The 144,179-nt window shown below is 34.3% G+C and overlaps 6 protein-coding genes, 1 non-coding gene and 1 pseudogene across 17 annotated transcripts; 4 read left to right on the top strand and 4 right to left on the bottom strand.

Moving 5' to 3' along the window:
* Positions 1 to 51,859: 51,859 nt before the first annotated feature.
* LOC116139560 lies at positions 51,860 to 51,966 on the top strand. Its single transcript, XR_004129487.1, has one exon. It is a non-coding gene; the product is annotated as a small nucleolar RNA R71 (small nucleolar RNA).
* Positions 51,967 to 62,285: 10,319 nt separating this feature from the next.
* Positions 62,286 to 68,288, top strand: LOC116139500. Of its 8 annotated transcripts, XR_004129473.1 has the most exons (10): positions 62,286 to 62,497; positions 63,477 to 63,593; positions 63,705 to 64,039; positions 64,607 to 64,828; positions 65,072 to 65,293; positions 65,734 to 65,946; positions 66,200 to 66,412; positions 66,564 to 67,686; positions 67,792 to 68,039; positions 68,247 to 68,283. XR_004129473.1 is itself a non-coding variant. In XM_031425181.1 (9 exons), exons 2-9 carry the CDS (start codon positions 63,497 to 63,499, stop codon positions 68,273 to 68,275), a joined length of 2,454 nt encoding a protein of 817 aa, XP_031281041.1. In that variant the 5' UTR covers positions 62,286 to 62,497; positions 63,477 to 63,496; the 3' UTR covers positions 68,276 to 68,288. The 8 variants fall into 8 exon arrangements, 2 of the variants coding, with proteins under 2 accessions (XP_031281041.1, XP_031281049.1); XR_004129474.1 differs by having other exon boundaries at positions 63,705 to 63,907; positions 66,564 to 68,039; XR_004129472.1 differs by having other exon boundaries at positions 64,616 to 64,828; positions 66,564 to 68,039.
* Positions 68,289 to 69,218: 930 nt separating this feature from the next.
* On the top strand, positions 69,219 to 69,723 carry LOC116139465 (annotated as a pseudogene).
* A 10,985-nt stretch (positions 69,724 to 80,708) lies between these two features.
* LOC116139541 lies at positions 80,709 to 85,311 on the bottom strand. Of its 3 annotated transcripts, none has more exons than XM_031425220.1 (5): positions 85,137 to 85,309; positions 82,009 to 82,051; positions 81,827 to 81,918; positions 81,647 to 81,746; positions 80,709 to 81,143 (listed from the first exon to the last, which is right to left on the bottom strand). In XM_031425220.1, the coding sequence occupies exons 1-4, from the start codon at positions 85,209 to 85,211 to the stop codon at positions 81,648 to 81,650; spliced, it is 309 nt and encodes a 102-aa protein (XP_031281080.1). In that variant the 5' UTR covers positions 85,212 to 85,309; the 3' UTR covers positions 80,709 to 81,143; position 81,647. The 3 variants fall into 3 exon arrangements, with proteins under 3 accessions (XP_031281080.1, XP_031281065.1, XP_031281073.1); XM_031425205.1 differs by having other exon boundaries at positions 80,710 to 81,088; positions 81,652 to 81,746; positions 85,137 to 85,311; XM_031425213.1 differs by having other exon boundaries at positions 80,717 to 81,088; positions 85,137 to 85,303.
* A 22,693-nt stretch (positions 85,312 to 108,004) lies between these two features.
* Positions 108,005 to 111,384, bottom strand: LOC116139483 (glycerol-3-phosphate dehydrogenase [NAD(+)] GPDHC1, cytosolic). The gene is made up of 5 exons (XM_031425148.1): positions 110,451 to 111,384; positions 109,964 to 110,185; positions 108,898 to 109,145; positions 108,403 to 108,542; positions 108,005 to 108,251 (listed from the first exon to the last, which is right to left on the bottom strand). Exons 1-5 carry the CDS (start codon positions 111,106 to 111,108, stop codon positions 108,128 to 108,130), a joined length of 1,392 nt encoding a protein of 463 aa, XP_031281008.1. The 5' UTR covers positions 111,109 to 111,384; the 3' UTR covers positions 108,005 to 108,127.
* Positions 111,385 to 117,925: 6,541 nt separating this feature from the next.
* LOC116139405 (glycerol-3-phosphate dehydrogenase [NAD(+)] GPDHC1, cytosolic) lies at positions 117,926 to 121,319 on the bottom strand. Its single transcript, XM_031425086.1, has 5 exons — positions 120,386 to 121,319; positions 119,899 to 120,120; positions 118,833 to 119,080; positions 118,339 to 118,478; positions 117,926 to 118,188 (listed from the first exon to the last, which is right to left on the bottom strand). Exons 1-5 carry the CDS (start codon positions 121,041 to 121,043, stop codon positions 118,065 to 118,067), a joined length of 1,392 nt encoding a protein of 463 aa, XP_031280946.1. The 5' UTR covers positions 121,044 to 121,319; the 3' UTR covers positions 117,926 to 118,064.
* Positions 121,320 to 125,252: 3,933 nt separating this feature from the next.
* On the top strand, positions 125,253 to 128,795 carry LOC116139492 (S-formylglutathione hydrolase). Its single transcript, XM_031425154.1, has 7 exons — positions 125,253 to 125,463; positions 126,166 to 126,283; positions 126,992 to 127,039; positions 127,602 to 127,798; positions 128,040 to 128,138; positions 128,212 to 128,277; positions 128,490 to 128,795. The coding sequence occupies exons 1-7, from the start codon at positions 125,317 to 125,319 to the stop codon at positions 128,667 to 128,669; spliced, it is 855 nt and encodes a 284-aa protein (XP_031281014.1). The 5' UTR covers positions 125,253 to 125,316; the 3' UTR covers positions 128,670 to 128,795.
* A 586-nt stretch (positions 128,796 to 129,381) lies between these two features.
* LOC116139427 (chromatin-remodeling ATPase INO80) lies at positions 129,382 to 140,960 on the bottom strand. 2 transcript variants are annotated; one of them, XM_031425105.1, is made up of 23 exons: positions 140,625 to 140,960; positions 140,281 to 140,368; positions 139,681 to 140,053; positions 139,065 to 139,491; positions 138,747 to 138,947; positions 138,510 to 138,620; positions 137,633 to 138,060; positions 137,401 to 137,509; positions 137,239 to 137,319; positions 136,994 to 137,166; positions 136,401 to 136,526; positions 136,024 to 136,185; positions 135,870 to 135,927; positions 134,722 to 134,952; positions 134,424 to 134,570; positions 133,529 to 134,089; positions 133,194 to 133,451; positions 132,990 to 133,097; positions 132,144 to 132,238; positions 131,899 to 132,055; positions 131,131 to 131,328; positions 130,803 to 130,958; positions 129,382 to 129,975 (listed from the first exon to the last, which is right to left on the bottom strand). In XM_031425105.1, the coding sequence occupies exons 1-23, from the start codon at positions 140,685 to 140,687 to the stop codon at positions 129,712 to 129,714; spliced, it is 4,575 nt and encodes a 1,524-aa protein (XP_031280965.1). In that variant the 5' UTR covers positions 140,688 to 140,960; the 3' UTR covers positions 129,382 to 129,711. The 2 variants fall into 2 exon arrangements, with proteins under 2 accessions (XP_031280965.1, XP_031280967.1); XM_031425107.1 differs by lacking the exon at positions 140,281 to 140,368 and having other exon boundaries at positions 140,625 to 140,959.
* Positions 140,961 to 144,179: the final 3,219 nt, after the last annotated feature.

Below are 144,179 nucleotides of genomic sequence, written 5' to 3'. Positions count from 1 at the left end.
AAAGTTGTTGGCCTCTTATAAGGTCTGACATGCCAAAACTAACCAAAAAGTTTATTAACTACTAACCAAAACATGCTAAGGTATGACACAAGTCCTAACCAATCCAAAACAGATTTGTTAGTTGAATGACCATGCGTAAGCAAATTTTTCAAGTGGTATGACCATGTGTGATCAAGGCAAGACCATTCGGTATTAGAAAAACTACCCAGATGAACATACCATCTCGTACGACATCGTCCCATGTAGTCGTGCAATGTTCTGCCAAAATGTGTGACATCGCTCACTCAGGCATGACCATCCTACACGATCGTTCCTCTCAAGACAAAAGTCAAGATATTTCAAATTCATAATCCTTTGTGCTCTTGACTATTCTTCAAAAGTCAATCTTGCAAAACTCAAGTATCAAAAGTGGCACAACTTTCTCCATGGTGGAACGATTGTTCCTATCTATAGAGTTTTGTCTAAATCGCATGATAAAGTTCCAAGAAGTCGTGTTGCCTCTAGAAATTTAATGGATTTAGAAGAGCCTTTTGTCAGATTATTCCGCGTGGTGGAATGATCTTATGATGTCTTTGCACGATCATATGGCATGGTGGAATGATCCTTCCAACAACCCTAGATCTGAGAAAAAGTATATGTTCACGATTATGGAACAACCGTTCCTTTGGGTTCTACAAACTTTTCAGAGTTTCATTAAATGAAGCAATAGCTCAAATTTGAAAGGATATAAAAACTCAACGTTTTTTATGCAAAAGGTAGAGAAGAGTTATATCACAAATCAGATAACATTCTCATATAATCCCTAGAGCTGAAAATCCAAATCAAATACTTTCACTTGCACTCATATTGTAAACCTTTGGAGTGTCTTTGTTCTTAATGTGTGTATAAGCCTAAAGAGAAGAGACAATCATTCACGAAACACTTTGATTAAAACCTTGTTGGAGAAATCTTGTAAAACTAGGTGCAATCTTGTAAATCTAGTGTGTGTGTGTGTGTTGGCGAAATCCTGTAAAACTATTGTAATAGTGAAATCTGATTCTAATAGAACTTCAAGGAGGTTGCCTTGAAGAAGTGGATGTAGGAGGTTGTGGATATAGCTCCGAACCACTATAAATCTTTGAGCATTTCTCTCTCTCTTTCTCTCTCTCTCTCTCTCTCTCTCTACTTATCTATCACTTTTGCACATACATTCATTGCTCACATTTATTACTTGTTCATCTGTATAACTTGACATAATTTATTGTTCTTTATTGGGTATCTTTATTGCTCATTAATATTATCATCGTCATTCTTTGATTGTTGAGTTTATTTATTGAACATTGTTTTGTTAAACTCATTGCTTGTGGTGATAGTTTTTATTCCATGATAATTTTTATTATTTTTTATTCACCTCCTCTAGGAATATTAGCCATATTTAAGGTTCACAAAAGCAAACTAGCTTCCCATCATTACTAACACCACCAGTAGGCTTCAGAGCATTTGAGGTTTGGGTTTGGGCTTGGGTTTTGCCTTAGCCTTTCCTTTACCTCTACCCTTACCTTTCTCAGAGGCAGTAGCAACTAGCAGCATTGGTTTAGACTTCTTCATATCCTGCTTAGTTGTCTTGAGTTTATTCAAGAGTTCGGAGAGGGTCTTCTCCATTACGTTCATATTGCAGTTCAATATGAACTGAGAGAAGGATTCGAGCAATGACTACAAAACAAGATCTATAGACAATTCTAAATCTGTGATAAAACCAAAGTTTCAAGCCTCTGAATGTACCTAATCATCTTGAGTACATGTGGGCCAACTTGGGCACCCTTAACCATTCAGCATCTAAATAATGCGTTTGACACCTCATACCTGTCGTGCCAAGCACGATCCTTGAGAAGCGTAATTATAGAAATATCATCCAAGTGTTCATGTTACTTTTGTAGGTCATATGTTATTGATGCTAACATTATACACTATAATGTACACTGTCAACATCATCAAGATACTTTTAGTAAGCATCTTGTTGCTCCTAAGTAGCATCAAGACCAGGCGTAGCCCGAATAGGCTCATCAAGGATGTATAACTTCTTTTTGGATTTGAGTACAATCCAAAGACTTATATACCGATCTGTGAAGTTAGATCCATCCAGCACATTTTCTTTCTCGATGATAGATCATAGTGATAGGATATTATTGCTCATTTTAGATGAATCTACAAAATGCAGAATAAGCAGAATTAATAACATCTTATAAATTTTTTGATAAGGTCTTTAATCAAATAATTACTCCAACTATTTTACTCAAGCTAATAGCCCTCACTATTAAACTGGGGAAGGCCCGTTGGTCTTCCTAGTGGGCCAAAATTTCATTAATTCCATTTTAAACCTTTGTTAGGGCGAACAAGCCAAAATGGGTTGATTAGGTAGGTTAACAAACTTAATTTACACCAGTTAATAGCACCAACTATTAACCTCAAATGTAAGCTAGGCTAACAAACCAATTACACAATACAATGGTACCAACCATTGTCCTCAAGTGTAATTCTCAAATTAATAGAGTGGACGCTACATGTTACCACGTGCACCAAGCAAATGCACTTCTCTACTATGCCTTTAGTGTATTTATCAACCTTTGAGAAGGCGAACAAGCAAAATACACCAGTTAAGTCATATCTATCACTATTAAGGAAAAACTTTAATGAAACTTAACCTCCCATTGGTTGAAGTGTACCCTTCACGAAGGTGAACAAGGCAATGACGTACAGTGGTTTGATTAAGCCATAGTGATGGAAGGGGTATGGTTGTTTTTTACTAAATATCATTTTTTAGGGTTTTTATATTAAGTGTCTCACCCTACATTTGTTATAATTTGACATGCTTTCAAATTGAAAAACAACCTAGTATGCATAGTACAACAATAAATAAATGTGCTGGTACATGGCCTAACTAAAACCAGTTTCCTCGAGCTAAGAGGAATCGGTAAGTCAACCTAAGGGTCCTATAAATACAAAATCAAATTTGCATCTTCGGGAATCGCTTCGCACCTTTCCTTGTCTTCATGTACATCAAATTTTAATTACAAAATTAAAATCAACCTATTCTAATTTACATCGATAAATTAGAAATCTCGAGTTACATTTGAAGGGAGTGAGATGAGAAGAGTGTAAGGTTTAATTAAACCAAAATACGCAGTGGAATAGTAATTTTAAATTTTATTAAACCTTAATGCCATGATCTGGGTATTGATTTAATTATTTTCATGTTAAAATCACATTCAAGGTTGTGACTTACTTACTTTCTTTTGGAGGCTCCTTCTCTTTAATCTACGCATGTCGATTCAAGGGTATAATCACGCTTTAATATCCACACTGAGAAAATGAAGAGGGATTAAAGAAAACCCACTTGCTAGGGAGGGTATGAAAGTGGTGGCTATGGTTTTTCTCTCTCTCAAAATTTGTCTTAATTTTGATTGAATGAAATTCGCTTCTAAACCTAATTTTTAAGTTGTCTTATACAGGCAATTTAAAACTCTACTCCAACTTGGATTAGGATACTATTATTTTCCTTGTTTGGTTTTAATCGTAAACCAAATAAGAATAGAATTAATTAGGTTTCTTCATAGCATTAATATATTAAATATATTAATCAACTAATTAGGAATTTTATTTTTTTCAATTAATATTAAATATAAACATTTAATATTGATTAGGGTAATTTAGTTAATACAATTAATACTAATATATTTAACAAATATATTAAATATTAATTAGGTAATTTATTTATTCTACAATAAATAGACATAGGCACCAACCTATATTAAATTACCGAAATACCTTTATGGTCATTGTCATATATATAACCAAACTGTGTAGTGAGATAACTTTTATTGTAACCAAAAGTGATGAATCCTTTGTTGATCCATCATAGCCATGATATATTTCATGATGTTGTCAATCACCACCGTACTGGTAAACCTGTAAAGGATTACGTTAGGCTAGTGTCAAACCACACCACTACATACACACAACACTTTGGTGATCTCAAGTCTTAGAATCACATGCACCACCATCCGTAAGAGGATTTGTCTAGTGGGTCAGTCTAGTGAACTTGCATCCAACAAGCACCCATGCATTGCACCAGGTTGTCACCAAAAAATCTTGACATGCGAGACATGTCACTACCTTTCAGTAGGGTCGTTCAACGCTATGATAGTCTTATTGTATTATCTATGCCCTATGTCAAAATAATACTGGGTTATGGACATTTTTAGAATGGCCACCATATATGCTCATAATGATCTCCCAATCAAGACTTAACAAAGTTTGATTCCCTCGTCATGGTTCTATGACCCTAAGGACGTATATTATAACATACACGAGATGTGAATTACATAATATAATTAATGCCTTTATTAATCTATAAACATGATACGTTAGAGTCAATTACAATAAATTGATTAGCTCTAAAGCACCTACTCTAACAAAGAGAAATACAATTAGAATAGAAGAGGGAGGCAATCATGTAGGTCCCATTTCCCAGAATTAAATAAAACACAATACCAAAGGTTCAAGGTCCATGTAGAGGGCACCATGCAATTTCAAATTGAAGAACATTGCATACAAACAATCAAAACAAGAAAAATCAGATTTTGATTTGTTTTGGTTAATAACAAATTACCCTTAGACATTTTGCAGAATTCGTTTGGTACAACAGGTTCTAAACTTTATAGATTAGTCCCTGCTATTGGACTTCACTCTGTTGGGCCTCCAGAATATATCAAACATGCATCAACACATTGTAGTGATTCTAGACATTTAATCACGCATGACGAGTAGCAAAAATCAGCCCAAAATTCAGTCCATCGCACCATAACGCAGGTTGCTCGTAAAACATTTCGTGCGCAACAACGCACGTGGGCTGCAACACATTTAGACTTTCAAGACATGCTAAAACGTGTCAGCTAATGTATGGCATGATTCATTGACTCGATTGATTCACTATAGCTTCTAAAATTATCAGTTTACAAACATTTACTCAACTCACACGCGACAACGTGCAGAAAAACTGTATGTTCGAAAACTGATCAAAACCCCATGCCACACCAGTCCAAAAACTCGGGAAGGCGTATTAAACTGATCCTCACACATGAAGCAACACGTGAAAGTCAACCATGCATCAAAATATGTGCTATAGCGCGATCGAGAGCGAGTTTTCGAGAGTGAACTGCAGGCTGTCGCAAGAAGGTCTACAGTGCACAAACGCACAGTAAATGATGCACTTGGCTGGAAACACAAAGTGCATATCAAGGCCGTGTGTGGGAGCACATGAACATCATGGTTTAATCGTGCTTAATCATGCACGACCATGGCGGTGCCCAAGAGGTGCAGCAGCAGATGCGCGCACCAACGCGCAATTGTGTGGGACAGTTGCCGTGTGTGACCACTGCAACGCAGTTTACGGTAATGCTGATCAAGGCTGCGTGCCGGAGCACGGGGCCACTACTCCTCCACGCCTTGTTTCGCGTGACTGTCCCACCAACAATGCATAATCGCGCACGGCAACGCACGGCAGTAGTGCATTGTTGCACGCGGCAGTGCAATTAGGGTTTCAAAAAATTTATTTAAAAACAAATCAGATCATAAGCATTTAATCCAACTTCAACTAATCAACAAAATAAATTAATCAATTTCAATTCATATAATACAAATCGAAATTAAACAAAACAAAAACATGCAACAAATCAAGCACATGCTTTCAATCAAAATTAAATAAAATATTCAATTAATATGTGACTCTGATACCACTATAAGGTTTTAATGCAATAAAAGACTAGCGGAAACTATAATAATTTTTGCATTAAACCTAAAACCATGAATCTGGGAGTTGAATATTTTATTTACATGCAATAAACATAATCAAAACCATTCAAGAATCTATTTGTACCTCCATTTGGAGACTCCTTCAAAGTCTCTTAAGCAAGCTAATTCAAAAGAGCATTGAACACAATGGTATCCATACGGAGACATGATCACTCACAATTAATTTGTTTTGCTAGAACTAATTAATTGCTTGAAGGTTTGAAAAACAATGAATGAAATTGAGAGAATTTTCTCAATTCCAATAGCAAAGGGTGACACTCTCTAATTAGGTTATTAAACTCTAAATTAATTCATGGCTATATAGCGTGAATACTCTTATTCTACTTTGGAATAGGATTAACCCTTTTCCTAAGTGGAATATGTTTCATTTGGTAATTAATTAATTTATATTTATATTTATATATTTATTTGAGTCAATATATAAATATACAATTTTGCAAATCCAATTCCAATATAAATATTGGAATTATGCAGCAACCTTAACAAATTTAATTTCAAAACAAAATTACGCAAATACCCTTTTGCCAAAAGATGAAATTGCCCTTTCACTAAAAAGGACGAAAATGCCCTCATTCATTATTAACCTCAAACTTTCTTCTAAGTGTGTGACAAATATGCTCTCTATAATGACGGCAATAAGTAGTATCACAATTATCCACCAATTAATTGTCTCACTAAAGACAAACCAAAATTGGTCTCTAGCAAGGCATCATGGTTACGTAACATATAAAGATCAGCAAAGAACTAATACATATCAATGGTATGGTTAACGTACAATTCAATCTCTTTATCATATATTATCTTATCAAGGTTTTAAGTACAGAAATAATGTCAACTTTAAATATATTACCTTGACATATTGGCATTCGGTTATCAAATAGATGACCAAATAAAATTGGATTTGAGCAACAACTCGATCCTACTGTAGCCACAAATTCGTAGTCGTTGTAATTAACCGAATATAACCATGAGATAACTTCTTCTATACCCAGGATTGATGAATCCTTTGTTGATCCACCATAGTCATAATGTATTTCTCAATGTAGCCAACCACCACGTACTGATAATCCTAAATAGGACTACGTTAGCTTAGCATCAAACTATACTAATATTTACACACGGCGTTATGGTAATCTCAAGTCTAAGGATCACATGCACCACCATCTATTAGAGGATATGTTCTATAGACATTGGGTTATCATCTATATGGAATCCTCTTGGTGAGTAAATCTAGTGAAATTTGATAAGAGCTTGAAAATACACTTATACTTAGTGGTTTATAGGTATCGTTTGTGGGAAATTATGATTAATTTGCATGAATTAACTTAATTGTTTCATAAATGCACTTTTCGCGATCACAAGTATTTTTGTTGTGTTTTCAGGGCATAAAAGCTTAAAAATAATATTAGGATGAAAGACGATGTTGGCAAGAGAATTTGTCATTACTAGAGACACACGGTTCGAGAATCAGAGTTGAAATGAAGAAGATATGGTGTATTTAGCATGGAACACGAAATCTGGAAAATGATCCAGCTTTGAAAATGCTTTGGTCTTTTGATTTGAACTGTAGACCTCTGATTTGGATGATTCTTAGACATTTGGAAGCTGACTTGAAGGGATATAATTATTATATTTATGACTTCTTCAGATTTTAACTTTTTCGTGTTCAAATTGGAAGATCTTTCGGCACCATGGCATTCAGATTCCGGTTTGAAAAAGGCGTGTCCAGGAGATAGAACCTTCATGAAACTGCCATAAATTCATCCGAACAAGCTGGGAGTCGTGCCATATATTCTTGTGAAGCTCTGGAAGTCTTGTTTATGTAGAATTTTACAGTTTCTTATTATGAGTTTTCTAGAAGAAGATATTCCAGTTTTAGTACTGGAGAGTCAGTGTAGGAATCCTAATTCTACATGGATTCTATCTAGCCTAATCCAAAATTGATTCTCCTTTTTTGTATAGGACTTTCCCATTAATTTTTCCACAACCCTAGCACTATAAAAAGATGTCTTTAGGGATTTTTAAAGAAGGAGGAGAATATAGAGAACAAAAATACTCAATAATGTAGAGATTAAGAGAGATTGAAAGAGGCTTGGACAAAATAATTGGGGAAGATCATCATCAACTCTACTGTTCAACCCAAGATTTCCTAAGTTTTTCTTATCTCTTGTTATTATTTTGTTATTCATTAATATGATTATGTTTTAATTCTTCTCCATGAGTAACTAATTCTTTTGTGATTGAGGGTGATTTCAAAGCCCTAGATATGTCTTGAAATTAATAAAATATGTATCTATTTATCTTTTTATCCCTCTTGGTTATGTGATTATTTCTTTGTGAATAGGGTTTAAACAGATTGTCTTAATTGTTTAAGTGCGCAATTAAATTGTTAAAAATTAATCTATTAATGCCAATTTAGGTTGTTTAGTACGGAATCGCTTTATTAACCTAAATAACTAGTGGTAAAATGTATGTCTGCATACATGAGGGGTATTCACTCAAGAGAACTAAACCAACCATAAGAGTTTAGCCTTGATTCGATAGGTTTCTCACATCATAATGTTTTTATTACTTTGAATCTAGCGATCGTATCCTAGGTTATTTAATAAATAAGGAATTGGGTTACGACCGTATCTAATCCAACGACTTAGTATGGAAAGATGAAACTTATCAACGTTTGGAATTTTCTGAGCTGATGTAATCAAGAGGATAGGAAGTTAAAGAGTGCTTTTATTGATTTGCATTATATGTTTAGTGGTGGCGAATGATCCTTTAATCAAAGTTATCTCATATTCTCTCACTTTTATAATTATGTTACTTTTTTTTTTTTAGTTAGTTGTTTAAATAGTTGTTTTTAATTTTTTGTTTAATCATAAACCCCTTGTTTAAGTGGGTAACAGTTAATTAGAAAAGTCTTATGCGGGAAAGACCCTTACTTGCTCTGTACTGCTACACAACATTGCTTTAGATTTTAAGTGAGGTAAAATTAGGTATTGCTTTTGCAGGCATCAAACTTGTATAAAACAAGCATCCATGCATTGCACCAAGTTGTCATCAAATAACTTTAACATGTGAGATCAGTCACTACCTTCTGATAGGGTCGCTTAACACTATGATAGTCTTACCATATTATTTGTGCCCTTAGTCAAAATAATACTGAGACTACAGATGTTTCTAGAATAGCCATCATATGTGATCATAGGGTCCTCATAATTAAGATTTAAAACACTTTATTTCCTCGTCACAGTTCAGTCACTCTGAGAACATATATCAGTACATAGAATAATATGAATCACATGATATAGAAATTATGCATTTTATTATATTTAACATGATATAACAAATAGTCAAAATTAAAAATAATATTGGCTCTAGTGCACCTACTCTAACAAATCCACCATAATCTCAATATACTTCTCAATGCCGTTAATCACTACCATTCTAATAGCCCTAAAAAAGACTACGTTAAGCTAGTGTCAAGCTACACCAATTAGTATACAAGAAGCTCTAATGATCTCAAGTCTAAGGATCACATGTACCACCATCCATTAGATGACTTATTTCATAGACACTGTGGTTACCATCTATATGGAATACTCTAGTGGATCAAACCAATGAACTTACTCACAACAAGCACTCATATGTTGCACTAGGTTGTCATCAAACAACCTTGACAATTGAGATCGGTCATTGTCTTTCAACAAGATCGTTCAACACGATGATAACATTACCGTATTATTTGTGCCTGTGGTTAGATAATACTAAGACTAAGGACGTTTCTATAATAGCCACCTAATGTGCTCATAGGGATCTCACTTTCAAAATTTAAAGCACTTGATTTCCTCGTCACTTTTCTACCATTCTAAGAGTATATATTATAGTAAGTTAATACAAATTATATGATATAGAAGTATTGCCTTTATAAATGAATAAACATAATATATTAGAGTCAATTTACAATAAACAAATTGGCTTTAGGACACCTACACTAACACTTGTGAATCAACTATACTTAACATTTAGTAGATTTTTGGCATTCTTTGTAAATCAACGAAGATCGTAACACCCACTAATTTTGGTATTCTTTCAAATCAACGAAATTAGAGTCTTTCCACCATTATCCGTTTCCCTGTTATCCGTTGCATCAAAATGAGGGTCTCAAAGAAACACATCTTAGCCCATCACCTTTGAAAATACAGAACACCGCATCAAAGGATCAACAATTGTTGCTTTTCCAGACTTGTTTTGAGATCTTCTTATTATTTTTTATTTTTTTCATCGAAGAGGGGTCAAACACAAATCATTGAAAAAAAAGGAACAACTCAATTCCGTGGCAAGTTCATCCCGATGTTATTTTTGAAGTTTTCTGCTTCTTTTATGAATTGTATATGTTATTTACTTACTTTAATCCTCCAGGGAAAAGACAAAGCCTTGTAAAGTAAGGCATGAACTTTCATAGAAAGTGACTACCATGTCTCATTTGGATCCTTACAGATCCCAATCTAAAACTGAAGATCAAAGGATAATGTATTTGTAAAATACTGCCAACCAAATCTAGATACATTTACAGATGCAATAAAGGTAACAAGATCATACATACTTTCTGCCAATACACTTGTGAAGATTAATATTATCAATGAACAATTTATTCAAGTTACAATTAATGCATTTGTTACACGCTAGAACTATGGTAGACATGTTGGGTCTAAGAGTACTTTTCCTATATAACGAAAGACAAAATGTTAGATAGATACAAATATTGATGATACTAGGGTAATAGAAAATTTCACATAGTCTAAACAAACTTTAAAAGAGATAATAACCCCTAAAGAAAAACAAGTCTTTGAAGAGGAACAAATCTCTAAAGAAATACAACATATATGAAAACATCTCCATAAATAATGCTTACATAAAAAAGAAATGTGGAATCATGAAACGATTTTGTCGATGAAATATTTTAATTCTCAATGGCTATTGAAGTTATAAATGATTATTTTGTGCTACACATTGTCGATCAAGATAGACTGATGCATAATTGGCTAAAGTAAAACGAAACAATTTAAGCAAAGTTGATTTCATTAATAAATCAAAAAGTATTTAGACTTTGTTGCCCAAACATAAAGACATTAAACTTGTGGGATACGAATAAATATTCTCAAGAAAACTAACTGAGAAAAATAAGATTTTAAAATATAATCTAGATTTGGGGCTCGAGTTTCTCATAGAAAGGAAAAACCATTTGAATTGTTTCCTTTTAATCGGTGATATTGGCGGCACATACTGCGTATATATGTCCACCATTCCTTTGTATCTTGGAATGCCAAAATTATTGAATTGTGAAAGAAGAAAACATCATTAAAGTCCTTTTATTCTTCTTTATAATTTCTCTTTTATTACTTATTACGTTTCCCTTTTGGGTGCGTTTGGTTCAGGAAATGTTGAATTACTGGAATCTTATATTACCTTGAAGATTATTAAGAATCTTTAGAAAAATATGTTTGGTTAGTTGATGGGTATGCTATATTAATATGTTTGGTTAGGGAGAATAAATTGATAAGTATGTTATTTAAATTATTAAAGTGCCCTCTTTTTAAATATTAATATAATATTATTTTTATTATTAATTTTTGAATAATTTCTCTTAACCTCCAATATTTCAGATTTAGTTAAAACACCCCATTTATATAAAAATTTAATTTATGATAAAATCACTCCCACCCCTGCCGCTACTGCAAACCACCGTCGGAAGTCTCCGAAAGTCGCCATGAGTAGTTCACCGTGACCATGAGGCTCCGATATGGCCGTTTGTGGCCATATTGATGGCTGAAAACGGCCATATCAGGTCAAATCCCATATCATTATCGACCAGATCTATTCTGGGCAGAATAGATTTAGCCATTAACGGCCAGATCTCGCCCAGATATGGCCATTTTCGGCCAAAACGGCCATATCGAAGCCTCCTAGCTAATTTCGGTCATTTTTAGGGACTTCGGCAACTTTTCGGCAGCGGTCCATGGTGGTTGGCTCGCTGTTGACAGTGGTGGCTAGATAGCGGTGGTGGTGGTTTGTAATTTGTTTTAAATATGAGGGCATTATTATCCAAAAACTTAATTAAATAAGGGTAAAATTAAAATGGTATATTAATGTAAATTTATTTTAAAACAGGGGCATTATTGTCTAAATTTTTTATTAATAAATGATATAATTGTAACAAAAATACTTAAAAAAATAGAAATAATTAGATTACCTCTAGTATTATCAACAGTAACAATTATTAATAATACAAAATTATCATAATCTTATATTATTTAATAATTAAATATAATAATCAAATAATATAAAATAACGTAATCTTAATAATATTCTATTACCTCTTATCAAACGCCCTTCGTGTAATTCTCCTCAAAAGGTACTTATATATTAGTTTTACAACAAATTTACGGTTAAATGAGAGTATATATACAAATGGAATTAAAAAATTTCTTAGTTTTTCGATAGAAACGACGTGATTATTACTTGTCAGCAAGCTATGTCTGTCTAGTGGTTAGACTCTAAAATCATGAGTAGAGTTATAGGGTGACAGAGGACAATAAATCCGGCAAACAGAAGAACATTTTTTAGCCAACACGAGTAAAATAAGAAATTAAAATTAAAATAAAAACCGTAGACTACTGTAATGATTACAATACAGTAACAGACATTAATGATTGATGGTTAGCACCGGATCCAGCCATGGCCATCCTCAATTATTATTTTTAAAATATTAATTTAATTCATTCTAACAAAAATATTAATATATAATTAATTTTTACTTTTAACTCACAATTTCAATTTATTATTGAATAACAGTCGTTACAGAAAAAGTGATAAGAGTTACAGTTCAACATATCAACTTTATATCACTCTCATCTCAGCTTCTGCCACCTTCACATTCAATTCTCCCGGTACCACCAACTTTGCTTTTCCATCACCCCTGTTTACAGAGTCTTCGAATCAATTTATATTTAAATTTGTGATATTTTGATATTATTATAATAAAATAATTTCAAAGTTAAGTTAATTATTAATATGTTTTTTAATAATAGTAGGGATAGGCTCCATCAATTTATATTTAAATTTGTATTATTTTAATTATTAATTATAATAAAATAATTTCAAAGTTAAGTTAATTATTAATATGTTTTTTAATAATAAGAAGCATAGAAAAAACTTAATGCTACTATATATATAGTGTGTGGGCTACAGCTTAGTTTATATTAAAGTTGTAATCCTGTTCCCTCGCTTTAATCACCAAATCGAAAAGAGTTCTTCCTCATTTTGCAAATCATTTTCAACTTCTTTATTAGCCGGATACAATATTTAATTAACTTGACATAATGGTAACAAACAAAATAATTACCTTTTCTCTCTTACAACAAATTTAGGATTTATTTCGTATGAGAGATTATCATAGATTTCCATTAAAATTTTAAAATTTATGACTGGAATGACATTTTCGCACTTTATATCATAGACTACTCTCAAAATTTAAAATGGTATCATGAATACCCTTTTGTTCTAATTCTGTTATGTCCTCGTTTGTAGTAGATGGGTGAAATAATAAATTTGGTCTTATCAGAAAGTGTTAGGGTAAAATTAGAGGTGGGAAAGGCCCGAGGCCTAGTCAATCCTAGGCTTGGACCCTTAAGGGCTCAGGCCCAAATAATCAAGGACCGTCCTAGGCCCATGAGATTTCTCAAGGCCCAAACCGGTCCCTAGGACTAGTTAGGATCGGTCCCTAGTAAATTACATTTAGCCCCCCTATTTTTTATATCTTTGGGCTAAATCGAAAATTATGTAGGGGATTTATGTAATTTTTTAGGGGGTGATTTATAATTTTTTAGGGGGTGATTTATAATTTTTTTTAATTAATTAGTAAATAAGTATAAATGAATGGTTAATTGGTTATAAATTTATATGGTTTTAATTTAAAGAGATAATTTAATTTTATCGAAAATATAATTTAAACTTAAACAATTAAATAAATTTATTTTTATTAAATTATTAATTTACGTAAATTTTCACTCAAATCTGTATTTCTGAAGAGGTCGGGTAGATTGGGATCTTCAGGATGGTACTATAGTATTCTGTCTGCATAAGTTCAATCCCGTAAGCATGTAATGATTTCAACCATCTCATTGATTAAAGAGCATATTCTGTCTTCAATAATCCGGCCACTAATTGAGAATGCCAACTCGAATGCAATCGTGGAAACTGACACACATAAAATATGCCACGTGCCATTTGGGCTACTATGGGGAATCGACTTGCATTTTGGTTCTACCATTGAAGCACATCCATCTCGCATTTCTCCCTCTTTGTCATGTAGGACATGTCCATTTGCAGATAGCGTTGTAGCTCACTTGGTCCATGTGTGTATGCACTAGAGCTGTTACATCCACCACCACCGGTACTAAATTCCATATACGTCCAAATGCTCCATCCCTGTTGATGAATGTCTTCATCAGCTTCATGTTCCTCATCTCTGATTGGCGTTCAACTGTACTTATTCATATACAATGAAAAAAGATTTTCCAATTTTCCATTAAATTCTATCAAATAAGAACTGTAGTCATAATCTAAATATTGGCCTATCTTACTAATTATACAAGTAAATATGTTTAATCTAAACCTAGGATCTACAATACCTAATCCATATAAGAATGGAATATCTAACCAATATTTCTGGTAATTTGTTTCAATTTGTGAAACAATGTTGCTTAAATCTTCATTATATCTATGTCTAGCAAAAGTTTTACAAATTTGAAGTAAAATATCTAACAATAAATTAGTAGTAGGACAATAAATACCAATTAATGTATTAGTGGAATCATAAAAAACTTTAAGAAATGAATGAAAAATATTGCAAATAGTCCAATCATCATCATTGATGACTTCGTCCGGATAGTTCTTCTGATTGATGAAATTTGTAATTTGTCTTGCAATTGGAATAGCTCATTGCAACATCAAGTACGTTGAGTTCCAACGAACAGGCATGTCACAACATAGGTTCTTCGGTTGAACCGGCGGCTCCTCTTAGTGACAATATTTGACATACTTAGTCCATCTTGTATTGCTACTGGCAATGAATCCAATAGTCGCACGCACCTTACCAATCCTCGCATGTATAGCTTCTAAACCTGCTTTAACAATCAAATTGATGATGTGGCAAGCACATCTCTAGTGAAAAAAATTTGTCTTCACCAAGCAGATCCAATCTCTTTTGAAATAAAGAAATCGTCGCGATGTTAGCAACTGCATTATCAAGCGTTAGCGCCACAGCTCTCTCAATTAATAAATAATCTTGCAAAATTTCAATAATTGTAAAATAAATAGTGTTAGCAATATGTTTAGCATAAACTAGTTTAAAACCTATCAATTTTTGTTGTAAAGCCCAATTATGATCTAGGTAATGTATTGTGACACTCAAAAAATTTGTTTTTGATCTAGCAACCTGTTAGTAACTGATCAGATTCGCGTAGCGAAAAAACGTAATATTCAAAGTGAATCAATCAGTTACACGAACCAAGATTCGAGTACAGATTATAATGTTTTCATGCATACACTGAAATGTAAAATAAAACTGTATAAAAACAAATTCATACAAGGATTTATTTCATGCAGACGTTTGGAGGCTCCTCCAAATATCTCTAACTTCGAACACGAACACTGTTCACTGGCTACTATTCACCATCTGCTATTCACGGTCTACTGTTTACCATCTACTGTTCACGTGATTCTCGCTAATCGATCCAATGTAGGATGGCACTCACGGAAGTCCACACGAAGATAATCCGCAGAACCCTTGATTATTTTGCTAGAACGATCAAAGGCTTCAAGAATCAAGAAAGAAGAACAAGAAAAATTTTGTTCTTCACACAAGAGTGTAACGTGAGAGAGAGAGAGAGAGAGAGAGGATGGCTAGGGTTTTTGATTATTGAATAATCCTTATTTTGTTTTAATTTTAAGTTGCACTTATATAGTGCAACAATTAAAATCCTATTCCATTTAGGAATAGCCATGGGCTCCAACCCTCGTTCACCCTTGCAATCAAACATACCCTTTATGGTATTTTAATTAATTAATTATTATTATTAAAATCAATTAATATATAATGATATATTAACATTCAATTAATAATAATAATTCATTTAAATATATACATAGATATATTTAAATATAATCTCACTAATTTAATTTTAATATTAAAATTAAATACAGGCAACAACCTCAGCAAATTTAATTGCACTATGAGATTATCAAAATACCCTTTTGTCCTAAAAGACGAAAATACCCTTCTCATAAATTGATTCTTAATTTATCTTCTAAGTGTGTGACTCGTAGGCTTCTCATCATATCGGTAGTGTGTAGTATCGTGATTAATACTAATTAATCGTCTCACTACACACAGACCAAGATTGGCCCCTTGTAAGGCATCATGGCCACCGATAGATTCAAATTCAGCGAAACTGCAGCCTGTCAATGGTATGGTTATCCTTTCATCATCCGTTATCTCATCGAGACTGAGTTACAGAAATAGTGTCAACCTCAGATATCCTCGACATGTTTGTATTCAGTTAATGGACCAATGACCAAAATAATAAATTGGATTGAGCATCAACTCAATCCCACTATGGCCACAGATTTAGTGTCATTTCCATTTACTGAATTACCCAGTGATATAACTTCTCCCGTACCCAAGAGTGATGAGTCCTTTGTCGATCCACCATAGTCTCGATACACCTCTCAATGTAGCCAATCACTACCATATTGATAGCTCCGAATAGAACTATATTGGGCTAGTGTCAAACTACACCAGTTGGTGCACAAGGCGCTCCGGTGATCTCAAGTCTAAGGATCACATGCACCACCATCCGTTAGATGATTTATTCCATAGACACTAGGGTTATCATCCATATGGAATCCTCTAGTGGGTCTGTCCAGTGAACTTGCCTCTAGCAAACACCCTGCGTTGCACCAGGTTGTTGGCAAACAACCTTGACAAGTGAGATCAGTCACTACCTTTCGACCGGTTCGTTCAATGCTATGATAGCCTTACCTATTATCTGTGTCCTTGGTCAAAATAATACTGAGGCTACAGACATTTCTAGAACGGCCATCATATGTGATCATAGGGTTCTCACTATCAAGATTTGAAACACTTGATACCGTCGTCACGATTCTACCATCCTAAGAACATATATAATTACATATAACTATGATTTACACGATATAAAAAGAATATGTCTTTTTTATTGATAAATAAACATTTATCACAGAGTCAATCTTACAATAATTGATTGGCTTTAGGGCATCTACTCTAACACAACCCATACGTCAGAAGTAAGTGCAAAAACTTTCAAATTCTTTTTTTAAGTTTATCACTTATTTTAGTATAAATTTTTTCTATATCCCTTCTGGTTGTACCTCTACTACCAGGCCTTTATTGTGGACAAAAAGCCTTTTTAATCATATCGACAAAAAATACATTTTCAGATAAAGAAAGGGGAGAGTCCGTAGCAACTATGTATTTTACTACTTCTGCTCATGCAGTTTGTGCATTGAATTATTAGTTTGAGAGAGTTGAGGTTTGTAGATTAACATTAAGTTGAGTTTTTATTTTCTTACCGGTTCTATTTGAAGTTAAACCTTGCTACATTACTTGGGGGTGCTTCTTCTCCATGTGTCGCCTCATTGTCGAAGTCTTGTGCTTAGCGCCGATCATGGTTGGACAAAAATTGCATGCCCCACATGTCTCTTCTCCCAACCCATTTGGCTTTGCCCGTTTTGATTTTATGAAATATTTCCATACCTCGGACAAGACCCACTTGGTCGATCTTGCTGTGGTGTCGCAGCTCGCTTATGTTTGGCTGGACGTAATCCCGACTGCCTCTAGATTTGGAATTGTTGCGTCTAGAAATGATGAAAATGGATTGAACCCTTCCATTTCTTGGGTGGATGGAGGAACTGGAACATAATACTCATTATGGGATGATGATCCTCTGAATACATAATTTGGGGAATCCATTATGATAAAATAATAAATAAATAAAATTGATGAAATTGAATAGTAATATGAATAATATATGAAATTGAAAAATGAAAGAAATTGAATAATAGATGAATAAATATAAATATAAATTGAAGAGACTTTGAGAATTGGAGTAGAGAGAATGAGAGATTGAGAGTTGAGAGTTGTGAGGAAAATGGGTGGAAATAAGGGGTTATTTATAGTTTAGGTTTGGGGGGAAAAGTGAAAGAAACTAAACCTTCAAACAATACCCCCCCCCCCCCCCCCTTTTTAATTTCATTAAATTTTGTTTTGTTTTGTGTAATTTTGTTTAGTTAACTTTTTAAATATCAATAATTCAATTAAATTAATTTTTTTTTTGGTGAACATTTCAAATATTAATTCAATTTTAATACAATAAAATTGTAATATAAGAAAAATTAGATTTATTCACTTANTTTTTTTTTTGTAAAATTTCATTTTAACCCCTATATTATTGTCAATTTCATAAAAAGTAAGAGGTTATGGATATTTTCCTGGGGTTTAAATGCAATTAGGGAGGAGGGTTTAGGCCCGGGCCTGGGACCGAGCCTTAGAGGAGGGCTCGACCCTGGGATTGGTCCCTCTTCCTTGGGCCTGTCTAGTTCTAGGCCCGAGCCTTATAGGACCGGTCCTATAACCAGTTTTTTTGGCCTGGGCCAAAATTCCCACCTCTTGGTAAAATGGTAACATCTATTTTATAAGAAAGCGTTGCAAACCTAACGACAATGTGATAGGGTTAGCACAAAGGAGTATTTGTGATAAAATATTTAAACTATGAGGATCCATTTTACAACGCATATGGGTGTTCATGATATAGTTTTAAACTTTGAAAGTAGTCTATGATAAAAAGTGAGAAAGTTGTTATCTGAGGGCCCGTTTGGAGGGGGGGTAATATTAGATAACCGAGGTAATATTTTTTAAATTGAGCAGATGACGATATTTGGTTGATTTGTAAAAAATTATTCCCAGAATCTTTTATAACAAACAATGGAATTTGGAGGGTAAGTTGCCGAGAATATTATTACCTTGGGTGGGGGAGGGGGGCTATTATTAAAATTTACCATAGGTAATATAATTTTGTTTCCCATGTTGCCCCTAAACAGTTAAGCAGTTGGTCCAAATTAGTCTTATATTTGTTAAGATTTACAAAACACCAAATTCACTCATGCAGACCCTTTTGTCCTCCCTTTTTAAATTTTCTGGACGACATTGCCCTTGTTATTGTCATTATTTACAGAAATGTCATTGCACCCAGAATTGGCCACCTTTGTGAGTCGCTGTCGACCGCCGCCGAATGTTGCCGAAAGTCACCATAATGGCATACGCCCGGTCGTGCACCAGTGAGGCCTTTTTTGGCCATGGATCTGTCGGAAATAGCCAGATCTATGGCACTGCCGGCATCACGGCCAGATTTGTGGCATTTTCGACGGCTACCAGTGATTGTGGCTCGCTGTCAACAGTGGTTTAGGGTGGGTATGGGTGTTTTTGTTAAGTTTAAAAAGTTTTTGGTTGCTAGGGTGTTTTTGCTAAATCTGAAAATTAGATTAAAAGAAATTATTCAAAAAATAATAATAAAAAATACTATTATATTAATATTTAAAAAGGAGGGCAATTTAGTAATCTATATAACATACCCACCCATTTATCCTCCTAACCAAACATATTATTCGCCAATTTATTCAAACCAACCAAACACATTTTCTAAACGTTCCTAGTATTCTTCAAGGTGATCTTTCTTTCCGTTAATATAATATACCCCTATAATAAAATATTATATGATCCAAATGCCCCCTAAATGATAAATTTAAAAACCTTAAGGGGTCGTTTGGTTCAGGGAATGTTTTATCACTAGGAATGTTATATTAAGGGGCCGTTTCGATTGGGGGTAAATAAGATAACGCGGGTAATCTTTGTTTATTTTGCAAAATTCTTGTGTTTGGTTTGCAAGTAATAAAATATTATGATAATCTTTTATTGCAAATCGTGTTTACTGTTGGTAATGTGAGGGGCAATCTTATTACCTTGCTTGGGGGTGTTATTGAAACATTACCAGGGTAATATGATTTTTCTACCCATTTTGCCCTTAATTAAAAACAATTTCGGACACAATTGCCCTCAAATGTCTACTAAATAACAATTATCTAGGCCCCCAACATTTGAGAAATTAGCTAAAACACCCCAACAGCAAAAAGTTTAAAAGCTAACAACCCCAGCCACCCAAGATCACCACCGACACCGGCGTCAGTTGCCGTAATATTGCACAACCAACGGGATCTAGCCAATCATGCGCTAGTAAGGCCAGATCTAGCATTTCTATGGCCGTTTTTCGGCCATGGATTTGTGATCCATGGCCATTTTCGACTTTGCCAATGCACGACCGGCCATATACAGCCAGTTGTGCGTCATTCTGTCGACTGCCGACTGTGGCCGACGGTGGTGGTTGGCTGCCAGCATTGGCTTAGGGTCGGTGGGTGGGACTGATTTTGCTACAAATTAAATTTTTGGACAGCAATGCCCTTATTTTGAAATTAATTTACATGAACTCTACCATTACCCCTAAATAATTAAAGTTTTGGATATTAATGCCCCTGTTTCTAAAAAAATTTACAAGCCACCCAAGAGGACTGCTACAGCCAGCCACTAGCACCACCATCGGCAACCACCGTCGGTGATGAACAATTTTAATTCCTCGTAAGTGCATGAATCGCTATGGTCTTCTAGTGTGCAAAAGCAATGGTCGATCCCACAGAAATTTGTAAGCACTCAATTAATCCTAATATACTATGCCTTAATTAAACAAATAAAATCAACAAAATTTTAAACAAAAGAAATTAAACTAATTACTAAGGAAGCAAAATAAATTCTAAACCAACTGAATTAAATAACAAAATTAAAAATTAATTGAAAACTAATGCAAGAAAAACCTAGGTATCCGATTTCACCATAACAATATGATTCTCTACTAAGAACATATTTATTGTCGTCTCAATCCAATTCCTAGGGTTCAATCTTTCATCATTATGATATTACCATTTGATGTTCAGGTTTAACCAAGTATTCTTAACCATTAAACTCACTAGGATGTTTAGTAAAGCCTAACAATAAAGAACCCATTAAGAACAAGAAGTACTCAAAATATGAACCAAATCGTATCTAGCCTAATGCTTGCCTCAACACAATCTAATCATTCAAAAGAGCTGTTCAAGGTTTGCATATGATGTATACCTTGCCTTGTCTCAAACAATCAATTGTTTTGTATTTCAAAGTTAGCATATGATGTTTACCATACTTATTTCATACAAAACATCAAGATCAAATTAAGTGCAATGCATGAAACTAGAAATATATTGAATCAATAGAACAATAAAATTAATCAAAGCATAAAACCTTCATGTTCGGTTACATCGAATCCCTAAAAAAGTATTTAGTTACACATGATCGTATCAAACCTTTCAAAAACATGAAGTACAAGAGAAAAAGATGAAACCCTAGGTAGATCCCTTCTCCTTGCCTCTCTCAAAGTTGAAGTCTCCTAAAAATATACCTAAAGACATCCTTTTATAGTGCTAGGGTTGTGGGAAAGTAATGGGAAAAATCCTATACAAAATAGGAGAATAAAATTCGGATTAATCTTAAGTTGAGTCCTTCTAAAATAAGGATTCATGTGCTAACCCTTTGGTACTAAAACAAGAATATCTTCCTCTAGAAATCTCAGAACAACGAACCGTAAAATTCTAGGTAAACTAGACTTCCAAAGTTTTACAAAAATATGTGGAACAGCTCCCAGTTCGTGCTGAGGAATTCATGGTAGCTTGGCGAATTTTCCATTTTCTATTTGTTTCTCCTTAACAGCTACTGTTGGAAAATTGTGTGCTGAAAGACTTCCACTTTTTAGCATGAAAAATTATGAATCTGATGAAGCCATAAATATATTAATTGTAGCTATTTGAATCATATTTCCAGTGGTCCAAGAATCATCTAAATATGACTTTAGGATCAATTTTTAACCATATTCCAAGTTGAAATGGATCACGACCAAAACAAAAAAGTTATAGACCTATCTCTCAGATTTCAAATGCCAACATAACAGGTCAATCGGAGTTGTGTAGCTAAAGTTACACCCATTTTAGTGCAGCATGTTTACTCACGCTGCGGCACAAAAATCCTCTACTGCAGACAATCTTCAAATATTCATAACTTCTTTATTTGAGCTCCGATTCTCGAATCGTTTGTTCATCCACAATTATGCTTCTTTCCTCTTTAATGTCCATGCTTGAAATCCTCATTTTTCAGCACCTAAATACTAAAATTCACAAAGCATACCCGTGATTCTAGAAAATAAAAGAGATACATAAATTAAGTAAAATTAACCAATTAAACATAATTGCCTCACAAAATACCCTTAAAATAACTAAGTATGAGGGTGCTTCCAAACACTCATCAGTCAGCCAACGTCGTCAAAATGGCACACGACTAGCGGGATTTGTCCGGTCGTGCACCAATATGGCATTTTCCAGCCATATCGATGGCCATGGATCTAGGACTTTTTGGGCTAGGTTGTCATCGATATTAAGCCCGATCTAGGCTGATTCTAGCATCAGCGTCGGCTCCAACCACCACCATCTTACTCCTCTCATTTTCCCCTTCAAATCCCACCAAACCCCATCACCGGAGCTGCCTCTAATTGCCGGCGAAGACCACTGTTTTTTCGTGATTTCCCTTTTTTTTGGTGCTTTTTCGATCGCGTTTTCTATTGGAAATCACCCTTACTTGCATCGATCAACTCCCCTTCACCTCCTCTTCAAAACCCCTCAAAGAACATCTTGCACTTCTCGTTCGACGGTTGGCAGTAGTTTAGGCGGCCAGTAGTGGCTTGGGTGGGTTGGAGTGTTTTAGCAAAATCTCAAATGTAGGGGGTTAAAAGAAATGATTCAAAAATAATAATATTATATTAATATTTTAAAAGGAGGGCAATTTAGTAATCTATATTACATACCCACCAATTTATTCCAACCAACCAAACACATTTTCCTAAACATTCCCAATAATCTTCAAGGTAATTTATCTTCCATTAATTTGTAACATTCTCAGTAATACAATATTTCCTGAACCAAACACACTCGTAATGTTATATTAAATGTGTTTGGTTAGATTGGGATAAATTGGTGGGTATTTGATATCAATATGTTTAGTTGGAAGGAATAAATTGATGGGTATGTTATATAGATTACTGGATTACCCTTCTATTTTAATAATATTATTATTATTTTAGATTATTTTTTAACCCCCTACATTTGAGAATTTAGCTAAACACTCCTAAAATAAAAGATTAAAAATTAACAAAAGCATCCCAACAATCCAAGAGGACAGTCGGTTGCCAGCCACCACCACCGAACATCAATCAATAATGGCCGAAATGGCGCACAACCGGCTGGATCTGGCTGGTCATGCGTCGATCTGGTCGTTTCCAACCAGATTATGACGGTCAAATAGATGTAGTTGTGGTCGTTGATGACGGCCAGATAGATCTGGTTGTGGCCATTGATGATGACCAGATAGATCTAGCCTCAAAAACCACATCGACACATGATTGGCCAGATCTGACCGGTCGTGTGCCGTTCTAACTACGTCGACCACGGTGGCTACTGACTGCCGGCGATGGTGGCTAGGGTGGCCTACAATTTGTTTTAAATACAAGGATATTATTGTCCAAAAACTTAACTAATTAGGAGTAAAATTGTAATGGCAAGTTCATGTAAATTAATTTCAAAATGAGGGCATTATTGTCTAAATTTTTATTAATAAGGGATAAAATTGTAACAAAAATAAGATTACCGAATTATCTTAAAATACCTAAGAAAATTGTGGTATTCAGATTACCACTTATATAACCAACAGTAATTATTATTGGTTTTAGAAAATTATCGAAATCTAACATTACTTGAAAACTAAATATGATAATCTAAGTAATATAAAATAACATTACCTCAGTAATGGGGAATAACTTCCAACCAAACATGTCTTAGGGGTAGTCTATGAGAATCCCCATTTTATATATCTCTTATGCAATTGATTATTAAAAATATATTCTAAATTTTTAAAAACCATGAAAAATCCCCCTATTATTATTAAATACCTCTTTAAATTATTAAAAACTCCTTATTTTAAAGGGTTTTTCGATAATTATAAGGAGATTTCTAATACTTTTTAAAGATTCGAGTGCACTTAAGGTTAGTTCTATGAAATAATCCCACAAATTAATTACGATCTTTGATCATTATTCAATTCAATTGTAACTTAGTATTATACCTTTTTTTTTTTTTTCTTTAAGAGTAGGTCTTAGTCGAGCTAGTTACAGTCTTTGACCATGATCATAAAGTAACATGGTATTATGTTTTCCTCCTTTTGAATGATAATTTTGTTTATAATGTTAAGCTTTCCCTTTCACAATAATTAGCCTTATCATAACTAAATATATAATCTTGACCAAACGATAATGCAGTATTATTCTTTCACTTTTGTAATAACATCTTATTTTTGTTTTTAAACTTTGTGTAAATATTATTCACTTAAAACAAGTTTATTAAGTTAAAAGCTACTAAAAACTTATTCCAAACTTATAAAATTATATAAAATATTCCAGATTAAGTTTGGAAATGTTTAACCTGTTTTCAAGGTAAAATTTCAAGGTATTGAAAAGAACAGTTAACTGACAAACATATTATGAAATCTTGATTGACCAATCCTTCAAGACATTGTAAAGTAGTGTGAAAAAGAACGAAGAAAGAATGTGCATATTATGAAATCTTGTGCGTAATAATTATTAGTGTACAAGACACGGTGAAATGATGGTTATCATCACTATAGCTAGCCAGCTTTCAATTACATTAATCCCATGTTTTGGACCACCCAATAAAGGCCTTTGAATATTATTCATTGAAGAGACACTTCTACTGTCGTCCCTAAGGTTGGAGGATTTTTCATTTTGCTTCAATACTATAAGATACAGACATTTTAGTCTTGTCAAATATAGGATGTTAGTATTATTGGCACATTTTCTTAATACCATAAGAGGTTTTGAAATGTACGTTCAATCAAATATTTACTCTTATGGCGTTAAGAAAGTTGGCAACAACACTAACATCAGTATCTGATAAGATTAAAGTGTTTATATACCATAGTATTGAGGCAAAGTAAACATACTTCAAATCTCAAAGGATGAAAGCGCGAATATCCCCTCAAAGAATTGCATAATTCGGCAGTACAAAAGATATATTTCAAAACCCTAATTTCAAAGATTTAATTATAATAATCAAACAATATTTGGTTTAGAAAGAAAACTAATTGTGTTAATTTAAGTTACATCTTTATTGTATCATGTGATCATGCATGCCTTTCTTATTTTATTAATATAAAATCTAATTTTGTTAAACAATAATATTTTTAAGCAAAACTATTGAAAACCCAAAAGGGAAATTCCCTTGATGCCCCTGATCACTTGATGCAGTAATGATGATATGAAGATGTGGTCTTGATCAAGGAGAAGTTGTTGGGCAAACTTTAGAAAACGTTTTATACGTTTTTGGTAGCATATAAAAGATATTTAATGCAATTGTTGGAGTACATAGTGGTCAAATGGATTTCTTTGTTGTTAAATTTAGTAAGAATTAGATCATATATCACGCGCATATGGAATTAAATTGGCAATCAATGCTCCAATTATTCATTACTTTCTAAACATATGTTCCTTACATTAAAGAAGTTTCAGAAATTCAATTTCTGATTAAACTTCATACTCTCAAGTGTTTATTATTTTATAATTATGCTAATAATTTTGAAGTTCTTCCCTGCCTCTTTTATAATTATTCATCATGCATCATCACTCGAAAATGTTTATCTTTATTTTTTTCAGTTTTGAGTGTGGAGATCGAACATGTTTTCATGTTTAAATAAAAAACTCGCCCAGCAAAAGCCTGAGTATTACAAAATATAAACCTTTTGTTTTATATCACTTTTCAGTATGGTAGAATTTCTTTAAAATAATTAACTTCTTAAAAAAAGCTAATTTTTTTTTTAGATAATTGAGGTGTCTAAACCTACATTGGAACCTGTCTAGTCCTCAGGACCACAAAGGCACAGAACATCTTAAAAGTAAATAAATAAATATACTTTTAGAATTTTACGAATCCGATAATTTGTGATTAAATAAAAGCATGATTACACAAAAGAGATTAAATATGAGAAGGTTTACTACAAAGTTGATAAACTCATTTAATCAAGTGATATAACTTCGTCTTAGATTGTAATTCTTGGGCAAAGATAATATAACGTTTAATCCATACAATTATTTTAAGCTGTTGATAAATTGTGTCTTGTCCAAAGAGTCATGTCTAATTATATTAGGTCTATAAATAAGACCGTACACAGACTATGGATACACAATTGAATTCTCTCAGTATACATACACTCTATCAAATTATTAGGAGAGTTTATTCAGGCAAATAGTATCTACGATTCTTGCATGTCACCGCCAACCTGACGGCAGTATCAAGGTCCTGTATTTCATAACAATAATGCTAGGGACACTGATAATTTGTACCGAATTTTTATAGCAACGTACGTGGCATCCAATCAGATACGACCACATTAGAGACAACACACATCTTCCGTGAATAAACGGACGTCCATCAATTATGGTTATCCGACCATTCATCACGAATGAATGAGCGTCCACAAAAATAACAATGGACTCCCGTCCTTATTATTTGGACGAAAGTTTATTTACTATAGATGGGTGTCCATCTCTTTTAGAAGGGGATACACCTCTTTCTCTATACCTGGAAATTTAGAAGAAGCTCTCCTTAACACTTGAATTGTGTTAGTATACTGATTAATGAAGTTGTTAAACCTGTTAATCAGTTGTTAAAGCTGTTAATTTAGTTTAAGAAGTTTGTTAAAAAGTTGTTAAGTCAGTTTTATCGCTGTAACAGTTTTGTAGTCTGTTTATGTTCTGATTTACGTCTCTGTAACAGTTTTGTATTCTGTTTCTATTTTACGTCTTTTTCTCTGTTTTTACTATAAATATCATGTTACTGTACTTCTTTTTCTAGGAGTTAAAAATACTGAAGAATTTCAGATCTCTTTTTCTTTGTTCGTCCCTGTTTTCTTCGTACCTCTCACATGGTATCAGAGCCATAGACAAACGTCATAAATGGTTGATCTCTCTCAATTCTCTGTCAATCAAAATACCTCAACTCACAAGTTGACTTCTGAAACTGAAAGTTCTTCAGTATCTCCAGCCATGGCGTCTTTAACCCTACCTGTTATCTCTCCCAAACTTACCAGAGATAATTATAGATTCTGGAAATCACAGACTCTATTTGCAGCAGGTTATCATGATCTGGAGGAACATCTCACCGGTTTGATTTCATGTCCAGCCCCCTTTTATCAAGATCCAAAGTGAAAGTTCTGATGGAGTTACAGAAAAGAAACCTAATCCAGCTTATGTTCAGTGGAAAAAGACAGATAAATCACTAGTAAGTTGGCTTCTTGGATCCATATCTGAATCAATGTTTTCTGTTGTGTCAAAGTGTCAATTTTCTGCCGAAATGTGGATTGTTTTAGAAAAAGAGTTCCTTACTGAATCTAGATCTAAAACCTTACATATCAAGAACTTACTACAAAATACAAGGAAAGATAATCTAAGTATTCATGATTACTTCATGAGAATGAAAGGATTTTCTGAAGTTTTATCTTCCAGTGGTATAACAGTCACTGATGAAGAATTGTTAAATTACATTCTTGATGGCCTAACTTCTGAATATGACACTGCAGTAGTAAATATCACACTAGACTTGAGTCTAGACTTGATCCACTTTCTGTCCAGGAAGCACAGATAATTCTACAAAAGTATGAGTTGAGGTAAGAAAAAGCCAATCTAGTGATGAACTCAATGGTTAAAACTGAATTCCAAGGTGGGTCTGTTAATCTTGCCAACTTACAACTGGTGAGAATCACAAAAAATATCATAGTGAAAATCACGCCTTCAATGGTCAACAGTCTCGGTTTACACCTATGCCACCTCTTGGCTTTGCATCCCACAATTCAAGTACTCCTCAAGTTGCTCATGGATCTAGTCACTTTGTTCCTGGATCTAACCATCTTGTTAACTCAGTTCCACAGCACCAGTTTTACTCACCACAGTTTGGTGGCAGAAGGAGAGGGCATGGATCTGGTAGAGGCAGATTTATATGCCAAGTATGTGGAAAAAATGGACACTTGGCTCTCAATTGTTATCACAGGTTTGACACAAATTATACAGGAGATATCAATCCACTGATCAGACAGAATTTTGTTCCTAATTACTCCAGACCACCTGCTGTTTATCAAGGTTCACCATACTCCCCTCAGAGCACATCTCAGCCTACCTATAATCCAAACATATCAGCTGGTGTCCACCCATACTACACTAATTCTACAGCTCATAATGCAACATCAGCTCACTTTCCCGCAGGATCATCTGGGCAGATTCAAACAAATGATGAATCCTCCACAACTATACCACATACCTCCTCCAATCAAGCATTTTTAACTCAAACACAATCACCAAACTATACAAACTCTGTTGCCAATTATGTTGCTGCACCATCCACTGTCCAAGATGTCTCCTGGTACATGGACTCAGGAGCTACAGATCATGTAACAGCTAATCTCTCTCAGCTCACTGTCAATTCTAATTACACTGGAAATGAGTAGCTCCAGGTTGGAAATGGTGAGCTTCTACCTATATCTCATACTGGTTTCACTTATTTACCATGTCAATCTAAGTCTCTTTATCTTAAGCATGTCTTGTGTGTCCCTAGCATCACCAAAAATCTGTTAAGTATATCTAGATTTACTAAAGATAATGGACTTAAGCAGGCCCCTCAGGCATGTTTTGAGAAGCTCAAAAATGCCTTCTTGCAGTGGGGTTTTCTCTGTTCAGTTGCTGATCCTAGTCTGTTTATTTACAGACACAACAATCAGGTTATATATGTTGTTGTATATGTTGATGACATATTATTAACAGGAAGTGATGATAAGTTAGTTCAAGATATTGTGCACAAACTGAATCTTGAGTTTGCCTTAAAAACCTTGGGCTCTCTTAAGTATTTTTTGGGATTTGAAGTTCAAAGAACAGATTCAGCAGTACATATGAGTCAAGATAAATATGCACGGGATTTACTGCCTAAAACTGGAATGTCAGACTCCAAACCATGCTCCACTCCAATGGCATTAGGAAACAAATTAACATTTGAGGATAGTGAGTCATTTGACAACCCATCTCTCTACCGGAGTACCATTGGTGCACTACAGTATCTCACACCATCTCGGCCTGAGATTGCATTTTCTGTCAACAAATTAAGTCAATTTCTAAAAGCTCCCACTCAACTTCATTGGCAAGCTTACAAAAGACTTCTTCGATATATTAAAGGCACTTCAAATTTTGGTGTCAAGTTCACCAAAATACAAAGATTTCATCTTGAATGTTTCACTGACGCTGACTGGGCAGGAAGTATTCAGGACAGACGATAAACCAGCGGTTTCTGCCTATTCCTTGGATCTAACTTGCTGCAATAGAGCTCTAGGAAACAAAAAGTAGTGGCACTATCTTCTACTGAAGCTGAGTATAGAGCTCTTGCTCAAGGTGCAACAGAAATAGCCTGATTTCATAGTTTATTCACTGAAATGGGTCTGCATCTTCTTGAAGTTCCTGTTATATGGTGTGATAATCAGAGTGCTAACTCACTTGCATCTAATCCAATTTTCCATGCTCGAACCAAGCATATTGAGTTAAATATGCACTACATCAGAGAACAAATTGTAGCCAAAAAGCTAAAAGTCTGCTATGTCCCTACAGAGCACCAAACCGCAGACATTTTTACCAAATCCTTGTCCACTACGAGATTTGAAGCTCTCAGATATAAACTTACGGTTGTTTCCTCTCTTCCACAGGAAACCTCAGATTCTAAAGTCATCTCTCCTGACCAAGAAATCTGAGTATTAACTCTCTCTGTTTCAGAATTGACTCTATTAACTCTGTAAGATAATACTGTTTTTTTTTCCGTTAGATCAGTCTAATACGGGAGCTTCATCAGTTTACTAAAAGAGCTGCTAGATCAGTTTAATGAGAGTGCTGTTGCTAATCAAGTTAGTATGGTAAATCTGTAAGATAATACTGGTGCTGCATCAGCCTAGTTTAATACTGAAGCTTCATCAGATCAGTTTATTAAAAGAACGACTGCATCAGGTTAATGAGAGTGTTGCTGCTAACATGGTTCAGAATTAGACATTAGTATCCATGACAAAAAGGATGGCTTGGTTGACGGAAGGGGGTCAGTAAAACACTGAATGATAGTTAAGATAGTTTAGTTTAAGGGAGGATGTTAGTAAACTGATTAATGAAGTTGTTAAAGTTGTTAATCAGTTGTTAAAGCTGTTAATTCAGTTTAAGAAGTTTGTTAAAAAGTTGTTAAGTTAGTTTTACCACTATAACAGTTTTGTAGTATGTTTACGTTCTGTTTTACGTCTCTGTAACAGTTTTGTATTTTGTTTCTGTTTTACGTCTTTTACTCTGTTTTTACTATAAATATCATGTTACTGTACTTCTATTTCTAGGAGTTAAAAATACAGAAGAATTTCAGATCTCTTTTTCTTTGTTCTTCCCTATTTTCTTCGTACCTCTCACAAATTGCATATCTCCATTCTTCAGGTGTCTTCTTGCAAGACATGGCTCTACCAATTGTAACGAGTGCAAGTGGTAAACCGCCACACCCTTTGGTTACAAGTTTAGCTAACTCCAAAATATCAAGATGACTATCAAGAATTTCTCTCCCAAGCTTTTTCTCAAACAATTTCCAAGCTTCCTCTTCTCCTAAACATTCCACCTTAAACTTCCTATCAGCTTCCATGAGTCCACAAACATCAAGAAAACGAGTAGTTTTTGTGGGATTCCTTTGAGGAATTTATGTCCATCTCCTCCTCTTACAATCATTACGCCACCGCCTACAGCCAGTCCTCCAATTCCAGCAAGGGGCAAGAAGAAATGTCTCCAAATATGGAGTGTTGTTTTAATTGTAGCTGCTACAACCCTGCTTCCTTTCTTGGTCATTCTTGTTTTCTTGTGTTATTACAAAATGATGCAAGGAAAAGAAAAGGCAAAAGCTGAACAAGAAGGTATATATGTTGCATCAATAGCATTAGAACTACTAAATTTTGATTCTATATTTGCAATTTGATCATTTTTATTTCTTTATCAAACAGTGGATAGGTCTGTGGAGTTATCAGAGAAGAAAATGGTGACTTCACGGAGCTTAGAGGATCCTGAGAGAACTGTGGAATTAGAATTTTTGGACAGGCTTATACTAGTTTTTGACTTGGATGATTCACTAAGGGCATCAACAGAAGTTTTGGGCAAAGGGAAGCTAGGCAGTACATACAAAGCATCCTTGGAATTGGGTTCTATGGTTGTTGTGAAGAGAGTAAAAAACATGAACAATTTGAGCAAAAAAGAATTTATCGAGTAGATGCAGTTGCTGGGAGCGATGAGACATGAAAACCTTGTAAAGATTATCTCCTTTTACTACTCCAAGTATTTTATGGACGGATGTGCATATGAGATGGACACTCATCCATAGTAAATAGACTCCCATCCAAATAATATGGATGAAAGTCGATTGTTATTCTCATAGACGCTCGTCCATTCGTTATGAACGATCATCCATCAAATATGGACAAACTTCCATAATTGTTGGATAGCCATTCATTAAAGGAAAATGTGTGTTGTCTCTAACGTGGCTGCGTTTGATTAGATGTTATGTACGTCGATACAAAAATTCGGTGCAAATTATCTGTGTCCGTAACATTATTGATTTCATAATGCTACCTTGGAATCAGAGTGATCATATTTTCTTTATCATGCGACCACACCCAATTAGGAAACTCGGAAAGAATTCATTTTAATTTGATGTGAATTGTAGAAAAAGAAGTGTTTCAGAGTGTTCATGAAGTGACAACAAGAGTTCTGGTTCGAATTTTGCTGAATTCAATCAAGAAACAAGAGAGATATTTTGTTTTCCAGGAAATTTGTCTCGTGTGTGTAGTCCACGCGCCAAAGACGAAGCAGACGTGTTATTGTTCACACACGCATCCAACTCATGTGCCATAGAAAGAGTCAACGTGTCAGTATACTTCTGCGTGCGCGATACACACTTGTGAGGAAGCCGATTTCACATGCTAACACGTGTTGCACACGTAAGAGAGGTTTGACCTACTTCGACTAGGGGTGAAAATCGAGTTGAGCTGCTCGCAAGCTACCCAAACTTGACTCGATATGTTCGCGAGTATTTCCAAACTTGATGGTTAAGTTGATAGTTTTTAAAGTAATAGGGGTTATATGCAATTTAAAAGTTATAAAATTTGCAAATCCACCCATGTTAGATGAGCTCGAAATCAAGTTCGAAATCGAACTCGATTAAAACTCGACTAAAACTCGGAAAAAACTCGATCATAAGAACTCGAATTCGAACTCAAATTCCAATTTCAAGTACCGAGTTCGAGTTCGAACTTGATTTCTCAGGCTCGATCCAGCTCAAACTGGAACAAGAACTTGACACTGTAGCAATTGAGTCGAGTTAGATTTACTCGATACTTGACTCGACTCAACTTAATTTCACCCCTAACTTTGACCCCAATAATATTATGCGTACTGACGAATTTTACTAATCAGTGTACTAACCTGTGTACTAACCTAAAACATAGTATGGGCACCATATATAATTTTAACAAAAGTTAGTACGCTGATTAGTAAAATTAATTAGTATACATAGCATTACCCCTTTGACCGACTTACTTAATTTCACCCCTAACGTCGACCCATATACTTGACTCAAGATTTGCACTTAGACCCGCCACATGCTGACCCGTGGATAGATCCATATTTTGACAGACTCATTTAGTCACTGGACATGCGTTTTGACATGACCGTTGTACCAAGTGGTCCAGTCAGACCGGTTTAATCCTTCTCTGATTCGAGTAAACTAACCGTTCCTATCTAAGCCAATTTAGGGGCAAATTTGACCTTGTCTTGCGCCAGATATCATACCTAGGGGTTTTTGGGCATCCCAGATCGATCTATGGCCTCAGAATCATTTTACGGCGACCAAAAATTCAAGAATTTATGTAAATCAAGTGCGAAATCTGAATATAATTCTACAAGTTCACATATCTTTTAGCAGGGATTATATCACGAGATACGAGCGAGATATGTTCCTACTTAATTTTTGCTGCCAAATCACTGAAAATTTGAGATTTACTATAACAGATTTGGGAGAAGGGAGATTGATTAAAGAAATCCCAATCCATTACATGTAAGCAGGGTTCTTGAGCATCGGGATTCTCAAAGCCAATTATCTGGGCAAATTAATCAAGTTTTTTCAGACTAGTGAGTCAGAAATCCACAGAAGCCATACCACAGAACTCATCTGAACGCGTACAGTGCTAGGTTGATCTTGCCTAGCAATCTGTAAGTTTTATTTGCGCCTTTAGTATTATTAGTATTACTATATTATTATAATTATTAATTAAGTGATTATACACAACATAAAAGTTATTGGTACTCAAATATTATATAGTTAATGATAGTTGTTATTGTTATTGTTATGCCTAAAATAAGGGCTAACCCATGCCGATCTTATCAGACACCAATCAAAGTTCAGGAAAGTTTTTCACGAGTTTTTCACGTCTCCTAAGGCAAAAAGAATATAGTTATCAATAACCCAGCTGGTCAAAGCACTTGTTTATAAATAAATTTTGTTCGCACACATGTCCAAATCCCATTTAATTTAAGAATATTCTTTGAGTTTTTAACAAATGAAAAGACATAAGAGATATGCACAATACTAGGCTACTTGCAAAAGTGTAATCATTATTTTGAGTACAAAGGGTATAAATAGAAAACTTCCTCTTGACAAAAAAAAAAAAAAAAAAAAGAGACATTTTTAAATTCAACAAAGAAAATAGCAAAGACATACTATTAAAAAGAGACTGACTTGATATTCTCTAAGAACACTTAAAACACCAAGCATTTGTAACACTAGATCACAGTTTGTGACATCTTGTAATCTTAGCTAACAACTAGGAATATACTTATATAAAAGAACACAGTGGATGTAGGATTCACTTTAAGCATTTGAACCACTATAAAAATCTTATTGTCTCTTTTATTTTTTGCGTCTTTGCATGCTACTGTGTAAATAGTACCTCACTCATTCACTATAATCAACTCACATGTGACTTCTTAGCCTTTTATACTTGCGAAGTCGTTGGTGTAAAAATCAAGCACTAACAATTATTATTGCTATTTGTGATTATTATTGTGGTACTTGTTGTGGTTGTGGTTGTGGTTTTCGAATTGGATTTTCATTATGAAGAAAGATGTCCAATTTGAAACTGCAAAAATTGATAGGTTTAATAATATAAACTACAAAAGTTGGAGTAGGAGAATTAAATTTTTATTAACACACAGATTGATAATTGGGTACAAGATAATGATTTGGCAAAGGCCACAATATTAAATAATACGAGGGATGATTTGATTTCTCTATATGAGAATGTTGGTACTGCCAAACATTAAGGTTTAATAAAGAGGAAAACACTAAGTGGATTAGTATTTTAAAATTTATTAAACCTTTACCCCATCTTCCGGGTATTGATTTAATTATTTTCCATACAAAAATTCACAGAGAAGGTTGTGAATTACTTATACTCATTTGGAGGCTCCTTTCTCTTTAGCCTTCTTAACTCGGTTCAAGGGTAAAACCCACTTGCTAGAGATGGTATGACAGTGGTGACTACGGTTTTTTTTCTCTTTCTCTCAAAATTTTTCTAAATTTTGATTGAATGAAATTCGCTTTTAAACCTAATTTTAAGTTGTCTTATATAGGCAACTTAAAACCCTATTCCAACTTGGAATAGGATATTATTCTTTTCCTTGTTTGGTTTTAATCCTAAACCAAATAAGAATAGAGTTAATTAGGTTTCCTAATAGCATTAATATATTAAATATATTAACCAACTAATTAAGAATTCTATTTTCAATTAATTAATATTAACTAGGGTAATTTAATTAATACAATTAATACTAATATATTAAATATCAATTAGGCAATTCATTTATTCTATAATAAATAGACATAGGCGTCAACCTATATTAAATTACCGAATTACCCTTGCTTTGTGAATAGACCAAAATACCCTTTAAACCCTTCATTGATTAAATATACAATTTGCAATCAACTCTTTTTATGTGTGTGACCCATAGACTCCGTATTATGTTGACAGTGAGTAATATCATGATTAACCACCAATTAATCGTCTCATTATTCACAAACTAAGATTGGCATCTAGCAAGATGTCATAGGCACCCAACAAGTAGAGATCAGTAAAGAACTGATACCTGTCAACAATATGGTTACCATGCAATTCAATCATTTTATCATTCGTTATCTCATCAAAGTCGAGGTACAAAAATAGTGTCATCCTAAGACCATACCCTTTTGTACTTGGTGTTTGGTTATCGAACTAACAACCAGTATTAAATCAGATTTGAGTGACAACTCAATTCCACTATGGCCACAGATTTATGGTTGTTGCCATATAACTAAATTGCGCAGTGAGATAACTTCTCCTGTAATCAGGATTGATGAATCCTTTGTTGATCCACCATAACCATGATATATTTTATGATGTAGCCAATCACCACCATACTAATAACCCTAAACAGGATTATGTTAGGCTAGTGTCAAACCACACCATTACATACACACAACACTCTGATGATCTCAAGTCTTACCATATGCATATAATCTTTCGGTGGGTCAGTCTAGTGAACTTGCATCCAACAAGCACACATATGTTGCACCAAGTTTTTATCTAACAACTTTGACTATGAGACATGTCACTACATTTTAGTATGGTCGTTCAACACTATGATAGTTTTACCGTATTATTTGTGTCCTAGGTCAGAATGATTCTAGGGCTATGGACGTTTCTAGAATGGCCACCATATGTGCTTATAGGGATCTCACAATCAAGACTTAAAACAATTGATTCCCTTGTCACGATTCTACCATCCTAAGTACATATATTATAACATATAGGAGATACAAATTACATAATATAAATATTACCTTTTATTAATTTATAAACATGATACATAAGAGTTAGTTACAATAAAATTGATTGGCTCTAGGGAACCTACTATAACAATCTCCCACTTGCACTGTAGCCAATTATGCATGTACTTTATACCAAACAAAGCTAAGTACTTATCATGCTTCTGTTGCGACAAAGCCTTCGTTAGTGGATCTGTTACATTGTCATCAATTGGTACTCTGCTAATTTGTACATCTAATTTCTTAACGATTTCTCAGATCATATGGAATCATCTAAGTATATGTTTGGATCGCTGATGAGACCGTGGTTCTTTAGCCTGTGCAATGGCTCTATTGTTGTCACAAAATATCTTAATTGGATCAACAATGTTTGGAACCGCACCAAGTTTTGTAATGAACTTCTTGATCCAAACTGCCTATTTGGCCGTATCTAACAATGTTATGTACTTAGCCTCTATTGTAGAATTAGCCACAGTACTTTGCTTTGAGCTTTCCAACTTATTGCAACTCCATTGAGACAAAGAAAAATCCCGATTATGATTTATAATCATCCTTGTCAGTTTGAAAACTAGCATCACTGTATCCTTTCATAGTGAGTTCTTCCTTTCCTCCATAAACTAAGAACATATCCTTAGTCTTTTTCAGGTACTTAAGAATATTCTTAACAACTGTCCAGTGACGTTCACCTGGATGCGATTGATATCTACTACAAATTCTTAACGCACACAAGACATCAATCCTAGTGTATAACATGGCATAAATGATGGTTCCAATAGCGGATGCATATGGTATCCTACTTATCTTATCTCTCTCTTCTGGTGTTTTAGGACACATGTCTTTAGAGAGATAGATGACATGTGACATCAAAAGAAATTCCTTCTTGGATTCTTTCATGCTAAATCTTTTTAGCACCTTGTCTACATACACATTTTGACTTAGACCAAGCAGCTTACGTGATCTATCTTGATAGATCTTTATACCAAGATATATATTGCCTCTCCTAAGTCCTTCATAGAGAAGCACTTAGATAGCCAAGTTTTTACTGTCTACAAGTTCAGTACATCATTCCCAATTAGCAATATGTTATCGACATACAACACTAGGAATGCAACTGCGCTCCCACTGACCTTCTTATACATACATGACTCATCTTCATTTTTTATGAAACCAAACTCTTTAATGGCTTCGTCAAAATGAATATTCCAGCTCCTTGATGCTTGCTTAAGTCCATATATGGACATTTGCAACTTACATACTTTATCTGCCTCACCCTCAAGAACGAAACCATCGAGTTATGTCATATAAACATTATATACAAGGTTTCTATTCAAGAAAGCAGTTTTGACATCCATCTATCAAATCTCATAATCGTGGTATGTTGTTATGGCAAGCAAAATTCAAATGAATTTTAGCATTACTATTGGCAAAAAAGTTTCATCATAGTCTATGCCACTCTTTTGCTTGAAACCTTTAGCAACTAGCCATGTTTTATAGGTCAAACATACACATTTAGCAAGAGAGAAACAATTAGCAATGCATCAACATAGATCAAACATACTGCAAAATTGATACCAAAGAAAGTTTCCATGATTAAACCAAGAAAAACAAATCACTCAAGCTGAAGTAGTCCAATGGACTTCCTCAAATTACAAAAGACTAAAAATCTAATGCTTTTGTGTAAAAATCTGCCGATTGAGAATTTGTGCTCACATGTGAAAGTGAAATGATTTATCATCAACTAAGTCTCAAGATGACCATGTCCATGGGTAACATGACCATTTTCCATGCATTCAAGCTCGGGCAAGAAAGTTTTGTTACCTGTCATGTGTCTAGAACAACCACTATCAAAGTATCATTGATCATTTTGAAAAACAGTAAAGAAGTATGAGCAACAAGACAAATAACATTAGACTCGGTTTTTGAACTTTTTTGAATTAATACATCCTTTGAATGAGCTGGAAAATAGGATATCATCTGTGTTTTTCAAGCATTTTCAGATAAAAATTGAACTTTAAACATTTAGGTCTGTGGTGACCTTTCCTATCATAGAAAAGAAAAACTGGAGCAAATTTCTTACTTTTACAGCTTGTTTCCCAACAACAACAGGTTTTGTGGCTTTGACAAATGTCGCAATCAAACCTGGATGTGCAGCACCTGGAGTGAATCTCAAATCAGTTTTTATCTCCAAATAGTTTCCTTAACTAAGCACTTCATCCAGTGCTTATACCTACATTAAACTTCTCAACAGTAGTCTTAGCCTCAAATAGTTCTTCAATGTTTGGTCCAATAACAAATCGTGTAGTCACTTGAAGTCATGGACAAAATTTAGTAGAAATGATTTTCTTTTCTTCAACAGATTTGAGTTTTCACATTCAAGATACAACATTTTCTCAAAGATTTCAACCATTGATCATGCATTTTATCATAAGCCATTGTTTGCTCAGCATACACATCACTAGAATCATCAAATGACACACTCACTTATCTTCCCGATTTATTGTAAAAGCAAATTTCCGTTTTCAACATATTCCTTCCTCACCTCATTTTCTTCCTCACGTCTCACTAAAGGTAGCAGCCATCACTTTCCCTTTTTCTTTAGAGTGTTAGCACATTCAGCTTAGATGTGCCCATACCTTCACACTCAAAACACGTAGTGCCTTTACTTTTCTTCTCGTTATCTTTTGAATTTTTTTTTATGAAAACACTAGGAAAATACTTATCAAAACTGTTTTTCACAATGGGTTGTTTTCCTTTCCTATTAGCATTTGACTTTTTCATGTTATTCCTAAAAAAATTGCATAACTTTTAGTGAGCAAGGCAACTTCTTCATTCAAATCATCAAGATAACATTATCAAAAGCAAAAGTATCAACCTTAAGTATAAGTGCAAGACTATTACCTGATTTTTGCTACCCTGCCTTTTCAGATTTAGCTCATATGTCTAAGTGATCTAATCAGCTTACAAAATCCATAGAACCCATATCCGACACCTTCATGGATGTCACCTTCACAAAAAACCACTAGGTAGCGAGCACAAAACTTTCTTAACAAGTTCAACATTAGATAAACCTTTCCCAAGGCTACCACTCATTAGAAAAATCACAAATTATACCATGAAAATCAGTGTGGGTTCATCATCATGAACTAATCTCCTAAGTCTTGTTTTCTTAACCACTCAGTTCCCTCATTTAACTTGAAGTTTGTCCCATGTATCTTTAGCCATCTCACAATTTGTAATAATTTCATCATATTAACCATCATTGCATTAAAGATGACATGTATAGCTTTAGAGTTAAAGTTTGCAAGCTCAATTTCATTTTGGGTCCACTCATCTAGGGGTTTAGGCTTAGACACATTATCCTTAATAACTACAAGGGCTTTCCTCACGAACAATAGAGATCCAGACCCTTATCAATGGATTTCAAAAATGCATGCATTCTTGGTCCAATAAGGGTAGTTAGGACTTTCTAACATAGGTGGTCTGTTAATAGACCTTCATTTCTAAAGAAATTCATCTTAAAATAGACCAAAAGCAAAACATCAAGGAGTAGAACAACAAAAAGAAAAACACAACCAAATGCAAGAGCAGCAAAACAGAGCAGAACAAACAAAGCTCAAACACAATCAAACAGACTAGATCTATTGAAATAACTCTTCGAACACACTCTGATACCAATTGAAAATTTTGTTTAATCGAGTTCATTAAACAAAGCAAATGGGTTTGATTACATTTGTTAAAACTTAGACAAGATGGGTTAGATTGTGTTTTTAACGCTTTGGAGAATCCAACACCAATAGCAACATCAAGCATCTAAACACAAATGTAAAACACAAAGAGGATTTTTACATGTTTGGCTAAAAACTATCTAGCCTACATCCGTAGAAAAAACAATGTAAGCATCGCACTTTGCTGCGCTAAAGAGTCAAGTATTCAATAGAAAAACATGAATGGTAATCACTAGGATACCTTATTGGTTCAAGATTTGAATTGAATGACTTCTCTACTGAATTCCATTGTCAAGGTTCCATCATCAGTGTCACTTTGTACGGGCTGTTTTCAGAAAAGGTCTTCTCAAAGCAATGGTGGTGGACTTAACAGTAATTCATCATTCAATAAAGAACATACAAATCCATCGGAAGATAAGCTCATTTACCTACACCAAACATCTTCCAAAACTCCCTTTGAATAGGCGTTCAAACGATTGGCGAGTTGATACTACATCATCCCTTTAAGAGAGCCATAGTTTAAATCACAAATTGAATAAGGCATTACATTTATTAAGCACCTAAATCTAACATTGTCTTTTCAAATCTAGTGTTACCTATGATGCATGGTATAGTAAACCTACCCAAATCTTTGCACTTGGGTGGAATTTTCCTTTGTAAGACCGCTGTCACATTTTCTCCTACACTCACCATCCATTTCCTTTGAGCTTCCGCTTGTTGGTGCATAATTCCTTGAGGAATTTCACATAATGTGGTTTGTTTGATTGCATCCCACAGTGTTATGTTGACTGCACTTTCCGGAAGGTGTCCAAGATCTCTTGTTCATGCTCGTTCTTCTTTGACTTTGCAAACCTATGGGGTAAAGGTAAAGGAGATTCATAAGTAAATTGGAACCTTAGATTGTACCTTATGGCCATTTTGCTTTGGTAGAATCGGTTGGCATATTTTTTGTGTTTTTGGACAGCTTTGCTTTATCTTGAATTAACTCATCCTAAATCTCGTCGTCATTAATCAGTTTTTTTGTGAGCTTCTTGAAGTTGTCCTCCACTTCTCAATGTTTTACATACCCGTTTGATAATGGGTAAATGTTAATTAAATTGTATTTTAGGAGTTTTCTTAGGAATTTATTTGTTAATTAAGATTGAGTTTATCTCAATAATTTAAATAAATTAGATTAGGATATAGATGTTTTTATTTTAGTTGATAAGTCAGCCACGTATTTAGGATTGGTTGTAACGTGTATTTCGGTTTGTTTAATCTGTGAACGTGTTTTGCTATTTAGTAGGGAAGTATGGTTGTAAGCTCATAATATTTCTTAGATTTCTATTGGAATGGATGATGATTATTTGCATAAAAGGTTTTACTTGAACTCCGGAGTTTCTAGCTCCCTCAATTAAGCAAGAGTTTGTTTTCTCTCACCACGGATTAGGAAGAAGTTACCAGACTTGCGACTCTAGTTTTCTAGCAGTAGTAGCCAATTGACTAACTTGATTTCAAAATATTTTATTGAGGTCTTTGTATCTTATCGGAATTGGAGAGTGCTAGTAGCTTAGGAATTTACTAATTCCTCCAGACTTGCCTTGAGATTGGAGGATTTTGTGGCTTTCTTCTTGATATGGTTTGTGCTTTGGATAAGGAAAATTGGGTAGGTTGGTATGGGTAGTACTTGTTGGTTTCTCAAATAGCTAAAGTTGGGTGATCTCTGCATCCCGAACTTTAGGTATTAGAAAATGGTTCATACCGTTACCTTTGTTGTCCTTGAAATCCTTCTATGGCAGTTGCTTGATCTAAATTAGGGTTTTGAAGAGTAGGGCCCATGTCTGTATGATGCCCAACGGTAGAGAAATTCCACATGGTTTAACTTGTCTAATTGTCATTTGTTGTACAAGTGTAGTCAACGTACTTAGTTGTTGCTCAATATTAGTGGAAATTCTCACTTCATTTACCTTCCTTAGTGGGTGGATCGGATCAGGCACCAAATTGTTGAGAATTCACAACCATAGTTGCAATTAATTTCTTGCATCCTCAGGAGTTTTTATAACCAAAACGCCTCCACTTGCTGTGTCAATCATGCTTCTTTCCATAGGCATTAATCCTTCAAAAAAGTTTGGAGTAAAATTTGCTCACTATTTTGATAATGAGGGCAACTAGCACATAATTCTTGAATCACTCCCAATACTCATATAAATTACCTTATTGTACTGTCAAATACAACAAATTCTTTCCTAATAATAGCCCTAAATGCGGAAAAATTTTTTCCAGGAATAGTCTCTTCATTTCATTCCAACTATTAACGATCCTAGATGGTAGATAGTATAATAACTCATTACGCTATCGGCTAAAGAGATGGGAATTCCCTAAGTTTAACTTGTTCCTTAGTATGCCACTTGGTTTCATGCTAAAACACACCACATGGAATTCTTTAAGATTCTTATTTGGATCCTTCCCCGCTAAACCTCGGAAAGTGGGTATAATAATCATTCATAATTTTAATTCAAAAGCTCCACCCATTTCATTGTACTGAATACACAAGGTTGTTGATCTAAAGCTATTGCGCCATCTCCTCAAGAGTACGATTCCATCCCTCGTAATCGAATTTCTGAAGAATCCAAAAAATCCGAAGAGTCCACTGTAGCTGGAAATCAGTAGTAATCGCTTAACTAAGAATGTTCTATTCAAAGGTCACGCGAATGAGTAATATGGAATTGGTCTCAAAGTGTGGATTTGTCTCAGTTGGAATGAGAGCTCATTCACCAAACACCGAAAACACAATAAAAGGACACAAACACTTAAGACTAAAAGTAAAAACTAACAAAAAGTAAATAAAGAGTTAACCAAAGAAAAATCCCTGGTGAGACGCACCCAAATTTTGATGCGTGCTATTAGCACCCTAATTTAACCTCATTTAAGATCTATGACAATGTCGCGTAGTAGTATAGAGCGTAGGTTAACTAACTAATTACTTACTAAATAGGCGGTTTTGATGATTAATGTAAAAAACTAAAACACAATTAAATGTGAAGTTGAAAAAATGAGAATAATTGATTGAAGGACATTCATCGCTACTAAACATGAATTGTAGATCAATAGAAACACTTCCTAACTTCCTACCCTCTTGACTATATTAGCTCGAGAATCACAAGCTCGATAAATTCGATCTCGCTTTGCTATATTGTTGGAATTAACAAGCTCTTAACCCAATTTCCTATCAATTAAACAACCTAGAGTAAGCTCTTTAGATTTAATCTAATAGAATCATTAAATAAAAAGAAACATACTGAATCAAGGCTAAACTCATAAGCTCAGTTTGTTATCTTGAGTGTTTATTCCCATTGCTGCAAGCAAGCAATTACTACTAGTTATTTAGATTAGTAAATCGATTACGTGCCAGACATCCAATGAACAAGAGATCAACCCAACTTTTAATGGGCCACTTAAATGATTAAGGAAAATCTATTAAGGCATTCACCAAAGAGAATAAAACACATAATCAAGAGGAATCCAAAAGAAAGAAAAGTGTAGCCGTTTTATTAATTATCACAAAACATGTGTAGGGTTCTGAAATCACCAACAATCATAAGAGAATTAATTATCTATGGAAAAGAATAAAACCATAATTGTATTCATGGCAACAAATAATAAAATAGATAAGAAAAACTTAGGAAAACTTCGGTGATCACTAGAGTTGTTGCAGATCACCTCCAATTCCAAGCCTTACAATTTCTCTTTCTCTTTATATTATTGTGTAATTTTGTTTCTTTATTCTCTATATCCCTAAAAATAACTAAAGACATATATCTATAGTGTTAGGGTTGTGAGGGTGTAATTGGAATAATCCTATACAAATTAGAATAGAAAAATTTGGATAAGACTTGACAAAATCCAAGTAGAAATAGGATTATAGGACCTACGTCGCGGCACCAAAAAATCCATGCTGCGGTATGCCTTCCATCTATGGTGACTTGAGAGGGTCATGCTAGGGTGCCACTTTTCTTATGTCGCAATGAGCATGACTTACATCTTCAACCTTCCATACCCAAGACTACATTGTCGTAGCCCCAAGTTCCTTAAGCCATGGTACCAAGAGACATCCAATTTTGAGCATGACAACTTCTAAATCTAATGAAGTCATGAACATATGAATTGTATCCATTCAAGTCAGCTTTCCAATGGTTCAAGAATCATCCAAATTCAAGGTCTACATCTTGAGTTATCATCAAAATATCAAAGCATGCTCCAAACTCAAGCATATTCCACGATTTGCATTCCATACTAAATATGTCATAACTCCCTCATTTCAATGCCAATTCTTGAGCATTTGTCTCCAGTCATCGCAAATTCCTTTGCCAACATCATTCTTCATCCAAATATCAGTTTTAACCATTTGTGACTTGAATTCACACCAATGATCCCCAAAAACACACTTATGTAACAATTAAGTCAATTTATGCATATTAAACCTAATTTTCCAAAAATGATACCAATAAATCACTAAGTATAAGTGCATTTTCAAGCACTTATCAGCTATCTTCTTCTCTACAATAAATTGTCTCAACTCGTTTGGAAGGGGAAGTCTCAAGCCGTCCTTGAAAACATTAGGGTAAAAGGCTACAAACCCCATTGGTGAGCTTGATGAGACATAGCCCTCTATAGGGGCTGAAAAGGTAACATCATCTAGAATTTGATACTTAACCTTATATTATATAAGCCTAGTTTCACCAATTTAGGAGGGCTCAGCATCAGCGCCCTAATTTCCTACCCCTTGACGTGCCCTATGATTCTTTCTCCTAACAAAGGTTTTTGCATTACTATTAATTTCTATGTAGTGGTCTCTAAACTAAAGAACTCATCACCACTCTTCTCATCACTAGACAGAGCTGACATCCTACGAGTTGAATAACTACATCAATCCCTTTAGAGAGCCATAGTTTAATAACATAAATTGAATAAGGCATTACATTTATAAGCACCTAAATCTAACATTGTCTTTCAAATCTAGTGTTACCTATGATGCATGGTATAGTAAAACTACCCAAATCTTTGCACTTTGGTGGAGTTTCCTTTGTAAGACCGCTGTCACATTTTTCCTACACTCACCATCTCATTTCCTTTGAGCTTCCGCTTGTTGGTGCATAATTCTTGAGGAATTTCACATAGTGGTACTTGTTTGATTGCATCCCACAGTGTTATGTTGACTTGCACTTTCCGGAAGGTGTCCAAGATTCTTGTTCATGCTTTCTTTCTTGACTTTGCAAACCTATGGGGGTAAAGGTAAAGGAGATTCATAAGTAAATTGGAACCTTAGATGTACCTTAGGTGGCCATTTTGCTTTGGTAGAATCGGTTGGCATTTTTTGTGTTTTGGACAGCTTTGCTTTATCTTGAATTAACTATCCTTAATCTCGTCGTCATTAATCAGTTTTTTGTGAGCTTCTTGAAGTTGTCCTCCACTTCTCAATGTTTTACATACCCGTTTTGATAATGGGTAAATGTTAATTAAATTGTATTTTAGGAGTTTTCTTAGGAATTTATTGTTAATTAAGATTGAGTTTATCTCAATAATTTAAATAAATTAGATTAGGATATAGAGAGTTTTATTTTAGTTGAATAAGTCAGCCACGTATTTAGGATTGGGTTTGAACGTGTATTTCGGTTTGTTTAATCTGTGAACGTGTTTTGCTATTTAGTAGGGAAGTATGGTTGTAAGCTCATATATATTCTAGATTCTATTGGAATGGATATGATGATTATTTGCATAAAAGGTTTTACTGAACTCCGGAGGTTTCTAGCTCCCAATTAAGCAAGAGTTGTTTTCTTCTCACCACGGATTAGGAAGGAAGTTTACCAGACTTGCGACTCTAGTTTTCTAGCAGTAGTAGCCAATTGACTAACTTGATTTTCAAATATTTTATTGATGTCTTTGTATCTTATCGGAATTGGAGAGTGCTAGTAGCTTAGGAATTTACTAATTCCTCCAAAGACTTGCCTTGAGATTGGGGAGGATTTTGTGGCCTTTCTTGATAGGTTGTTGTGCTTTTGGATAGAAAATTGGGTAGGTTGGTATGGGTAGTAGCTTGTTGGTTTCTCAAATAGCTAAAGTTGGGTGATCTCTGCATCCCGAACTTTAGGTATTAGAAAATGGGTCATACCGTTCCTTGTTGTCCTTGAAATCCTTCTATGGCAGTTGCTTGATCTAAATTAGGGTTTTGAAGAGTAGGGCACATGTCTGTAGATGCCCAACGGTAGAGAAAATTCCACATGGTTTAACTTGTCTAATTGTCATTTGTTGTACAAGTGTAGTCAACGTACTTAGTGTGCTCAATATTAGTGGAAATTCTCACTTCATTTACCTTCCTTAGTGGTGGATCGGATCAGGCACCAAATTGTTGAGAATTCACAACCATAGTTGCAATTAAATTTCTTGCATCCTCAGGAGTTTTATTAACCAAAACGCCTCCACTTGCTGTGTCAATCATGCTTTTTCCATAGGCATAATCCTTCATAAATATTGGAGTAAAATTTGCTCACTATTTTGATGTGAGGGCAACTAGCACATAATTTCTTGAATCACTCCAATACTCATATAAATTATCTTATTGTACTGTCAAATACAACAAATTTCTTTCCTAATAAGAGTAGCCCTAAATGCTGGAAAAAATTTTTCCAGGAATAGTCTCTTCATTTCATTCCAACTATTAACGATCCTAGATGTGTAGATAGTATAATAACTCATTAGCGCTATCGGCTAAAGAGAATGGGAATTCCCTAAGTTTAACTTGTTCCTTAGTAGTGCCACTTGGTTTCATGCTAAAACACACCACATGGAATCTTTAAGATTCTTATTTGGATCCTCTCCCGCTAAACCTCGGAAGTGGGTAATAGATGAATCATTCATAATTTTTAATTCAAAAGTCCACCCATTTCATTGTATGAATACACAAAGGTTGTTGATCTAAAGCTATTGCAGCATCCCTCAAGAGTACGATTAGCCATCTCCTCGTAATCGAATATTCTGAAGAATCCAAAAAATCCGAAGAGTCACTTGTAGCTGGAAGATCAGTAGTAATCGCTTACTAAGAATTGTTCTATTCAAAGGTCATCGCGAATGAGTAATGGTGTGAATTGGGTCAAAGTGTGGATTTGATCTCAAGTTGGAATGAGAGCCTTCACCAAGACACCGAAAACCAAATAAAAGGACACAAACACTTAAGACTAAAAAGTAAAAACTAACAAAAAGTAAATAAAGGTTAACCAAAGAAAAATCCCTGGTGAGACGGCACCAAAATTTTGATGCGTGCTAATTTAGCACCCTAATAACCTCATTTAAGATCTATGACAATGTCGCGTAGTAGTATAGAGCAAGTAAGGGTTAACTAACTAATTACTTACTAAATAGGCGGTTTTGATGATTAATGTAAAAAACTAAAAACAAATTAAATTGAAGTTGAAAAATATGAGATAAATTGGATTGAAGGATCATTCATCGCTACTAACATGAATTGTAGATCAATGAAACACTTCCTAACTCCTACCCTCTGACTATATTAGCTCAGAAGATATCACAAGCTCGATAATCGATCTCGCTTTGCTATATTGTTGGAATTAACAAGCTCTTAACCCAATTTCCTATCAATTAAACAACCTAGATAAGCTCTTTAGATTTAATCAATAGAATCATTAAATAAAAAGAAACATACTGATCAAGGCTAAACTCATAAGCTCAGTTTAGTTATCTTGAGTGTTTATTCCCATTGCATGCAAGCAAGCAACTTACTACTAGTTATTTAGATTAGTAAATCGATTACGTGCCAGACACATCCAATTTTGTTACCTGTCATGTGTCTAGAACAACCACTATCAAAGTATCATTGATCATTTTGAAAAACAGGTAAAGAAGTATGAGCAACAAGACAAATAACATTAGACTCGGTTTTTGAACTTTTTTTGAATTAAATACATCCTTTGAATGAGCTGGAAAATAGGATATCATACTGTGTTTTTCAAGGCATTTTTCAGATAAAAATTGAACTTTAAACATTTAGGTCTGGTGTGACCTTTCCTATCATAGAAAAGAAAAACTGGAACAAATTTCTTTACCTTTACAGCTTGTTTCCCAACAAGAACAACAGGTTTTGTGGCTTTGACAAATGTGTGCAAATCAGACCTGGATGTGATAGCACCTGGAGTGAATCTCAAATCAGTTTTATCTCCAAATAGTTTTCCTTAACTAAGCACTTCATCCAGGTTGCTTATACCTACATTAAACTTCTCAACAGTAGTCTTAGCCTCAAATAGTTCTTTCAATGTTTGGTCCAATAACAAATCTTTGTTAGTCACTTTAGAAGTCATGGACAAAAGTTTAGTAGAAATGATTTTCTTTTCTTTCAACAGATTTGAGTTTTCACATTCAAGATACAACATTTTCTCAATAGATTTCAACCATTGATCATGCATTTTATCATAAGCCATTTGTTGCTCAGCATACACATCACTAGAATCATCAAATGACACACTCACATTATCTTCCCGATTTATTGTAAAAGCAAGAAAATTTCCGTTTTCAACATATTCATCTTCCTCACTCTCATTTTCTTCCTCATCAGTCTCACTAAAGGTAGCAGCCATCACTTTCCCTTTTTTCTTTAGAGTGTTAGCACATTCAGCTTAGATGTGCCCATATCCTTCACACTCAAAACACGTAGTGCCTTTACTTTTCTTCTCGTTATCTTTTGAATTTTTTTTTAATGAAAACACTAGGAAAATACTTATCAAAACTGTTTTTCACAATGGGTTGTTTTCCTTTCCTATTAGCATTTGACTTTTTCATGTTATTCCTAAAAAAATTTGCATAACTTTTAGTGAGCAAGGCAACTTCTTCATTCAAATCATCAAGATGAACATTATCAAAAGCAAAAGTATCAACCTTAAGTATAAGTGCAAGACTATTACCTGATTTTTGCTACCCTGCCTTTTCAGATTTAGCTCATATGTCTAAAGTGATCTAATCAGCTTATCAAAATCCATAGAACCCATATCTCGACACTCTTCAATGGATGTCACCTTCAACAAAAACCACTAGGGTAGCGAGCACAAAACTTTCTTAACAAGTTCAACATTAGAATAAACCTTTTCCCAAGGCATAACACTCATTAGAAAAATCACAAATTATACCATGAAAATCAGTGGTGGTTTCATCATCATGATACTAATCTCCTAAGTCTTGTTTTCTTAACCACATCAGTTCCCTCATTTTTAACTTGAAGTTTGTCCCATGTATCTTTAGCCATCTCACAATTTGTAATAATTTCATCATATTAACACTCATTGCATTAAAGATGACATGTATAGCTTTAGAGTTAAAGTTTGCAAGCTCAATTTCATTTTGGGTCCACTCATCTAGGGGTTTAGGCTTAGACACATTATCCTTAATAACTACAAGGGCTTTCCAATCACGAACAATAGAGATCCAGACCCTTATCAATGGATTTCAAAAATGCATGCATTCTTGGTCCAATAAGGGTAGTTAGGACTTTCTAACATAGGTGGTCTGTTAATAGACCTTCATTTGCTAAAGAAATTCATCTTAAAATAGACCAAAAGCAAAAACAATCAAGGAGTAGAACAACAAAAAGAAAAACACAACCAAATGCAAGAGCAAGCAAAACAGAGCAGAACAAAACAAAGCTCAAACACAATCAAACAGACTAGATCTATTGAAATAACTCTTCAGAACACACTCTGATACCAATTGAAAATTTTGTTTAATCGAGTTCATTAAACAAAGCAAAATGGGTTTGATTACATTTGTTAAAACTTAGACAAGATGGGTTAGATTGTGTTTTTAACGCTTTGGAAGAATGAACAATCAACACCTAAGCAACATCAAGCATCTAAACAACATAATGTAAAACACAAAGAGGATTTTTACATGGTTTGGCTAAAAACTATCTAGCCTACATCCGTAGAAAAAACAATGTAAAGCATCGAACATTTGCTGCGCTAAAGAGTCAAGTATATCAATAGAAAAACATGAATGGTAATCACTAGGATACCTTATTGGTTCAAAGATATTGAATTGAATGACTTCTCTACTGAATTCCATTGTCAAGGTTCCATCATGAGTGTCTATCTTTGTACGGGCTGTTTTCAGAAAAGGTCTTCTCAAAAGCAATGGTGTGGACTTAACAGTAGATTCATCCTTCATATAAAGAACATACAAATTCATCGGAAGATAAGCTCATTTACCTACACCAAAACATCTTCCAAAACTCCCTTTGAATAGGCGTTCAAACGATTGGCGAGTTGAATAACTACATCAATCCCTTTAAGAGAGCCATAGTTTAAATCAACATAAATTGAATAAGGCATTGCATTTATTGAAGCACCTAAATCTAACATTGCCTTTTCAAATCTAGTGTTACCTATGATGCATGGTATAGTAAAACTACCCAAATCTTTGCACTTTGGTGGAAGTTTCCTTTGTAAGACCGCTGTCACATTTTCTCCTACACTCACCATCTCATTTCCTTTGAGCTTCCGCTTGTTGGTGCATAATTCCTTGAGGAATTTCACATAATGTGGTACTTGTTTGATTGCATCCCACAGTGTTATGTTGACTTGCACTTTCCGGAAGGTGTCCAAGATCTCTTGTTCATGCTCGTTCTTCTTTGACTTTGCAAACCTATGGGGGTAAAGGTAAAGGAGATTCATAAGTAGAAATTGGAACCTTAGATTGTACCTTAGGTGGCCATTTTGCTTTGGTAGAATCGGTTGGCATATTTTTTGTGTTTTTGGACAGCTTTGCTTTATCTTGAATTAACTCATCCTTAATCTCGTCGTCATTAATCAGTTTTTTTGTGAGCTTCTTGAAGTTGTCCTCCACTTCTCAATGTTTTACATACCCGTTTTGATAATGGGTAAATGTTAATTAAATTGTATTTTAGGAGTTTTCTTAGGAATTTATTTGTTAATTAAGATTGAGTTTATCTCAATAATTTAAATAAATTAGATTAGGATATAGATGAGTTTTATTTTAGTTGAATAAGTCAGCCACGTATTTAGGATTGGGTTTGAACGTGTATTTCGGTTTGTTTAATCTGTGAACGTGTTTTGCTATTTAGTAGGGAAGTATGGTTGTAAGCTCATATATATTTCTTAGATTTCTATTGGAATGGATATGATGATTATTTGCATAAAAGGTTTTACTTGAACTCCGGAGGTTTCTAGCTCCCTCAATTAAGCAAGAGTTGTTTTCTTCTCACCACGGATTAGGAAGGAAGTTTACCAGACTTGCGACTCTAGTTTTCTAGCAGTAGTAGCCAATTGACTAACTTGATTTTCAAAATATTTTATTGATGTCTTTGTATCTTATCGGAATTGGAGAGTGCTAGTAGCTTAGGAATTTACTAATTCCTCCAAAGACTTGCCTTGAGATTGGGGAGGATTTTGTGGCCTTTCTTGATATGGTTGTTGTGCTTTTGGATAAGGAAAATTGGGTAGGTTGGTATGGGTAGTAGCTTGTTGGTTTCTCAAATAGCTAAAGTTGGGTGATCTCTGCATCCCGAACTTTAGGTATTAGAAAATGGGTCATACCGTTACCTTTGTTGTCCTTGAAATCCTTCTATGGCAGTTGCTTGATCTAAATTAGGGTTTTGAAGAGTAGGGCACATGTCTGTATGATGCCCAACGGTAGAGAAAATTCCACATGGTTTAACTTGTCTAATTGTCATTTGTTGTACAAGTGTAGTCAACGTACTTAGTTGTTGCTCAATATTAGTGGAAATTCTCACTTCATTTACCTTCCTTAGTGGTGGATCGGATCAGGCACCAAATTGTTGAGAATTCACAACCATAGTTGCAATTAAATTTCTTGCATCCTCAGGAGTTTTATTAACCAAAACGCCTCCACTTGCTGTGTCAATCATGCTTCTTTCCATAGGCATTAATCCTTCATAAAAGTATTGGAGTAAAATTTGCTCACTTATTTGATGATGAGGGCAACTAGCACATAATTTCTTGAATCACTCCCAATACTCATATAAATTATCCTTATTGTACTGTCAAATACAACAAATTTCTTTCCTAATAAGAGTAGCCCTAAATGCTGGAAAAATATTTTTCCAGGAATAGTCTCTTCATTTCATTCCAACTATTAACGATCCTAGATGGTAGATAGTATAATAACTCATTAGCGCTATCGGCTAAAGAGAATGGGAATTCCCTAAGTTTAACTTGTTCCTTAGTAGTGCCACTTGGTTTCATGCTAAAACACACCACATGGAATTCTTTAAGATTCTTATTTGGATCCTCTCCCGCTAAACCTCGGAAAGTGGGTAATAGATGAATCATTCATAATTTTTAATTCAAAAGCTCCACCCATTTCATTGTACTGAATACACAAAGGTTGTTGATCTAAAGCTATTGCAGCCATCTCCTCAAGAGTACGATTAGCCATCTCCTCGTAATCGAAATATTCTGAAGAATCCAAAAAATCCGAAGAGTCACTTGTAGCTGGAAGATCAGTAGTAATCGCTTAACTAAGAATTGTTCTATTCAAAGGTCATCGCGAATGAGTAATAGGTGGAATTGGGTCAAAGTGTGGATTTGATCTCAAGTTGGAATGAGAGCTCATTCACCAAGACACCGAAAACCAAATAAAAGGACACAAACACTTAAGACTAAAAAGTAAAAACTAACAAAAAGTAAATAAAGAGTTAACCAAAGAAAAATCCCTGGTGAGACGGCACCAAAATTTTGATGCGTGCTAATTTAGCACCCTAATTTAACCTCATTTAAGATCTATGACAATGTCGCGTAGTAGTATAGAGCAAGTAAGGGTTAACTAACTAATTACTTACTAAATAGGCGGTTTTGATGATTAATGTAAAAAACTAAAAACAAATTAAATGTGAAGTTGAAAAAATATGAGATAAATTGGATTGAAGGATCATTCATCGCTACTAAACATGAATTGTAGATCAATAGAAACACTTCCTAACTTCCTACCCTCTTGACTATATTAGCTCAGAAGATATCACAAGCTCGATAAATTCGATCTCGCTTTGCTATATTGTTGGAATTAACAAGCTCTTAACCCAATTTCCTATCAATTAAACAACCTAGAGTAAGCTCTTTAGATTTAATCTAATAGAATCATTAAATAAAAAGAAACATACTGAATCAAGGCTAAACTCATAAGCTCAGTTTAGTTATCTTGAGTGTTTATTCCCATTGCATGCAAGCAAGCAACTTACTACTAGTTATTTAGATTAGTAAATCGATTACGTGCCAGACAATCCAAATTGTAACAATAGATCAACCTAACTTTTAATGGGCCACTTAAATGATTAAGGAAAATCTATTAAGGCATTCACCAAAGAGAATAAAACACTTAATCAAGAGGAATCCGAAAGAAAGAAAAGTGTAGCCGTTCTATTCATTATCACAAAACATGTCTAGGGTTTTGAAATCACCCACAATCACTAGAGAATTAATTATCTATGGAAAAGAATAAAACTATAATTGTATTCATGGTAACAAATAATAAAAGAGATAAGAAAAACTTAGGAAAACTTCGGTGATCACTAGAGTTGTTGCAGATCACCTCCAATTCCAAGCCTTACAATTTCTCTTTCTCTTTATATTATTGTGTACTTTTGTTTCTTTATTCTCTATATCCCTAAAAATAACTAAAGACATCTATCTATAGTTCTAGGGTTATGGGGGTGTAATTAGAATAATCCTATACAAATTAGAATAGAAAATTTTGGATAAGACTTGACAAAATCCAAGTAGAAATAGGATTATAGGACCTATGTCACGGCACCAAAAAATCCATGCTGTTATATGCCTTCCATCTATGGTGACTTGAGAGGGTCATGCTAGGGTGCCACTTTTCTTATGTCGCAATGAGCATGACTTACATCTTCAACCTTCCATAGCCAAGACTACACTGTCGTGGCCCCAAGTTCCTTAAGCCATGGTGCCAAGAGACATCCAATTTTGAGCATTATAACTTCTAAATCTAATGAAGTCATGAACATATGAATTGTATTCATTCAAATCAGCTTTCCAATGGTTCAAGAATTATCCAAATTCGAGGTCTACATCTCGAGTTATCATCAAAATATCAAAGCATGCTCCAGACTCAAGCGTATTCCACGATTTGCATTCCATACTAAATATGTCATAACTCCCTCATTTCAATGCCAATTCTTGAGCATTTATCTCCAGTCATCGCAAATTCTTTCGCCAACATCATTCTTCATCCAAATATCAGTTTTAACCATTTGTGACTTGAATTCACACCAAACATACCCATGATCCCCAAAAACACACTTATGTAACAATTAAGTCAATTTATGCATATTAAACCTAATTTCCCAAAAATGATACCGATAAATCACTAAGTATAAGTGCATTTTCAAGCACTTATCAGCTATCTTCTTCTCTACAAGAAATTGTCTCAACTCGTTTGGAAGGGGAAGTCTCAAGCCGTCCTTGAAAACATTAGGGTAAAAGGCTACAAACCCCATTGGTGAGCTTGATGAGACATAGCCCTCTATAGGGGCTGAAAAGGTAACATCATCTAGAATTTGATACTTAACCTTATATTATATAAGCCTAGTTTCACCAATTTAGGAGGGCTCAGCATCAGCGCCCTAATTTCCTACCCCTTGACGTGCCCTATGATTCTTTCTCCTAACATAGGTTTTTGCATTACTATTAATTTCTATGTAGTGGTCTCTAAACTAAAGAACTCATCACCACTCTTCTCATCACTAGACAGAGCTGACATCCTACTTTGAGAATCTTCTACTTCAGACATAATTTAAGCTAAGTTTTAGCATCACAAATCCACACCAAACAAGAGCAAGCAAATAGACACAATGAGTAAACAAGCAATGACTACTCCATGTTCAATCAGGATCAATCAATGAAAAGCTACAAATAAAATGGCAAAAAGTTGAAAACCCTAGAAACATGTAATCTACAGAGTTTATCTCTAAGGACAGAGCACAAAGCCATGGCGAAGTAAAAAAAAAAAAGCCTGAAAATGACGACGAATGAAGTAATTTGATAAAAAAGTGATATTCACCGGAGCCCATAATTGTCAAAGGTAAAAGTTAGAAGGCAAAAGAAATCAAAAGAAATCGTAAAATGGCAAGAAAGCAGCAAGGCAAACTTTATAAGGCAACGTCAACATCAAATCCCAACTGTCAAATAAATTAGATAGTTAGGGATTAAAAAGCGTGTCGTAGCTACCAGGTTTCGTGACTATGAGATCCACATGCCTAGTAGCAATTATGGAGTGACTCACATGCACTCCTATCAATTGCCTACTTGCCATAACGGTCGCTCACATGCGTAAAAGTCCAACCACCATAAAACAGTAATCTGAAAATTCAAAATTCAATTGCCCAAAGGATTGCGACGCAAAAGCCAAACCCTAGAGTTATAAAGCAACAACTCTATAGTACTTGGAACTAGGGGTGCTTAACGAGCTGAGCCACTCGCGAGCCGACTCGACTCAACTCGAGTCTGGCTTGTTAACGGCTCGACTCGTCAGATAACGAGCCAGCTCGGCTCGGTTCGTGAGACAGAACGAAGCTGAGTTCGAGCCGAGCCTGGCTCGAAAAAATGGGGGTTTTTTGGAGTTTTCTAAAGTACAGGGGATTAAAATGAAAATTTAACGACAAAAGTTTTAAAAAATGACAAAATCCCCCCCCCGATTTTTTAATCCCTAAAACCACGACACTTTCTCATTTGCCATAACTCTTTGCTGTAATCCCTAAATTTCATTGATCCCCAGCACGGTTTGTCGCAGCACCAGCACACCTCCTAGTCGCTGTCAACTCTTCGCCATGAACCACATCTTCTTCATCAGATTTGCATCCAAGAGTTGTCATCAGATTTGCATCCAAGAGCTGTCATCATTTATTTGGCACACAATGGAAATCCAAACACCAACTGGCTAGTTATTTGTCAGCAAGTTCGTGATTTCTGCCAGAAAGTCAGTGGGGCTGTGGTGGCATCTTTCATTACTGTTGTGCTCTTTGTGGTAATGGTGGTGCTGTCAGCTTTGGCTCTCCGAAGGCATTAAGAAATCGAAACCAGTGCAAATGATTTTCATGTTTCTATGATTCCTTTGTTGTGTCCAGAAACTTGAGTTTCATTTTATAAGGGTATTGGTAATAGTGATATCTATTATATTGTACTGGAAGAATTGGTATTGAATCTAATGTGCTTGTGTTGAATCAGTCCATTCAATACTGCTTTTGAGCATCTACATTTTAATGTATTCTGATTGAAATTAAAGAATCCTTCAAAATGTTTCATTCTCTGCCCAAAATTCCACGCATGAAAACAAATTCATATAAGGAATGCTGCCATTCTGCAGTCAGACCCATTTAAGTCTACCGATGCTTGGCCACAACTCCTGGTTTATTTTTTGTGGTCCATCTCCCTGATGATCATCTTGGCTTGAAACTTCTATTCTGGGATAATCACCTTACAGTCTTGTTGTATTGCAATTGCGAAAGAGCATTGTTTTACAACAGAAGGAAACAGACATTAAAAATAATTGCTTGGCATTTCCAATTAGATTCACAAGGGGTTTTGGGCTAAAAAGAAAGTGCATGAAGTGGCTAGAAAAGTAGCAGTGGCTAGAATTTTTTATTTTTTTTTTTTTGGCTTAAAACTTGAATTTTTGAGAGTTGGCTAGCGAACCGGCTCGAAATATTCCCAACTCTTTCCCGAGCCAAGTCGAGCCATAAAATCTGAGACTCGGCTCGACTCGAGCTCAGCTCGATTAATAATCCTCTCTCATGAGCCGAGCTCGTTAAGCCCAAAACTTGACTGGGCTCAACTCGTTAAAACCCCTACTTGGAACCCTACAAAACTCTAAAAGAGTGAGTAGCAAAATTGGTTTACAAAGACAACATTGTGACTCTACAAACTAGTGGGCCTCTATAGTATCCAAATTTCCCTAAGGGAAAAATAATAAAATCCTAAATTGATATGCTTGCCCATTAAGTAAGCTATCTAGAGAATGTCCCTCCAAAATAGGGAATATAATTCTAATTAAATAAAGTGTCCATGGAAAAGAGAAAAGTGAGTTAAATTAGGGAATGAAGGACCGGATATGATCCAAAAAGGGAAGAAGATCATACATTCTCTTAAAACTCCAAGAATCCTTCTATAACCATGAGTCCTAGTACTGCAACAATGAAAATCATTCTCTAAACCTTAATCTATTTCACTATATAAAGGAGGCTAAATAACATAGAATGATCATACAATCATCACTAGAGAAGTCTCGTACTTAAACACTCTCTATTGAATTTTGTATATAAAACGGGGCTATACTCTGTCTCCGATCAAGGTTCTGAAACCCGGACCAGACCGGGCGGTCGAACCGGTCGAACCGTCATCCGCTTGCATTTCCGGTTTGAAGAGAGCAAATAATTGGGATTTACCATTAAGCCGTTTCAAACCGCGGTTGGACCGTCGTACTGTAGCAAACCGACGGTCCAACCGTTATTTAACAAATTTCCAGTCCACACATTTCTGGTTTAACACATGAAATAAAAAAAAAATTTTTAAAATTCAAACGCACACATAAAAGTCAAACTGTCAAACTCAAACCAAACCCCCAAAATTTTTATTAAAAAACACATTTTTAATTTGCTTTTGAGCTACATACACTGATACAGAGCCGTCTCCCTTCTNCTCGGCTCGACTCGAGCTCAGCTCGATTAATAATCCTCTCTCATGAGCCGAGCTCGTTAAGCCCAAAACTTGACTGGGCTCAACTCGTTAAAACCCCTACTTGGAACCCTACAAAACTCTAAAAGAGTGAGTAGCAAAATTGGTTTACAAAGACAACATTGTGACTCTACAAACTAAGGGGTCTCTATAGTATCCAAATTTCCCTAAGGGAAAAATAATAAAATCCTAAATTGATATGCTTGCCCATTAAGTAACCTATCTCGAGGATATCCCTCCAAAATAGGGAATATAATTCTAATTAAATAAAGTGTCCATGGAAAAGAGAAAAGTGAGTTAAATTAGGGAATGAAGGACCGGATATGATCCAAAAAGGGAAGAAGATCATACATTCTCTTAAAACTCCAAGAATCCTTCTATAACCATGAGTCCTAGTACTGCAACAATGAAAATCATTCTCTAAACCTTAATCTATTTCACTATATAAAGGAGGCTAAATAACATAGAATGATCATACAATCATCACTAGAGAAGTCTCGTACTTAAACACTCTGTATTGAATTTAGTACATAAAACGAGGCTATACTTTGTCTCCAATTTCTCTTTTCTTTGTTTTCTCAATTGCAAATACAAAAATCATAAACAAACGTGTATTTTGCTATTTTTTTATGTAAAGGAAAATGAGAACAAAATAGATAGAACATAATCAAAGCAACTTTAATTAACTCTAAATTCTTGAAAAATCCGCTACAACTTTAAATAGGGTTTAACTTTGACATATGAGCTCAAAAGTTACTAGTGCAGCTGTTCTCCAGGAGACAAATAATAATTTAAATCGGTTTTTTGAAAGCTTTAGCTAAATTGGTCCCAAAAACATCTTTTGAATAAGAAAAATACATAAAACTCCTTTTAGAAAAATATGTTTTTATTTGGGTAATTATCAACATTGGGATTTGCCTAAATTTCAAGAAAATATAGAATTTACCTAGATTGTAACAAAATCTTGAAGGCCCAACCAAATATTAATATTTTTTATAAAAAGTGCTTTTACTTCAAGTACTTTTTACCGAATTACTACCAAAAATACTCAATCACTAGGATGTGGTCCCCAATCCCGATTATATAATATTATTATAATTCGTACTACATTGCAACAAAGTACACAACTATTCAATTATTTAATAATTGGCACTCATTTTTCCACTAATAAAACGCCACGTTCCCATCTCAGGTAGCTCTGTGGTCTACGGCTGTAAACACTCCAAAAAAAGCAGAAACGAAGTTTGGACCTACCATTGGTGTTATTTACGACGCTGCCACTCTTTCCACGTCAGTGTGGGGCCAGCGTCTGTTCTGAAAAATAAAGTTGCGCCTGTACGGTAAAACGACAGGAGATGGTTTCTCTCACTTATAAGTGGTCCCCACAGGCGCACATCATGCGTTGTGAGCGATTGATAGCCGTTAGATTTGCAGTTCGGACATTTGGCATCTCGACTGATGGACGGCTGAGAAAAGGCCAATATTGCATGCAAAAGGAGTCAAGAAAAAGAAGAATAAATCCATGGCCCCGCAACAGACACCCCTGCCCTGTGACCCTGTCTTTCACGTGTTAGTAATATCTTATTTAAAAAAATATCAAACAAACCCCTCAAAGTTCGTTTTGCTACTAAATTCACTCTTTTTAGTTCTATGGGGTTGCTATTTATTTATAAAACCAAAAAAAAAAAAAAAAGAACATTTTTTAATACTACTAAGATAAAATTGTAAATTTTTTTGCTGTCAATTTTGTTTTAAGAATATGGAAATTTAACATCTCTTATATTATACACATTAAATGAAAAAAATTGTGAACCAAAAAATAATTGTTTGTTGTATCATTATTAAAGGAGTGAACCTTATGGGGGTGTTTGGTTGGGGGTATTGGAGATTACTAAGGTTAAATTATCTTATATTACTTGATTACCATGTTTGGTTGTCAAGAAATATAAGATACTGGTAATCTTCAAATACCAATAGTGGTTATTATTGATAATATTTGAGGTAATTTGATTGGGTAATGCTATGTACACTAACCTATTTGTACTAATTCAAGTACTAACAGTTGAAATTTTGAAATTTTTTTTTTTTAGCTTTTGGGGGAAACTTACATAACAATAAGAGATGTCTGCCACGTTAGTTAGTACTTGGGTTGTATGGTTTTTGGTTAGTGCACATAGCATTACTCAATCTGATTACCTCCATTTTCTCAGGTATTCTAAGATTACCAGTGTTATCTTTTTTTGTTATAATTCTATCCCTTATTAATAAAATTTTAGGACAATAATGCCCTTATTTTTAAATTTATTTACATGAATATAGTTTTTACTATTTCACCCCAATTAATTAACTTTTTAAACAAAATTACCTTTGAATTCAAAACAAATCACAGCCCACCCAAGCCACCACCCCCAACTACCGTGCGCCAGTAACCACCGCCGCGGCCAGCTGCGGCCGCCGCCTTCGGAACGGCGCACGAAAGGCCAAAAATGGCCGCTGTGCGCCAATATGGCCATTTCCAGCCAGATGTCTGGCCGAAAATGGCCAGATTAACGGATCTAGCCGTTGACGGCCAAATCTGTCAAGTCTGGCCAGATCTCTGGTTGAAAATGGTCATACGGCGCACAGAGGCCATTTCCTGCCTTCCGTGCGCTGTTAGGTTGCCGGCTGCCAGCGGCCTGCGGTGGTTGCCGGCGGGCGATAGTGGCTGGGATGGTGGGGGTGCTCTGTTGATTTTCCAAACATTTATTATGGGGTTATTTTTGCTAAGTTTTTAAATATCCAAATAATAATAATATTTAATTAGAGGACAATTCAGTAATTTAAATTGCATACCCACCAATTTATTCCTCCCAACCAAACATATTAATATAACATACCACCAATTAACCAAACACATTTTTCTAAAGATTACCAATAATCTTCAAGGNGTTAGTTAGTACTTGGGTTGTATGGTTTTTTGTTAGTGCACATAGCATTATTCAATCTGATTGCTTCCATTTTCTTAGGTATTCTAAAATTACCAGGGTTATCTTTTTTTGTTACAATTATATCCCTTATTAATAAAATTTTAGGACAATAATGCCCTTATTTTTAAATTTATTTACATCAATATAGTTTTTACTATTTCACCCCAATTAATTAACTTTTTAGACAAAATTACCTTTGAATTCAAAACAAATTACAGCTCACCCAAGCCACCACCCCTAACCACCATGCGGCGGTAACCACCGTTGCGGCCAACTGCTGCCGCCGTCAGAACGACGCATGAAGGGCCGAAAATGGCCACCGTACGCCTATATGACCATTTTCAGCCAGATATCTTGCCGAAAATGGCCAGATCAACGGATTTAGCCGTTGATAGCCAAATCTGTCAAGTCTAGCCATACGCGCACGGAGGTCATTTCCTGCCTTCTGTGCGCTGTTAAGTTGTCGGCTGCCTACGGCCTAGTGTGGTTGCCGATGGGCGGCAGTGGGTGGGTTGGTGGGGGTGCTTTGTTGATTTTCTAAACTTTTATTATGGGATTGTTTTTGCTGAGTTTTTAAATGTAGAGAGATTATAATAATCCAAATAATAATAATATTAAAAAATAATATAATAATAATATTTAATTAGAGGACAATTCAGTAATTTAAATAACATACCCACTAATTTATTCCTCCCAACAAAACATATTAATATAACATACCCACCAATTAACCAAATACATTTTTTTTAAAATTATACATTTTTCTAAAGATTACCAGTAATCTTCAAGATAATCTATCTTTCCAGTAATCCAATATTCCTAGTAATCCAACATTCCTTGAACCAAACGCCCCTTATATGTTATCAAAGATAAATGGTTATCATTAATGGGTGGATACTTATTTAAAAACTAGAGAAAAAAGTGACACTAGAATCAACAAACGGATATTTTTATCACTCAATGATCAATTTTCTGCAAAAATAAACATTTTTTTTTCGTATTTTTTAATTAATAAAATGACATTTTTTCAGAGACATTTTAAAAAATGTTGTCTAAGTCATAAAAGGTGTTTGTGTATTGATACAAATTAGTTTTTTTTTTTTTTAAATAATAAGTGTCCTAAAAATGATAATAACCTTATTAAAAATCATAGAAATACCGCAAATGATTAAAATAATAGTATTATTTTTAGAATATATATATATATATATAGGTTGCTATTAGATTAAAACATATATTTCGAGGCTTTTTCTTTCTTTCTATATGATTAAATTACCTAAAATTTAAGATGATTATTCATTTTTAATAAGGGTCTCAATGTCATCTAAGATGACTAATTAAATATTCCAAAATTATGGAAGGAATATTTGAGTGAGAGGGCTTTAGTTAGTTAGTTAATAATTATTATTAATTTATAGATAACATAAGCCGCATGATTTTTGGGTGCGACAGAATTATTATACGAAATTATTACAAACTTTATCTTTTGAGGAACATAACACAATTGCATTGATATTTTAAAAACTTTTAATCTCTTATTTAAATCCAGACGGGTGAATTTAATATTAAGATAAACTTTATGCATCTATGTGATATTTACCTTTTCTGCTAAAATCATTTATTACTTGATCTCAGCCTCCTTTTCTCTCTCTTATATACCACAAAAACACGTTCTACTCGTTCAGTCAAGACTCGAGCAGCTTTTTTTATTTTTGGTTTTCGGTTTCTTCGCGAAAGCAGCTCACTGAGTCACTTACTCACTAACTCGTTCTCTTTTCTCTCTCTCTCTTAAAAATCACTTTGTATCTAATTCCGAGAACTCGAAACCCTAGAAATGGTCATTTTAATGTGATTAAATCGAGTGGAGAGAGGAGAGCAACCATTTCAGGTACACTCTCATTTCGTACTGTTTGGCTTCCTAGAAAATTCCTTCTCATTTTCTCTTCGTTTCTTGCATGCGCATTCACTTTCTTTTTTATCTGCTGAAACAATTTGAGATAAGTGTGTTTTAATTTACTTGTCAATCGAGTGTTGATCGAGGCTTTTTTATTCAAGTTCAGGTACTCTCACTTTGTGCTGTTTGGCTGGCTAGAAAATTCACATTCCGTCATTTTCTCGCATTTTCTCTATGTTACTAGCATGTGCATTCGTCTCTTTATTAGTTGAAATGTTTATTACGATGTGATTTTTTTTTTTCTAAATAGTAGCTATTTTTTTTTTTTTTAATTTGTACATGATAATGAAGTATTAATTGAGGCTTACTTCAGTTGAATTGAATATCAATGATTGTTGGTGTGCGCAATTAAGGAACGATAAGTGTAACCAGCTCTTTGTTTATTTATTTTGTATTTTCTTTCTTTCTTTTGTTTTGTTCTGTTCTATTTTATTTTTTGTATTTCATATTCTGTGATTTATCTTCATGATGTTTTGTAAGTTTTTATTTTTACATTGATTTGGATTTTTGCTAAAAGTCGAGATTAACTTTTCGTCTAACTTTTCGTTTATACTTTGTTACGTGGCTAATTTAGCCTAAATCATTTTAACTTTATTATTCTGTTACTAATTTGTTTTCTTTTCATTTTAATTTTTTCGACTTCAATTTTTTTTTTTTTTTTAATTTTTGAATTTTTTTTTTTTTTTTAATTTTTGAATCCAACTGTAAAATAGTGTTTATAAGTCCAGATAGTTTTGTCCTTTTAAGAGTAAAATTTTACAAACTTTAGATAAAGGGCTCATAGCACTTTGTAAATTTTAACTCATAGGTTAGAATTTCTCTGTATTACCAATTTTTCGCTTTCAGTTTACTTTATTATTCCTATACGTTGGTATTTTGTGGAAGAATGTTAATGATGTTAATTGCATTGCAGGCTAAACACGTTCAAAGTTCATGGCATTTGTTTCAAGTAATTTTCCAGTTCCACAAGAGAGTAGTTGCTATACACAACTTGGATGGCAATGTGACTTTTACTTCGATTATGGGTTTGGTATTGTTTCCCCTTGCATCAGGGATTCTATGATTTTAATCAAAAAAAATTCGTATTATTACTGTTAGTCGTTAATCAAAGATACTTATTTTTGTTCTTTTGCTGTTGTAGATGCGATTGAAGAAGATGCTACGAATGAGAAATATTGTATACAGGTGCTGAGGATTTTGATCACAAAGGCTGACACTGAAATTGACGAACTTGAAAAAGATTTGGTCTTTCTTCAGAATGAACTAGCTGGGGTAGAATATGAAGAATGGTTTGAGATATGCTGCAATGCTTTGCGAAAACAGATAGATTGCCTTTATATTGCGGTAAGGAGTTTGAAGAGTAAAGATAAAAACGATATTGAAGTTCGATTTTTGATGTATAGAAAACCTCTTAAGAGTTTGCATGAAATATTAAAGGCTCTACTCGGAGACTACTGCAACGATAAAGATAAACAGGTTCATATCTTGAAAATTTTGCATTATTTCCTCAATTGTCCAAAATATAATTCTAGTCTGAACTAAAAGCTGTTATAATTGGAAGCCTTTACAAGCTCATTTAAGTTATATGAATTATATACATCCTTTCTTCTTAATTTCCGATATCCACTTCAGAATACCTACTATGACATAGTTCATTGGACCCATTTCAACTAATCCCGCTAGACGCTTGCTGATTTGGGCTGTTGCTTTTGCATTTTTGCATTGCTTGGACTCCAGTGTATCATGTCAAAACTTTTATCTACTTGGTGAATATATATATATAGAATTTAAAGAATATCTAATGGATGGAGGCAAAGGTGAATTTTGTTGATAATTATACCATTAGAATGGTGCGCTTATTCATGAGTTAACTCTAATTTTGTTATGCATAATCTCATTATTTTCTTGTCTCAGCATATATAGTCTGTTTTCAACCTTTTAACCCCCTTCGATATCACTTTGATATGTTGTCTTTTTAGATCTGACTGTTTTATGTTTTCATCCACAAAATAACATGCCATACTCTCATGTGTTTCTATAAAGAATGAACAGCCCCTCGATGTGATGGTGCTAGACAGTTCTGATTCTACCATACTTGCTGCTGAACATCTGGAAGAAAGCACAAAATTTATTTTTCCTGACTCGAGTGTTGTTGTAAAGGAGGAAAGTCAAGCATCCAGTATTACTTATACAGAAAGTGGTTCATTTTTAAATACACCTTTGACACATCAAGAGAAGAGAAGAAATAATTCAGAAGCAGTTAAGGTTCAGGAAGCTCTATCTCCTTATGCTTTAACTTGTTTCAACACATGATTGTTATGAAATTTCCAATGTAATGATTTACTCCGGGTTGGGGTTTTAGCATACGGATGAATAAAATTGTCTTTTTCAAGTACAGCTTTGTAGCTAAAGCATCCGCGTAGTTGTATATATTGTTGGCTTGCTTTTTCTTTTGCATTTTAACCCATTTATTGCCTCTTCTTGACACCTTAGTTCTATTATGAACAGCTTAGACATACTAATGGAAAAGATTCCAGTCCAAACTCTTTGAAATCGGAAGCTGGTGACCTTGATGAAAAAGAAGTATTGAGCAGCGTTGACATGGAAACTGCTATGAAAGGGGAAGCTGGAGAACACTGTTTTACTTCAGTGTGTAACGAAGTGGTCCAAAATCCATCTTTGAACTACATAGATGAGAGAAGATGTAATCTAGAACTGGCTATGGATCAGGTAGTTGCTCCCTCTTGTGTGATGATTTATGTCAGATCGAAATCATTTAACAAATTGTGATTCAGAAGGTAACAATGAGAAGAAAAACCACTTTTCTGAGGGTTTAATAAAGAGAAAGTTAAGAATATGCATTTTCCAGTTGTAATTTTAAGCATCTCAGAATCTGTAGGGGTGTATGTTCTCCATGTTGTGTAACCTAGAGAATTTGACAGTTCAAAGCACCTGTTAAAAAGTCGTAACAAATAAAATTGCAGATTAAATAGAATCGCCATACAATTAAACTGGCTGAAACATATATTTGCCTTCTGGATTCTTGATTTGCCCTGTAAATCTTATTAGAAATGTTCATGTTCAGCTTCATTTTCTTTTTATCTTTATATAAATTCCCCATATCACAGAACTGAAATTATTGTGTGTATTGTCTTTCTTGATAATGAAAGCCTGCTGATATCATCTTGAAGAAAACCAATAAAGTTGGTTTGAAGCATATTGTTAACCACTCCAACAAGGAGAAAAATCTTTGCTCTTCTAATTCAAAAATTGTAAGTGATGAAGCGGAAGAAAACAGTTCTGCATCTACAGAAGATGTTATAATCTTGGATTCAGCATTGAACTCTATGGGAAATAATGCAAAACTTTGTAAAAGGATCAAGGTACCTGCAGCTTTCTCTTCTTTTCTCTAATTTATTATAGCAATAATAATAATTAGTATTATGAGTATTATTGTTATTACTATTAACATCATTATATTATAAACAGTACCAATCATTAACATCATGTATTAGGAAGCATTTTGAGTTTGAACCTGTAAAGGACACATTAAATGGCGATCTGACTTATCCCCTCTTAGAGACCCTTTGAATGTTCACTGGCTTTCCTAATTAATTTTTTTACTCTTAAAATCAGCTGATAAATACTGTCAACAAAGATTCGGACTCAAATGCTTGTACACGTGAAGAAGGCCATCATAATGCGAGGAGGACAAGGTGCAAGCCAGATTTGGAAGTTAATGGAAATGAGGAAGTCAGCACATACCATACTATTAGCGCAGGCAAAGATAAAATTCTGGATTCATCTTCCGACCTTGAAGGCAAAGTAAATCCTCCAAAAGCAGAGAAGGTACCAAGAAACTTTTTTCTTTTGTTCAACTTGTGACGTGCAAACTATAACAGTCAATTTAGGCACACTGCACAGCCACTGAGAGTCACTCATTCAAGATAAGCTTACCTTGCCTCTTTAAGGAGCTTATATTGTGTTTATTTCTGAGCAGCCTGCAACTGCTGTCATGCGAGAAGCTAATGCTGATGCTTTAAGGCATGCAACTTGTTTCAGCGGGGGAAGAAACAATTCAGATTTGAGGTTATCTATCCCTAGGCAGGCAAAAGTTGGAAATTCAGATAGCAGTAGTGAATCTACCGATGCTCTGAGCCATACTACTCTTTCAAGGCAGAAAAAAGGTGGAAATTCTGATACTAGTCTTGGTGCTTTGAGTCCGGCAACTGGACTCAGCAGGAGGAGAAATTATTCTGATTCTGCATTAACTACTTCCAGACAGTTACGAGTTGGAAATTCTGATGTTAGTTCTGCTGCTTTGGGTCATGCAACTGGCCTGGATCAGAGGAGAAATAATTCTGATTCTAAGGTAGGTGCGTTCAGACAGGCAAAAGGTAGAAACTGCGAGTTTGATCAAAAACTTTGTGATTTTGCACAGAAGGCTGCACGTAAACGGGGGATAAAAGAATCCAATTCAATTCTGGCTAACAGGTTCAAATCTTCGTATTTGTCTTCAGAGGCAAAAGGAAAGGGAAAACCTTCTCTACCAATTGTCAAGGTCGAAAAATCTTGTTTGACAGATACTGAACAGTCTGCATTAACTTCACTTTTGAATCTGCAAGATGATAAAGGGAAAAAAACAGCCAATGCACAGGCTGTTGAAGGGAAGAAGCAAGGAAAAGACGTTCAAATGGCTGAAACTATTGCCAATAATATGAAATTTAACACTGACTTGTCTGTGAAGCCACAAAAACATTATGTAAAGAGGAAATTCAAGTCAAATTCTCCCAGTGGTAAAGAATCTGGTTTGCAATCTGTTGAAATGATTCCACAATCATCTTTTGCCGCAAAAGCTAAGAGACACTTGAAATCTGAACCTGGGTCTGACAGTTCCAGTTCAAATCACTCTTTAAATACAAAGATAATGAAGAAAGCAGTTCAACATGGTCAGTGTGAAGCTGAAGAGCAAAGTATTGCTTTGGATGACAGTCGAAATTCAATTTCACAGCCACAAAAGAAAAGAAAAAAGAACCTGAGTATACCAGTCCTTGTGGAGATTAAAGGTTCAACTCTTCAAATTGACTTCTCAAAATCGCACAGGGATCTAAATCATGCTACAGGTAAGGATGATATTTCGATCACAGAATCCTACTCAATTGATTCTTGCACTGAGGTTGTGACATCTTCGCCTTTTGCTACTAGTGAACTGATGAAACTAAAAATAGGTGAGCTGAGGACCATCGCAAAGGAACAGAAACTAACAAAGTATTATAAGCTTCGAAAAACTGATCTGGTCGAACTTATAGCCAACAAATTAGGTTCTTGTTAAACTTACAAGTGGGCTGACGAATTGGTTATCCATGTTATCTTGTTTTCTTCCATTTTGTCCCTCGTTTTGTAAATATGTCTGGCGGGCGTGTTCATTGTCTTATGGAATTTGATTGGCTTCAAAGTTGGACATCATTACCTAAAGGTAATAATGTAATATAGTCATTATACATAATGTGGCACACACACACACATAGAAGAAAGGGAGAGAGCGAGCAGAGGCAGTTTTAGGATATATGCTAAAACGTTTAATTTTTCATTTTAATTTTCATACGTATTTGTGATGAGATAACTGCCATACTTGGTAATGGTCCTATTTACTGATCATTTACTTCGAAAATGTAATTTGTAGGGAAAGCTGGAGCAATCGAATCTTTGTAAGACGGTGTGATGCTTCTTTATGTGTCGAGCGGGAGTGGAAGTTCAGCAGCCGAAACATGCCCTTTTCTGCGCAGTGTTTGGGTTTGGGTTTAAAAGTTTCTGTTGGTGTTAGAATGAAATGAGGAGGTAGAAGTTGTTTGTAAATTTGAAATAGAAGTCTGTTACTGCTAATGGATCAATATTTACGCTTAATATTGCAACTTAACTACTACCTTATCTTTCCCCCGCACGCCAGAAATCCTTATCAAGCTCAATCACACAACTTTCTTCACTTTATAGAAACCTTATCAAGCTCAATCACACAACTTTTTCTCACATTTAGAAATCCTTATCAAGCTCAATCACACAACTTTCTTCACATTATACAATGGGCAATAATCAATTAAAATGATCAATTTTCTTAGTATTTACCACGGATAAATTTAGTAATACATTATACTTTGAATGATTAATTAATATAATCCAACTTTATGTTAATCATTATGTAAATTTTATAAATTTATAATGTCAGCAAATCAAATTAAATTTTATAGTTTATAATGTACAACTTGTAAACAAAAATATAAAACTTTAATATGTATAAAACGTAAAACTTGTAAGCCTCATTTGGATTAAGAGATTTTAAAATCCATTAGACCTGGCAAACGGACGGGTTGGGCGGGTATGATTCGGGTTGTAACGGGTCGCAGGTAAAAAATTTTGACGGGTCATGATATGAACCGTCCGTGCAGGTACGTCACCCCGGGTCAATATTGACTATTTATCATTCGACTCCAAGTTGGGTTCTGTTAGTGAATTCTTCTTTCAGACTATTTTGTGAGTAATTTGCTGCTTCCTTCTTTGTTTTCTCCTTCTCTGTATCCATACCCACCCACGTCTCCCACAAATTTAGTAAAGATTTGTTTTTTTCTATCTGGGTTTTCGAGAACAAGAAGAAGAAGAGATGGGGCTTTCAAATTTTCCTATGCAGCGAGGGATGCTACCTGTGCTAGTAATGAACACGTTTTATCAGTGGCTTTGTTGAAAACACTGGTGAGATCTGTGATTCAAGTGATGGTGGTACATGGAGTAATCCTTCAAATCTAGAGGATGAAAGTAGTGATGGATTATAGTAACTTTAACTCACTATAGAATGAAGAGAAAGAAGAATATCAATAACACAGTTCAAGTCTTTGTGTATTGGAAGAAATAATAGGAATACTAGTGTTGGTAGCAGTGTTACAGTGGATTGTTGTGTTTGTTTAAATGGATTTGAAGCTGATGAGGAGGTGAGTGAATTGTCCTGCAAGCATTTCTTCCACAAAGGTTGTTTAGACAAATGGTTTGATAATAATCACACTACTTGTCCTCTTTGTCGATCTATTCTCTACTTGTGTATATTTAGCTGCCGTGACCTGACTGCTCCTGCTGCTGCCGTGACCTGCTGCTGGTGCCTACTGCTGCCGTGAGAGAAGTGAGAGAATGAGGGAGAGTGGAGCTGCTCTGCTGCTGTGAGAGTGAGAGGAGTGGTCGTGGAGCTGTTGTGGCCTGTGAGAGAAGAGAATGCTGCTGCGTTTTTTGTTTTTTTCACTGATAACTGATAAGTTTTGGTTTAGATTAGGGTTTGAGAGTGAGACTTTGAGACTGGGAGTGATAAGTTTTATTTTTATTTTTTTAAATTTCAAATTTGCGGGTTTGCGGGTACCCGTGGATAGCATCTGGTTCACCTGCAAAAGTCACGAGCGGATACGAGTATGGGTCAGATTCTCACGGGTCGAGAGGTATGTTACCCGTACCCACCTGTTGGGTATGGGTACCCATTAACCCATGGGTACGGGTGGGTATTTGCCAGGTCTACAATCCATGCATTCAAAATCTATATATTTGATCAATTTTATTCTTTGGTTTAAATATGAAATCCATGGATTGTTGATTCAAATTTACATGCATTCATGTTTACTGAGATGAATACAATCCATGGATTTGATAAATAATTTTCAACTTTACCCTCAATATCCAAAACCAACAAAAATTCAACTTTCTTCTAATTAAATACAAGTTAAATTATATTTGATCGAGAAGTTCAATTATAATAAATGATTTTTTGTGATCATTAAACCTAATTAAAAAAAAAAAAAAAAAACCTTACATGCTTGGTTAGTTTGACTATGTAATTAGAAAACAATTTCTTTCACCAGTGTAAAGTACATTTGAATATTCATCTATACATACAAAATATAACAGCATATGAGGAATGAGAGCAATTTCGTTTTCTGTGTTTGTTTATTATTATTATTATTTTTATAGAAGTACTGAACTATACAATATCTAAATCTCAAGCATGTATAGTATAAGAAAGCTCATAAACGAAACTGTAAGATAGAATTAGAGTTTGTCCCTAATCTATATATTGTGGGACCTATTGCTTTGCAAAAGAATCTATATATATGACAAGCTTGAGGACTATTTGCAATAGTGCTATTGATTTAATATTTCATGAAAAATAAAAAGTTATCACCAATAAGTTCTTAACTAGATAACAAAAAAAATCACCATAAGAAATTGAAATAATAAAAAAAAAATTTGTAAATAAGAAATTGAAAATAATTAGAGGAATGGAAACTCACCGGTAGATTGTTTAGTATACAAGATGTTGATGATGTAAAGAAGAAGAGCTTAAAAAGAGAGAAAACAAATATTTTTCTTTTAATTAGGGTAAAGGGTAATTATTGAGATATTAAATTATTAACAAGGATAGTATTGAAAAATTAAAATATTAACAAAATCTCTTGTTTTATTAAAACTAATGGATTTGGCAAAATCCCACCTACCAGATGGAATTTTAAAACCTTAAAAGATAAAGAATTCTCGAAGGTGGTGGATTTTCCAAAATCCATGGATGGTAGGTGGATTTTTAAAACCTTCAAAAATGATTTTGGAGGGTGGTGAATTTTCCAAAATTCATAGATTTCAACTTTTTTTTTTTAAACCAATAGAAGGATTTCATTAAATCCATATTCATTTAGAATCTCTCAATCCAAACGAGGCATGTTAGTCAACCGACCTTTTTTTTTTTTTTTTTTTTTTTAATAAAGAAAAAGAGAGAAGCATAAATGTGATAATTGGAGAGCCTTTGCAATGATGGTGACATAGAATAATAGAATATCCTAGAGTAGTATTTCTTAATTCTTAAATTGGGTTTGGACATACAAATGATATGCCCATGTTGGGTTGGTGCTTTTTCTTTTGCTTTTATCACCCATTCTCTTTGTTTCAAGTTTTTCTCCTTTTGATACTCTTTTCTTGGGTTGTGTAGGAATATTCAGGAAGAAAAAAAGAGAGACACTGCACTCTACTGTTACTCACTCACTCACTCATCATCATCATCAAACAAAACAAGAGAATAATAAAAGAAAAAAATTTACTTTTTCATTTGAACCACACCTTTACCTGAATTTTAAATAAAGTTGGGCTATACTTTACTTGGTAGATTCATATTTTATGTTTTCTTCGAGGCAGTGGCACAGCTCAGAAACCTTAACGTTTTGATTGTGTTTTTTGCTGCATTTAGAGTTTAGGTTTTTTTTTTTTTTTAATTATTATAAAAAATAGCGATTTAAAGGGGTATTCGTTGAAAAGTTTAACTTTGGATAGTTTGATGTTGGGGGATTAACACCACCTCCCTTGGGCGGAGAAGCTGATGATAATAAATAAACAAAAGAAGAAGGCTACTGTAATCCCTATCCATCTTTGTCATCTCTAAGGTGATCCAAGTTGTGTAGTTATTTAATCACGGAAAAACAATAGACTTATTTTATTCCTAATATTCATCTTTAATTGAAAGAAAAATCATTAGATTTGTTTTTACTTCACATGTGATTTCGGTATTATAAGATGGAATGAATTCTATTTTAGCATATTATTAAAAAGTCCCCATTTTTAACATATGTAAATGCTTTTATAATCCCCACTTGCTTCCCAAAATACCATTTTATTTATATTTCTTTTTTTAAATGAAATTCATTCACATGTGTTTTTACTTCCAATATTGTAAAAATAATAATTAAGAAATTTGAATGCATCAAATTAACTTATAAATTTTGGAGAAGTAACTTACAATTGCAAAGCATGAATTTTATCTCTATTGTATTTACATGATCTCGGTCAAACAAACTCTTTTAATTACATAAATTTTGTCTTCACTGTTTGAAAATAGAATTAGAGTTTATTCACATACCATTGATGATTAAAATAGGAAATAATTTTTTTCGTTTATGGTCTTATTTAATAATTTTAATAAGAGATAAAATTGTAATTAAAAATCTAATAATAACTAGGGTCTAAAGAGATAACTCTTACTAAAAAAGCTATTATGTGTTGTGTCTTGTTGTGGCTAATGTCTTTTTGATATTAGTAGTTCTAATTTATTAATATTTTTTTTATAAGTTTCGGGGATTTCAGGCCGAGCCAAGCCAAGGCATCAATCCCCCTCCCTGGCTCAAAAATAATTCTGGAGTGATGTTATTTAAGCCCCTCTAAATCTCATTCTAAACCCTGATAATATTTTCCAATACATATATGTATATATATTTGTTTTAACTTTTAATTACCAAAAGGTCTTTTAATCTATTAGTACACCCCAAATATTAGAAGACTCCTTCTTTCTTAAAACTCTACTTCCTACATTTTCTTTTAAACTATGTTTAGAATATGTTTTAAATTCTATTTCTAAGACTAAAAAAAAATTGAAGCGTGGATTCAATCAATGGAAAGAAAATAATGAAGAAAAAGGAAGTTGTTAATTTTTCTTTAATGTTTGAGTTATTAATATGGATTAAGAGGATGGTTGATGTTTGGGTTTTGGAAGGTTTTTGAGCCAGTCAAAACCAGTGCATAAAAAATCTGACAAATAATGGTTTTAGAATACCTCAAAACCAGTCTAATTAAAACCTCTCCGAAACTAATGGAAAAAAACCTCCCAAGCAAACCCTTAATGTTGGAGTTATTGATATCTTTGTTTTCTTCGTGGAGGAAAAATGAAAACTAAAAGAGTAAAAGGAGAAAAAAAAAAAAAAAAATCTTTAACACTTTCTCATTGCTAATCAATAAACCGTTTGAAAATAATAAAAAAAAAATATTATGGATAAGATTTGAAGAGGAAATATGTAGATGTTAAAAGGAATACACAAAGATTGATTTCCCAAAACAAAAGATGAACACGGAAGGAGAAGGATAACTGATATGTAATCGAAGAGAAAAATAGGGTAATGGGTTTAAGAAAGAGATTTCAAAAGAAAAATATTAAGTAGGGGTAATTATGGATATCTCTACACAAATTGACTTTTTAAAATGTTTTAAGTTATTGTTGGGACTTAAAAATTAAAATGAAGTTTTGTAGGGCTTAAATAGTAGCACTCATAATTTAGGATAAAAAATTATCTCCAAGCCATCCCAGATATAGATACTTTAATTTCTAGTCTAGTCTAATATTTTAAAAACCAACCCGGGGCTAAACCCAACAAAGAAGCTGGGTCCCGGGTTGACCAATTTGAATAGTGGGTCAAACCGGTGACATGTCAACTAAAAAAATTTCAAAATTTTTTAATTCAATGCACGTTAGCATGGCGATTGTTTCCCACCCACGTTAGCACGCATCAACACGGCCTTCTTGCCCTTTTTCCGATTGTTTTCTCACCCAAAATCATACATGTCACCACCATTAGAACCTCCACCCTCTCCTCTTCAAAACCATACCCTTTATCCCTTCCCATCACTCACAGATCGTCGATGACAGAAAATGTATTTTTCTGGCTGTCCTTTGCCATATTTCAATCGTTTTGAGTGACAACAACTCCAACCACCACCACCCTTTGACTCACCGACTACTCCCTTACAAAACCCCCAAAGTTCCCAAGCCATTCTACTCACCAATTGTCGGAGACGGAAAACATGTTTTCCTGGCTGTCCTTTGCCAGATTTTGGCAGTTTTGAGCGACGACAACTCCAACCACCACCATTAGACTCACCAGCTACTCCCCTACAAAACTCCCCAAAGTTCCCAAACCATTCCACCCACCAATCGCCGATGACGGAAAACGTGTTTTTTTTACTGTCCTTTGCTAGATTTTGGCCGTTTTGAGCAACGACAGCTCCATCCACTACCACCCTTAGACTCACCGGCTACTCCCCTACAAAACCCATAAAGTTCCCAAGCCATTCTACCCACTAATCGCCGGCAATCAGAAGCTAGGGTTTCGCCGTTTCTTGGCCAAATTCCAGTGACTAAAACTTAATCAGACACCACCTCCAAACTCACCGTGATCCACCCTTCAAAACCCCTTCATGTTTGCCACCAAACGTCAACTGAAAGTCTCCATTTTTTGGTGTCTGATTCACCCAGTTTTTTCCAAAAACCGGTTGGACCGGTGCATTTAATTCCTTCACCAACAACTTTGGATGTCACAAAAAATGATTTTTTGTTGATTGAATGTTAAATTATTTGACAGAATTTCTTAGGTATTTCTCAATTTTATTAACTAATCAAAATTTACTGGATTTGGAGTAATACGCCATGTGTAATGAATGAAGATAAATTTTATCGCTTCCATCGTTCTCAGATCATTGTTTACATTGGTTTTTGAATCAATTAATCTTGGGCTTATCTTTCTTTATTTTATTGGTTTAAGAATCTCTTTGCTAGGTTTAGAAAGACACAAGTATTTGACAGACGAGAGCAGTCAAAAGAAAATTTACATATACTTGAGGGCGATCCAACTAATTTCACTTAACAAAAAAAATTATAATTTCAAATATTAAATAATATGGGGCTTACTTATAAAATTAATGTACAACACTCTTAACTTTTTAGAAGAAAATTTTAGGTTATAATGTAATTGTATTGTCAACATTCAATATAAATGAACTGTTGAACAAAGTTATAATGCAATGAGCAAACGACATGTTCCCATCCAAGGATTAGTGAAATGGATAGTCAAACAAGAGATTAAGAGAATAATTGAGAGATTAGATATTAGAGAATATGAGAGAATGAGAGAATTTGAGTTGTGAGAAAAATGTGAGAGTTTAGGGCCAATTTATAGAAAAAAAAATGGGAAAGAAAAATGATAAAAAAGACCCCTCCAATGGCTATAAAACGGCTATATTTCAAGGGTAAAGGGGTAATTTGAAAAAAAAATTAATTTTTATTTTTATTTTTTTGGGCCAACCCGCGGGTCAACCCAGCGGGTTGACAACAGCCAACCCGGCGGGTTGGCGGGTCTCTTTTAAAAGAGACAAAACAGCAACCCGCTGGGTTGCGGGTTGTCATTTTGCAACCCGGCCCGCCCGAGGGTTGCTGCCGGATTGGGCTCAACCCGGGGTTCAAGCCGCTTCATTGCGGGCCGGGTTAGGGTTGACCCGCCTAACCCGGCCCATTTGTTCCACCTTTATCCCTGGCTCAAAAATAATTCTGGAGTGATGTTATTTAAGCCCCTCTAAATCTCATTCTAAACCCTGATAATATTTTCCAATACATATATGTATATATATTTGTTTTAACTTTTAATTACCAAAAGGTCGTTTAATCTTTTAGTACACCCCAAATATTAGAAGACTGTTTCTTTCTTAAAACTCTACTTCCTACATTTTCTTTTAAACTATGTTTAGAATAAGTTTTAAATTCTAGTTCTAAGACTAAAAAAAAATGAAAGGTGGGTTCAATCAATGGAAAGAAAATAATGAAGAAAAAGGAAGTTGTTAATTTTTCTTTAATGTTTGAGTTATTAATATGGATTAAGAGGTTGGTTGATGTTTGGGTTTTGGGGGGTTTTTGAGTCAGTCAAAACCAGTGCATAAAAAATTTGGCAAATAATTGTTTTAGAACACCTCAAAACCAATCTAATTAAAAACCCCCCAAAACTAGTGGAAAAAAAAACTCCCAAGCAAACCCTTAATATTGGAGTTATTGATATCTTTGTTTTCTATGTGGAGGAAAAATGAAAACTAAAAAAGTAAAAGGAGAATAAAAAAATTATCTTTAACACTTTCTCATTGCTAATCAATAAACCGTATGAAAATAATAAAAAAAAAATATATTATGGATAAGATTTGAAGAGGAAATATGCAGATGTTAAAAGGAATACACAAAGATTGATTTCCCAAAACAAAAGATGAACACGGAAGGAGAAGGATAACTGATATTTAATCGAAGAGGAAAATAGGGTAATGGATTTAAGAAAGAGATTTCAAAAGAAAAATATTAAGTAGGGGTAATTATGGATATCTCTACACAAATTGACTTTTTAAAATGTTTTCAGTTATTGTTGGGACTTAAAAATTAAAATGAAGTTTTGTAGGGCTTAAATATTAGCACTCATAATTTAGGATAAAAATTATCTCCAACCCACCCCCAGATTTAGATACTTTAATTTCTAGTCTAGTCTAATATTTTAAAAACCAACTTGGGGCTAAACCCAAAAAAGAAGTCGGGTCCCAGGTTGACTGGTTTGAATAGTGGGTCAAACCGGTGATGTGACAACTAAAAAAATTTCAAAATCTTTTAATTCAATGCTCGTTAGCATGGCGATTGTTTCCCGCCCACATTAGCACGCATCAACGCGGCCTTCTTTCCCTTTTTTCGACTGTTTTCTCACCCAAAATCATACATGTCACCACCATTAAAACCTCCACCCTCTCCTCTTCAAAACCATACCCTTTATCCCTTCCCATCACTCGCAGATCGTTGATGACAGAAAATGTATTTTTCTGGCTGTCCTTTGCCATATTTCGGTCATTTTGAGTGACAACAACTCCAACCACCACCACCCTTTGACTCACCGGCTACTCCCCTACAAAACCCCCAAAGTTCCCAAGCCATTCCACTCACCAATTGTCGAAGACGGAAAACATGTTTTCCTGGCTATCCTTTGCCAGATTTTGGCAGTTTTGAGCTACGACAACTCCAACCACCACCATTAGACTCACCAACTACTCCCCTACAAAACTCCCCAAAGTTCCCAAACCATTCCACCCACCAATCGCCGATGACGGAAAACGTGTTTTTTTTACGGTCCTTTGCCAGATTTTGGCCGTTTTGAGTAACGACAACTCCATCCACCACCACCCTTAGACTCACCGACTACTCCCCTACAAAACCTCCAAAGTTCCCAAGCCATTCTACCCACCAATCGCCAACAATCAGAAGCTAAGGTTTCGCCGTTTCTTGGCCAAATTCTGGCGACTAAAACTTAATCAGACACCACCTCCAAACTCACTGTGATCCACCCTTCAAAACCCTTTCATGTTTGCCACCAAACGTCAATCGAAAGTCTCCATTTTTTGGTGTTTGATTCACCCAGTTTTTTCCAAAAACCGGTTGGACCGGTGCATTTAATTCCTTCACCAACAACTTTGGATGTCACAAAAAATGATTTTTTGTTGATTGAATGTTAAATTATTTGACAGAATTTCTTAGTTATTTCTCAATTTAATTAACTAGTCAAAATTTACTGGACTTGGAGTAATACGCCATGTGTAATGAATGAAGAGAAATTTTATTGCTTCAATCGTTCTCGGATCATTGTTTACATTGGTTTTTGAATCAATTAATCTTGGGCTTATCTTTCTTTATTTTATTGGTTTAAGAATCTCTTTGCTAGGTTTAGAAAGACACAAGTATTTGACAGACGAGAGCAGTCAAAAGAAAATTTACATATACTTGAGGGCGATCCAACTAATTTCACTTAACAAAAAAAATTATAATTTCAAATATTAAATAATATGGGGCTTACTTATAAAATTACTGTACAACACTCTTAACTTTTTAGAAGAAAATTTGAGGTTATAATGCAATTGTATTGTCAACATTCAATATAAATGAACTGTTGAACAGAGATATAATGCAATGAGCAAACGACATGTTCCCATCCAAGGATTAGTGAAATGGAAAGTTTCCACCCATAGGTTTCATTTATTCCAGATTCTCACCTTTAAATTAACATTGTTATGAATTTTGATTTATAAAGCAACTGCAGAGAGTACTATTACCATATTATCCTTAACTTTTAATTTCACCTCCAACCAGCCACCATCACCATCCAGGATCCAGCCACCATCACCATCCAGGATCCAGCCACCAACACCACCTTTCAACACCATCACCACCGAAACCCCAAAGTCACCACCACCATCGTCGCAGTCCCTCTAAACCATGAAGTCAACCTCGTCGCCACCAAACAACCACCGTAAACCACCACCAAATCACTCACAAATTTAGTCACAAACCACCACCAAATCACTCAGAAATTCAGCCACAAACCACCACAAAGTCAGCCGCAAACCCACCCAAAAACCCATCCAAAAACAACCACAAGTCAAAATTCACTCTCTCTCTAAAACGCATCCAAATCGAGGCCAAAGAAGCCTGCTGATGTTGAGATGTTGCTGCTTCGGAAGAAGGCCGCTGGAAAGTTATCGGTAAGGAGGATTGCCGGCATGGTGCTGTTTGGGGTGAACTACAGGATGGGGTAATTGCCACAAGGAAATCAAAATATGGAATCTTTGTGTTTTAGATTTCATTTTTGGCATGAATAATTTTTAGGATTTGCTTCATTATTTTAAAAACCGAACCGGAGGGCAACCCGCTCTACTGGTCGGGTCACGGTTCAACCGGTCCAACCGGTTAGACCGTCGGTTGGACTGGTGACGTCATCACACATCATGATGACATCAGTATATTTTTAAAAAAAAAAAAAATTTCGGATTTCTATTTTTTAATAAGACAATAACAACTTAATTACTGTCTAACATGATTCAAAGTTCAAATTCAACAATAATCCCAACATAATTTAAGTATTTAATAATAATTCAAAGTCCAAATCCAAATATGATGTTGTATTTACATGTTAAATGACAAAATACATAATAATTAATAACAAAACATTTGATGCAAGTGTTTTTTCTTTAATCCGTTTCCATGTTGATTGAGCTTCACACATTAGCATCAAAATTCATCACCATCATCATCATCATAACCATCACTATCATCTATGTAAATTTCAGTAAAAAATGGAAATCATAAGTTAAAACTTGTAATTTAATTTAAATAGATACTAAATTTAAAATATAAGATTCCAAGTAAAAAGTTTATAATATACTTTTTAAAAATGTAATAATACTTAATGTCGTATGATTTTCAAAGTGATAGATGTTGCTGCCGTTTTAATAAGATAGCTTGTTGGCTTTACTTGTTTTGGTTCATGAAAACAAGAGTATGACGTCATTAACAGAGAAAATGGATTAAAAGTTGGTATGAATTGACCATATCTAATGCTCGCCGGCTTCATAAAATTCAAACCAATCTTATTGTTGACTCCCAAAGCAAACTTTGTTGACCACATCTTATTGTTTTACTAACTCTAAACCACTCATTTTCCATAGCGAATCTCGTCACATCCACCTCATCGTGAACAATTTTCCCGTTCTTAAGAACCTGCCTCAGCATCCCCTTTCTCAACCGATCATACGTGGGCAGCCGTTTGATTGCCGCCCACCTCAGCTCCTCTTCATCATCCTGCCGTTGGCTCTGTGCAAACACAATTGTTTGTGAATTCCACGCCTCCCGGATGCACGCTGACGCCAGACTTGCAGACGCCATCCACTTCCACCAACTCCCCAACTGCATCGTCAAGCGAAGGCTCATCGTTCTCGTTAGATCTTCTCCGGCCAAAGCCACAGCCATCTTAGTTACAATTTGATTGCGATTTGAGTGGGATTTCAAAGAGAAATTTTCAAAGAGAAGTTGAGAAATCTAAGAAATTTTAGTAGAGAAATTGAGAAAGAGAAGTTGAGAAACAGAGAAAGGAAATCAATGGAATGGGCTGCGATAGTGCGATTGCGTAGGGTTAGGGGTTTTTGAAATCAAACCGGTTTATCCGCCGGTCCGATTGGACCGACGGTTCATTGACTTTATCCGGGTTTTGGCCGGGTTAAAGCGGTTTAATGCATACTAACGTGTTTAATGTTGACTCAAACCGAACATATGACCGATTTTCGATCCAACCGGTTGGACCGATCGGTCCAATCCTGTTTTTAAAACAGTGATTTGCTTATTAAATGTGATGAGATTTTTAAGGGAGCTTTTATTGAAGGATGCATGTGTTGAAGGATGATGAAGTTACATGATGATGGCTGAGAAGATGAAGAAGATGAAGACCGAAGGAAGGGGACGGGGGAGATGAAGAAGAAGAAGAAGAAGAATAGGGTGGGATGGATATGGTGGTGGTCACTGGCTTGGAATGGGTGGGTTCAATTACCATTTTACCCCTTGACTGTTACTTTAGCAGTTTTCTATTAATTTAAAGGTGGAAATCTGAAATAAATGAAACCAAAGGTGGAAAATTGCTGTTTCGCTAAACTTCAGGTGGGAACATGTGGTTTACTCTAATGCAATAGATAAGTTAAAATTAAGCTTCACTAAAATGAGACATTCATACATGAGGTTGGGTGCATCACAAAAACTCATTCCGGCTTCTTTAGTTAACAAAATACAACCATTAAACTTATTGGCCATAGAATCAAAGTCCAAATGATGTACAATCCTTCCCCTCAGCAAAGGAGGTTCATATTCATGATTTTGCCATGTCTAATTTAAAGGGACATGTTTTTAAAAGCTCCCTGAACAAAGGGTAATTAGTATGAACATGAGGATTACCATTCTCCAAGAATAGAGTAGCCTATATATCTTCCATCCGTCAACTAATGTAAGTCGTCATCTTAGTTCACAATTTGTCTTCTTCAACTTTGAGATGGCCAATACAGTTGCTTCTGAATCGGGGCCTGCATAAACCAAAGAATTCCATGCATCAGGTTCAAGCACCGGCATGAGGAAGACCTGTATTAAACTAAACCCAGATAAATTTGTACACTGTTGCAACTGCCAATTATGGAATATGTGACATAAGTTGAGGGCGATGAATAATTCCAGGGCATTATTTCAATTTTTGGTCCTGATTGCAACTGCCAATTATGGAATATGTGACATAAGTTGAAGGCGATGAATAATTCCAGGGCATTATTTCAATTTTTGGTCCTGAAATCAATTTTTGGACGCTTGAGTCATTTGGTAGAATCTCAATTTTCAACTAATTATTGTGATAGAATACATGGAACTTAGCTGTTGCTCTAGCAACCAAAATGTGCGTAAGATCTTAGAAAAAAAAAAAAAAAAGTGATCCTATCTAACAGGAAGGCCACCAAAATTTATCAAGCAAACAAACATGAAAATAGTAAGACTCCTGGTTAAGATCATATGACTGATGATAAACATAAATACTTTTAACTTTTAAGCATTCAAAATATTGATCGTGTCAATATAGCTATTAATTTATACCATACCTCACATTATCTTGGAGTTGAGATCAGCCGCCTCCAGTGCTCGGATGAGATGTTTTACACGAAAATTGAGTTTTTCATTTTCTACGGCAAGCTTCTCGGCCTACAGTCAAAGTCAAAGGAATGTAATTCTGTCCATCAATTTCCAATCAAAACAAGAACCAAGTACACACATGCAATCACCTTTTTCCTTTCTGAAACAACCTCTGCATTTGCATCTTCTAGCTTTGACTGAAGCTCACTTATAGTTTTTAAGAGTTCCTCATTTCTTCCATCTGCACTAGTTTCAAAATGCAGGTGATAATGTTAGGACCTCAACTTAGCCCACCCAGAAACCATATCAAATTGAGTACCTTACAACCCACCTTTCTTATTTGCAAGGGAAGCTTGGAGCCTGGATAAGCGTTCCTTTAGTACAATTACAAACTTGTTAGATGTCAGAAATGATGGAAAAGAATTGAAAGTTTAACAGATTAATAATCACTGTCACTATTATTATTCCTTAGTATGTTTTCCATCCATATGCATTCCATAAACACACAAGTTCCAAAAAACTAATCATGAAAACAACATTATTCATCAGGCCATATATTAAAATTTAATGATAAAGCTACAATTTTCATACACACAAACACACATATATAATTCTTCTTTATTTATTCTTATTTTAATTTCTTATCCTTATTATTTCTGGTAAAAGAAAGGGTGGGAGGGTGGCAGAAGAAATTCATAACCACTTTGATATCAGCAGAATTCTATAAATCACAGGATACTGGTCAGATGGCCAATAAGGTCAACTGTTAAGATATCTACATAATTGTAGATAAGTTCAGAGAACAAGATCTTTATTCCATAAGAGCAGAAATCAATTCCATTATATTTCCAGAGTAGTAGCGTAACTATTTCCAAGCAGCTCCATTACTGCTCGGAGTTAAGTGCATGTGATATTGTTACAAGCAAAAAATAGCACCTCAGTAGCCAACCAATAGAAGAGCAGTGGCATAAGTATTTTCAATCAGCTCTAGAACTGCTTATCATTTTGGTGCACGAGATACAGTAAGTGTAAAAACAAACTCCAAAAGTTGTCTATGTAGAAGCTGGAAGTATTAGAAAATTAGACAAAGCTTTGTAAGAAAATTAAAAATCACACCTTAGGAGGGGTTAGACCTTAATTTTTAATCTCTGGAACACAAAACCCACAATTGTGTCCTCTAAGATGCATCATGCATGTCTAGTGGCTAATTCTTTTCGAATAGATAGCAAGAAAATTAAAATAATGAGAAATTAATGATTTACAAGAAGGGGTTTAGAGAGTGGACTTGAAGTCCACACAAAAAACCAAAAAAAAAAAGACCTGGAGGATTTCAAACGAAAAGAAAAGCCACCTCCTCTGTCTGCATAAAGCAAACCCCAAAACAAGCAACTGGAAAATAATGTGGAAATAACTCCTGATAAGGACAATGCAGCTTCCAAGTCGTGGAGGACAAATAAAAGAGAACTTTGTCAATCTCAGAAGAAACAGAAGCCCAAAGGGAAGTCCAAAATCCGACCTTGTCCCAAAGTAATGTGACCTCCTCCCCAATAACATCATCAAATATCCTTATTGTTTCTAATTTCAGATCACCACAAAATGGCCATCATTACATCTCCAAAGCACTGAAGCTTTCTTTCCATACCAGAAACCAGTGCACTTTCAACCAAAAAGAAGAGACAGATTGGGGCTGCATCAGAGTGTTGAGAGCTGAAACAGCTGGACCAATGATGCAAAGCAACAGGGCAATCCTAGAAGATCTGGTCTATGTTTTCAGCCCCTTTTTTGCAAGTAAAGCACCATAGACTTAACATAAGTCTTTTCTTGTGAATTATATCATTGGCGTTAACCTTCACTTGAGCAATTGTCCAGGCCAGAATTTTCACTTTGCAAGGAACGCTAACCTTCCAAATCTATCTTGACAGCTCAAAGAGAGGAATATCAGAGCCATGACTCGGCCAGGAGAAAAAGGATTTACAGAAAAGGTTCAAGAGTCTCACTCCACACATTTTTATAATTCTATCTTCCATTTCCTTTTAGAGAAAATTTTTCAATTTAAAGAATTATGATTTGATAACTTTCTCCCAAAGCTAGTCAAAGAAGAATCACTAATTTTCCCTCACCATAAAATTAATATAAGTGACTGAGCAAAAAGGAAAAAGCTCTGCTCAAAAAAACTTTAGAGATGTACTTTCCATAAGAACAAATAAACCCTCAATTAAACTAAGAGAGAAACAAAAGGATAGTAAAGGTTTTGTTAACTGCATGTAGCGGGACTGGCAGTACATTATGGAAGCCATCCAACCCCAGTGAGGGAACTATCAGCCATCAATATTCATCCAATAAGCTAATCTAGTAGTGATAAGTTTCCATTACTGACTAATCAAGAGCAGACATAAAATGGACTATATAACCAATAAGCTGATCCAGCAAGTTGTCAAAACCAGCGAATTAAGTACACCTAAAAATAATCTATATAACTTCCTACAATGCAAAATGCACATATCCCATTTATATGTTCTTGAATCTCTAATACAGTTAATTACAACCATGTAGGGCATGAAAATAAAAACCTAACTCCACATAAAATATATGCAATTGAACTTTCTGCTATCATGTTCAGCTCACTAGAAAACTCAGTTCAACAAAAGCCAAAGGCTACTATCTCAAAAATCGAAATAACACACACACACACACAAAAAATCCCATAAGCCAAAAGATCGTGAACATGAATTTCAGGAATCAAATGCATATTTTTCAACATAAGGATGCATCATTTTAAATTGTTAGTTCACAGTTTTGATCGAACAAAAATTAAAACAAAAACAAAACATATAACTAACTATTTTCATCAAACAATGGCAATAATCACACCCCAATTCCTTGAACTAAGATTAAACGTTCAGATTAGAGGAGAGCTATAGGAAGTTTAACTTGAACTCATCCTTCTAAAATTTATGAAACTCTTTATTTTCAAATATCTAAAAACAAATTTCATTAAAAAAAAATCCTCTGTATTACAAAATTAGGGAACATAAAAACGAATCGATCAATTTTCAAACCAGTAAAGATAAGTTTGTGTAAATTTGCTCTAAACACAAGGCATGATTCAAGTTAAGTTAATTTCATGTGGGACCAAAATATACAAAACTTAAATAAGATAAACTAAAAACTAGTAACCACATATTAAAGAAAGCAAAATAAAAAACTCGAAATGAATGGTGAGATAAGGTAGAGCAGATTCAGTACCAGCCTTAGGTTCTTAAACCCAGTTAACGAGCTTCTTATTAAAAATGGTGGCTTTCATGCATTTTCCAACAGAACCCATCAACATGATTATTTAATCTCCTATCTAACAATAATGAACTAAAATTTTAATAAAGAATCTTAATCCTCTTTATTACAAAAAAACAAAAAACATAAAATCTTGAGAAAAAGAAGTTAATGAAGTGAAGTTCAAACCTCGGCTTGAGAGGCTCTATCGTAGAAGGGCTGGAGTGTTTCTTGGAGGTCTTTCGACTTCTCGGATTCTGCCATCCTTCCCACAACTTCTCTAGAGTTCAAACCACGCTAAATTTGATGCTTTGTTCACTATGAGCATTCAGTTTCACTTGTAATTAGGTTATTATATTATTATAATTCAACGAGTAAACGCATATTATCCTGTATTTATTCTACATTTTCCCCCTTAAAAAGTATGGGTTGCGTTTTGGTTCATTATTTTGGATAGGATTTTGAGAATAATATTGAATAATTAAGTAGGGTTATGATTACAAGAATAAGATTTACAAAATATGTGCTTGGTAGAGTATTTTGACCTTGATATTTGTATTGAATAGTTGATTGATATATTTTTTTATAAATGATTTATTAATATAATATTTTGTTGCATTTTGTTAAAATAATGTATTATTATATATATAACTTATCCAGTTACATTTTAATAATATTAAATATTTTATTGGTAATTTTGTCACCCATAAATATTAAAAAACAAAAACTCATATTAATTTCAAGTACTAATCCAACTGTTTAAAACACATCACATTAATACATATATGATAAAAGTACTAATTATCAACCCTTACAATTATTCTTACATGTTTACTCCATTAACAACTACGACATGGTCCACTCTGTTGCCCACAGTTCATTCGTTATATTATCTCGTACAGTCGTCATGTTGTCTATAATACCTTGTTGTGGTTGACTCGGCCCTTCTCCATTTCGGTCATATTCTGCCCTGTTTTGACGATCACAATATATTTGCTCATTATCCGTACTATTATTGGTTTGTTCGAAGATACGGTCATCCATATTGTACATTCTGATAAAATTATAAAGTACATAACATACCATAACAATCTTCTCTTGTTTGTCCAACGGGTAATTGTTCATTCCATTCAAAATACGGAACTGAGAAAGCGAAATGGTGAAGTGAGAAAGTGGGAAATGTTAGTGAAGAATAATGAAGCAAACTGAGAAAAATAAAAGCCAATGGTAAAAAAAAAAAAAAAAAAAAAGTCAAAAAAGCTGTTAGAAAAAATATTATGAAGATGGGATTGTGCAAATAATAAACCAAACATTATTTAAAAAATCCGGTCCAGAATATGGAAAATAATATTGAACCAAACGCAGCCATGATTGTTAGTAATTTTTAGGTTCGTAGAGTGCTATTAACATAACGCCCTTAACAAATAAATTAATAAAAAAAATTTACCCCTAAATTAGTAGAATTATATGTTAGCCATTTTATTTTCAAATTACTTCAATAACACCCTCAACAACTACACACCCTCTCTGTTTTGCTTGATCTGGGTTGTTTTCGATGGCATTAAACCCCTGGTCACCTCTATCACCTTCCCCATAGTCTGTCATCCAAAACCCCTTTCGTTCTCGACTCATTGGCCCCTCTGATCGTCGGCATCATTAAGTTTATGATTTCGTTGTTCTTCACAGGATTCTGGTCGATTTTGGCAGCAAAAATCCAATTGGACACCACCGTTGCAACCAGCGTCTCCAATCCTACAAAACCCTTATGTCCCCACCAACTGTTTAGTCACTGTTCGTTGGTCGAGAGGTTCATGTTCATTGCGCTTTTTAGTGAAGTGGTGGATGACAAACGGTGAACTATCGTGGCCAAGAAGATTAGGGGTTTTGTAGGGGGGATGGAAGGAGTCAAACGATGGTGATGGTTGGGGTTGTCGCCACTCAAAATGGTCGAAACCAGCAAAAAATAGTCGCATGATGCGGCTACCATGGCCGGCAATCAGCAAGTGATGAGGGGTTATGAAGAGCAAGGTTTGGTAAAGAGGAGGATGGGAGTTTGAATGGTGGTGACAAGAGTGATTTTGGGTGGAAGAATCGCCAAAAAAGGGCGAAAAACGTCGAGGGCGACGTTTGTTAATGTGCGCCAGAGCACTATTAGAGGCAACGATCTGCTAATGTGCATCGCCTCTGCAAAAAGACCAATTTACCCATTTACTGTTACATTAAATAATTTTCCGTCACTTTAAGGGTAAAAATTTGGAATAAATACAATTAAGGGTACCAACTTAGGATTTTGCCAAACCCCGAGTGAGAATATGTCGTCTACACTAATTCAACCCTTGAGATAATCAAATAAAAAATGCACCCATGATTTTAAAATATGTATACCCCGAAATTATCATTTATCCCCTGAAAAAGTATTAATATTAAAACTCGGATTATACATATATAATAATATGATATTTTTCAAAAATAGTGAATGCCCTTAATATTTCATTATCTATGATTATGAAGAAGTTGATATAATAACCCTTTGTAGTGGAGTTAAATGTAAAAAATTTGATCCATGTCATTAACATGTATATAATCATAGGATAATATTATTTGTACAAACTCTTTGTACAAAGAGAATTTGTACAAACTTACATAGCACATCATGTGAGTGCCACGTGATATGAAGGCCCATATAACATTAAGTTAAATGGGTCATAATGCCACATGGCATGCTTTGTGACGTGCCACGTGAGTTTGTACAAACTCTCTTTGTATAAGAGTTTGTACAAATAGCATTACCCTCGGCATGCTTTATGACGTGCCACGTGAGTCTGTACAAACTCTCTTTTGTATAAGAGTTTGTACAAATAGCATTACCCTTATATATATATTTATAAACATTTATTTCTTTTTTATATCCACTTGTGATCTTCAATCTCCAGCTGCAAAACTTATTTTTTTTTTCAAATTTCCTTTTACACTTTTTTATTGTCAGCTTGAATTTCCTTTTTTATATCCGAGTTTTTTTTTTTAAAAAAAATATTTGTAGGTGAAAAGACTAATTTAACCATATATAAATGAATTTTAATAGCAAAATCTAATGGCAAGGGGTGTTCTTGGTAGTTTCTATAGTTATGAGATTTAAAGTTAAGTTTTTCAAGTTGAATAACACTGCATATACAATTTTATGTGACTAAAAATGATTGGGTAAAAGTTCAATTTTAATTTAAAATCAACCAATGATATTTTGTCACATAATGTTATATAAAAATGTTGTACGTGTAGTATTACTCTTTCAAGTTACAAGGGGCGTAATGTCAATAGCCCATGGCTCGTAAATAATTAACGACATCTTCAACGTCGTTACTAGGGCCAGTGCCATCCATGAAACTTTCCAAACCCCATAAGTTTTATAAAATTATAATTACACCCAAAATAGTCTCTATATTTTTTAAATTATCCAAACCAATAATCATGTCCAAAAACAAAATAAAAAACATAGTTAGACTATAAATAAATAAGACCCATGTTGTATAAATTTAATTCAAGTCATTGCATGTAAAGAAATTGTAAAGCAAATATCTTTTTCTAAACTTGATAAATATAAATTACTTATTATCTAAGAAATTCTATTTTAAATGGTTTTTAATTTAGTTTACCCTAGGTTTTTTAAAGTTAGTATTATTTCTTTTATTTGACTTGTTTAACAATGTTGACAGGNAAGAGCAAAGGATTGTGAAGAAGGCTTTGAAGATCTAGAAAGCAAAGGAAAATCAAGCTTCAAGGATTTAGAAAGAGGGAGGGTGAAAGCAAATTTTTTTGGATTTTGAGAAATGAATGAGAAACTGGAAAAGCTTCTTTCTTTGTATTGAATTCCGTATTTTTATTGGGTTTGAATTGACAAAATTACTTATACATATGCACTGTAATTTTACAATCTGGATTCTTATTTAAGAATGTAGTAATGTTGATACTTAGTTTTATTTGGATTTAAATTGACAAAATTTAAATATAAATGCGTTGCAACAACTACAAGGATAAATTGGTAATTTTAAAGGTTTCAAATTTTTAAAAATCTAATTGTAACTTCATTGATTTAAAACATTATTTTTAATAAAAAAATGGAGGGACAAATTGGTAATTTATATTTTCATATATAGTTAAGGGCATATTAATAATTTCGTATTTAAGAGTGGGTATATTGGTAATTGATTTTGTTAACATGACATATAATAAAAAAATTATTAAATCAAACAATAAAGGGTATTTTTGTCTTTACAATCAAATAGTAACAGATTTTGCTAACGGAACATAACGTTGGGTGGGAAAGTGTCGTTTCAAAACTTCACGGGTGGGAAAGTGTTGTTTCACCAAACCTTGGGTGGGAAATTGTCGTTCTCCCTTTTTAAAACATTAAAACACGTTGAAACAATTGTAATTATATTGAGTAAAAAAATATTACTAATTATTAAATTTTTAATATTTATCGTTATGTTGAAAATGTCACTTATATCATTTTTTTAAAATTCGCCCTTCCTCACTTGGATTCTTAGCTCTGCCAGTGGTTTTTACTGTTTTGGTCCTTAGTTGATGAATTTTAGAAACTATGGAGGGTATGGGCAACCTTTTGAGAGTATGGGGGCAAAGTGATTTTGTCTCTTTCACAAATATAATATGGAATATTACTCCATTCTAATACTAATAAAATAATGAAATAAAAGTTTAGTTTAAATAAGATAAGTCAATCCTTAAATATAGAAAAATAAAGACCCTTTTGCATCCTTGTTGTATATCCGACGTACTAATGTTAGTGTATATAGATGCCCTTGTTCATTGTCTTTTTCTAGCTTTTTATCATTATTCAGTTTTTTTGTATATTAAAACAGAGGGAGGTGATATTGGTTGATTAATACTACACTTACAAAGAAATTTTATAAAGATCTCCATAATAAGTGATATGGCAAAAAATGAATGGAAGAGTGAATTTAATGAGTTTGACTTTTTGTTTTACTCTTCTATTCATTTTTTGCTACCTCACTTTATATGGAAATCTTTATAAAATTTCTTTGTAAGTATAGTATTATTGTTATTGGTTCTATATCAATCCAAATAAATAGGGATGACAATTGGGATGGGTACGTAGGGGCAAGGATCCCCATCCCGAAAAGGGAACTTTATCCCCATTTTTGTTCCCATCCTCAAATTGGTCAAAACGAGAAACATACGGGGATGAGGATCCGTGGGGACCAAATCCCTAAATATTAAAAAATAAAAAATTATTTTGTTTCATTTTAATATTTTGTAGTGACAAATTTGAAAGTGTATTTTGTTGAACATTCAGTACTAATATATATTTTTTTTATTGAATTATTCAACTTAAAAATATAATTGATAGTGTTTTTTTTTATAATAGAAAAACGCTTATGAGAGAATTTATTATTTACTAAATGTATAATATTAGAATGATAAAATCTTTAATCATAATTGAATTATTGCTATTGATATAATGTTATAATCATGATTGCTACTGTATTGAAACTCTTTGTTGATGCTTGATTTTGACACCAATGACTCGCACGTGCAAAGTGCTAAGCGGACTTAGAAATCACACGTAATAAGGAATTATGAAATGATACAATGAATAAGAAGCGATATTTAAAGTGGTTCGGATGCTCAAAAGCGAATCTTACGTCTATTGCTATTGTATTAATAGATGGGTAAAATCAAATCGTGTGCAGCGAGCTGAGTTATAATTTAGATAGAATACAAAAAGAGAGAGAATGTGTAAGCTATTTTAGACTAAGATTAGTCAATCTCGTAAATGAGAGGGGTGTCCTCTATTTATAGTGGGAGAGTTCAAGGTAATGATTACAAGTCTGCAAGTGGCAAGGTGTCGTGCAAATCTTTCTTTGCGTCCCATTGGTGTTCTGCACGAGAAATATCCTCAAATTGCATAGGGCTTGGGCAGGTGGATAATTCTTAACCACTCACAAGTATGGTACTCACCTACTGCACTAACAAGAACCATACCCCTTGCATCACTGCGCGATGTGGCAGTGCCTGAACGACACAAAACCTTCCTGAACCCTGATTGGCTCTCACTGACGAGAGTCCACATTAGCCCTAACTTTTTAGCATAACACTTTCAATTCTTTTTTTTTCCCCCCTTAAATTGTTATGTGGGAATAGAATACATGACATGTTCCCACTCAAGGTTTAGTGAAATGGCAAGTTCTCACTCTTGGTTTCATAAATTCTAGTTTCCCACCCTTAAAGTAACACCGTTAGTGACTGTTGAGTTCTGACATAGTTTGTTAGGGTAGGTGCCCTAGAGTCAATCAAATTGTAGCATTTGACTACTTGTAAAACATGTTAATATTAATAAAAGGAAATTTGACTATATTATATCTGAACTATATCATGTAAATCGTATTTCGGATATGTTATATTATATGTCCTTAGAATTGTAGAATCGTGACAAGGGTGTCAAGTGCTTTAAATCTTGATTGTAAGAATCTTATGATCACATTAGATAGCCATTCTAGAATTCGTCCATAGCCCTAGTATTATTTTGTAGTAAAGGCACAGATAATATGGTAAGACTATCATAGTGTTGAACGACCCTATTGAAAGATAGTAACAGATCTTGCATATTAAAGTTGTTTGGTGAAAACTTGATGCTAAGCATGGGTGCTTGCAATTGGCAAGTTCACTAGACATGACTAACCAGAGGATTCCATATAGATGATAACCCCAATGTCTATGAAATACATTCTCTAATGAATAATGGTGTATATGATCCTCATATTTGAGATCACCAGAGCGTCGTGTGTAAATATCAGTGTAGTTTGACACTAGCCTAGCATAGTCCTCTTTAGGGTTATCAGTACATAAGTGAGTGACTACATTAAGAAGTACACTATGGCTATGGTGGATCGACACAAGATTCAACACTATTGATTACAAGAGAATTGTCTCGCTAAGTAATTCAGTAATGACAAAAACCGCAAAATTGTGGCAAAGGTGGAATTGACTTGGTGCTCAAGTTTCGTTAAGTCGTTAGTTTGAATTACCGAATATGAACATATCAAGGTAGAATATTTGAAGTTGACATTGTTTCTATACTTCAAACCTTGATAAGATAATGGATGATGAAAGGATTTAATTACACAGTAACCATACCATTGACAGGTAGTTGATACGTTGAATCTAAATCTATCTGGTGGCCTTGACGTCTGGCTAGAGGCCAATTTGGGTCTGTGTGTAATGAAATAAATGATTGAGTGTCAATTGCGATATTACCCACTACCGATACGATAAGGAGTCTATCGGTCACACACTTAAAAAACAAATCAAAGAAGATTTGGAGTAGGGACATTTTCGTCATTTTGGGACAAAGGGTATTTTGGTAATTCTTACGGTGCAATTAAATTTGTTGAAGGTTGTCGCTTGATAGGTTGTTGCCTATGTTCGATTTTAATATTGGATTTTAATTTGTAACATTACTTTATATATATAGCCATAGAATTTCTCAACAGACTAAGGTAAAGCTTGAAGATAAGTTTTGTACTGTATTAATTTCTTAGTCCCTCTAGTATTGGGTGGGCGCCGACCAGTCTTTCCTTTTGACCAGATCCCCAAAAGGGTTCCAGTTGGAGTGTGAAGACTCTTCACATTCACACGAAACCCAAGTTCCAGTTCTGTCAGCCTTGACGCTCCCTTGAAGAAGCTAGACAAGGCCTAATTGAAAATGAAGTGAATTATTGATTGTGTCATAAAGACCCTTATGCTCGCGCCCGAGCCATAGAATTTCTCAACAGAATAAGGTAAAGCTTGAAGATAAGTTTTGTACTCTATTAATTTCTTAGTCCCTCTAGTCGGGTGGGCGTCAACCGGTCTTTTCTTTCGACCAGATCCCCAAGAGGGACGTGTTCCGGCTGGAATGTGAAGACTCTTCACCTTCACACGAAACCCATTATTTTAAAAACCGGACCGAAAGGCAACCAACTCTGCTAGCCGGGTCACGGTTCAACCGGTTTAACTGGTTAGACTGTGTGACATCATCACACATCATGTTTTACATTTATATAGGGTTCACATGCTACTACAAGAGTTGTTCTTTACTCTCCAATCTCCACCTCTCCTCTTTGTTGCACTTGCATAATCTAAATACCAAAGACGCTTAAGTTATAAAAATTGTAAAACCAATTACATACACATAAGTTGATGAAACAACATTCTCTAAATTATTGATTAATTACTACATACGAACCCAAATCCTTAACCATACAGGAACGATTCAATGTAATGGTTGCCCCTGCATCATCCGTATCGAAATAAATTAATTAGACAATGTCGGCATGATGACCATAAATCATGTATTATTCAAAAACAGCTCCAACAAAATGATTTCGAAGGCATATACATCAGCTTTCTCTATTATGAGTCCAAAATGGGTATATTCTGGAACTAAATACATAAATAAAAAGGTCATATATATTCAATAGTAAATCATCAAGTAAATGATTGCTGAAAATTTTCAACCAAAAATGTTTTGCTTAAGGTCTATTTCTTCATTTATGTTCAAAAACCAAAGAATTGTATCATATCTCAAATTAAATAGGCCCTAGAGCTATATCAGCAAGACTGAGGGAATTTTCATACCCAAATGCGCCTACGACACGTGACTCTTCTACCAACTGTCCATCTGCCAGCAACCTTGCCAAACCGAAATTTTCCACCTGTTTCTGAGAGTGATGATACATAATAATCAATGTTGGTATACGTATTCAGTGTATTTCTTGGAAATTTTCAATTAATCAAAATTAAAGAGAAAATATGAATTGCAGAAAATATGGAACTGACCTTTGGTCTAAAGTCATGGGTGAGGAGGATGTTATTAGGTCTAAAATCTCTATGAACAATGAAACATTTCAGATTTCACAGCAAAGGTCTCGAAGATTACAACTCACCTTGAATCAAATTGGATTGTCAAGACATGCATGCCAATCAACCTTCATGCGTCGATTTCCGGCGAGGGAGGAACGCGTCGGCAATTTTCAGCGAGGGAGGAACGCGTCGTTGGGATTTCAGAGACCGGAGTTGTGATCAATTTCAGCATCAAATGGTTGCGATTTCAGCAAGGGATGATTTTGATTTCAACAAGATTGAGTTTTGATTTGTGATCTTTTTCAGATTTTCGCGATTTCATTCAAATTTTTTCAGAGTTTTTTGCTCGTAGGGAACTAAGGAAGAAGAAACTGCACAGTGCAAAGGGAGAAAGGAGAAATTAGGGCTTTTTTCATTTTTCAGTTGGACTGGTTTTTATTGCGGTCCAGCACTGTTCACGCAGTCCATTACGGGTTAAAGCGGTTTATTGCATAATAGCGGGTTTAATGTTGACTCAAACCGGACACGTGACCGGTTCACAGTCCAACCAGTTGGATCGGTCGGTCCGGTCCGACTTTTAAAACAGTGACGAAACCCCGGTTCCAGTTCTGTCAGCCCTGACACTCCCCTAAAGAAGCTAGAGTAAGGCCTAATTGAAAATGAAGTGAATTATTGATTATGTCACAAAGACCCTTATGCCCGTGCCCATTCTAATGGGGGTCAGGTCAATTAAAGTCAATTCATTAGAATTGGTATTGAAACAATTAATTTTGCTATGTGTGTGTGTGTGTGTACAGTAGAACCTCTCTATAGTGATATTCTATATAAGAATAACGTCCATGTAGTCATAAAAATTTTTGGTCCTAACATGGTCCAATTATAAATAAGAATAAATTTCACATTGTAATAAGTTATGATTTTTCTAGGTCTCGTCTTATAGAACTTGCCTCTACATAGTAATAACTGTATTTATATTGCAAAAAATATATGCTATGTTACATTGAAGTTTAAGATGAAATAAAATATTTATCTAAAGTTGTTTGAGACAATGATTTATGCTTTAGAGTTGTTACCACATATTTTATCTTGCGAGCATGTAGTAAGAGACCAACATGGACACCTTCTTGTTAAAGCCAAAATATTTTTTGCTTCTCAAGTATGTTTAGAGCTTTTTGGCACGAAAATTTTGGTTTTTTTATACTATCATTCTCAAGATTATCTTCTTCCTCTTCTTGTCTAGTTCCAGTAATGATTTCTTCTTCAGTTAAAGCAGACACGACTTGTTGCTCATTTGGATGATTAAGGAAGACATTAATATCCATTTGATTAGTGTAGTGAAGTTGTCAAATTTGATCACTCAATTTACCAATGACTTTTTTATATTCATTTCCGTACTATCTTAATGCTACTAAAACAATAACTGAAATCCTAATTCTACTAAAACATGAATTATAAAATAAAAAATTAAGATTATAATTTTTTAATCAAAGCAATAATTTTGTAACTACCTTTATTAAGTTATAATTTTTTCATAGTAATAAATTTAATTAGTCCCAATATTATAACTATAGAGAGGTTGTACTGTATTAAAAAAAGAATAAATAGTCATTATTTAAATTAATATATTGGTGTATATGCTTTTTAAATAATGAATCACTGTTGTATGAATAATGCAATAATAATAAAATACCAAAAACGACCTTATCTTAGACACTAAGTAAAGTCCAATATTTATTTATAAATAATGGATATTAGTGGAAATAAACGGGAATATTTCTTGGCATATGCCAAGGGAATATTACGGTTAGGGTTTCCCTATAAAAAGGGGAGTTAACCCCATTTCCTCATTTAGCTCATCCTCCCAAGATAGAATTGTAGAGTGAGATTTTCCTAGAAAATCTTCTCCCTTTTTTCTTCTTTGAACCTTCACTCTCGAACTAGCAAATTGATTGTGTGGGTCTTGTTGTCTTAGCGTCGAGTTCCATGTGTTCACTTCTCCTCTTGAAGTGTGAGCATTTTTCCATTCAATCAAAAGTGGCTGAGCCTTCAATCGAAGGTTTGATTATAACAATTATTTAATCTTTTATGTATATTTGTTTTGAATGGGCTATTAACATCAATCTATGATCTGGGATAAAATGGGTTTCGAATGAAAAATTTTGTTGTTATTTCGCACTTTATTCGATTAAAACCCTACACAGTTACAGAGAGTGCTATTACCAAAACACCCTTGAACCACTGACTTTTGATTACTTAGCAATAAAAAGTTGAATGGACATGTAAAAAAACCAAGAATGCCCTCCATATTATTATATATTACCTGTAATAGCATTGAAGTGTAAAATAACTAAATCTAGTGAAAGTAATATAATGCCCCTATATTATTTAAAGTTTTGTTTTATAATTTGAACACTATTTTTAATGCTAGAGTGGCACTGTATAACGGTAAATTTTCAAAAAATTCAACAAATCTGGACAGCTCTTGTACAACCTCCACAAACAGATCCTAGACATACCCAACATCTACTCCATAAAATAGTTTGTATTGAACATAAATGAAATATACATAATTGTCATTGAAGATATGATGATTTTAACCAACCAAATTAAGCCATAAACAAGCCATTAATCCTACAGATTACATAAAAAAAAAAAAAATCCTTTGCAGCAATGACAACATTTACAAGAAAACAACCTAAATCATTTTTATCTATATGCACAATTGAATTGTACCATACCTGTACATCAAAAAAGCAAACAAATTTCTATCTACTGTATCACATTTTTATATACTGTTGCATCACCATCAAAAGACTGTTGCACCAAGTTCACCAAAAAATTTCTACACCACATTCACCATAAAACTCCACACATAAAAAATCCACAATTTTACTACAACACCCATTTGGCTCAATTCAATGGACCAACAGCTTCACTACCTATAACAATTGTAAACTATATTTTAGAGCCCTAAAATTGTACAAGAAACAATGTAACAACAATTTGAAGCACAAATGTTGTACTAACCTATTGCCCTTCACTATTGTGGAATATTTGAAATTCGGCTTGAATTTTCACCTGCCTAACTTGTTTGGGTTGATGAAGATCATCCTCTCTAAAAAGACTAAAGAAACATACATAATAGCATATTAGAGTCCAATTCAGGAAAGTTATATATAATTTTGAGAACTTAAAAAAGAAGCTTAAGATTACTTTTGTTTCATGCATAATGAAAATCAACTTAAATAAAAGCTTTAAATTACCTTTTGCTTCTTGTTGTTGGGAGGATTTTGTGGGAAACTCCTTTTGTTATGTCCTAGACTTCCACAAATCCCACACCTAAGTGTTGTAGGTTTGGTCAGCTTGGTTCTTCATCAGCATCCTTTTTTATCACCTTTTTAGGTCTTCCAACCTTGCCATGTTTGAGAGGTGGGTACAACTTCCTACCCTAGGCAAGGCACTCCAATTAAGTGAGTCAGGTATGGGGTGAATGTGATCAGCATAGGTCTTCATGTATGAAGTGATAGTCAATGAAGAGCCTACATAATTTTCCATATTCCTAATGTTTTCAAAAAGCAAATAGCTCATTGTATGTACACAAGGGACTCCAGAAAGTTGTCATATTCCACAGTCACAAGTGTGAGATAGAATATTTAAGATGAAACGTCTACTGGGAAAAAAGTTCTTATCCATCACTTCAAACTTTTCATTTCCTAGCCAAACAGTTTCAATACTTCTAGCTGACTCAATTAGACTATTGATTTTCATGTGTATAGCAAAAGGAACAATAACAACCCAATAAGTCCTAGTGTATGCCCTAGCCTACATCCGTACCATAACCCTCCCCCTATAATGCTTGAACAAGTATTTAGGATGGGTAATTCTTTATTTTCTCCCAACTAGCTATTAAAAAATTCACACATTTTATTTATAACATGATCAGATTTAGATTCATGGTCAAATGTATGCCTTGACCAGCTAGTCACATCATTTTCAATCATCCACCTATGAGCTTCTATATCTACATCTTGAACATCATTTATGGCCTCCTGAACATCAATGATATTGACAGCCCTACGAAAGCCCAAAACAAGTTCCTTAAGTGCAACCTAGGGAATTTTTTTCCTAAAGTTAACATATACATGTCTAACACAATGTCTAACTCTAGCACCTAACCAACATGTTTGTATAGTATCCACTAAACCCTTCTGACTATCACTCATGAAAGTGATGGAGTCAATGTCTCCTAAAAAATCATGCAACAAGGTCTAAAGTATCTACATGAATCTTTGTTTTCTATCTCACAAATGGCAATTGCTATTGGCAAAATGCCACTGTTAACATCCATAAAAACTGCTAACATCAATACACCACCATAAAGGCCTTTAAGGTAACACCTATCCACACCAATGAAATACCTACAACCCTCTATAAACCATTTCTTTTGTGTTGCAAACCCTAATAAACACTTGTGAAACTTTAGAATTTCAAAAATCCCTTTTGCACTAATAGTCTTCACATGATACATGTAATCTTAATCATATTTCAACAACCAATTGAATGACTTTGCATGGTCCTTCTCTAAAATACCTTTTGCTTGCTTATTGGCCCTATAAAGTTTATATCTAGACAAATCTAGATAGTGTTTCCTGTAAGTTTATTGATCAGATTTACATAGCAAATTACAAAAGAATTTTGATCCATAAACCTTTGAACCCTAGATCCTTATACCCGTTTACGTTGTTTGCATATGAAACAAATATTAAACTATAAATATTAGATTTCATTCCAGCGTTTGGAGGCTCCTTCAACCGATACAAATCCCTCCCACTCCAAGTTAGGAGTGAACTTTTGATATCCACACAAAGACAGGATGTCGATCACCAAGGGGTTCGATGTGCTAGCCAAACCAAGCAAGGATCAAGGATGGGAATACAAAATTTTTCCTTAGAAAAATTCTCCTCCTTCAACAATGGAGTCCACAGCTTTGGGAGAGTGAGAGAGAGAGAATAGGCAGCTAGGGTTTATTTGAGTGACTTATTACTATTTTTTATTTTTCAATTGCGCTTAAATAGTGCACAACCAAAGCCCTAATCTAATTTGGAATTATAATCAAATAATTCCATAATTAGATTAGACATATTCAATTACCAATTCAAGGTAATTCCCACATGGCATTTAATTTCAAATTCAAAATTGAATTTGATTTTTTATTATCTTTAATATTAATATTAGTATTAANCTTAAATAGTGCACAACCAAAGCCCTAATCTAATTTGGAATTATAATCAAATAATTCCATAATTAGATTAGACATATTCAATTACCAATTCAAGGTAATTCCCACATGGCATTTAATTTCAAATTCAAAATTGAATTTGATTTTATATTATCTTTAATATTAATATTAGTATTAATATAACATTTACACACACACACACACACCTATATATATGTGTGTGTGTGTGTGTGTGTGTGTATATATAATTATATATATAGTTAAATACATAATTACATAATATCACTTATTTTAATTTCCATATGAAATTAAATATAGGCAACGACCTCAGCAAATTTAATTGTACTGTGAAATTACCAAAATATTCTTTCATCTTAAAAGATGAAAATACACTTCTCACTTATTTATCCTTAATATGTCTTCTATGTGTGCGACCCGAAGGCTCCTCATCATATTGGCAGTGAGTAGTATCGGAATGACACCCAATCGATCGTCTCACTAAACACAGACCATGATTGACCTCTAGCAAGGCATCATGGTCACCCAATAAATTCGAATTCAGTGAAACAGCTTACCTATCAACGATATGGTTATTATGCAATCAAATCTTTTCATCATTCATTATCTCATCAAGGCTGAGATATAGAAGTAGTATCAACCTCAGATATCCTTGACATCTTGGTATTCGGTTATTGGACCAACAATCGGAAATAGATTGGATTGAGCTACAACTCAATCCCATTGTGGCCATAGATTTAGTGTCGTTGCCATTTACCGAATTGCTTAGTGAGATGATTTCTCCTGTACTTGGGAGTGTTGAATCATTTGTCAATCCACCATAGTCTTGATACACTTCTCGATGTAGCCAATCACTACCATTTTGATAGCTCTGCATATAACTACGTTGGGCTAGTGTTAAACTACACCAATTGTGCACAAGGCGTTCCGGTGATAGTCTAAGGATCACATGCACCACCATCCGTTAGAGAATTTATTCCACAGACACTGGGGTTACGATCTATGTGGAATCCTCAAGTGGTTTGTCCAGTGAACTCACTTATGGCAAACACCCATGTGTTGCACCAGGTTATCGATAAACAACCTTGACAAGTGAGATTAGTCACTGCCTTTCTATAGGGTTGTTCAACACTATGATAATCTTATCGTATTATCTGTATCCATAGTCAGAATAATACTAGGGCTATGGACATTTCTAGAATAGCCACCATATATGATCATAGGGTCCTCACTACCAAGATTTAAAACACTCGATACCCTCGTCACGGTTCTACCATTCTAGGACATACATTACGACATACAATAAATATGAATTACATGATGTAGAGAAAGCCTTTTTATTAATTATAAACATTATTACAAGAGTCAATAAATATGAATTACATGATGTAGATAGTGTTTCCTAGTCAACTCCTCTACCAAAGGCTTAATTGATGGGCCTTTTTGTGATCTGATAAATTCTCCCATTTTTTCAAACACCCAAGCACTTGTTGCATCAAGATTATTGTAAACCCTCATGCAAGTATGTGTGTGCTCATACTTCCTAGTCTGATAAGATACTTAATCAGCTATCATAGCAACATATAGATGAAATGGACAATCTTCTTGCTTACATTATGCCTTAAATCTTCTTTTCTCATTGTATAACTTCTTTACAGCAAGCCGTCTCTAAATTACATAATCTTGAAACACATTTCTAAAGTGATCAACTTCTAGAAACACTTGACCAACTTTGAAGTAGATTTTCTCATCTGCCCTATATGTAAACTGTTAACCCTTCATATTTTTGCTAAACCTAGAGACTGCATCATCATCATCACTAGACCTTTCATATGCATTGTCCTCATGGTATTCAGACAATTCCCCACCACTTCATGCCCATCCTCCAGCCCCCACTTTTTTTCCCTTTTACCCCACAACTTCCTTACCCATCTTCTACCCCACCATGTTCATTCCCCTCATCCTCACCACGTCCCTGCCCAACCTCATTGTCTCTATCATCATCACTTTTGTCACTCCAATGGGACTCATCTAGAATACCCACTTCATGTACCTCATTATCCTGCCTCACAGGAGCCTCATCACTTCCATTCCTAGGATGAGTGTCATTATCTTTCTCACATTGATTAGGTGCTTCTAATAAGCATCTAGCTTCAACATAACCTAATGGTTGGGCTTCTAGATAGATCCTAATTAATCTCATGCCTCTAATCCCTTATTCCTGAAAAATGAACTTCATATCATCTTCCCTATCCATTAAGTATCTAACCCCTGATAAAAATAACTCAACCTTAACCTTGAACTTCTCATTATGGTACAATTGGACAACCTCGTTCTCATCAGCCACACATTGTTCCACATCTTTAATAAATAGTATATAACTATACGCATCCAGATCAACATTCAATATATCATATTCTAAACCAAACACTTGAATTTTAAAGTCAAAACGACTTTGGTTTCAACCTATATAAACAAACACAACCAAACAAAAACACTCTATCAACACAATTCAAAAAAAAAAAAAAATGGTAGACAGTGAGAAGTTCGTGGCAGATTTTCTAGGTATTTAAGTCAGGCATTGGTTTCCGGCCAATACACCAAAAAAATCTACCACTACCCTAACACCATCATACAACCACCATCACCACCCTACCACCAAACACATACCACAACCAACACAATTAAGGACAAAATAATGCTATGTAGTGAGAAAGTCATGGCAGTTTTTCTAGGTACGCGACGTTGTTACACTAGAGGTCATCAAGTACTGCCAGACAGTTTTAAAGACACTGGTTTCCAGCCAATATACCCAAAAAACCTTACCACTATCACTACCACCACCACCACCACCACCACCACCACCACCACCACAACCCTAACACCATCATACAACCACCATCACCACCATACTAGCACCATACCACTAAAACAGACCACCACCAATACAATTCAAAACAAAATAATGCTAGGTAGTGATAAAGCCATGGTAATTTTTCTAGGTATGCAACGTTATTACACAAGAGATCAGTAAGTACTACCAGGTAGTTTTTAAGATTGCTAATACTTTTGTCAAACTTATGGTGTGTGCACAGCTGTGGTATGTTTACGCACTAAAGTCAAACTTATACATGTTGTGTTTGAGTATGTGCACAAATGTTTTGTGTTTTCACACTGAAGTTAGACTTATGCGTGTTGCTTTTTTATTCAACTATGTACACACATTTTACTTCTGTACAAGCATCTACATGTCTAATTTATTTTGCCAAGTGGCATACTTTCATTATCTGATTGAGATATTTTCCCTTGTATGATATGCTGTTGTGAAAACCACTTACAGTTGTCCTAAAACCCACAAGTGGTCCAAGGAATTTGTTTTTCCCTTTTAGGCTATGGTCCTAAAAGTTTGGTGGAGATCTTTCCCCTTTTGGGCCAACACATGTCAGCTTTTGTTTGCTGACTTTGCAAGAATTGTTAAGCAAGAAATTCCCTTTATCATCTTCTTTCTTGCGTTTGTTTTGAACTAACCTAAATATTCATTTTGTTTGTGCTCTGAATTTATTCAAAGGGTTTTATTCTTGATCATGTTTTTTTATGTATTTGTGCTGAAATCATATTATCTATCATCTTTGTTGAATGGTGGTCGGAACATGGTTCCATTGCTAAAGCTGGAGCGTGTCTTCAGCATTTGAAGCTTGAGAGGAGCTTAAGCTTGACCAGGAGAGTTCTCAGTGTGAAGTGATCCAAGAGTAACAAAGCATTAAGGAAATCAGAGGGTCAAGTTTAATGTATTGTAGAACAGGGAGTTTTACTTTGCTGTATCTAAATTCAACTCTGATTGTTCTTGTAATGTTTGATGGTTTATGTATTAGCTTTAATCTGGACGAGTTCCCATGGATTTAGGCTAATAAAGGTTTTAGCTGAACCATGTATATGCTTGTGTTCTTTATTTTTCATGATCATGGTTATTGATTCAATGTTTAACTTGGTAACCATTAATCAACTTGCTAAACTCCTTCACAAATCAATATCGTTGTGCTTAAAAATGGATATCTAACCTTTGACAAGAGTTCATTAACTCTTACAAAGACAAACACTGGTTTCCAGCCAATATACCCAAAAAGCCGTACCACCACCCTAACACCACCACCATAATACTAACACCATCAAACAACCACCATCACCACCATACCACGACTTTATGATGAACAATTTTATAACCTTGCAAGTGCATGAATCACTCTCATAGTTTAGCGTGCAAAAGCAAGGGTCGATCCTACAGAGATTTGTAAGCAATTTACTAATCCTAATAACTATACTTCAATTAAAATTAATAATAAAGAATTAAGAAATATCACTTTAAAAGCAACAACTGAATAAAACTAAATTAAACAACTATTGAAATTATCTAAAACCCAATTGACCAAAACCTAAGACTCCAATAACTATCTAGCTCTATGTCAAACATCTGTCTTCTGTTTATCAATTCAATCTCTAGGGTTCGTATTCACTAAATCAAGTATTACCATAAGGCTTTCGGGATTAACCTAGTATTTTTAACACAAGACTAGCTAGGGCATATAGTCCAGCCTATGAATTAAAAATCCATTAAACACAAGAATACTTGAAATCAATAATAAAGGTGCATATGTCAAGGCGTATGCACAAACACTAGATATTCAAGAAATCAAGAACCTACTAGTACTCTGTCAGGGCGTATGTGCAAAGTACTAATCATTCATTCACATGAGTTCTTCAAGACTAAAACATAATATATGCCTAATCTCAACACATACAACCTAATAATTCACACTAAGTGTTGTCACACAATAATGAAAATTAAAGATTAAGTTAACAACATGAATGAATCAAGATTTCCATTAAATTGATAACAATAACATATGTTTAATACAGAGCCTTCCAATTAGGCTACATTGGATCCCTAGATAAGAATTTAGTTACACATTGACATAAAGAAAGCAAACCTCAATTCCCCAAAAGCAAGAATATTCCAAAACTCTAGGAAAAATCTCCTTCTCTTTCTTGCTACAAAGTGGCTCTCAATTTAGGTCAAAGAGAATCCCTAAAATAAATTACAAAGTCTTATTTATACTTTTCCTTTGCTAGGGGTGTTTTTGGGAAAATACAAGCTTAAGTTGGAGTTGGAAAAAGTGAGGTTTTTATTTTTCTCGCGATCCAAGCCACGGCGTGATTTTCTGGCGTCGTGGCACAGAATTCTTCCACAACCCGAAAGCTTTGTCACGCCGCGACATAAACTTTTTGCCCCAAATCATCTTTTCACACCGCGGTGTAGAAAAACCATGCCGCGGCTCAGAAAAACCATACCACGGCACCATCCAGCAATTTCGCATTATTTCTTTTGCTTAACAATCTAGTTTCTCTCTTTAGCACATCCAAAGCCTCCAACCATCATGTGAGTATAAAGTCACCATTTTTCGGCCTAAAAACCTAAAACTCATACACATACCCATGATTCTTAAAAATAGAAATATATAAAGAAACTTGCATAAAAATAATCTATTAAAGTCATGAATTCCCCACAATCTACCCATAAAATCATGTAATATGTATATCATTTCACCACTTATCACCCTACCACCAAACATAGACCACCACCAACATTAGCAATGTCATGCAACACAAACAATCAACCAAAAATTCACCAAACCACTACTCTAACCCTAATCAACCAAAAATTCACCTACCACCACCCTAACACCACCACACCGCCACCATCACGACCATACCACCACCCTACTACTACCGCCAAACACAGATCACCAACCAAATCACCTACCACCACCCCAACACCACCAAAAAGCCACCAACCCTAACCCTAATAATATTTCCATTTCATTTTTTAACTAAAAAAAAAAAAAAAAGGCAATGTGATATACCTAGCTGAAACCATGTTGCCATAGTCCGCTTCTCTTCAAACCATTGTCTTCCTCACATCGTCAATCGGTCTTGTCTTCTTTTAATCGGTGAAGGTACTCGCCCTCTACTTGCTGAGGGTTCTCACTCTCGTCAATGCCTCGTGTTCCTCTAGCCCCTAGGGTTTTCTTTGGCGACCACATGTTTGGGTTACAAACTAGGCAACTGGTAAATGGTCTGCTGTTTAAGGTTCTAGTTATCGTTTGTCTTTTCCGAGTGTTCTTCACTCCACGACCTCTTCTTGTCGATGCCTTGTATTCCTCTAGCCCTCAAGGTTATCTTTTTGTCAACCACTCGTCTAAGGTTATAGACCAAGCAACTGGATTGGTTTCTATATGGTTAAGATTCTAGTTGTCGTTTGGTCTTCACCGATTTATGGTTAACGTTCTGTTTCGCCAAACGTGAATGATAAAGACAATAACTCGATTGTTTTTGCCAATGATTTTTGTGTTACCAACGAGTATGGTGGTCTGTCGATTGAAGGGTGTGGTTATCGTTTGGTTTTCATAGATTTAAGGTTCTAGCTTGAATCAGAAAGCTTCGGAGAGAAAGTTTTTGCGCAGTATTCTGCCATCATCCCGCTGCCAAACGTAACCTCTTACATACATTTTGCAACTTTTCCCTATGCGTTGACATTTTAATTTCAAATTATGTGAAAAGACTATTTTAGCTTTAATAACGAAACGGTGTTACTTTAAGGGTAGGAAACTAGAATTTATGAAACCAGGGGTGGAAACTTGTCATTTCGCTAAACCTTGGGTGGGAACATGTCGTTTGCTCAACATTTTTAATACGGAATTAAAATAGTTTTTTCAGGGATCAGGATGGGGCAAAGAGGGGATACAGTCTCCTTCTCTGACCCGAAAATAATTCAAGGATGGTTTTCCATCCTAATCTAGATATGGCAATTGTACTAGCTTTTTGAGTACTTGACCATATGGGTCGGGCATTACCCGTTGTTTGTGGGGATGGGAACAGGCCTAGGTATGGTTTTAGGGCATGCCAGGTACGGGTGGGCCCAGGACAGTCACACCAGGCTCGGCCTGAGTTTATCATTTAAAAAAAAATTGAAAATTTATTTATTTGATTATGATTTTGAAATGAATAATGATAACAATCAATTGCGATTTTAGTCAAACCAAGATGCTTGTCCACCATATTAATCTATACACACAAAAAAATGGTGATTAAAGCAAGAGATACTATTAATTAAGTTAACAGATGACAATATATATATATATATAGATATATATATATATATATATATATATCAAAGATCGCCCATGAGAAAATAATTATAGTTAATGGATCACGACTAGGAGTCACAAAAAGCCGTCAAGCCGGGCTAGGCATTATCGACATTCTGTAATGGCCCGGGCTAGGGTCATGGGGTCAAGCTGGCTGAAGCAAGGATAATCTGACCGGACTATTGCATCTCTATCCTAATCCCCACCTGAACAGGGAGGGGAATTGTGGGTACTGTCTTGTGGGGAAAATTGTCATCCTAGCAATAAGTACACATATTTGTGAAATACCAATTTGAATTTTTTTTCCTTCATGTTTGTTTATGCTGCTAGGTGTGGAAAAAATATTTACAATTTCATTGTTCATTCCTATAGTGGCCTAATGATATATAAGGTGCGCTGAATCCATTTGTGCACAACTTGTTCTACATATTTGTGAAATACCAATTTGAATTTTTTTTTTTTTTTTCCTTCATGTTTGTTTTATGTTTTGCACTAGTTTTGGAAAAACATTTACAATTTCATTGTTCATTCCTATAGTAGGCCTAATTGATATATAAAGGGGCTCTGAATCCATTTTTGTGCAGCAACTGTTCTTTCATCCTCTCGTCCTTCACTAAGACCTGTTGTTTTTCAACTTGAGTCTGAATCTAAGTTTATTTTTACTTTCTAGTCTTTTTGGTGGTGTTGTTTTTAACTTAATACTCACTTTTTTTCCCTCAAATTCAGTTAATTGAAAAAAAAAAAAAAAAAAAAAATTTACTTTTCACTTAATGGACAATAATGTAAATGGATTTTGTTTTAATTGTGTTGACATCATTATCCTTATATATTAGTATTTATAATTACATCTCTACCCATTTACATAGACTTTTTTCAATATCTTTTCAAAACCCAACATTTTTACTTCAAAATTTATATATATATATATTTTTTTTTTTTCAGTTTTCACAACTTCAAAGTTCATGTTTTTATATTTGTTAACTTATTAGTTCTTGCATTATTTAAACTAGTAAAACTTCAAACGTTATTACTTTTAATAGCCCAACATTTTTTACTTCGAAATTTCTATATATATTTTTCACATCTTCAAAGTTTTTGTTTTTATATTTGTCAAAATTATTAGTTCTTGCATTATTCAAACTTATAAAACTAAAAACGTTATTATTTAATATGAAAGGGGCATATATGTCCAAATTATAATTTTAAGATATTTTTATCTTAAAAACAAACAATTTAACAAAATGTCATAGATTTTACATCAGAAGGGAAATGAGGGGTCTTGGGTTTATAAGGGGGGAGTCCCTCTACCTAATAAGTTAGCCTTTTAGATGTGAAACTTCAAACCCGTAACAAGAGTAAATAAACAAATATATCATTTAGATTTAACTATTCGGATCAATTCAGTATTTAAATTTTAAACCAATTCAGTTCTATTCAGTTTTCAAATAAAAAAACAAACACCACCTAAGTGAAACTTGTATTTGTATGGATATGAATACTTTGTCATTACTCAGTACTGATTATTAGTATACTCACCAGTTGAGATTTATAAATATATTAAAATTCCCTTTTTATATGGGTATTTTTAGGATTCTTACCAACGGTGATTCAAGTATACAATTAAGTCTTGAGGAAATATTTAGACCTTATGGTCTGCTCACTCCATTTCAATAATCATAAACGACTAAAACATTAGACAAAATCAATTACTCGCTTTCAATATATCAAGACAAATACAGAGTTCATTACAAAACCAGTATGTTTGTGTTCAATGTTTGAACAGTTGCTTCTATATAATTATATGTTTTCCCAACACCACTTCTGCCATGCCATATAAATACTCATGGCTGGCCAAGAAGTGAAGGCCTGTAGAAAGCATGGCTCTGCGCAATCTCAATGCGTTCTCGCGGATCATTTAAGGTTTCATCCCTCAGTGCTTTCAGAATAGCTTGTGATGACTGCTCCCTGAATCCCAGATAAATCACAAACAAACTAGAGTTATTTCTACTAATTCGATAAAAGGACTGGGAAGCAAAGTTCTTTGGAATAGTAAAACTAAAATATATACGCAATCGAGGCATTTGAATTCAATCATGGGAATTAAGAAATTATGAACCTTATTATAAGTACTTTGTAGAGCGTCTTTAAGATGGGGCAAAGCTCAACCGGAGCAACAGGCTTATTTTCTTCGGGATGTAAGACACTTAGGCTTGATTGACTAAGAAGTTCATAGAATGCTCTCACTGCAGAGACACCCTGGAAAAAGTCATAAAAGAAAATGCAGTTTTAGCATTATATTACTTAGCAAACTTAAATGGGAAAAGAAAAACTATATAGAACTGCGATAACGGTCCAAGTTTATAATGATGATTGCATATAAGCATAACAAACATCATAAAATTTGCCTCATCTGACTTTGTCAGTTCTTCCTTTTCTGTGATTTCATTTAGTAATAATACAAATGAAGACAAAATTCCAATGCTATGGCATTGATTGCATAGTTATTTAGAAAATGAAACAATTAGTCAGAAGATCATATTTTTGTTAAATGGCCATTTGTTAGGATTAACTGATTGCATATGCACTTCACCAGATAAATCAAAATTAGTACCTGAATCATTCCTTTGCCACTGATGCTGTCACCCATATCCCGGCTTAGTTCGCCCTTGGCTAACATTTGCCCATACCACGCATTACGACCTTTTAACAAGGTTACATATGTGTCAGCCAGCAAAGGCCCTGCAAGCTTCTCAGGCTCTTCCGCCAATAAATGTGTAATAAATATCATCTCGGATGTACAATGTGCAAAGTATACTGATTTGCTGGTAGCACTCTCTTTGGTAAGAGCAGCAACCATTCCTGAAAAAATTTAACAGAAAATGGATTTGTTGCTCCAAAAGATAAAGCAAGTATTATTAGTATTAAATACTTGAAAGAGTTCATTATACTATCTTATTCCTGTTTTATCACATTTTACTTCAAACTTTAGATTTTCAGGACCTTTATCTCACAATGTTATTTCTATAGTGTAGAATCAAGGTTAATGCTATTCTTTCGCTGTCTACAATTACAGTTGAGTCTTTTGTTTTCACAGATCCATGATGTGACTGATTGCCTCCTAACTAATATCAAAAAGCTATTTTGGAAAACATTAGGAACTTAATGACCACCAAAACTTGTTTCTTCAAATGAACCGTGCATCTGATAATGTTGTCACAGATACCTAGTGTTTGATGCATGATATGATGGTTACTAAATTTCTAAATAGGGTTGTTTAGATCATCTTGATTTCTAGCTGGCAAAATTAAATGCAGAAAAAATAATATCCTTAGATCCCAGTATGATTGAGTTTTGAAGCACAGGCCATAAGGCACGGCTTTTTTATTAGTATTGCATCCTAGCCTGAATTTTTCGTTGTGTTCTCTGAATGAATCTTTCTAATAGGAAATGCAAAGAAATTCAGATCCGACTCTACTTTCTGTCCTATGGGTGCTACACCGCCTTCTTGAAATGCAAAGTTCAGCAAACCGATTTTTCAATCATTTCCATGAGAACAGAATATAGAAACTAGAACAAGAAACAAGAATATCATAAAGAAATATAACCATTATAACAGAGCTACTGTTGGTTTTGAAGCCATACTTTACTTTTATTCGCCTAAAAGAAATGACACTCACCAGCTCCAATGGCATAGACGTTCTTCAAACCGCCCATGACTTCATGAGTGACAAGGTCACTATTGTCCCATACAACAAAATGGGGTTGCCTCAGAAATTTTGCAAGAGGCTTCCTCCACTTTTCAACTCCACATATTCGAGCATTAGCATATTCTTTGTTATAAATCTCAGAGGCAATGTTTGGTCCACCAAGATAAAGTATGTTTTCTGTGGGTACACCAGCTGCAAGGGAGAGGCAAATAAATGAACAACATATAAGTTCCCTATTACAAAGAGCGGAAAAATATCATGAATGATGGGAGAAGGGAAAGGAGTTATGCTTACCATAACATTGAAAGAACTCTTTCTATGATATCTTGTTATCAATTGAAGATTAAAATCATTACATCTTGAACAACATAATATTCAACTTACCAAATAAACTTGTATTGACACAATAAATGTTCTCTAGATTGCATTGGGATAAATATGAGAGGAGAACTCTTACTTGCTCGGTTAATCATCTGTGTAGGAGTTATAATGTGAGGAACAGGTTCAAGTGCAGCTTCAATACCCTTTGCCAAAGAGATAATAATCGGCACAGTAATTCTCTCCTTCCAATAATGACTTATCTCTTCAAACACCTCGCGTGTTTCAGTTGAAGGCAACCCATTCACTACAATATCAGCATCCCAAACAGCTTCCTGCAAATTAGTGACAACCTTCAAAGGACACAGCGGGGTGTCAATCATGTTCAAGCAAAAGCCATCTTTCAAAATCTCATCTGCATAAAGAGTGCGATCGCCTAGTCTTGCCTCAACATACTTCAAATAGGCACAGCGCCGTATCAACCTCCTTAATACATCCTCCCTCGAATTTATCACTTCAAAGAGATGTTCTGCGGTGGCTCTATCGACAGCTCTTCCAGGCCTTCTCCAAATCCTGATCTGGACCTTCTCCCGGAACTGACCATAGCTATCTTGCAACAAAGCAGCAAAAACACTACCCCAAGCACCAGCTCCAACACTAACAATCCTCAATGGATCACCATCAGCCTTGCCAAGAAAGCGCCGTAACTCATCAAGCTTCTCTTCCATACAATTACCATTCTGAATAGTCCCATTTGAGTACAAATTTTGATTCATCACCTCAATACTTCCAACCATCTTCTTACAACCAAGAATTCAACTATTCAACAATAACAATGGAAACTCAAAACCTTCAATTATAAGTGTACTACTACTGAAAACTTTCCAATTATTTCAACAAGTCGTTCAAGTTGATGCTAAATCTTTCTCAACTATAACAAATTCTGAAAACAAACCAATTGAGATTTTATACAAGTCTGACACTGCTTAATTCTTTACTTGAACCCAACAAAATCCCACTTCCCAAATCCAAAGAAAAAAAATCTTATTGGTAGATTGTTTCACCAAAAACAGAACTAACCGCCCAGCTTCTCACACCAACCAATCAAGAAACTTGGGAACCTTACAAAATTAAAAGATGGCAAAAATGAATGAATCTCTCTATTTTCTTATAGTTTCAAAGCACATGACAAAAAGAGAAATGTTAATATTCAAATATAGGCATTGTTTTCTCCGTCTGGAGTTTGTTCATCTACCCACCCGTAAACTTCAAAAGAAAAGATTAAAAAAACAAAACTTCATAAATAAAAGCTTGGATAAATAATTTCACAAAGAAAAGATTAGTCAAATACAAATCTTGTCGTGTCGGTAACAACAAAGCTTTTTGGTGTCATCAAAATAAGCGGTTTATAAATAATTTCATTTTCTTTAACAGTGGAGACTCGACACCCACTTAGTATATATATATATATAGATATATATACATAGGCTTCAACTTGAATTTCAATTGCATTACTTGGAGGGAAATGCAAGAGACCAAACACAGAGATAATATGTGAAGTGCATAAAAGTTGCATGTAATATAAATTGCAAGGGAGAAAGAAAACTGGTGAGGTCAGCAAACCAAGACAAAAGTTTCCGTTTATTTTTATGTTTACAGTGATCAAGAAGAAGATTGGTACATAACCTGACAATCAATTTAATCCAACATTTTTTTGCTTGCAAAAATTTGCAAACTTTGTTTAGCTTGAAGTTGGTTTGCTTAAATTGTCGGATAAAGTTAAATTTAAAAATAATGTAATAGACATAGTGCGTGTGAAATATATAAATTTTTATAGCATTTCTCTGGGTTGTAAATAAATTATATTAGGGGTAACCTTGCCGATAGTTGTAGGAGAGTGAGTTACGGAAAGAGGAGGCATTAAATGGTATAGTTGAGTAATAAAGAGGTGCCAACCTCTTCAACGGTCATTAATATTTGGACGACTCTCTTATCTCTGCATGTGTTCCACCCAACATTAGTCAGCCTTTCACTCTTCCATTATTATATCACACTGCTCCTACTTTGTACTATCATTTATTTAATGTGTATTTATTAAATTAATTTACATATCTTTAAATAACATTAAACTCTTTATTATAAAGAGTTCATCTATAAAAATAAAACTCCAACAGGCTTTTTATCCTTTAAATATAAATTAAAGAATGAGTTTGGCTCTCCACATCTAACAAATTAAATTTCATTTTCTATCCTAATTTTAATTAATATTTTATTAATGTTCTAAAAACCGAACTGAACAAGTCGGTCAAACTAGGAACCGACAGTCTCTCTAATCCGATTGAGGTTCCAAGGGGGAATTTTCTATATTTCAAACATTCTATGGCTATTTTATAATATTTCAAAACTTTAGGGACTAATTAATTTTTTGGGAATTTTTTGAAATATATTAAATTTTTGGGGACTAATTTGTAATTTTTTTAGGGTATTTTATAATATATAAAATTTAAAGGACCAATTTGCAGAATTTAAAAAAAATTGGAAAGCTTACGTCGTCGGTTTGACCGATCAAACCAGTCAAACCGTGAACCAGACCCTTAACCAGGTTAAGGCCCGGTTCGGTTTTCAGAACATTAAAACTACAAGTTTCTATGCATTTTATTTATTAATTATTTCTCCCATTAAGTCTCTTTCTTGAAAATAAAACAATTTTCATTAAATTTAAAGAGTTCATTGGATTTGTATAAAAAATTTGTTCTTTATATTCAGAAATTAATGAAAAGACTCTTTATTTATATGAAAAATATTTTTTAAAACAAAGAGCACCATTGGAAATGCTCTAAAAGACTTTATAGTAGTATTTTTATTATATTCTCGAAATTTCTCAGATTAAAATGTTCTACCATAATTTTATGAAGATTATCTATTTGAGTTATAAAATATCATTTTAGTTTAATTAATTACATCCAATCGTATTTAAATATAATCCTAATTATATTAATATCAAAACGTCATAATTAAAGAATTACCAAATATATATAATATGCGTGTCTTTTATTTTATTTTAATTGCTCATCGATTCTTTTATCTTATTTTATGGAATTTTCTTAGGAATTAAACTCTTATAATTTCTGAAAAAAGATTATTAATATGGGTGTGAGATTAGTAATGTAAAGGGTATATTTTATGTTTGATATTGTCAAATACTATGTTAATTATTAGTCTTATTTTTCATATATCATACTTTAATTTTATCAATATTAATATTGTATGTCATATCATGTTTGATTAAAGACAAGAACTATGGAGTTATACCATTATATAAATAAGATAGTACTATATATTGAGGTATAATAAAATTAAGAGGTGTTAAATTAATTGTTGATTAAGTGATAAATAAGCAAACACCAACGAGTGTCGACTTCAAGCCTTGGTGGTGCCTCCAGAAGAAAATAAATGAAGAGGTAGAGGTGAAAATACACCTCATTCCATGTTGTTGACAGAAGGATATATAGAAATTATTTTGGACCCTTCACTTCTTTATTGAATTGAAAAGGTAAGGCTGGTCAACATTACTTGTATATCTAACAAGAGTAGCCCTTATTATTTTTAGATTCCATAATAAAGCTCGGCATCATATGATATACAATGTATCCAAGAGTGATGTGTTTAATATTATTGATTAAAGGTAAAATATTTTTATGCCAAAATATAAATATTTAATTAACAATAATTTTGAATATATTATTGCACAAAGATAATATGGGTAGCAAAATGTTTAAGAATTTAAATACAGCCTAGGTGTTGAAATTTCACTTGATGTATGGTGGTTGGAGGGAATGTTATTTGCTAGTTTACTTCATGGAAGGTAGTTTTTCAAGGGTTATCTTAATGAGTGGACTAAAGAAATTCGATTTTATAATAACAAATTTATCTTTGTATTTGTTGGTGGCCATTTTTGTCAAGGACTAGGACAAAACAGAGCTACAAATGGGCCTTACTTGTCAATGTGACATTCTCTAACATGTAAGCCCCTGACATTTTCATAGATAAGCCCAACACTTTTTGCTTTAAAGCCCATCAAAAGATATCAATCTCTTATTTCAAAACCAAGGATCCTACCAACATCATTTCACAGGATTTTCTGTAACAAGAGGCCCAAATCTGTCTCAACGAAAGATATGGCCGAGAGTAAGTATTCTTATCTCTTTTTTAGGCCAATGGACCCAAGTCACCTTTGTCAGGTTACGATATGGTGGTATTAAAGCATCCTAAGAAGCCTATTGGGCCCATTTGAGGGATCAATAAGTGTAAAAGTCAATTTTCTTAAAAACCCAAGGAGAAATAATTTTCAATCTCCCAAACTCATGTTAGTCCTAAGACACTGTCTTTCACAAATATGGGCAGTAGAATGACAATTTTACTCCTTGGAGGACAAAAGTCAAAAATTTCACAAACCAGTTTTTTTTTTTTTTTTTTTTTTTTTTTAACATTTATTAAAACACTTGCATAGCCTTGGTTTCAAATCTCATATTTTTATCATCCATTTTCTATTTTCTACAAATTTCACGAGATTTATGTCTTTATGACGTTTTCATGTTCTTCATAATTCTCCTATCAAATATTTCTTAAGCATTATTAGAGTCTCCAAAACTACCAAAAAATCTTTTCAAAGGTTTCATATGCATTAAAACACTTCTATTCATTCAATTCTGCATAAAAAAAAAAACCGCAAGGGCATTTCAATAAATTCCTTTGTCATTTTTTATTAAATGCTTTAATTTTTTTATTTTATTTTTCATGAAGAGATAAATCCTCGTTATCAACCAAATTATTAAAACCCGAATTTGTTTTAGATTGATTATATTTTTAGCATTTATCCTTTATTTTATGCATTTATCTCCTTTTTATAATTATAAATTATCTTCCAAGAATATTTATCATAAAACATCTCAAAATTTATTTTGATTAAAATCATTAAAATTATCCTATTTTTATTTATTTCAAATCCAATGAATCTAGAGGAACATTGAAAGAACTCTTTCTATGATATCTGTTATCAATTGAAGATTAAAATCATTACATCTTGAACAACATAATATTCAACTTACCAAATAAACTTGTATTGACACAATAAATGTTCTCTAGATTGCATTGGGATAAATATGAGAGGAGAACTCTTACTTGCTCTGTTAATCATCTGTGTAGGAGTTATAATGTGAGGAACAGGTTCAAGTGCAGCTTCAATACCCCTTGCCAAAGAGATAATAATCGGCAGGTAATTCTCTCCTTCCAATAATGACTTATCTCTTCAAACACCTGCGTGTTTCAGTTGAAGGCAACCCATTCACTACAATATCAGCATCCCAAACAGCTTCCTGCAAATAGTGACAACCTTCAAAGGACACAGCGGGGTGTCAATCATGTTCCAAGCAAAGCCATCTTTCAAAATCTCATCTGCATAAAGAGTGCGATCGCCTAGTCTTGCCTCAACATACTTCAAATAGGCACAGCGCCGTATCAACCTCCTTAATACATCCTCCCTCGAATTTATCACTTCAAAGAGATGTTCTGCGGTGGCTTATCGACAGCTTTCCAGGCCTTCTCCAAATCCTGATCTGGACCTTCTCCCGGAACTGACCTAGTATCTGCAACAAAGCAGCAAAAACACTACCCAAGCACCAGCTCCAACACTAACAATCCTCAATGGATCACCATCAGCCTTGCCAAGAAAGCGCCGTAACTCATCAAGCTTCTCTTCCATACAATTACCATTCTGATAGTCCCATTTGAGTACAAATTTTGATTCATCACCTCAATACTTCCCACCATCTTTTTACAACCAAGAATTCAACTATTCAACAATAACAATGGAACTCAAAACCTTCAATTATAAGTTACTACTACTGAAAACTTTCCAATTATTTCAACAAGTCGTTCAAGTTGATGCTAAATCTTTCTAACTATAACAAATCTGAAAACAAACCAATTGAGATTTTATACAAGTCTGACACTGCTTAATTCTTTACTGAACCCAACAAATCCCACTTCCCAATCCAAAGAAAAAAAATCTCTATTGGTAGATTGTTTCACCAAAAACAGAACTAATCCACCGCCCAGCTTCTACACCAACCAATCAAGAAACTTGGGAACCTACAAAATTAAAAGATGGCAAAAATGAATGAATCTCTCTATTTACTTATAGTTCAAAGCACATGACAAAAAGAGAAATTTTATATTCAAAATAGGCATGTTTTCTCCGTCTGGAGTGTTCATCTACCCACCCGTAAACTTCAAAGAAAAGATTAAAAAACAAAACTTCATAATAAAAGCTTGGATAAATAATTTCACAAAGAAAAGATTATCAAATACAAATTTTCGTGTCGGTAACCACAAAGCTTTTTGGTGTCATCAAAATAAGCGGTTTATAAATAATTTCATTTTCTTTAACAGTGGAGACTCGACACCCACTTAGTGTATTATATATAAGATATATATATATAGATATATATATATAGCTTCAACTTGAATTACTTGGAGGGAAATGCAGAGACCAAACACAGAGATAATATGTGAAGTGCATAAAAGTGCATGTAATATAAATTGCAAGGGAGAAAAAAACTGGTGAGGTCAGCAAACCAGACAAAAGTTTCCGTTTATTTTTATGTTACAGTGATCAGAGTGATCAATTTAATCCAAATTTTTTCAATTGAACGTTAGCTAATGGTTTGCTTAAATTGTGATAAAGTTAAATTTAAAAATAAGTAATAGACATAGTGCGTGGTGAAATATAAATTTTTATAGCATTTCTCTAGGTTGTAAATAAATTATTAGGGGAACTGCGATAGTGTAGGAGTGGAGTTACGGAAAGAGCATTAATGGATAGTTGAGTAATAAAGAGGTGCCAACCCTTCAACGGTCATTAATATTTGGACGACTCTCTTATCTCGCATTTCCACCAACATTATCAGCCTTCACTCTTCCATTATTATATCACACTCCTACTTTGTCTATCATTTTAATGTGTATTTTTAAATTAATTTACATATCTTTAAATAACATTAAAACTCTTTATATAAAGAGTTCATCTATAAAAAAAACTCCAACAGCTTTTATCCATATAAATTAAAGAATGAGTTTGGTCTCCACATCTAACAAATTAAATTTCATTTTCTATCCTAATTTATTAATAATTTTATTAATGTTCTAAAAAACCGAACGAACAAGTCGGCAACTAGGAAACGACAGTCTCTTAATCCGTTGAGGTTCCAAGGGGGATTTTATATTTCAAACATTCTTGGCTAATTTTTATAATATTTCAAAACTTTAGGGACTAATTAATTTTTGGGAATTTTTGAAATATATTAAATTTTGGGAAATTGTATTTTTTAGGGTTTTTATAAATATATAAAATTAAAGGACCAATTTGCCAGGGAAAATTTATACTCACCAGTTGAGATTTATAAATATATTAAAATTCCCTTTTTATATGGGTATTTTTAGGATTCTTACCACCGGTGATTCAAGTATACAATTAAGTCTTGAGGAAATATTTAGACCTTATGGTCTGCTCACTCCATTTCAATAATCATAAACGACTAAAAACATTAGACAAAATCAATTACTAGCTTTCAATATATCAAGACAAATACAGAGTTCATTACAAAACCAGTATGTTTGTGTTCAATGTTTGAACAGTTGCTTCTATATAATTATATGTTTTCCCAACACCACTTCTGCCATGCCATATAAATACTCATGGCTGGCCAAGAAGTGAAGGCCTGTAGAAAGCATGGCTCTGCGCAATCTCAATGCGTTCTCGCGGATCATTTAAGGTTTCATCCCTCAGTGCTTTCAGAATAGCTTGTGATGACTGCTCCCTGAATCCCAGATAAATCACAAACAAACTAGAGTTATTTCTACTAATTCGATAAAGGACTGGGAAGCAAAGTTCTTTGGAATAGTAAAACTAAAATATATACGCAATCGAGGCATTTGCATTCAATCATGGGAATTAAGAAATTATGTACCTTATTATAAGTACTTTGTAGAGCGTCTTTAAGATGGGGCAAAGCTCAACCGGAGCAACAGGCTTATTTTCTTCTGGATGTAAGACACTTAGGCTTGATTGACTAAGAAGTTCATAGAATGCTCTCACTGCAGAGACACCCTGGAAAAGTCATAAAAGAAAATGCAGTTTTAGCATTATATTACTTAGCAAACTTAAATGGGAAAAGAAAAACTACATAGAACTGCGATAACGGTCCAAGTTTATAATGATGATTGCATATAAGCATAACAAACATCATAAAATTTGCCTCATCTGACTTTGTCAGCTCTTCCTTTTCTGTGATTTCATTTAGTAATAATACAAATGAAGACAAAATTCCAATGCTACGGCATTGATTGCATAGTTATTTAGAAAATGAAACAATTAGTCAGAAGATCATGTTTTTGTTAAATGGCCATTTGTTAGGATTAACTGATTGCATATGCACTTCACCAGATAAATCAAAATTAGTACCTGAATCATTCCTTTGCCACTGATGCTGTCACCCATATCCCGGCTTAGTTCGCCCTTGGCTAACATTTGCCCATACCACGCATTACGACCTTTTAACAAGGTTACATATGTGTCAGCCAGCAAAGGCCCTGCAAGCTTCTCAGGCTCTTCCGCCAATAAATGTGTAATAAATATCATCTCGGATGTACAATGTGCAAAGTATACTGATTTGCTGGTAGCACTCTCTTTGGTAAGAGCAGCAACCATTCCTGAAAAAATTTAACAGAAAATGGATTTGTTGCTCCAAAAGATAAAGCAAGTATTATTAGTATTAAATACTTGAAAGAGTTCATTATACTATCTTATTCCTGTTTTATCACATTTTACTTCAAACTTTAGATTTTCAGGACCTTTATCTCACAATGTTATTTCTATAGTGTAGAATCAAGGTTAATGCTATTCTTTCGCTGTCTACAATTACAGTTGAGTCTTTTGTTTTCACAGATCCATGATGTGACTGATTGCCTCCTAACTAATATCAAAAAGCTATTTTGGAAAACATTAGGAACTTAATGACCACCAAAACTTGTTTCTTCAAATGAACCGTGCATCTGATAATGTTGTCACAGATACCTAGTGTTTGATGCATGATATGATGGTTACTAAATTTCTAAATAGGGTTGTTTAGATCATCTTGATTTCTAGCTGGCAAAATTAAATGCAGAAAAAATAATATCCTTAGATCCCAGTATGATTGAGTTTTGAAGCACAGGCCATAAGGCACGGCTTTTTTATTAGTATTGCATCCTAGCCTGAATTTTTCGTTGTGTTCTCTGAATGAATCTTTCTAATAGGAAATGCAAAGAAATTCAGATCCGACTCTACTTTCTGTCCTATGGGTGCTACACCGCCTTCTTGAAATGCAAAGTTCAGCAAACCGATTTTTCAATCATTTCCATGAGAACAGAATATAGAAACTAGAACAAGAAACAAGAATATCATAAAGAAATATAACCATTATAACAGAGCTACTGTTGGTTTTGAAGCCATACTTTACTTTTATTCGCCTAAAAGAAATGACACTCACCAGCTCCAATGGCATAGACGTTCTTCAAACCGCCCATGACTTCATGAGTGACAAGGTCACTATTGTCCCATACAACAAAATGGGGTTGCCTCAGAAATTTTGCAAGAGGCTTCCTCCACTTTTCAACTCCACATATTCGAGCATTAGCATATTCTTTGTTATAAATCTCAGAGGCAATGTTTGGTCCACCAAGATAAAGTATGTTTTCTGTGGGTACACCAGCTGCAAGGGCGAGGCAAATAAATGAACAACATATAAGTTCCCTATTACAAATAGCGGAAAAATATCATGAATGATCGGGGAAGGGAAAGGAGTTATGCTTACCGTAACATTGAAAGAACTCTTTCTATGATATCTTGTTATCAATTGAAGATTAAAATCATTACATCTTGAACAACATAATATTCAACTTACCAAATAAACTTGTATTGACACAATAAATGTTCTCTAGATTGCATTGGGATAAATATGAGAGGAGAACTCTTACTTGCTCTGTTAATCATCTGTGTAGGAGTTATAATGTGAGGAACAGGTTCAAGTGCAGCTTCAATACCCTTTGCCAAAGAGATAATAATCGGCACGGTAATTCTCTCCTTCCAATAATGACTTATCTCTTCAAACACCTCGCGTGTTTCAGTTGAAGGCAACCCATTCACTACAATATCAGCATCCCAAACAGCTTCCTGCAAATTAGTGACAACCTTCAAAGGACACAGCGGGGTGTCAATCATGTTCAAGCAAAAGCCATCTTTCAAAATCTCATCTGCATAAAGAGTGCGATCGCCTAGTCTTGCCTCAACATACTTCAAATAGGCACAGCGCCGTATCAACCTCCTTAATACATCCTCCCTCGAATTTATCACTTCAAAGAGATGTTCTGCGGTGGCTCTATCGACAGCTCTTCCAGGCCTTCTCCAAATCCTGATCTGGACCTTCTCCCGGAACTGACCATAGCTATCTTGCAACAAAGCAGCAAAAACACTACCCCAAGCACCAGCTCCAACACTAACAATCCTCAATGGATCACCATCAGCCTTGCCAAGAAAGCGCCGTAACTCATCAAGCTTCTCTTCCATACAATTACCATTCTGAATAGTCCCATTTGAGTACAAATTTTGATTCATCACCTCAATACTTCCAACCATCTTCTTACAACCAAGAATTCAACTATTCAACAATAACAATGGAAACTCAAAACCTTCAATTATAAGTGTACTACTACTGAAAACTTTCCAATTATTTCAACAAGTCGTTCAAGTTGATGCTAAATCTTTCTCAACTATAACAAATTCTGAAAACAAACCAATTGAGATTTTATACAAGTCTGACACTGCTTAATTCTTTACTTGAACCCAACAAAATCCCACTTCCCAAATCCAAAGAAAAAAAATCTTATTGGTAGATTGTTTCACCAAAAACAGAACTAACCGCCCAGCTTCTCACACCAACCAATCAAGAAACTTGGGAACCTTACAAAATTAAAAGATGGCAAAAATGAATGAATCTCTCTATTTTCTTATAGTTTCAAAGCACATGACAAAAAGAGAAATGTTAATATTCAAATATAGGCATTGTTTTCTCCGTCTGGAGTTTGTTCATCTACCCACCTGTAAACTTCAAAAGAAAAGATTAAAAAAACAAAACTTCATAAATAAAAGCTTGGATAAATAATTTCACAAAGAAAAGATTAGTCAAATACAAATCTTGTCGTGTCGGTAACCACAAAGCTTTTTGGTGTCATCAAAATAAGCGGTTTATAAATAATTTCATTTTCTTTAACAGTGGAGACTCGACACCCACTTAGTATATATATATATATAGATATATATACATAGGCTTCAACTTGAATTTCAATTGCATTACTTGGAGGGAAATGCATGAGACCAAACACAGAGATAATATGTGAAGTGCATAAAAGGTGCATGTAATATAAATTGCAAGGGAGAAAAAAACTGGTGAGGTCAGCAAACCAAGACAAAAGTTTCCGTTTATTTTTATGTTTACAGTGATCAAGTATCAATTTAATCCAATATTTTTTTGCTTAAATTGTCTAAATTTAAAAATAATGTAATAGACATAGTGCGTGTGAAATTGAGAATTTTTATAGCATTTCTCTAGGTTGTAAATAAATTATATTAGTGCCGAATGCCGATAGCGGTAGTGAGTTACGGCATTAAATGATACGGTTGAGTAATAAAGAGGTGCCAACTCTCTCAACGGTCATTAATATTTGGACGACTCTCTTATCTTCCACCCAACATTATCACTCTTCTATTATTATATCACACTACTTCTACTTTGTCCTATCATTTAATGTGTATTTATTAAATTAATTTACATATCAATTTATATAATAATATCTCTAAACAACTCTTTATATAATTTTAAAGAGTCTATTTATAAAAACAAAACTCCAACAAAATTTTTATTCTTTAAATATAACTTAAAAGAATGAGTTTGGTTCTCCACATCTAACGAGTTAAATTTCACTCTCTATCCTAATTTTAATTAATGTTTTACTAATGTTCCAAAAATCGGACCGAACAAGCCGGTCGGACTAGGAACCGACAGTCTCTTTGATCCGGTTGAGGTTCCAAGGAGGCATTTTCTATATTTCAAACATATAGGGGTTAATTTGTAATTTTCTAGAGGTATTTTTTTAATATTTCAAAACTTTAGGGACTAATTAATTTTTTGGGAATTTTTTGAAATATATTAAATTTTTTTTTAGGGTATTTTATAATATATAAAATTTAAAGGACTAATTTGCAGAATTTAAAAAAAAATTGGAAAGCTTACGTCGTCGGTCTAACCGATCGAACCAGTAAAACCATGAACCAGACCCTTAATCGGGTCAAGGCCCGGTTCAGTTTTCAGAACATTAAAATTACAAGTTTCTATGCAATTTATTTATTAATTATCTCTTCCATTAAGTCTCTTTCTTGAAAATAAACTATTTTCATTAAATTTAAAGAGTTCATTGGATTTGTATAAAAAATTTGTTCTTTATGTTAAGAAATTAATAAAATGATCTTTATTTATATGAAAAATATTTTTTAAAACAAAGAGAACCATTGGAAATGTTCTAAAAGACTTTATAGTAGTATTTTTATTATATTATCGAAATTTCTCGGATTAAAATGTTTTGCCATAATTTTATGAAGATTATCTATTTGAGTTATAAGATATCCTTTTAGTTTAATTAATTATATCCAATCATATTTAAATATAATGGTAATTATATTAATATCAAAAAGTCATAATTAAAGAATTACCAATTATATATAATATGCATGTCTTTTATTTTATTTTAATTGCTCATCGATTCTTTGATGTTATTTGATGGAATTTTCTTAGGATATTAAACTCTTATTATTTGTGAATAAAGATTATTAATATGGGTATGAGATTAGTAATGTGAAGGGTATATTTTATGTTAATTATTAGTGTTATTTTTCATATATCATACTTTAATTTTATCAATATTAATATTGTATGTCATATCATGTTTGATTAAAGACAAGAACTATGGAGTTATAAATAAGATAGTACTATATATTGAGGTATAATAAAATTAAGAGGTGTTAAATTAATTGGTGATAAATAAGCAAACAGCAACGAGTGTGAACTTCAAGTCTTGGTGGTGCAAATAAATGAAGAGGTAGAGCTGACAGAAGGATATATAGAAATTATTTTGGACCCTTCACATCTTTATTGAATTGAAAAGGTAAGGTAGGTCAACATTACTTGTATATCTAACAAGAGTAGCCCTTATTATTTTTAGATTCCATTATAAAGCCCGGCATCATATGATATACAATGTATCCAAGAGTGATGTGTTTAATATTATTGATTAAAGGTAAAATATTTTTATGCCAAAATACAAATATTTAATTAACAATAATTTTGAATATATTATTGCACAAAGATAATATGGGTGACAACTTTCACAAAGATATGCAGGCTCCACAGATCAATGGCCTAAAATGAAACAACAAGAGTAAGTATTCTTGCTTACGATATGGTGGTATTAAAGCATCCAAAGAGCCTATTGGGCCATTTGAGGGATCAATAAGTGTAAAAGTCAATTTTCTTAAAAACCAAGAGAGAAATAATTTTCAAACTCCTATCTTTCACAAATATGGGCATTAAAATGACAATTTTACTGGATATTACAACACCAATATTTTGTATCTAAGTTCACAATGCACGCTTTACCAAAAGACTTGCACATATCTCCTTTGTAATTTGACCTTTTCAATTTTGTTATGGAAGTTTCTCCTTCATTTCAAACATGATCTATGATCAACTAAAGTAAATTATAGTAGCACATTTCATCAAATGCATGTTTAGTCCAATGTATATATAGCGAGGTAATTGACTCCAAAACGGTGGTGAAGTCTTGATAGTTTGTTGCCTCCCACGATAACTTTCTTAATTTTATAGATATGCATTGACATAATCTTTTTGTTGCATATGGCTCTATATATCTCTCTCACTATCGCTCTCCCATCCACTCTACCAATGTGTTGCCCCAAAATCGTAGATACATGTTCATTTTGTAGAGTACTCCACCTTACAGATTGCCATTACCAATGGTGAAATCCTTTTATTGACATCAAATACTAACAGTTGCACTCCTCCAAAAGAGCCTTTAAGGTGGCACACATCAACACCAGTGAAACTTTTACCACCTTTCTAAAATATTATTTTTTGTGCTTAAAAAAAAAAAAAAAAAAAAAAAGGCTTGAAATTTTGAATTCATAACCAAGTTAGTATCATATGCTAGTATACAACTCAAGTTTTTTTAATTTGTTTCAAGGCATTCTTCTGAATCATGCTACAACTACTTTCATTGTCTAAAAAAAATGATTTCCAATTTTTAATCTTGTATATTCATGATTGCTATGAATAACTTAAAACACATAACAAACCTATTTATATTAGGCCAATCCTAATTCTATGAGAACAAATAATTATAAAATAGGAAAACTTAAATGATTCCTAATAAAATTTCGGGAAAACAATTTAATTCCTAATATGAACCCCTAAATAAATAAGAAAGGAAAACAAAATCAAATCCTCAGTAACCATTAGAATGGGATGCCTTCTTTACAAATAAAAAATAAAAATTTTATATATTGTCTTTTCCTTATCATAAAACAAAAACTTAGTTTCAAATCAATATTTTTATCATAATTGACATATTTTAAATCTTCAATTAAAAATAAAATCATTATAAAATAAGGATTACACCATACAGATTGCGCAAGTAAATTGCAAGAATTATCAAACAACACGTATGGTCTTAAAGTTAATCACATAAAATGATGTGACACTCCTACTTCTTTCCACTCACTGCAAATACCAAAAGGCCATTTAGGTTCGCTTCAACTCACACTCAGAAAGAAGAAGAAGATGGAGACAAAGCCTACAGAGATCAGCAGCTCTAAGATGTTCGGTGGCTTCAACAAAAGATTTAAACATTTCAGCCCAACACTCGGCTGTTCCATGACTTTCCACATCTTTTTCCCCCCTTCTGCTTCTCCTTCCCACAAATTCCCCGTAATTTTTTTCTACTTTTCTGTTAATCTCATGCATGCACACTTACCCATTTTATTTTTTACATAAATCTTGAATCTGCAATATGAAATGTTTGATCTTGGCTCTTGTTTCCTTTAAAATCGACTAGGGTTTTACTGTTCTCACATGGGTTTTATTGTTTTTGTGAAAATGTATAATATTTTTATATCCCTTAATTCATATTCGGATGAAGTATTTCAATGAATAGTTTGGGCTTAATCTTCCTGTGTTTTTTTTTTTTTTTTGTTTTTTTTTTTTTTTTTATTTCAGAAATTTATGAACTTGATATCTCTGAAGTGTCAATTATTGATGATCAATGCTATGATCTATTTGTGGTTATCAAATAAATTCTCTTTTGGGGAATTTTTCGTATGGATTGTGATAGATTCACCATTTTTAGTTGTACAGTTTCTGTATTCTTAAGAGTTACCGTGTTTTTTGTCTATTTTGGAAATTTGGTCTATATATATATATATATATGAGGTGTATATGGTTAAGTGAGAACGCTCTTGTTACAGGTTCAGAGAGAAGGATGATAAAATGTGTTAATTTATTTGGATTTGTTTATATTTTTAGTAGATTAGAAAATGATAATATTCTTGATTTTATGCATGGACGCACATTCTGGTGTGTTGGTTTTTATGATAATTATAGTCTAATCCTATTGCTTTCATTATTTATTAGGTACTTTACTGGCTCTCAGGGCTTACCTGCACGGATGAGAACTTTATTATTAAGTCAGGAGCTCAGCGTGCTGCTTCGGCTGATGGTGTTACTCTAGTTGCCCCTGATACATCTCCAAGTCAGTCCTCACTCCTTAATTCTTGTACTTTTTAAGAGCAATTCCACTGCTACTCACTTTGATTATCCATTTGGAGATTCCTAGTTTGGTTGCATTTCAATTCTTAGTTTTGCTTCATGCCAATTTGTGATGTGGGTCAGATTTAGCTTGGTTGTGATCTATTTAAAGATCAAAGTGAGAATACCCAAATGCTGTCCACGTATTCTGCCCATTAAAAAGTATGACTATATTCAAATATTATAACGTCCACAGCATATTTCATAACTTTTTCCACTTTTAAACTATTGTCTTTTTTGAGCAAGAATGGAGCTTTATGGTTTTTGTTTGGTTTTAATGTAACTTAACCATACTTTATATAGGCTTTAAACTCCCTCATTCTGTTCTCCAGCTGAGTATCCTTTGAACGACAAGAAAACCATGTAAAGCCTCTAAATTTCTTTGTTATCAGTATATACCACTTGACCAAGATACCTCAAAATTTTGATCCTCTGGTTATCCCCAAAAAAGAATATAATAATAATAAATAAAATATAGTAAAATAAAAGATTATAACATCTTTGTTAGGATGCTGACTTCCACACTTATATAACATCAGCATGAACATCATTATTTAATGTAGCTAACTCAGCTTAATTTCTCTTCTTCTTATGATTGTTTGTGTCATTTCTCATTGGTATTGACTTAATATGATTATTGATTGTTTTGCAGGAGGCCTAAATGTGGAAGGAGAGGCAGATAGCTGGGATTTTGGTGTAGGTATGCATTATGGGGCTGTTAAACCTTATTCTTTTTGACTTTATATTAATGCATACCTAGGGTTTTATGGTCTTAACTGTATCAATTTGAACAGAATGGTTTGATTTATATGCGAATACTGTATCTCAACTTGCAGTACTAAGAAATGTAGCGTGGTTCATCATTTTGATTTGCAATATCTACAACCCTAATATGAAATTAACCTTTCTTTACCCTGCTTCAATTGCATGCTGTTATAAGTTGGACTTATTATATTCTTTTCAGCTACAAACTCTTAGAGAATAAAAGAAAGAAAGAATACAAAAGGTTTGAAGGAGCATGGTGTTGGTTCCTGCTTGTGCGCACGCATGAGAGGAACACGTGAAGCACCATGATTTCTTCCACCAAAATTTTACAATGAACTTACCTTATACACTAATTCCTGTTTACTCTTCCATTTAATCAATCATGCATGTTAATTCTTGTTTACATGGCCAAACTATTAGCTAGGAGATCAACTGGGAATTGAACTGAGCTTCTTCTCTCTCTCTTTTTTTTTTTTTTTTTTTTTTTCTTCAAATAGGTGCTGGATTTTATCTTAATGCTACACAGGAGAAGTGGAAAAACTGGTGTATGTATGACTATGTTGTCAAGGAGTTGCCCAAACTCCTGAGTGAAAATTTTTCACAGCTTGATACATCCAAGGCGTCTATATCTGGTCACTCTATGGGTGGGCATGGTGCTCTAACGATCTATCTGAAAAACCTTGACAAGTATAAGGTTGTTGAACCTGATATTTTCTTCGTATGACCTTGAAGTTTTATCACCATACAGTAGCTCTGCAATTCTTGATTCGTTTATTTTTGGAATCACAATGCTGGATGAAAAAGTAGATTATTCTAATTTTCCACTTTAGTTTTCATTTGGATGGACTGTAATTAATAGTTTATCATTCAGAGATAAAACTTATATGTTACTTTGGCTCTCAATTTACTTGTTTCTGTTTATTGATGTTTTTCAGTCAGTGTCTGCCTTTGCACCAATTGCCAATCCTATAAACTGTCCCTGGGGCCAGAAGGCATTCACAAATTATCTAGGTAGCAACAAAGCTGAGTGGGAGGTAAGGTTCTGAGTGATTTGAAAATTGTACTTTTTGCATTACTTGTGGTGTCAATGAAAATTCGAAAATGCAGGAATATGATGCCACTTCCCTTATTTCAAAGTACAAAAATGTGTCTGCTACCATTTTGATTGATCAGGTAAGACTGCAATGTCTTCCATTTTAAAGTTCACAAGGCATGATATGAAAGGTTGTCTGTTTGAAACTTGTATTGATAGCCTCAAATCTTGATTATCCTTAGTTTTGCAATGCTCTTCAGATACGGTATCTTCTCGCCTGTGTTTCCTCCTGGCTTTCGTATAACTTGTGTCTTGTGGTCTTCTAATCTATTAATGGGGTTGTGCTGTGCAGGGAGAGGATGACAAATTTGTGCAGGAGCAGCTACTGCCACACAAGTTCGAGGAGGCATGCAGGAGTGCTAATGTTCCGCTTTTATTGCGATTACAGCCTGGTTATGATCACTCATACTTTTTCATTTCCACATTCATTGATGATCACATCCGCCATCACGCTCAAGCTCTCAATCTGTAACTGTAACTGCTTTTTGCTCCAATAAACAGAGTGGTCTTTGAGATAATATTATTATGTTTTCATGTTAAGAACCAGATTCCTCTGACTTGGTACCAAGAGAAACTAAATACTAATGTGTTTGGCACGCGTGAAATTATTATTTCATTACATTATATAATGTTATAATAAATTATTTCTATATGGATTATGTTGTATCTAATTATTTTCCTCTTAACAAAAAACTGGTTATTGAAAATTATTTAACTAATAAATTCAAAACTTGAATGGGCTAGTATTGTATTGCTCGATAGAAATCAAAACGACGGTGAAACACTGATCAATGCTGATTAATACTTAATACAGTGTTTTGTTATCAAATATTGCAGTTTACTTAACCAGTCATAAACACTAATACTTTGTTTTTTAATATTCCTATCATAATGTATGGTTCAGGTTCAGGCTCAGGTTCTTTGTTGATGTAACCATAGTTCCTGTTAAACACATTATAGAATAGAAGACCACCATTAACTTGTAACATGCCATGCCATGACAACACTAATTTACGGTGGCTCAAATAATTCAAAATAATAAAAGGTCACAGGCAAATCTTCCAAAGGACCCTACCAAATGTTTAGATTTCATAGAATGCTATAAATTTATCTCATCAAATACACATATTTTCTAAGAAAAGTTACCACCCAGCCCACACCATCTTATTATTTGGTAATGGCAATGGGTTGTACATTACAACATCTAAAATTTATATTTAAAAGTACAGCCAAATGTAGGAGTAAACCTATCTATACATTCTAATGCCATATCGAGCAAATCCAAAAACAATATGTTATTTATATTTACACATTACTATACACTGCTCATTTACTCCCTTCATTCTGCTCCACAAGTCTTTGCTACAACACAGCAGCTTCAAAAAAAAAAAAATTACTTTTCGGCCAGCTAACTGATAGCTTTTGATCAATTGGATTGAAGCTTCTTTATCCACTATGGTATAACAGGTTATTGTGTTATCATACTTTAAAATATTTGATTCAGCTACTCCTCGTCAACCACCAGAACCAAACTCATGCATAGGTTGATACTGGGTCTGCTCTGGAACTATGGAGGGTGTGGCAGTGAAAGCTGGTTCGAGACTTTCATTCACACTCTTCTTAGGTCTCTTTACCCTCTTTGACCTCTGCGATTGTGGATCTGTATTTTGAAAAGGATCATCCAACTCATAGTTAACCAATGTAGAGTTAGAGTTAGCTTCGTTCATCTTTTGAGCGTTCCTTGACTTTGGAGTTTGCTTGTTAGATGCAGCTTTCCTCTGAACAAAGACATCTTTCGTTTTAAAAGAAATACAAAAAGACAACTTAACAGTAACACAATTTTCTCACAGCAATTAACATTTATTCTTAATAGCTTTTGAACCAAGTTCCGTTTTACAATTCAGGTTTTATTGTAATAGGAGATCATTAAGAAGTCATAAAATTTATAGTCCTGGTTTTTAATTGAAAATATTCTGAATTTCATTTAATTGGTGTAATCACCACACAACCACCCCTGAAAAATTAGACTAAAAACATAATCCGGACACTACTGCTCCCCAAATAAATAAAATGAAAACTTTCAGTAATATCAAAAAGTAGCCAACCCAACATAGAGAACTAAGAAACATCATTGCAGGTAACCGTTGATGTTATCACAACTTATCTGCAAACACAACCACCAGCAACTAGACCCAGATCCAATAGGAATTATATTTTACTCAGGATACTAGAGAATTCTTCCGATTTAAACATATCCGTCAAAATCATTGTATTTAATAGTGATGTGTCTAGATTGCTCTTGCTGTGTTCCTGATTAAGCTGAACATGATATCTGTAGGTTGTCAGCAACCTTGAGCAGTTAGCCGAGCGATCATGCTAGTGATTTTCTCACAAAAGGTCTAAGATTCAATTCTTTAGGGCCACCAATCTGGCAATAAACAAGAAGTTTCTTGCTTCCCAAAGACATTTGGCTTCAGTAGGAGCCCAAGTTCAAACTCGAATTTTCTAAGGCAGGTTTGGGTAACCCTTAAAAAGTAACATACAGTAAAGACTACCAAAAACAATCCTATCAAGATACAAGCATGAAATGTCAAAACCTCCATACCTTTTTGTTACTGGATGTTGCTTTCTCTGGATCTAAAGAAGGCTCCTGTGCCGCACCCTGAGCTCCAGTATTTGTTATATCTTCCCAAGATGCATCACCTTCAGCATCCAACAGTATACCTCTTGTGGGCTGTTTTTTCTTTTGTCTATCCTTCGTCTGAAAGGATATGACTTAAATATAAGTTAATAAATTCTAACAACAATTTGATTTTTCTTTCTATTTTCACATTTATCCTTGTTCTCTTTCTTGAAGAAAGAGGGATGGATTATTATACAAGAGATGAACGGACAGATGAGAAATGAAAAATATCAAAAAATGAAAACTTCACCTGTACTGGAATTTCTTTTAATTTCTGCTCCAACTGGGCATCATCCAGAAGTAAAGACACAACATCCTCGGGAGCCATGATATCTCCCTGGACATGACCACCTGTCATGACAAGTTGTTGCACAGTATTCTTCTGGCTTGCTCTTTGCAGAATCTTCTCTTCAACAGTCTCTTTACAAATAAGGCGGTAGACAGTAACCTACAAGGAAAATACATACAAATTTCAAGTAAAGAAACTCACGGCTACTGTTCAAAACATGAGATTTAAAATACCAATCCTGCCCTTAAGGATTACACATGAGATATAAATTGTATTCCTCTGACATAGCAAATGAAAAAGAATGAAAGCAAAGCTAATAACAGTACTGTATTGCAGATTTAATAACTAAAGAGCTAAATTATATGCCCCAAGTGCAAACATAAGAAGGGAAAAGCCTTATAAGCAAAGATTCTACACATAAGCAAAAAATTTAGTGGCTATCCTTGGCCATTTACCAGAACATTCACATACCATAGCCTTAGTCAAAAGGAAGAGAAAAGATTCAGGAATGAAAGCAAAGCAGGCAGCAAAAATGTATTAGATTTCACATAACAAAAGAGCTAAATTCTGTGTATCCTCCAAGCCCAAACAGAAGAAGGGAAAAGCCTTATATGCAAGGATTCTCCACAAACGCAGAAAAATTAATGGCTATCCTAGGCCATTCATCAGACTATTCTCATGCCACTAGATTCATCAATAGAAAGAGAAAAGAATCAGGCAGGAACTAACATCCTTTGTCTGACCCAACCGGTGAGCTCTGTCCATAGCCTGTAAATCCAAAGTTGGATTCCAATCACTTTCATAAAATATGACAGTGTCAGCAGCAGTCAGGTTAATACCCAGTCCACCAGCTCTGGTACTTAGCAAGAAAACAAAGATATCACTCCTGCAACCAGAAAGACAAAATAACTTATTGAAGTAGCATAGTAGAAGAAGCTTCTCAACAAAATTATCGCATGTAATGAAATCCCTACCTGTGCTGGAAGTCTCTGACCATATCTCGTCGATCCATAATAGTGGAGGATCCATCAAGTCTAAGATACCTATATTTCCTATAGTTCATATAATCCTGAAAATATGAATGAGTCAACACCAGAACAAACTTTCCATGGAAAAAGTCCAAGCATAAGGATTCTCTTTTGAAAGAGTGGCAAATGAAGTATAAATTAAATGTCTGGTAATAGGTAAAGCTGATGTATAATAGGTTTCTTAGGGTTTGACTTGGCCATTATATATATGGGTTGTCTTAATGTGTGCTCTAAGACAACTAGAAAACAAAAAATTTAATATATCAATGCATTGGAAATTGTGTGTGCGTGTGTGTGTGTGTGTGTGTGTGTGTTTTGTACATAAAGTGGATTGAAATAAGCAAAACCATTTTTTTTGGAGTTCACAAAAGTTCCCCCCAATTCCTCTTATTTTCTCCCCTTTTTGTTCTTCTTGTTTTCTCTCCTTTCTTCCCCCCTTTCTCTCTATTTCTCTCATTTTCTACCTACTTGTCCTACATCAAAAGCTTTTGCTTTATTTATTGAAAAACTTATTTTTAATCCATCAGGTTGTACTCAGTCAACTAGACAACTGTACCAAGCATATCAGAAGATGTTAAGAGCTTGAGCTACCACTATGAACAAGCTAAAACCTAATTAAGGGAAAATTATGAGGTCTCAGTTACAGCTGCAAATGCAGGATCATGGAGGCTTTTTAAACCGCACATTACAAAGCTAATAACATAATTCACCAAAAAATATACATAGTAACATAAACTTGCAAAACCCGCCCAAGACACTAATAAATATCATAGCATTAAAAGTAATAAATACCTCAAGAATATTGAGCATTTTTGTCATTTGTGCAAACAAGAGAATGCGGTGGTTTTCTGCTCGCAAACGTTTCAACAATACATCAAGAGTTTGAAGCTTCCCAGAGTCCTATATTGGAAAAAAATTGAAAAAATTCCAATCTCAAGGACACATTACAAGATTATTAGATCATAAAGAGAGAACAAAAGGAAGAAATATTCATACTGTGAGCAACTTTGCAGGATCAAAGCTTTGCATAGGTGGACAAGATCCAAATATCTTGTACGGTAATTCAAGAGCAGGCTGTGTAACAGATAGCTCAGAATCAATTTCTTGAATCAAATGATGTGGACTATCTGGCTTTCTGGGTCCATTAAACTCAGATGTGCGTGCAAACCCAACCAACAACCTCTTGATCCAGGGTTGATTTCTTTCTTCAGTTATCCTGTAAGCAAAATTCCTATTCGAGCATTGGACATTTATCTATCAAGGAAAAAATGACCGTTAATTTAGATACTGCCCCAGGAAAAAGAATGGAAATAGACAATATTTAAACATACCGGGGGAGCTCTAGCACGTGGGATAAATGAATAAGTTGCATGAAGAAGTTTAATGTTTGATAGAAGTCTTTCCTGCTGAGAGACAACTAAATCCTCAAATGGAGCATATCCAGCACCCATAGCAAATTTCCTTCTAAGTAAATTGGTATCCGATCTTGACGGAATCAACAACAAGCGTGTAACGGCTCTTACTTTCCCACTATCCACAAGATCGTTGTTCAGCTTATTATCCATGCTTTCCATGAGTAAGTCTATGATTCCATCCAAAAATTGGCGGTCCCATCTCAAAATAGAAAATAATAGTTTCTCCAGGAAAGAACTATTTGCTATAAACGAAACTTCTGCTGGGGACAAATCCATCAAATGGGTAAAACCAAAAGTCCCACTTTTGACAGGCAATGCATCTGAGCTACTCTCATGAGAATGTACAGATCTATAAACATTTTCTGCTGTGAATATATTAAAACGTTTCTGAAACAATTCGCTGAAGATTCCTCGCCCAACAGATGAGCAAAAAGCTTCAGAACTTTGAAGAATCTCTTGGTGGACTAACTTTGGTATCTGGAGACAGAGAGGATGAAGTCTTAGCAATAAATAACACCAGGAGTTCCCCCAAATAATGGAACTAGGGATAAAACACAAAATTCAAAAATTGTTTTTAACCATCATTATCTCTTCCTCTCCCGCCACACAAAAAAGTTATCCTGCTAGCACCTCAATTTTTTCTTTAAACAACGCGCCCCATCCTGCGGGAGCCCCCCCCCCCCCCCAAAAAAAAAAATGTGTACAAACATGCATTCTTATGCGTAGACACACAAAAGAGAGACTTTAGCCTGAGACAAAAACAGCATTTTCAGCCTAGGGCAATACAGATAAAATGGAACTGACAAAGTACCTTATACTCTATAGGATTCTGACTCCCAGAATAGTGTATATCCTCCAACTCCCCAAATGGAGGAGGTAGAAGGGAATTTGGAATTTCTCCAAAATAAAGATACGAGCTTCCTTCATTCCTTTCAAACAACTCCGGATGATTACAAACCTGCACTCACAAACACAACACTCAATGGTTCAAATAATTACGGAATCAATTCAAACAAAATTCAAATTTCTGAAAGTCAGCACTGCTGATTATGTTAGTCACATATGTGAAGAATAGGCATAAATGAAGGAACCCCAAAAGAATAGCCTACCTTTCTCAATTGAATGACAATATTCATCAAATTCATAATTTTCTTTTCGTTAAGATGACCACGGCTGCCGTCAAACAGCCCAGCGAGAGAAATCTTGTTCTTAATAGCCTGATAAAAAGCTTGTTGCCTAGAACTCAACTTGCAGTTTACTGTAACCTCAGTTTTTGTAGTCAGCTCAGTAATGACATCTTTCTTAACTCTTCGCAGCATAAAGGGTTTTAAAATTGCATGCTGTCAAAATAAAAGAACAAAGATAGGTTCAGAGACACCAATCCCACAAGTTAATGGAACTATCTTCAGTTCCCAAAACCGGGGCAAGGTATTGTATATCTTCACTGGCTAGAAAGAATACTGTTAGATTGAAATAGATGCTATAATTTCTATGGTAAAGATAGGTTCACCAAATAAACCAGCAAGGGAACACAACCATCATAAGTGACGGTTGGAGATGGTACAAGATAAATTCATGTGAACCTCACAACGTTGACCACAGTTGTATATACATATGGGATAAACTTGACAATAATAAATGATCTAATTTCACGATGCAAATAGCTTCACCAAAAAGAACAAATGAGGGAAACAACCATTATAGATAAAGGTTAAAGATGATACAAGAGAAATTTGATGAAGTGCAACCCTGACCAAATGATAAGTGTGTGTATACATATACACATCAGGTGAATGCAATTTAAATGGCCTAAATTACCTTAAACATGTTTATTTGAAGGGTGCACCAATTGTACACATTAGATGTAATATCAACCATAAATATTTATCTGAAATTCAAAAATTAAGTTTCAATTGGTTAAAAATTGTCATTGATCTTGTCCTACATCTAGCATTATATGTATAATATACTACAGCACTAATGATTATGAATATAACATACAAGCCCTTGACACACATGGTGTGAGTCATCTTTTAATTGAGTCTCCCAAACCTGAGAGATGTCTTATGTCACATCTCTACGATACATGGAACTGGAAATAGTAATAAAAATTTTGATAACTGCCAATCATGTAATTATACACTCTGCAACAAAACATTTCTTTATCATAACGCATCATATGAGACAAAAACAAACTACACAGAAATGAAAATTAATTAATCATGCATGAAATAAAATTATCAAGAAAAGCACTCACCAATCTGTTAAGCTGATGCTCATTCAAGGTACCCCCATGCTCTGCATGACTCTCGATTCTGATGGTATAAGATGGAAAATAATTATCAAAAGCTTTCAGTTTTCCCATCAAATTTGTTCAAAGTAAACAGAAAATGAACGTGAGATATACAAACCCTTTAGAAAACCACTCATTAAACTGTTCATGGCTATCAAACAAGGTTGGCATGATGAAATGCAGAAGGGCCCACAATTCTGCCATGTTATTCTGGATAGGTGTGCCAGTCAGAAGCAAACGATTCCGACAATTAAAACTGAGTAGAGTCTTCCACCTTATACTGTCAGGTCAAACATTCAGCTGGTTACAAATGAGAATTAAGGGGTTTACATATATTAAATATATGCAAAACAAAAAACCTGAGGCAGATAATAGCTACATGATAAAAGTATGATACTGCAAAAAAGCTCAACAACAAAAATCTTCAAAAGATACTATACATTTAGTTCGTAAACTCAAGACCCTTGTTTTAAGTTTGAAGAAAAAGATTAAAACCTGTTAGAACTTTTGATGGCCTGGGCTTCATCCAATACCATATATTGCCACTTCACACGACGAAAATACTTCTCATCCGCCACAAGTAGTTGGTAGCTGGTAATGAGAATATGAAATCCAGCTTCTCTGGAGAAAGAGAAAGAAAATTTCAATGTTAAATAAATGCTTATTTTATATACTTACAAAGTGAAAAATAAAAGAAAAAAATTATCTTTCTAACATGCTAACTCGAAGAAGCATCAAGACAATTACTGGAGGCACAAACTCAAAAGTCAGCAGCAGTCTGAAGCTAAAGTTGGATGAAATTGGTCAATAATCTGGGCATCTAAAACATTAAGGTTGATTTTTTATGGCATTAATATTCAATTTTCTTTTAATACACTCACATGAAAAGATTTTATTTTTCACTAGTTCAAAGTTGACTTTCTTTCAGAACTGTCTACATCCAAAAAAAAAATGCCAGTACATGTTTAAGGAGCATTACTTAGATTTAATACACTTGACATGTATATGGAGCTGTATAATAGATGTCTACCGCAATTACTATCATTGTTTTACTATGGAGTAAAGAAAATTATATGGATGTAAGATACCTTCTATAAAGACGCTTTGGATTGATGTTCTTTCTAAGAACTGTTCGCTCTTGAAGTCCACCCCAATATGGAAGAGTTTTCAAGTCAGGGCAAAAACGACTAATTTCATCTGCCCAGTTATTCAAGACAGAAGCAGGAGCAACAACCAAAAAAGGACCCCATATGTTTTTCTCCTGCGTAAAACAGCGAAATGAATCAATGTAAAGACAAATCTACAGATGTGGAAAAACAATTAGAATTATTACCTCAGCCAAATGAGCCAAAAATGCCATAGCTTGGATAGTCTTTCCCAGTCCCATCTCATCAGCAAGAATGCCATTTAAACCCTGATGGCCAACCAGGGACATTTTATGTTAGCAAATATGTAAAAATAAGCTCCTGAATAAGCATTCGTTCAGGGTTACAACCTGCTCATAACAATTAACCAGCCACTGAAGGCCTTTTAACTGGTATTCTTTAAGGGAACCTTTAAACAACTCCGGTGTTTGAACTGTTGATGTTACAGGCATGGTGGAGCTGGATATAGAAGTAAAGAATTTCATTAAGCTTACTTAGGAAAAAAATAAGAAAAAAAATAATAATTGCCCAAAGCATCTCAGCTTTAAATAAAAGAAAAAGGCAAACAAAATAAAAACTTACGGGTTATGTAGATCTATGTTGCTAGATCCTGCAACTGCATCTAATAAAGAAGCATCAGTCTCAGCAGCTTCACGTAACTTTGAACATTCGGTATCAAAAGTACTGGTTAACATTTTCTGCTTAGAGACGGCAGTTTGAGCAGCTAACATAGCCTCCTTTTTCAGTTCTGCCTCTTCAGGATCCTCTTCTTCAACAACCTCAACATCTGTTGAGCACAAAAGCACTTCTTGGTCATTTGGTTTTTCATCTCCTGCAGGCAGAGCTTCAGAGGGCTGTGAATTCGACTTGTTTTGCATGAAGTGACTGTAAAGTTCTGTTTGCTGAATGAGAAAATTAAGCCTTTGCTGCTGTCGCTTTGCTTCTCGAAGTTCCTGCTCACGCCTCAAAGCTTCTGCAGCTTCTCTTTCCTCCCTTTTTCTCACTTCCGCCTAAAAGGAAAGGGACTAAGTATCACAGAACCTTATGCAAATGTACAGCATGAAGTGCCCAACTTTTTTTTCTTTTATATAAGAAACTAAAAGTTTTGTAGACTGCTCTTTTTACTGTCTCAACATAATTAACAAGTATTGTATTTTTAACATAATTCTTTTACTCATTAGCTTTCGAACTCAGTTCCAGCTTAGAAACCAATAAGCAAATAAACCATGCTTCCCTCAATAACAAACCATCATGAACAATGTCATAGAAATAAACTTTCAGATATTGGCAATGCAGGTTCTAGATTACCAATTAGGCTTAAAATGAACATTGTAAGACATGTTTACTTTAAAAAATTGAACCTTGGTGATGGACACACGAATGAAAATAAGATAACTATGATACATGCATCAAGTAGAACAAATAGCAAGTAAACTTCACAAAGAAAACAGAAAGATACCATCTCCTTATCAACCCGCTTCCAAAACATTAGCATGTCTCTAGCCAATTTCCTTGTGCGAATTGCAGCACTCCTCATCAACTTGAGAGATCTACTCACTTTCATTTTAACCTATTATTAAAATCAATTGATCTAAAGCATCAGGATATATTACGAGAAAGATCAAAAGAACTCATCAACAAGTTGACATGAAAAAATACAAGTACCACTATAACTACTACATATCATTATACATGCCTCTCTTTGACAGTTCTCAGAGAACCTCTTGGCATCAATTAATTGCTTCCGGTGGAAAGTAGTAAAAACCCTATGATGCTTTGGTATGTCTCTTCTAACAATGTTAACCCAAACTTTTCCAATCTTTTCCATTTCTTCCCTCTCAATCACAGAAGGGTCTTTCTTTACCTTTGGCTTTTTAGGGAGAGCACGTTCAATAATCTGCAATAAAAACTAAAGTGAGATTTAAGTAGAGAAAAAAGCCATCACCAGACACCTATGAAAACAAAAAGAAGAGCTATTAACATCAAATGACTGTGATCTAAATAGAAAAAAGACCTCATATGTATCTCCTTTCTCCAGAACCTTCACATAGTAAACCTGCAACACACCACCTTCTGACAGAATAGACCGTTGTATACTTCCAGCTGCCCCCTCTGGGATTGAAGAATTATCAATATCAGACACCGTGAGACTGAACTTCTGGGAGTCTGAGGCTGCCAAGCCCTTCAATTTTGCCTGAAGAGATTCATATTGAGGCCGGGCCTCTCCCATCCCACCTCCACTTCTAGGTCCAAATCTTTTATCACTGGCCATCATTGCCACTAAGGACCCCAAATCTAAGGTACCCTTCAAATAAAACTCCTCCACTTGAATATCTGAAAAGCTAGGTAAGTTTAAAGATGCTGCCAGCTTATCATATGTAGGAGGGATCCTGTAAGTGATACCCTCCCCGATATCCAAATAAGCAGGTTCGTACATTACTCTGCAAAGCATAAACATAAATAAATAAATAAGAATACACTACCCCCCCAAAAAAAAAAAAAAAAAATACTAAGTTAGTAATCAATTATATCGTATAACAACACACCATATTTTCTAAATCTAATTTTATGTATTCCCAACTCAAACTACAGCTAAATGATTCAGCACACATGACATATCAGCTACATACTTGGGGGTGAATTCTGCATCATGATAGTTCACAGGCCTTTGAGGACTAGCATCATTGAGCCAATCGGATGTTGTTTCCATTTCATATAATCCTCCTCGCTGTTCACTCCCCAATTTCCTAGATTTTAAACCACCACCTAAATTAGTCTTCGGACTAGGAATCCTCATTCTAGGGAGAACCGGAGTAACAGGGGATTCCTTGAACCTCCTCTTGTACTTCTGGATGTGTTCTCCAAGCATTGATCGATACCTTTCCTCTGTTATGTGTGTTCCATAATATTCGTTATCTTCCTCCTCGTCACTATTGTGAGACCGCTTCTTTATCTTCATTAAGTCAGACATTGTCCCATTACTGTGATTCAACCTTGCTCCACCTATTTAGTAACCAACAAAAATACACAGGCACAATGTACACATGCATAAGTTCACAGCTGTATACCACGACTTCTCTATCACCATTAAAATCAGTAATGCACGTATATTTATCAACTTACAAAAACAGAGAGTAATTTTGTGCAACAAAAGTGAATTCACAAGCACAAAACTCAAACCGCTCTCGTAATTTTATGTGGAAAAAAAAAAAGTTTAAAACAAAGTGTACCTTGGCTACCTCTGCTCTCATCCTGACTACTATTCCCATAATAATCAAAATCATCATCTTGTTGAGGAAGTTTGAAGTTCATCAAAGACTACAAAAAAACCCAAAAACACAAAAATAAAAATAAAAATCCAGAATCAAACTCCATTTTAATCAAAACAAATGAAAACAACTAAGCAAAATTCAACATGCCCAATTCACGCAACCCGACTAAAAAAACACAAAAATTGTTCCAAAACCCTAAAATTAACAAATCCATACTACCTAATGAGAAACAAACGAAAGTGTAATTAAAAGAAAAAAAAAAAAAGGAAAACCCATTTAAGAAGAACTTTTATGTGACAAACCTCAAGATTGAAGAGATTCGGGTAGGGTAACGAGTCCTTCGATTGCTGTCTCCTCTGGTCCATGAAGAGACTGTGAATACAAAAGCCCTAACTCCAGGCTGGTTTTCCAAGAGCATAGAAAAATTGATTTTGTTAAGAAAAAGAACGAAAAAACCCAAACCCTAGGAGAAAATATTTGAAAATGTCGAGACAGAAGACAATGTGGGGTGCCTAGAATAAGATGGGTAGAGCGAGAACCAGGACGCCCGTAGTAGACAGACGCTGTTGGATGATGCATCACCGAACACTAACGTGCGCCGAATAGGTGTCATTTGTTAACGTGTGCTACTGTTTTTTCTTTTTAGACGTCCAAGTGGGGTGGCAGCGCGAAAGAGTGTCAAGCTTTTAATAAGTTGCGGGGTTTTTCCTAACCAAAAATGGTTATATCATAAGAATGGCTCCGTTTGGTACACAATTTTGTATTTTTGGGAAAATTTTTTTGAAAAAAGTTAAAAAAAAGTTGAATTAGCCGGGTATTACGATGTAAGATTTATAAATTATAAAATACTCCCTATGTTTATTTTTTTACAAAACACCCCTTATAATAAAACATTAAAAGTTAACAAAAACACCCCCAATCCACCCTCAAATACGGACAGCCGGCCACCACCGCCGGAGGGTGGCCGGAGTCGCCGTAACAAAAACATTAAAAATATTTAGGGGTATTTAATTGAATTAACAAATTTAGGGGGTTTAAAAAATGTTGAATAATATTGTGAGTTTTTAGGAATTTTACTGTTTAACTTTTTTGGGAATACTAAAAGTAGTATTCCCAAAATCCAGCCAAACGAAGCCATTGTATTATTGAAAATATTATATTAATAAAAAGATAAATTATTTTAAAAATTATTAAAAATATTTAAAAAAATATATTTGATTAAGTTAGAATAAATGTGTGGATATGTTATATTGATATATTTAGTTGAAAAGATAAATTAGTGAGTATGTTCCGAGGTGAACTAGACTAGTTGCCCACCTCAATTTTGTTTTTTTTTTTTTAAATACTAATAAGGACAATTTCTAGATTTCAACCTACCCTAACAAAAATATTAATGTGTAATTAGTTTTTATTTTAGTCGACCTTAACAGAAATTTCTGGATCCACTATTGGGTATATTATATAGATTACTAAATCACTCTCCTTTTTAAATATTAATATAATATTATTTTTTGAATCATTTATTTTAACCCTCTACATTTGAATTTTTGCTACACCTTAACCATATAAAAATTTAATTTATAACAAAATCACTCACACCAACCCGAAGCCACTGTCAATCACCGACCACCACCATCGGTCGTCGTTGGCAGCCGCCTATACAGAGCACGACTGACCAGATCTAGTCGACCATGCACCGATATGGTTATTTTTGGCCAGATGACCATGGATTTGGCCGAAAACAGCCAAATTTGTGGTCGTTGTGCGCCATGAATTTGGTCATTAATGGCCATATATATTCCAACATTGTGCACCAAAAATTTGGGCGTTAACGGCCAGATCTACGACCATCTCCAGCCATCGATCTGGCCACCCGCTAGCCCTCACCGTCTCTGGCCAGATCTATGGCTATCTGGTCGTGCGTCATTCCGACGATTGTCAATGATGGCCGCTAAAGGCTAGCGATGGTTGGCCAGCGACTGACGATGTGGGCTGGCGGGCGATAGTGGTCTTGGATGGCCTACAATTTGTTTTAAATATAAAGGTAGTTTGTCTAAAAACTTAATTAATTTGGAGTAAAATTGTAATGGCAAGTTCATCTAAATTAATTTCAAAATAAGGGCTTTTTGTCTAAAAAATTTATTAATAAAGGATAAACTTGTAATAAAATTAACATTACCAAATAATCTTAAAATATTGAAGAAAATGAAAGTAATCGGATTATCATCTATATAACCAACATTAATTACTATTGATTTTAGAAAATTATCGAAATTTTATATTACTTAATAACCAAACATAATAATCTAAGTAATATAAAATAACATTATCTCAATAATAAGATAACCCCAACCAAACAGCCTTGAGAAATATGCTAATTGAACGGTCCTAAGAGCATCTTTAATGGTGCTCTTTATTTTGAAGGGTATCTTTCACATAAATAAATAGTATCTTTATTGATTTTTAAATATAAAGAACAAATTTTTTATTCAAATCCAATAGACTTTTTAAATTTTAGGAGAGAGAATATGTTTTTTCAAGAAATAAGCTTAATAGGAGAGATAAATAAAAAATAAAGTGCATAGAAACTTGCAATTTATTATTTAAAATTAGGATAGAAAGTGAAATTTAACTCTCTAAATGTGGAGAGTCAAACTCACTCTTTAAAAGGTCAGATCTATGGCCAGATGTGGTCGTCGACGGCCACAAAAGTCCATCTTTATGGCCGTAGTTGTCAATCAACGATGGCCAAGATTTGGCCGTCGTTGACCATTAACGACGACCATTTTTTTTGCCGTTGCTGACGGCCAGATCTGGCATTTTTCGACCAGATCAAACCGGAAAAGGCTAGATCGGTGAATTACCAGCCAGTTTCAGTTGTGGTGTAGGCCGTTGTGACAGATTCTGACTACCACTGATGGTGGTTGCCGGAATCTGGCAAGTATGGGTCAGTGGGGGTGTTTTTATTAATTTTTAAACTTTTTTCTAGAGGTATTTAATGAAATTAATGTAAGAATCAGCATGCATGAAGAGTGGTGGAGATGGAGAATGAAAGCATGAAAGCATGGATTCAAAAAAACCGGTTTTTAAACAAAGCATGGAAATGAGATTATACATTCTCCTTTGCTTTGGATTGATGAAGATTAGCCCCAAAAAGATGAGACCTCCACACTTTAACACCACCTTGAGAGGTTTAGAGAGTGGTCGTGGCTTTTAGAGAGAGTTTTAGTTTTGCTTTGAGTGAACAATGTGTGTTATGAACAAAAATGCAACCTTTTGCATTTATATATACTTGGACAATTTTGAAATTATTTATTTTTCACTTCCAAGCCCAATAAAATCTTATTTTATAAAGAGACCCCACAAATTTATTATGCTACCCTTTGAATAATCAATATTATTCAAGGGCCCATGTAAACTAAACTAGTTTACATTAACAACCCATAAATTTACCCTTTTACCCTTTAACTATTAAAAGGTTATTTTTGTTCATCTCATTAAATCTTAACACTTTAAGATATAATAATTAAATATAATTAATTATTGCTTGACCATTTTAACCCTTAAAATGTCACAAACAATTTTCTATGTAACTATTACCATAGAAATCCCGTTATTACCCTCGGAAGGTGCTAGCCCTCTTCGGATAATCATTTCTCTCTCTCATCCTTCTCTAACTTCTCAAGGCTATTGGTGTGACCATGTAGGTCCACCGTGGATTAGCTGTGAGCCAGTTCTGGAAGAATCCGAAAACTTGTTCGGAGGCCCAACGACTATGGTAAACATCTAGCAATGTGCCATAGTCCCTAAACCACGATGAAGAAATACTTCATCAAACCCATTTCAGATCATACGTA

Source organism: Pistacia vera, unplaced genomic scaffold, assembly GCF_008641045.1.
Source record: "Pistacia vera cultivar Batoury unplaced genomic scaffold, PisVer_v2 Contig110, whole genome shotgun sequence".
Lineage (NCBI taxonomy): Eukaryota > Viridiplantae > Streptophyta > Magnoliopsida > Sapindales > Anacardiaceae > Pistacia > Pistacia vera.
The sequence above is the reverse complement of the archived record's forward strand: the minus strand, read 5'-3'. Positions and strand labels throughout refer to the sequence as shown.

Bases quoted from the DNA above. Each gene is read 5' to 3' on its own strand.
- LOC116139500 (XM_031425181.1), top strand. From the start codon at position 63,497: ATGGCATTTGTTTCAAGTAATTTTCCAGTTCCACAAGAGAGTAGTTGC. The intron at 63,594-63,704 runs GTATTGTTTCCC...TTGCTGTTGTAG, and splicing joins TTACTTCGATTATGGGTTTG to ATGCGATTGAAGAAGATGCT. The intron at 67,687-68,246 runs GTAAGGATGATA...TGTAATTTGTAG, and splicing joins GGATCTAAATCATGCTACAG to GGAAAGCTGGAGCAATCGAA.
- LOC116139541 (XM_031425205.1), bottom strand. From the start codon at position 85,211: ATGGCAGAATCCGAGAAGTCGAAAGACCTCCAAGAAACACTCCAGCCC. The intron at 82,052-85,136 runs GTTTGAACTTCA...ATTGTACTAAAG, and splicing joins ATAGAGCCTCTCAAGCCGAG to GAACGCTTATCCAGGCTCCA. The intron at 81,089-81,651 runs GTGAGGTATGGT...TGGTTTATGCAG, and splicing joins GATCTCAACTCCAAGATAAT to GCCCCGATTCAGAAGCAACT.
- LOC116139483 (XM_031425148.1), bottom strand. From the start codon at position 111,108: ATGGTTGGAAGTATTGAGGTGATGAATCAAAATTTGTACTCAAATGGG. The intron at 109,146-109,963 runs GTGAGTGTCATT...AAATTTTTTCAG, and splicing joins CGTCTATGCCATTGGAGCTG to GAATGGTTGCTGCTCTTACC. The intron at 108,543-108,897 runs GTACTAATTTTG...GACTTTTTCCAG, and splicing joins GTGGCAAAGGAATGATTCAG to GGTGTCTCTGCAGTGAGAGC.
- LOC116139405 (XM_031425086.1), bottom strand. From the start codon at position 121,043: ATGGTTGGAAGTATTGAGGTGATGAATCAAAATTTGTACTCAAATGGG. The intron at 120,121-120,385 runs GTAAGAGTTCTC...TCGCCCTTGCAG, and splicing joins ACAGATGATTAACAGAGCAA to CTGGTGTACCCACAGAAAAC. The intron at 118,479-118,832 runs GTACTAATTTTG...TGACTTTTCCAG, and splicing joins GTGGCAAAGGAATGATTCAG to GGTGTCTCTGCAGTGAGAGC.
- LOC116139492 (XM_031425154.1), top strand. From the start codon at position 125,317: ATGGAGACAAAGCCTACAGAGATCAGCAGCTCTAAGATGTTCGGTGGC. The intron at 127,040-127,601 runs GTATGCATTATG...TTCTTCAAATAG, and splicing joins TAGCTGGGATTTTGGTGTAG to GTGCTGGATTTTATCTTAAT. The intron at 128,139-128,211 runs GTAAGGTTCTGA...TCGAAAATGCAG, and splicing joins GCAACAAAGCTGAGTGGGAG to GAATATGATGCCACTTCCCT.
- LOC116139427 (XM_031425105.1), bottom strand. From the start codon at position 140,687: ATGGACCAGAGGAGACAGCAATCGAAGGACTCGTTACCCTACCCGAAT. The intron at 138,621-138,746 runs GCATGTATAATG...TTTTAATAATAG, and splicing joins CTGAGAACTGTCAAAGAGAG to GTTAAAATGAAAGTGAGTAG. The intron at 134,571-134,721 runs GTAGGCTATTCT...TTGTGAGTGCAG, and splicing joins TTGTCATTCAATTGAGAAAG to GTTTGTAATCATCCGGAGTT.